General features: G+C 37.7%; 1 protein-coding gene across 1 annotated transcript; it reads right to left on the bottom strand.

The window, feature by feature from the left end:
* Window positions 1–36842: 36842 nt before the first annotated feature.
* pth1r (parathyroid hormone 1 receptor) lies at window positions 36843–127641 on the bottom strand. The gene is made up of 13 exons (XM_066717261.1): window positions 126242–127641; window positions 78624–78726; window positions 66826–66936; window positions 64963–65087; window positions 62363–62460; window positions 57114–57300; window positions 56634–56787; window positions 49762–49822; window positions 49244–49310; window positions 46274–46368; window positions 45375–45516; window positions 45211–45252; window positions 36843–44997 (listed from the first exon to the last, which is right to left on the bottom strand). Exons 1-13 carry the CDS (start codon window positions 126314–126316, stop codon window positions 44632–44634), a joined length of 1626 nt encoding a protein of 541 aa, XP_066573358.1. The 5' UTR covers window positions 126317–127641; the 3' UTR covers window positions 36843–44631.
* Between the last annotated feature and the right edge of the window lie 16538 nt (window positions 127642–144179).

The following is a 144179-nucleotide window of genomic DNA, read 5'->3' as shown; positions in this document are numbered from 1 at the left end:
GAAGCCACCTGCGAAGAAGTAAACGGGTCGGCCACATCGGTGCTGGAGAGAGAAGGGATGTTTTAGTTCACTTTAACATCCTGTTTGGAATTAACTGGTGTTTTGTTTCCAGGTAGAAAAAGTGGAGCACGTTTTGCACACGGGCAAAAAGCTTTAAAGTCATCCTGTTAACCAATATCTAATAGATATTCCAGTTACAGGATAATGTCTTTGTAACTACATTGTAGTTAATGTACCAGTTTAAGGAAAAACTGTCAGCTTTCCAATCTCCATTAGTTAATACATTTTTAAATTGTTTTATTTAAGGAAAACAAGAGGGAAGGGGGTGGATTTGGATGCTTTTTAAATGCTTTTTGGGGTAATTTTATTATTCTCATTGGTTCTTTATTTATTTTGTTGATACTTAAGAGTTATTTAAAATATGTTCAGAAATGTGTATATATTAATATTTATTTTAAAAATCGAAATATATTTTTCATTAAAATGCATACAGGGAAGTTTTTGTGTAAACAATGGACTCTGTCTTAAGAAATTACATGTTTTTATAACTGGTTTAATCAACATATTTTTTAAGTAAATCGATTGGGTTGGTTTTTTTGTTCCTGTCACAGTTTCTGCAAAGTGTCATCGTCCTCAATCACAGCATAATCTTCTCTGTCTATTCAAAGGTTTGTATTAAGTCATTTTAAATCATCATTGTGCAACTGATAAATCAATTTCAAAATCAGTTCATATTGCTCAAAGCATTTAATATAATTAATTATTCAAACTTTACATTTCCATCCATCTCTATTTGTTGTTTTGCACATGGTAGACTTCCCATGGTAAGAATTAGCAGGATAGCTTATATATTTTGGAATTCATGGACTAATAGTAAGTAAACAAATGGGCCAGTTGACTTCCTCTTTTGTAATCTCTTTTTTAATGTTTCTTAGAAAATTATCAGCATGAACATTTCTTGGCATAGAGATACCATAATGACCAATTACTTATGTCAATTTCATACTCAGACTGTTGCCTCCACTCCTTACCCTTCCTACAGACTAATCATGTGATTTCAGAGGAAGCCTTGAGAATATCTCACCTCGATTTTCAACTTTACCTCCTTGAAATTGTAGACCCGTGAAAGTCTTGCTGTCTGACAGGAGGTGTGAAAAAGGCAAACCATGGAATACATGGTATGAACTACATAAATGTTGATACAATCTTGTCCAACTATGTTTTGAGGTTAGACATTCCCATCGGGTGGGCTGTGTTTATGTCTTTAATGACATCACAAGAACAAGTCCAGTTGCTAGGTTAAGAAGAGAAATATAAACTGAAAACCGTAAGAACCTGCTCCCCACTCTTGTTTTTCAAAAACATCTAGGTGAGTAGTAACCATATATCTTGTTGGACTTCATTAAGAAACTGGGATTTCCTGAGTGGATCAACCAGTAACAGTCTCTACTAAGAGGCCACAGGTCAGACATCACTGGTTTATTACTGGAATTTTCCAAAAGGCTGAGCAGGATTTCCATAGCTTGCCGAGAAGTGGCATTCATCACCCAGCCATCACTCCGTTTGCTCTGTTGCTTTGCTCTTTGAGCAGCAGTGTAATAAAAAATATTATTTCGGGGACCACAAATTCTTCACTTTAAAGGAACGGTTTAAAAAGAAATGTATGTGCTGCAGAAATGTTTCAAGTATCTCATTGTTCTCATTAAAACACACTCTGACCTTCAGATAATGCAATTCTCCTGGCATGTGGTTACAGAGCTCTCTGCTCAAATGCGTGACCTACTTCAAACAGAGACATTATACAGATCTGCTCTTATTGAAATGGTTTATTTTAATGGAGTACATTTAAAAAATAATTCACATTCTCTGTACTGAGGTGCAACCGAGAGGTTAATGGTGAATCACAGAGGCTATTCCCATGCTGATTATTGGACTAAAACTGAGAGCTGTGGTGACTGAACACGATTTTAGAATTTTCTAGATTTGCGATGAAAATTAAAGCACTCAGAGTTCACTCACAGAGAATAGTTTTATTGCTCAATCTGTGTCTTCTCCCCTTAGTGGTATGTTATCCATTTAGGTATCACCTACATGGCATTTCAGAGAGTACCAGAAGCATTATGGTGCTGCTATGCCCAAGAAGCCAATTAAAAAGAATAAAGTTTTATTTTTTTAGCAGACCAAAATGGTACCATTTAGCTCTGAAAAACAGGAATTACTGATAAATATAATGTTTCATAGTATTTATATAAGTCATGGCTTTCAGCGTGTGGACACAGGCACTTAGAGATGCACAGAAATGTACAGCTTATCTGAAGGACCTGAAAAGGCTCAAAGGATCAAGAGAGAAACATGAATATTGTACGCATTTGTTCTTGCTAGCAGTGACCTTGCAATGCACTCCGCTATTAAAAGTGAAGTTGGAGAAAGGAATCGATATAGGTTTATTAAAAAAATACAGATCTAAAGTATAGTGATGTTGTGACTCGTCCGATTGGTGCTTCATTAACTTCAAACCAAGAAACCAATCACTAACACCTCTACAATTTAGTTAAATTGGTCCAAATTAATCACAAACTTTGTTACCTTAAGATAATTCAAAGACAGATATGTTTCTTTCTTTACTTGATATTAAAGGATATAATATTATCTATCTATTACTATTATATTAATAGTATAATAATAACATTATCTATGACATTCTAAGTGAAAAGACAATGCAAGTAGGAAAATCAAAGCACTTAAAAAACAAAATGCCGAAATGAGTTGTCTACAGGTTCATAACATCAAATTCTAATATCTCGTTGGATAAGGGCATCTGCCAAGAAATAAATAATAAAATAATTATCAAATCTTCAGCACGACCATGACCAATTCTTAGTAGTTAATGCTGTTAATGCTGAATTTGCATTAGATACAAGGTCAAACAAAAAGCTGCTGTCAAGTATTGTAATATTCAATTATTTTCAGCTATTAGGGGAGGGTCAGGTTTAGATTTAGTCAATGATTATGCTTCTGTGCCAAGAAAGTCACAAGAAAGTTTAACATAAAGGTACATAAAGAAGAAAAGTAATTGGTTGTAGTGTCGGTAACTGACCTTTCTGAGTCGAAAAGGTCTCAAAAACAGGGCTCAAGAAGGTCATTTTAACCGAGCACAGGACAGAAATGTTCATCATCGTGATATATAATGGAAGATCACAAGATTTTATTATCACACTGAAGTACCATTGTGTTAAGGTACAACTTGACTGCCAATCAAACCCCTTCAGGTACATGAGGATCGCTTCTCAAGTGTATCACAGCAACATTTAAAATGTAATTATTTGACGGCAGTTCCTCTGCGTTCTTCAACATCTTGTGTTTCTAAATGTTGACCCTGTCCTTCCACGAAAAAAATTATTTACTCTGATGAATTAGGAGGTTGAATCTGGATTCCTGAACATCATCGTTGGCATTCATGACAAAATGCTTCATCTCAAACGAAGCGGTTGGGTGCCGAAATCATTAATGGAAAAACGATGGATAACTGACTGTCAACTAATGTATTTATTTATTTTAAACAATAACTAACTCTTCCACTGCATTGAACCTCCAGATGCTTATCATCCAATAGTCATTTTCAGGTTTCTTAATTTCCCTGGGCTTTTGAAGGCAAAGTTGAAAGTGAAACAAAAATACCAGAATGTTTCCAGTGCTCTTTTACAAAGGTAGTGGGATTAAACTGTCAAGCTGTGTTGGGAGATAAGTCTGGATGAATCCCGGAACTGTTAAAGAGAAAGATCATGTCAATTGAATAAAGCAATAGATTCTAAAACCCTCAAAACAAACATTCTGCTGTTGAATATAATAAAAATACTTTTGCAAAGGGAAAACCTTACTTCATAACTGTTTCGTTTTGATACTTAAAGCTTACATAAAATATGAGTCATTAAAATAATCTATAGTTTTCAGGTTCTCTCTTGAAGTTTGTTGTAAATTCTGAAATATTGAACTTAACTTGAGACAATTCTCAAAAGAAAAAGTGGTGGGGTGGGGTTGGGGTTATTTGAAGAGAACTGATGCAGTTTTCTTTTTCTTATCTCCTGTTTATGTTTCCATTTCCCAAATAAATTTATGTAATGCAACTTTAAATTCCCATAAGAGAAATATATCAACTGTATACCAGCATGGCTAGTTAAAAAAAGTTTTTCTCCCCATAGGCATGTATATTTTATTATTGCTCCTGATTTATAGTGCCCTGATTGGTGTATTTAGTATTTCCACAAAACAGAGGCACCCGATTTAAACATTATAACTAAAATGTAAATTATGTGTTTCCAGTAAAGATTGTAGCTGATTACCTCCATTTCCAAACATACATCATTAAAACAATTACAGGCTAATGGAAAGTAAATTGTCCTTATAGTATAGCAACAAATAAAATAAATCACACTATAATGGCTGCCACTTAACATACATATAATTGTTAATAAACACATAACTTTATTTTTGTTTATTGATCAACTGCATCATCTGTGTTCATGAATTTAGCACATCGTCAATATTTACACTGCTACAAGGAACTGCCATGTTTTTTAATCCAGACGTGACTTGATTACCTGTAACACATTTGACTATGTATTTATGCATTCAGGCTGTAGTAATAGCTTGCAGTTTGTGACTGAGCTGTGCACCGCCTTCTGTAACCAGAAACAGTCTCATTACTTACTACGATGCTGCTTTGAGCTCCTGTACAGGGCAATCGTGGGTTTGGTACCTTTCTCTGCAACCAGAAAATGCTGTTAATTGTGTTAGCATTCCTGGCATAACAGGGCACTTAATTTTAGTTTGCAATTGGCCAGAAGAAGAAGCAGCACAGAAGAATCAGGATATTCACATGCTGGCCTCAACAGGTGCTGAAACATAGCAGAGCTCATGAGAATCCCTTTGCTTGGCCTTAAATCAAGAGGCCTCCCGCCCAATATCTGATTGGCAGTCAAACTGGTGTTAATCAATCAATCAATCAATCAATCAATCAATCAATCAATCAATCAATCAGACCCTCTGCAACTGTTTTATCTGGACAGATTATCCGTAGTTAAGATAACCTTACATCAATATTTAAGGAATCTATATATATAATGGGAATGGAACTGATTTTTTTATTCTGAGTCTACCTGCTTTAGTCAGTCAATACATCAGTCAATATGCAAGTGAAAAATGAAACCTGAGGTTTGATTTGATATTGTAATTTTGCAGTAGTCAATATTGCATTGCACGTCTCTCCTTCATACTTTGTAAATGAGCTGTCATTCCCTGTGCAATAATTGTGTTGAGTGGCCTGTGGACAGCAGACACTGAACACAACAGATAGTCTTATGTCTAGTATAAAATAACAGCTTTCAATCTGAAATGGCCAGTGGTGTTGATTTGTTATTCACAATGAGACGTTATTGCACAGGATGTTGCCTTGAATACCTGAAATGCATTATCTGATATTTGCAAAAACAAAGGACAACAAGTCTTTACTAGAAAAACAGTGGCACTAAACAGAGGCCTGACAGAAAATGTATTAAAACACATTTTAAAATATATATACAGAGAGAGATTTTATGGAATTTATGGACTTCATCATTCTGCTTCAGCAAACATGCATGCGTTTACAATGTATATGTGTTTAAAATATGCATTATCTTTTAATTTATTCAACACAAATAAGAATGAAATCCTTGCAGTCCCAATTTGTCTCCCTCAAATGTAAATTGAACTGCAGCAATATGTACATATACACTCACCTATAGGATTATTAGGAACACCTGTTCAATTTCTCATTAATGCAATTATCTAACCAACCAATCACATGGCAGTTGCTTCAATGTATTTAGGGGTGTGGTCCTGGTCAAGACAATCTCCTGAACTCCAAACTGAATGTCTGAATGGGAAAGAAAGGTGATTTAAGCAATTTTGAGCGTGGCATGGTTGTTGGTGCCAGACGGGCCGGTCTGAGTATTTTACAATCTGATCAGTTACTGGGATTTTCACGCACAACCATTTCTAGGGTTTACAAAGAATGGTGTGAAAAGGGAAAAACATCCAGTATGCGGCAGTCCTGTGGGCGAAAATGCCTTGTTGATGCTAGAGGTCAGAGGAGAATGGGCCGACTGATTCAAGCTGATAGAAGAGCAACTTTGACTGAAATAACCACTCGTTACAACTGAGGTATGCAGCAAAGCATTTGTGAAGCCACAACACGTACAACCTTGAGGCGGATGGGCTACAACAGCAGAAGACCCCACCGGGTACCACTCATCTCCACTACAAATAGGAAAAAGAGGCTACAATTTGCACAAGCTCACCAAAATTGGACAGTTGAAGACTGGAAAAATGTTGCCTGGTCTGATGAGTCTCGATTTCTGTTGAGACATTCAGATGGTAGAGTCAGAATTTGGCGTAAACAGAATGAGAACATGGATCCATCATGCCTTGTTACCACTGTGCAGGCTGGTGGTGGTGGTGTAATGGTGTGGGGGATGTTTTCTTGGCACACTTTAGGCCCCTTAGTGCCAACTGGGCATCGTTTAAATGCCACGGCCTACCTGAGCATTGTTTCTGACCATGTCCATCCCTTTATGACCACCATGTACCCATCCTCTGATGGCTACTTCCAGCAGGATAATGCACCATGTCACAAAGGTCGAATCATTTCAAATTGGTTTCTTGAACATGACAATGAGTTCACTGTACTAAACTGGCCCCCACAGTCACCAGATCTCAACCCAATAGAGCATCTTTGGGATGTGGTGGAACGGGAGCTTCGTGCCCTGGATGTGCATCCCACAAATCTCCATCAACTGCAAGATGCTATCCTATCAATATGGGCCAACATTTCTAAAGAATGCTTTCAGCACCTTGTTGAATCAATGCCACGTAGAATTAAGGCAGTTCTGAAGGCGAAAGGGGGTCAAACACAGTATTAGTATGGTGTTCCTAATAATCCTTTAGGTGAGTGTGTATATATGTATATATATATATATATATATATATATATATATATATATATATATACACACACATACACAAGCATACCTAAGTAGATACTGTAGTTTATTTTTTCTCTTCTCAATACATATTGCAAGCATTTGTGTTGCCCAAATCATTGTGTCTGTTCTTCTGTAAACTGTATAGCTGAGGGCATACAATGCGCAAATTCATTTTAATTGCAGGTGCACTAAACTTGCTATTTGCTCTTAATGCCGTTGCTACACTGCTTAGCCCATGTACATTTCCTCACTTGATCTATTCCTGGGTCTGCAACCAAGAGCACATCTGTGAAGCAAGCATGGCTCAAGCGTCAATTTCAGTCAACTGCCAGCAGAATTATTCCGGGATTCCCCTTGTGATTTCAAAGCAACTGGGGTTTGAAACTGTCCACAGATCTTACATTAATTCCCGGAACATTATTAAAAACTTTAACTTGGTATTTAATTAAAAAAGTAAAAAATATTATGATATTGAAAGCAAGTTTATAATTTTTTCATTTGTCTTAAAAAGTAATTTGAGACTTTGCTATATTGTAAAAATAATATATTCATTTATTCATCACCACCAGTTCATTGCATCACCGAGATGTTTCCGCTTGTTTTGATCTAAAGCCTGTCTTTTCATCTCACGCCTACGAAGTTTATTATTTTACCTTCTCATCTTGTATGTGCTCTTTTTATTGTTTCTTGTTCTCGGATCCATTAATTGACTATCCCTTCTAGTTATTCCAAGCAGACATTTTTCCATGCTCCTTTGTGTCCTACGCAGTTTCTGTATAATTTGTGTTTGTAGTTACCAGGCATTGATCAAATACTTTTCTTTTCAGGTGAATAAGTACATTTCCTTTCAACATCATACTGTATCTTCCATATGTATGTATGTAATGTATGTATATGAAAATCATGAACACAATTATGTGAAACCCAGACATTCAATCACATAATATTACGAGAGACTTTGCAGTTGAACTGAATGATTTTAAAGAGAAGAATAATCCTCTCACATTGCGCTGACATGCCTGAGAGACAATATCTTTCATATAATGCAATTCTCTTACAACTCATTTGACGTCTCAGATTGGCAAACATTTACTGAATTAAGCATTTGATATTTTAAACATCATGAAAGTTAAATATCCAGACTATAGCAACTTTACACACTCCTTTATACACATTATTAACTCTGCATTTAAACCATTGCAGTTGTAGCTTATATTCTACCCCTCTCCCCAGTGCCCATTCATTGTATTTTGTATTTGTGTTGCACATGAACATGTATAATCATCAAAGGGAGATTTTTCTTCACCCCAAAATTGTCAACTGTATCCCTACAGAGAAAAATTTTCAGGACAGCTATTTGCCCAAACTTCGCGTTTCATTAGAAAGCTCAGGACAGATCTGTCATTGCCGTCTCCTGAGCCCAAAGGCTAGAGCCGAATAGCAACTCTATGTTGTATTTCTTTCCCCACATCTTTAGCCACAATTTAAGAAGGAACTCGAATGGACAGGTGAAGATTATGGTTGTATAATTCAACCATTTGTCTCCTTCAGCAGAGACTATAGCTCCACAGAACACATTTATATTATCACCCAAATACATGACACAACCGATTTGATTATCCATGGCAAATAAATAAATAAATAAATAAATAACTTTGACATTGTTAATTAATACATTATTAATACTTCCTACCCCCTTGTTCTGTGAGAACCCATGCATTTCTAATTGGAAAGCATTTTGCACTTATTGCTGCTTAGTGTTTGTGCTTTATTGTTTCACTTCATTATGCTGCGCTATTATAATACCATGTTATAATGAGGCTGAGAGGAGGTTTAGTGTTACATCACACACGTACTCTCCCGCAGGGGACACTGCCCATAAAATATCAAAATTCTCTTTCTCAATTTCCCCCTTTTGTTGTCAGGCTGTGATGGGATCTATCTGTGGTTTCACTGTGGATCCTGGGCCATGTTTCTGACAACCTTCAACTTGCTGGTTTGTTGGAATGGCCTTTCGTATCAGTGTGTTAACACTATAAATGCTTGCTTTGAATAAATAAGAAGTCATAGAAGACAGGAATGAATGACATTGATTTTACACAAGATTTCAGCTGTTGTAGGAGAATAGAAATGTGATCACTGGCCTATCCTATAGTTTTATATTCAAAGTGCATTCAACAATGTTGCTCTCAGCTGTTGATTTGAGAGAGGCACTGGACTGCATTTGCTGAAGCTCTTCACACCTCCTCATCCCCCTTTCTTCTGACAGCTGTCTACCACTTGCCTTCAGGATGTGATCTCTCTGATCAATACATCTGTGACCAGCTGCACTCAACTCTACCATCAGTATTTTCCATAGTTCCACAAACTACAGGGGGAAATATCACATTGAAATATTTGTCATTACATCCTCCCTTCCCTTTGATCATTTTTTGTGTTTGACTATGATCTTTCCTCTAATTTTTAACCTGTATTTTCTATAGCTATTGCAGTTCCATTATTTTTCATAATTTCAGCAAACTTGAATGAAATCATTACCTGAAGTTTGTGCCAACTGACAAACTCAGCGCTGAACCAAACAGAACCAAACACAACACAGAAATCAAATAACACAACGTTTTGTGTCGTGTAACAGTGGATTCCTTACATAACGACAATGAGTGTCTGTGTTCCTCATCGTTAAAACAGAGCCCTATGTCTCCTTTAAACATATCGTTAAAGGCAGTCATTGGACACCTCCATAATAAACATTACAGTCCATTATGGATTAGCCTCAATTACCCACACATGTGAATCCCAAAGGCAATATCCAAACTGTGCTAAATGCATCATTTAGGGGCTTTCTGTTTCTTTGTACTTCATATAAGTGGTACATTCTCATATTTATTTTAATGTAAGACATAATTCACTTCTTTAATCCTTAAGAAAAAACAGTAGTATTTCTCTGACAGTACTAAGATTGCTTCCTGATGATTCATTGCATTAATATTAAAAAAATAAAGTGGCTGATATTATTATAGCAACCCTATTCCAGTGCACATTTTCTGTATTGTAACCAGTAGTTTCCACTGACATTGGCCCATAACAATAAGGAATGATTATGACACCATTTTGAATGGCAATACTGACAGTGTTATTTTATGGATATAGGTGCTTGCACAAAAGTTTTTTGCTGTGTGGTTTCTGAGTAAGTAAGTAAGAAACACTAGAGAGATCGCGGTCGAAGTTTGGGAACAGGGAGCCCAGACATTCAAGCAAAAAATCTAGCAAATTTGTGTCTGACTTGATCACTCCCCCCTCCTCGCAAGCATGCACACACAAGCACAACTACACAATAGTACAAACAACAAGCAAATACATTAAAAAACTAAAATAAAAATGCACATTTACAGTGAGAGTTTAAGTCCCGGCATGCACTGCGGCGCATCAGTGGAGCAGATAGCAGAACACTTGCCTACTTCCCGTATTATAAATAAAATATTGTCAAAATTAACACTAAATGCCATGTTATATTTTGTTAGCAAATATATATATATATATATGTATTTTTATTTAAAATTTGTAGGTCCGTTGGTTTTATTATTATTTTTTTAATCGCCTTCTAATTGTTCGTTCTACTCTGATACCGTTTAACTCCAGGAAATTATATATTACAAAATAAATAATAATCTACACATAACAAAATAACAAGTACTAATCAGGATTCGAAAGCGGATTGTCAGGTTTGCAGCACTGTTCCTTAACCACTACAACTGATGTACAATTTTAATCTGAAACCTTTTAAGTAGCCTGCAGCCGCTGCTGCCAGCTGTTGTGGTTAATTGTATACAACTTAGTTATTGGAGTTATAGCCCCAAATTAATGTATCAATTAAAAACATACATTATAATAAATAATACAAAATAATTTGTGTATGTGCGTGTATTTATTTATATATATATATATATATATATATATATATATATATATATATATAACCTTCCTATATATTTATATATCTGTATACACATATGTGTGTGTTCTATAGCTCTGTAATAAGTGAATGCTCTCATGGTTATAAATGCTCAAGTGGAGAATGTATAATGATGGGGGCGAATTGAAGCAGGGGAGGAATTGTTGTAGGCACCAAGTATCGCAGGGACGAATTGACCGGGACTAATTATCGTGGGATGAATTGAAGTGGACGAATGAATGTGCACCCGTACATTTGATCCAGATCAGAAATGGCATGTAAAAGCACCTAGTGACACAGAGATTGCTTTCTACATGTGGTGATCTGTTTTTATGTAAACTAAACCAAAACGCAGTTAAGCATTGATATAAAGATGTGGAAGTAATTAGCATATCTATCACAAACTTTGGACGAGTCTCGGTTCTCCTGCAACTGACAGTCAGAGTTCAAAAAGTAGCATTGAAGCAAATAATAACAGAGCTAATCTTGAGAATTGTTCTGAAATGAATGTAACCAGAAAATATTTTTGCCAAGTTCTAGCAACATTAAAATGTAATTAGTCTATGATTTACAATTATCATTGTTGAAGATTCAATGTACTTTTAAAGCTTAGCCTGAGTAAAACACAACACAGCATGTGGCATTTCAATATTTCTGGTATAAGCTCGGGATGGGAGCTGTGGGAACAGGTTTCTGATATCATCTGAATAATAAACCGTAAAATGCCTGGGGGGTCGACCATCTGGTACTTTATTTTAAAATGATTAGTGGTAAATAAGCGGTCGATCATTAAATCTAAAGGATGAGAAAATAAAAATTGGGCCTGGAACAAATATTAAAAACACATTAAAAACAATAATCTCTATTCTGGGTTTTCCCCAGGTAGAAGGAAAAATCGCTGGTCACACAAAAAGCTGCCATTAGGTAACAAAATTGTGATCTGTTTTTGGCTGGTTTCACAGACCCTGATTAGCACTAATCTAGAGGACTCTACCTAAAATAACATCGGGCAGTCATGTCTACTGATTAATTTGAGTCTGTGGAACCAGCCCTTTATATTATTGATTTGCCTGTTGGATCACCTCTTAAAGTATTATAAAGACAATGAACTGGCCATAATTACAACATAGTAGCCACTCGTTGGTTAGGTTTGAAAGTCTATCAGCTCTACAGGTTTTAGTTCGTTGACAGCATATGTGTATTATCATCATTATATTATTCTCAGTTAAAGCACAGTTACTGTTAGACATTATATTCAATATTTGTATTTACAAAACAGCTGTGGAATAATAGTCCATTCAATGTATAGTGTGGCTATTAATGTACTAATATGTATATTATTTTAATGTACTGTATCATTCTTCTGTTTTTGTGGAAGTTTTCATTTTTAGTTAGAACTTGAATTCAAATCGATTTACAAAAACGTTTTATTCACATATTTGAACTCAAGTAGAAATTGTCTTCTTTTATCATTATTTTACCACAATGTAAAGGGAACATTGTAGCACTGGTGAGAGAAGGGCACTCAAAATAATAACCGCCAATAAAGACATTTGTCAAATGGATGGATAAAATGACTTGTATCCCTTCAGCTGGAACCAAAGAAAACCTTACTGAGATTTGATCAAGATTTTCAAAATTCTTGAAGGCGTTAATAACGACAACATAGAGATATTGGTCCGGAGTCAAGTGCACCTAAATTGCAGTATTGCAAACTGGAAATATTTATTTCCAAAAAGCCTTGCAGGTGTTTTATGTGGAAGAAAGTATGATGTGGATACTAAGTCACTGAGTGCTTTTAGGAAGTCACTTGGAACATGAACCCACTCTCAACCATGAACACAAAAATGAATGACTCATGTCCCTCATCTGTAAACCTTCCTATTCTCCTGAAGGAACAACGATGTGCATCACACAGCCATTTACTTCGACTGTCCCTGGAATTAAATATGTGAATAGTCTTTTGTGTACTAAACCTAAAACCTGGAACTCATCAAAGTGATGGAGGAAGGGAAAACATAGAACTGCCACCACCATGCAATTAGTGGGTTTTAGTAGTAATTCAAGTACATAGAATTCATAAGTTACTAAATTGCATTTTTACTTTCACTGCACTGAATCTTCCCCAGAAAAAAAATCCATTGACTTCTATCCAAATTACTACATGGCATCCAAAGATACCTTATATTCTGGGCTCTGGCTGCATATCAAACTCTTTGTCACATTTCAGATTATGTATCTTTAGTTTTTAGCAGTGGACGACAAATATAAGTTGTTAGAAATAATTTTAATACATTGATATCCTACAGACAACTAACTAACAGTAAAACATTGCAAGATAAAAAATGTTTGTTATAATGTGCATTGCTACATTAAGAAATACATGTAGATTAATGACTGCAGGTCATTAGGTAAACAATAGGAAGAAATAAACACCTTTATGAAGGCCAATAATTTGATATACTTAAATTTTTCAAGCAACTGCCATTTAAGGAATAAAGTGAACTATACAAAGTTGACATATTAAGGATACTCCAAATCTGATTGGTTGTTGTATACCAGCCCGGCTGTCTGGATGCCTGGGTGTGACGTTTTCCCCTTGCAGTTCCACACTTCAACACCAGAGGTCATCATCCTCAGAATACTGAACTCGGATCCTCAGCTTCAACAATCATGCAATTAACATTCCAGGTCACCATGTGCACTTCTTCCATCACTCTTTTCTCCCATCGGTTCTCACTCCCTACCTCTGTTACCTGCCTCCCTCAGCCCTGTATATTTATATCCTTCTGTTTCCCTCATTCAATACTAAGCCTTGTCTTCTTACCTAGTAACAATCTAAGCATTTATAGCTTTAGTATTGCCTCCTGTGTTTAGACCTGTGCCTGTTCCCGCCTACTCCAATTATTGGATTTCCTGTATTCCCCCATTTGCCTGGTTCTGACCTCTTGCTTTATTTCCTTGACCTTGCGTTCTGGTCTCTGTTTGCCAGCTTCTGATCCCATGCCCATTTATTGACTTTTCTCTATTGGATTTGTGATCACCACACTTGGGTCCACCTCTCCTAGTTACTAAGCACATTATGCCAGGACTACCAAATATTTTGAAGGCTGGTACCAGTGATTCTGATGTGTTTTTTATTTTATTTTTTGACAGTTTATAGTGAAGACCATACAGTGCATCCAGAAAGTATTCACAGTGCTTCACTTTTTTCACATGTTGTTATGTTACAGCCTTATTCCAAAATAGATTAAATTAATTATTTTCCTCAAAATTCTACAAACAATACCCGATAATGACAACGTGAAAGAAGTTTGTTTGAAATCTTTGCAAATTTATTAAAATGAAAAAAAATGTACATAAGTATTCACAGCCTTTGCTCAATACTTTGTTGAAGCACCTTTGGCACCAATTACAGCCTCAAGTCTTTTGAGTATGATGCTACAAGCTTGGCACACCTATTTTTGGGCAGTTTCTCCCATTCTTCTATGCAGGACCTCTCAAGCTCCATCAGGTTGGATGGAGAGCATCGGTGCAGAGCCATTTTCAGATCTCTCCAGAGATGTTCAATTGGGTTCAAGTCTGGGCTCTGGCTGGGCCACTCAGGGTCATTCACAGAGTTGTCCTGTAGCCACTCCTTTGTTATCTTGGCTGTGTGCTTAGGGTCGTCGTCCTGTTGAAAGATGAACCTTCGCCCCAGTCTGAGGTCCAGAGCGCTCTGGAACAGGTTTTCATCAAGGATGTCTCTGTACATTGCTGCATTCATCTTTCCCTCGAGTCTGACTAGACTAGTCCACTGAAAAACATCCCCACAGCATGATGCTGCCACCACCATGCTTCACTGTAGGGATGGTATTGGCCAGGTGATGAGCGGTGCCTGGTTTCCTCCAGACATGACGCTTGCCATTCAGGCCAAAGAGTTCAATCTTTGTTTCATCAGACAAGAAAATTTTGTTTCTCATGGTCTGAGAGTCCTTCAGGTGCCTTTTGGCAAACTCCAGGCGGGCTGTCATGTGCCTTCTGTCTGGCCACTCTACCATACAGGGCTGATTGGTGGAGTGCTGCAGATATGGTTGTTCTTCTGGAAGGTTCTCCTCTCTCCACAGAGACACACTGGAGCTCTGTCAGAGTGACCATCGGGTTCTTGGTCACCTCCCTGACTAAGGCCCTTCTCCCCCAATCACTCAGTTTGGCCGGCGGCCAGCTCTAGGAAGAGTCCTGGTGCTTCCAAACTTCTTCCATTTACGGATGAGGGAGGCTACTGTGCTCATTGGGACCTTCAATGCTGCAGAAATGTTTCTGTACCCTTCCCCAGATCTGTGCCTCGATACAATCCTGTCTCGGAGGTCTACAGACAATTCCTCGGACTTCATGGCTTGGTTTGTGCTCTGACATGCACTGTTAACTGTGGGACCTTATATAGACAGGTGTGTGCCTTTCCAAATCATATTCAATCAACTGAATTTACCACAGGTGGACTCCAATCAAGTTGTAGAAACATCTCAAGGATGATCAGTGGAAACAGGATGCACCTGAGCTCAATTTTGAGTGTCATGGCAAAGGCTGGGAATACTTATGTACATGTGCTTTTTTTGTTTTTTATTTTTAATAAATTTGCAAAGGTTTCAAACAAACATTATCATTATGGGGTATTGTTTGTAGAATTTTGAGGAAAATAATTAATTTAATCCATTTTGGAATAAGGCTGTAACATAACAAAATGTGGAAAAAGTGAAGCGTTGTGAATACTTTCGGGATGCACTGTAGATGTTTATATAAATATGTAAGTGTTTTTTTGTCTATGGTGCAGCCAGATTGTATCAGATATACTATAACATCTCTGATTGAATATATTTTTGTAATGTGGGGATGACATTTACAGTGAATACCAAGTTCTGATTGGCAGTCTTCTAGCTGTGTGTTCTAAGCGGAAGAGCGAGCTGTGATTTGTTGTGCTGTTGGGTTTCAGTTGGAGGTGGTGTCTGATTTTACTAATTTCTTAGCCAGGTGAAAAAGGGACAATTACATTGTAAAAATAAATATGAGTAACTAATGAGAGGGTGAGGGTGATGGTCTCAGATTTTTTCAATTGTTTTCTTGTGATTGGTCAAATGACATTGTCAAGTGCAAGTTCCATTATTTAATAATTTGATTACTAATCTTAATTTGCATTTCCCTTTAAAATATATATGAAAACTGAAAGAATGCTAAAGCATCACAAAAACACCAAGTACAGCAGTTGCACTTTATGTTGGTTTGTTTTTCACTTGAAAATGTAAAAAAAAAAAAAGTTTGTTCTACATTGCGGCTTCAAGCAACAGAATTGCTGTACACTTCTAGAATAATAAAATAATAATAATAGAAGACAAAAGAGGCAGATTGACAACCCTTATTCTCCAATTAAAAGATGTTCCCAGATGTCATTAATTATTTATGGCCGATCACTGGAGATGTCTCAGCACAATCTGACAGTTGGGGTGGAGGACGTCTGTTCAATGCCAGGTAGAGGACACACGCGATCAACAGGGTTCCACATGTCACATTACGGGCTCAGATCTTTTACTATAAGGTGCATTTGTACAAGACCAGCTTTGTAGAATGTGATGCTTAATTAGGATGATTAGCCTAAGGGTGCCCATGCTTCTTTGTATGTATATATATATATATATATATATTAGTCCTTTTATCCCTGCTAGATAGCACTTCAGTCTTGATTTGTTTTCCTCCTTGCTCCCTTTCCCATAACCCCTGACTGTGACCTTACATCTTGACAGCACTTTGCTTTCACCGTCCAGGATGTAGGACCTCACTTACTGTACTTGTGTAAATTGTAATTTGGAATTTGTAAAATGTATTATTTTGAATTGCTATGTTTTAGTTAAATTAAATTTGTAATAATTGATGCTTTGTACTTACTGTATATATATATATATATATATATTTTTTTTTTTTCTCTTGTATCAATTGGGAAATCATGAAGTATATAGCTCTCTGTTAACATCGCCCTGCCACCTTCACTGACAATTGTGTATCTTTCATTATATATCTGTCTGTTCCTCTGTATTTTAACCTTTCATATCCTATCCAATCAAGCATGTTATGCTCCTTTATTACATTCAACCTTACAAGTAAATAATTGTGATGTTGTTGTATTAACATATTTCACATATTATTTTAAACTGATATATTTTTAACTTTAGAATATGATACTTTCAGTGACTGCAGCCAAAATGAAAGATCCTTTAAAATGTTGACTGAGAAGTACTAGGAGTTACTGTTTGTAAACAAACACCAAATACAATGTGTATGTTTGGCGGTTTGAGAACAGGGTATTCTAAGATTTTGGATTCATCATCTTTATTTGAGGCATTAAGAGGCATTCTGATCTCTGCCTATCAAGACCATTTTGACAGTGATAGGACCTTAACCTTCATTTAAAATCTGCCACAGTCTGAGAACATTATAAAGAGAAATAATCAATGTTGCTGCTAAAGACTAAAACATCCACTAGAGGTGAGGCTCGTGCATGAGGGAAGCTATAGCAGCAAATTGGTACAAAGCAATCCTGACAAAGATAGAGTCCATTGAGATGCCAGGATTCGACACAGCACCTTTCAGAGTACTCTGTGTTTTCGAATACATGCCATTCTAATTGCATGACATGATAAACAAGGTATTTCAAACACTATTGAACTTGTCTTTTTAATTCCCATTACAGCTTTTCACAGTAACAGAATTACACTGACATATTTCAGATGTCTTGAGAGATTGATTGAAAGGCTTGATTAGAGAGACAGTCCCGTAGCTTGAAGACCATGAGCTGCATGCAAAGGCTTTTAATGTCTGTTCTGAGGTACATTAGTACTTAAACCAATGAAGTCTGAAGAAATAAATCACCTTAGATGTCAGTAAAAATCTGCCACTGATTTTATATAAACAGCGCATACAAGGTTTGAATGTTGGTCCCTCAACCAACAAAGAGAGCAGTTTCTGCCTAATGAATCTATGATTAAATAATTTGCACATTCTCTGGTCAAGAGTGCATTTGTAGATGGGATTTGAAGATCTGAATCTAATCAAATCCAAATTAAGCACTTATGTGATCCAGTACACGAGGCATGCATTCATAATTGTACAAAAGGACATTTTTCGGAATCCCTAGGCTACCTCTTTTCATGTTGCCCAAGTGACTGCTATTTTGCCAAAACCACAAAAGCTTGTTATCCATATTAATATTGCATACATTTTACAACTGTGCCTTTTCAGTACAGAAATAAAGAATACTGTACATGTTGATACACACTCATAACCACAGACCACTAGGGTGTACATTAGTGACGTTACCAGTGTGGTTGGAGCTGGGAACATGATATAGCAATCTGGCCTACTCTGGAGAATTGCAGTAGCTCACAGCCCTTCACTTTGGCTTTGCTTTCACTTTAAACCCACGGACTAGAGAGTTCAACATCTCTTCTTTTACAGGGGCTGATGCACTTGTGACATGCATTGCACAAGTTACCACTGCAAAAAAAAAATCACTCTGAGAACAGTATAGGTGTTGCCCTGACCAGTTGCTGTTGTAACATTAACATTGCCTCCCAAATCCTATATTCGGAATACAAATACCAACACATATCTGTTTTCATCCTACTAAAGATATTAAAACACTGTAACCAATGTGCCCATGCTGCTCCTTTAACTAAACACAATCTGTAAAACATTTAAAGCTGTTGGAAACCTTCAATATGGTGGTCAAGTTAATAACACAGTCTTGCTTCATAAAACAATTAGTACTTGTCTTCTCTGTTTCCCCAGACACTGTAAACCTCCACTGTCAGACACATTCACACATGCTGTGAATTACCCAAACGATTTTGAAAGCAGACATGTGGTGCTTCTATGAAAACATACAACATATGTAACTATTATGTTGCTCTTCAAATAGAGGCATCCCAGAATGCACTGATGTTAAACACAATGCAGCACAGTTCTCTGAGTGTCACACACATGGTGTTTTAATTGGTATACACCATCACTCTTCCTGAGTTAAAGGTATTTGAAGCAACAAGTGATCAGGATTTTCCTAACTCAGGCACTAACTTGGAACATGTGCACTCAGCAAGGGTCCAAGCCCATGTAAGGCTAGGAGTGGTAAACAACTTGTATGCCAGTTTTTAATTTCACAGGAAGCTCTTAAGAATGGAGTGAGGTATTGCAATTATGAGTAAGTATTTAAATGTGAGAAATGGAAACAAGCTGAGTTATGGGCATAGTAATTTAACATCTGGTGGTCAGTGAACGACTGATGACAGTTGGGGGACTCAATGAAATTGTGATTCAATTGGATTAAGCCGGTAAGGTGATCAAATCATGCAGCGACAACAATTCTGAATTCTGTTTTAGAAATAATCCTATTGAAAATGGACTGCACAGTTTTTTTAACAGTTTTTTTTCTGAAAACAGAAACACTTGAGGTTGAAATAATATGAAACATTCACACAATATAGACACAGCCATATATGTAAGTGTTGGTAGCATAAGTACAATTTTCAGTCAATCTAAAAATACGGAAAATATAGTATTATATTATTTGGAAATACTACATTTTGTGAACGATCTGTAACATGAAAACCTCAAAATTAGTTTACTTTCTTACAATAATATCGTTCATTCAAGATTTACTCATGTATTTCCCCAAACAAGGTAATGAAGGTTATCTCAGACAATGATTTTTAGTGCTGCTCTATCAGATCACTTCTAATTGTTTGTTAGTGTACCAGCCAGCCAGAAAACACATGCTGGACTTGCCTATGACACAGTTCCCAAAACAGATCAGAAATTGATTTATAATCCTTGTCGCTTTAATCCACTTGGTGACCCAAAGACAATTCAATGTTATCTTAAATTGTGGCTGTGGCCATTGAACTTAATCAGTGCTTGTATTTCTAAACAGTTCTATTATGGATAATATATTTCAAAGCATAGCTGCCTTTGAAGGTAGATCTGATGAGGAGATTATATTTCCTCACTAAAGGCAGCATGCATAAAAACTCAAAAAAGTCTGTAATAAAAAGCATAACATGGTTATCAGCTTCACGAAGTTGTGCACAAGCTGGCACAATATATGTTGGATAAACTAATGCATACAGGATGCCTCCCTGTGCAAGTTGTAAAATATAGCTTGCCTTGTCAACAAAACAATTAAACGTATTAATCAACTTTGTAAGAGTTCCAAGACAACTGCCATGGGACTCTGCTGTACTCAAACTTGATTTGAAAACATAATCAATAAACATAGTCACAGTGTCTGCATTTGCACTTTCCTTTGGGTAAATGAGTTACTTTTGGCTTGACCCCGGGTCTGTTTCTCCAGGACATTTACCTCATAGATTCCATTAGATACATTTGTGATAAATGTTGAGCTGTACAATACAGCCTGTCGAAACCAATAAAAATAAGATCAATACAGATATTACCTAGGCTTGATTTGATGAAGGGGTATTCAAATATTATTATGCTGAATATGTGTGAGGGGTACAGAAATATAATTTTTAAACAAAAGAGGAACAAAGTATACAAGCCTACTATGCTTCTTTATGTGATGGTAGCTACCTTTAAAAAAACTCTGAATGGGAATTATGTTTTGAGCATGCACAGAAAACACATACACTTCTTGGAATAATTTAGAAATTAAATAAACAAAGCGTATTGTGATGCTGTGCGGGACGTGGTGCAGAACAGGAGGTATGTAAGGACCTGATGGATACCCTTTTTCAGCTACTGCATAGAAATTCGCACACTGACAGCCTGCAGGGTATGCATCCAGACACTGAACGCAGTGGCCATGACATGACAAGCTGCAGGGCGGAAGTCGGGAACAGCTGCCGGATACACACACTGGCAGACTATAAAAGGACCCCGCTTCCGTTTAGATGATGCAAAGTACCTTTACCTTTGGGGAAACGCGAGGATGGTGTTTGGTGTACGATCGAAGAGACGAGATGAGACGAGACGAGAATTGATTACCCGGATTCTGACTGCCTGTGTAAGACCCTGAATAACAAACCCGACCCAGACCGGCTGACGACTACGATTCCCATATTTGAATTGCTTTGCTATATCGACGAGTCTGTCTCTTCCTTTGTTTATGTTTTGTTTTGTATCTGGGAAACTGAATAGTGGCCTGAGAGTAGTTAGGGACGCCATCACAATGGTAGTAAGCACCCTAACCCGGGCTATGATTTTCTTTAATTTTAAAGCCTTTTTTCAAGCTTCCCTGCATCTTCCCACTCTCTTGCTGCAACCTACAATCTACAACCCAAACCCCCACACGTCATCGCCTGACACCCCGCACTGTGTCACAGTGTGTGTGTGTATATCTACCCAAAAGGGGAAGGGGCCTAAGTCGTTACCCTGGGACCTCGGTGAATGCATTTTGTATAACAAAGCTGCCTATTGGCCACAGTCACTCAAGGAGCCCTCACCTGCTTGTATCAGGACCGTGATGAACTGTGGAACAGTATCTTATTGCTGTTCATCCCTAAGGATCCTCTTCACACCCACGAGCACAAAAAGCATTCCTCTGTCTTAATATTTATATTAATTCAGTAAAATGTCTATAGTGGAATCACTAGTGCACTAGACCGCAGACATGTTGCAGAAGGGTTGGTGGTCAGATCTAAATTGAAATGAAATGAAACTGTCAGCATCATGTTATGGGGATGCTTCTCATCAGCAGGGACTGCGAAGGTTTTTAGGATTGAGGGGGAAATGGATGGTGCAGAGAACAGACAAATCCTAGAGGAAACCTGTTCGAGTCAGCTGTGAATCAAATTTCAGCAGGACAATATTCCCAAGCACAATGCCAACGCCACACTGGAATGGTTTAAAATGAATGTCCTTGAGTGACGCAGTCAAAGTCCAAACTTGAATGCACTACAACATTTATCATGAAACTTGAACACTGCAGATCAATGATCCCCAATTAACTTTTCAGAACTGGAGTGATTTTGCTAAGGAAAAATGAACAGGAATTACACCCCTTTCTGCAATTCTGGAAGAAATCTATCCAACAAGACTTGCTTCCAAAGTTGCTTCCACCCAGTACTGACTTAGGGGGCTAAATACTTGTGCAATCAGTACATTTCTATTTATATATTTTCTTTGCAGATTTTGGTAGGAGTGAATACAGTACTGTGCAAACGTTTTAGGCAGGTGTGAAAAAATAGTAAGATTGCTTTCACAAATAGACATGTTATTAAATTATATATATCAATTAACTAAATGCAAAGTGAGTGAACAGAATTAAAATCTACGTGACCACCCTTTGTCTTCAAAACAGCATCAATTCTTCTAGGTACACTTGCAAAAAGTCAGGGACTGTGTAGACATATAGTCAGGTGTCTGATTAAACAATTATACCAAACAGGTGCTAATGATCATCAATTCAATATGTAGGTTGAAACACAATCATTAACTGAAACAGAAACAGCTGTTGGCATGGCAAGACTGAGCAACACTGAGCACAGCAAGGTAGCTAAGGTAGTTAGCTACCAGGCAGATATTTCAAGGCAGACAGGGGTTTCCAGATGTGCTGTCCAAGCTCTTTTGAAGAAGCACAAAGAAACTGGCAACGTTGAGGACCGTAGACATAGTAATTGGAAAGGAAACTGACTGCAGCAGATGAAAGACCCATCATGCTTACTTCCCTTCGCAATCGGAAGATGTCCAGCATTTCCATCAGTTCAGAATTGGCAGAAAACATCCATCTACTGTCCAGAGAAGTCTGGTCAGAAGTGTCCTTCATGGAAGACTTGCGGCCAAAAAGCCATACCTCCGACATGGCAACAAGGCCAAGCGACTCAACTATGCACAAAAACACAGGAGCTGGGGTGCAGAAAAATGGCAGCAGGTGCTCTGGACTGATGAGTCAAAATTTGAAATATTTGGCTGTAGTAGAAGGCAGTTTGTTCACTGAAGGGCTGGAGAGCTGTACACGAATGAGTGTCTGCAGGTGAAGCATGGTGCAGGTTCCTTGTAAGTCTGGGGCTGCATTTCTGCAAATGGAGTTGGGGATTTGGTCAGAATTAATGGTCTCCTCAATGCTGAGAAATACAGGCAGATACTTATCCATCATGCAATACCATCAGGGAGGCATATGATTGGCCCCAAATTTATTCTGCAGCATGACAACGACCCCAAACATACAGCGACAGTCATTAAGAACTATCTTCAGCATAAAGAAGAACAAGGAGTCCTGGAAGTGATGGTATGGCCCCCACAGAGCCCTGATCTCAACATCATCGAGTCTGTCTGGGATTACATGAAGAGAGAGAAGCAACTGAGGCTGCCTAAATCCACAGAAGAACTGTGGTTAGTTCTCCAAGATGTTTGTGCCAACCTACCTGCCGAGTTCCTTCAAAAACTGTGTGCAAGTGTACCTAGAAGAATTGATGCTGCTTTCAAGGAAAGGGTGGTCACACCAAATATGAATTTGATTTAGATTATTATTCTGTTCACTCACTTTGCATTTAGTTAATTGATTAATATAATCTATTAACATGTCTATTTTTGAAAGCATTCTTAATTTTTCCACACCTGCCTAAAACTTTTGCACAGTACTGTGTGTGTGTGTATATATATATATATATATATAATATAAATGAGTGACTCAACCGTAACTGAACTGACATAATCTCATAATACAAAATTGCAATCATGCTGAATGTTTTTTTAATTCTTATTTGATAGTCCATATGTTGTTTGTTCTTGTTCTTTTCACATGATTTAAAAAACATGGCAGGCTAGAGGAATATTTTGATGCCTGACACAAAATCTAGTTATTTTAAATTGAGCATTTCTTCCATTAGGCAACAAAGGAAATAAACACTCTTCTCCCTTGCCTGCTGTTCATCTGGGATCAGCTGTTGCACTTCCAGGGTTTTCTTTAGTACATGTCGAAAACATACCATGTGTCTGTGCAGTGAGTTACTCAGAGCAGAAAATGATAGAAAAGACACCTGAGGCACATGAAAGTAGTTGCCACAGTGAAGAAAAACAAACAAAAACAAAATATTAGAAAAAATCCCCCTCCACATACTGCCTTTTCTTTTCGATGCTATGTGATGTTCTGTAATTATCAAATCCCAGCAGTTACAAAACAAAACACCAGTACTGGTATGAATCTGATCAATGATTAATTATTCTTTACTCTGGATACAACTGTTAATGCTTTAAAGTTTTCAGCATGGCAGGTATGAAATATATAAAAGTCTGAGCATTGCATAAATATTCAGATGCACATCTCCAAACACAGACCCAAGAAACACAGTAAGTATTCTCTAGGGAAACATTTTTTTTTTTACTGAACCTTTTGATTGCAAATAGGACACACAAAGAAACATGTATGCCTTTTCCTGGCTCTTTAGGTTTTGTGCTGTGAAAAGTGATCCATCCATTTTCACTAGACAAATCAAATTTCAACTGTAAAAAACACCCTCTGAATCATAAGAAAAATAAGAAAGTTTACAAACGAGAGGAGGCCATTTGACCCATCATGCTCGTTTGGGGTCCATTAATAACTAAGTCGTCCATTAATAACTAAGTAAATGACTCTCTATACCCACTAAGAAGGAAAGCTCTGACTCTCCATGCCCACTTTGAAGGGAAAGCCCTTCTTGTGTGATGAGCTCATTGGAGTGATGTAATCCCTCTGAATTTAGTAGAGTGTATAAACTCCCATGGCGGCAGACGTACCTTTTGGCATAGCTGGTTTGTTGATTTGCTCGGTCGAGTCGGAGGTTTGCCTAAGACAGCATGGTTCGAATCTGAGTGGGAGCTCCAACGCAGACACACTACAAAAGCTTGGGTGCAAAAAAGTGAAGATGAGATGTGTGACTGTGAAAAGAGATGTAAGAAAATAAACGTGAAAACAATATTACAAAACTAAAATAATATAAAACCTGTGAGTTTTGACACATATAGATACTTTCTTTTCTGTTGCCTTTGCTTTATGATGGAGGACAATATGATAGAGAAGATAGCATTGAAAGGAGAAAGCTTATAGCAGTGATTGTAAGTTTGTAAGTGTAACACTTACAGATTACTGCTGGATTGACAGTTAAAACTGTTAGTGTCCAAGAGGACAGAGCTCACATCAATATTAGTATTGTGCCTCTGGAACTGCCTTTACAATGTTAAAAGGTTTCGAAACTTGAGAGAGACCTAATGATCCATCAGCTTGTTCTTCAGGTACAAGGGAAATTGATTAATTCCAGCTGGATTGCTGGTACCCAATCCATCTCACCACTGAAAATGTGGATGTTGATTCATTGTCTGTGATGAGTTTAATAATACCACACACATACCATCAACACATATCTTAATGAAACCTGAAATGAGCTGTGCAGCTGTACCTCCAACCAGCGTCCCCAAAATACGATCATCTCACCTACACAGGACCCAACTCAATTACAAAGAATCCTGCCCCCAATCTCTATGACCATGATCATGTTTAGTATAAATATCTATATTTTCCTTTATGTTAACAAAGGTATTTTATGTTATTTTATAAGATAATTACATTCGTCGTGGAAAATCTGGTGACTATTTTGACAACTCTTAGGATTAGCACTAAATATGTTGTCCTTGAAATGAGTAATGTTTATTCATGTTAACTAAGTTATTTGTTCACGTTAGTTACTGCCTCTGATCATTCTTACATGAAGAAAAACAAACCAAGACATGAATTCATGCAGTCATTAATTCATTAGTTACCATTACCGAATTACTTTTCATTACTTGTTGATGCATTAGTTACTGTTTTGTTAATGTTAACTAACATTACTTGTCTGATAAGGGGTACTTATTGTAAAGTGTTACCAATTAAAGATATCCTTATTCGTTACTATTATTATCATTAGTAGTAGTAGTAGTAGTAGTAGTAGTAGTAGTATTTATTTATTAGCAGGTGCCCTTGTGCCCTTATAGGGTCAAGTGCAACAAACTGAAAGCTGTGTACTAAACTAGTCCGCAGGTTTACTACCCATTGCAACGAACTTGGTGTCTGAAGTTCGTCCCCAGCTGCGGACTAAACAAGACCTCCACTGCAACGAACCCCAAAACCACTGCTGCTGCCCTAGAGGAGACTAAGTACGAGACTAACTCAGTCCTGCTCCAGCAACAGACTAACTATGGATAGTACCGTACTAAGGGGAACAAATTGTGCCAAATCACAATGTATTGACAACTTGTGTTACTGAACTACTCATACATAACTCGATTCTTTACCACTAATCGTTTTGTTTTACTTATCAAATAGTTATGTTTTTGTTTTTGACTGACAAAATGTAATTTACTAATAATGCTCACTGCTGAAATTGACACCACAGCTATCAAAAAACATAATTAAAATGAGAACCACTGTACAAATTGTCAGTTGAAAGGTTTAATTAAATACTATGAAATAACTGAGAATATATTCTCTGCAGGAATTATTACCCAGAAATAATTGTAATACAATATAATATGAATAAAATGGAGTTATAGTACAATTGCGCTGTATGTAGCTTATAGACGACTTTGTGAATTATATTTCAATATAGTATAGTATACCGTGGCAGGGCAGGGCAGGGAGCTCCACTCGGGCCGCAGATCTGTTCAGTGGGCTGCTGTTGGATGTGTCGGCTCTGAAACTCGTTATTTTCTTTAAAATAATTCAGACCAAAGTATTAAATGTTTAGTGTAGATAATGTTTTTGGTTCTCGTTTGCATGAATAAAGTGCAATGGAAAATGCAATTTAGTTCTAGCTATACATTTTTGTACCATGAATACGTCTTGAGTTATTAAAATTATTAAATGATTTTCACAAAAAAAAAATGAGAAAAGAAATTGTATTATCGATTATGCTACTAAAATAAATGTATCATTATATTGTGTTATATGGCATTCGCATTTTAACTCGATTAGCATTGCCAAAGGGCAGCAGCAGCAGCATGTCAGCGCCGGCGCTCTGCTCAGGTGTGCTGGTGGAGTCGAGGCCCGGCCTCTTCAATGACTTCACTCCCGTTAGTTAGCATAACAGCACACTGAACCCTCAGTACGGGACTAAAGCTGAGGATCAGCTAGTCTCCAGCTTTGCTCCGCCTCTTTTTTTGTTGCAATGGGAACTAACTTTAGTCCGCAGCTGGGGATGATCCCGAGATAGTACGTAGTAGCTAGTACGCAACTTAGTACAGAGCGCCGCACAAACTCTGCGAGTTCGTTGCAATTGACCCATAATGACTTTTGGGTCGTTAGTGGACATCACCAGAGAAAGCAACGTTACCGTTACTAAACAGTCCCTGTTATATTCCGTCAGAACTTGTAACTGCAGCGAGCAGATTGGCTGGAGCTGAAACTGTGCTACAGTTTGATTGGCTGGTTTTGAGGAAGAGTGACTTTTGGATCCTGCTGAAGTTAAAACAGTGGACCAATTGCGGAAAAGCTGGTATATGCGCGTATTGATTTATTTCAATTTGTTCTTTTGGATTTACAGTTGGGCATTTCTTCACTCGATTTGGAAGCTGATTTGCTGTTGGCACACAATCGCTTTTTAATAGTGAATGAGTTCCATTGACATCAAAAGCCCTGGAAATAGCTTTGTAACATTCTTATTGGATGAATGGTGCAGGAGTGGTTGTTTTGGGGTCATTTTAAAAGTTAACTGAATGCTGGTTCTGGGCTGAGAGCACAACTGTAACCTAGTAACAACTCATAGTTATTTACTTGAATCTAAAGAATTTACATTCAATAAAATGACTGCATTCTGCATCCCCACTGGTGTTGCCTCCTCGTATTGTGAGTGGTGCTTGTGTTGGTCTCCCACAGATCATACTGTGATGATTAATGAAGGTGCCACCTAGTTGACAGGTGACATTTGGTAACCTCATAACTACACAACATTGTTGTTCAATATCATGCCCAACTGTTTGCTTCCCCTACATCCATATTTATGTTGGTTTAGCTTCGTGTTGCTGCTATTGTCAGAATGATGCATAAACATGTAAAACAATAAAATAAAGTGCACTGCACTGATTGCTTTTTTATTTTAAGTTCTCTGAAAGCTGTGACTTCATCAAGCATATGCTCTGAACACCTGGCATTCAGTGAGCATAATTTATTATATATATTAAATCTTAATGCCATACAAACAAGAAAAACAGGCATCACAGGACCAGATGGTATTATCACTTTGGGTTTGGGTTTTATATTTTTAGTGCTCATATGCCTATCTTGACTAACACCATCTGTCCTGGTGGATTTGCAGGCTATGGACATCACTAAACTTGTGGGAACTGTCTGTGACAGAGCTGTCCTTCGTTCCACAGTTGATGCCGGCTCTTCCTGCTGCAGGATCTAGAACAGAATTGTTAGTGACAATGGATTGTAATGATGTGTCCATCAGTGGCTATTCCAGGGCTTCTTAATGATCAAGAAAGGTTATGGTGCATGGTATATATATATATATATATATATATATATATATATATATATATATATATATACAGGAGCTTCATTTCAAATACAAAGAAGTGAGAATCAACAGGGTCAAAACAGCTGCAGACGGCTGAATACATGGCGAGAGAGATGTACCTTCAGATCGAATCTCTTTCACCCTTAAGTGAGAAACAATCTAAAATCTTTTCAGTTAGGCAGAGAGAAGAATATAAATATAACTCTTCAGCTCCAACACCCACATCTTCTTCACCTATGTTGTTGAAGTATCTCTATATCTATAAACAGGAGGTTCTGGTGAAGGTATGCCTAACATTGTATCTTCTTAAACATACCTTCTTAGTTCTCTCCCATGGACTCTGAATACCCAGAATCATTTCCCCACAGTCACTTATATTCCATATGTCTTTAGTATCACTTGAGCCAATATGCATACCTGTGGTATGAGTGAGATTCTTGTGCCTCAGATCTCACTTTTTGTCATATGGTATTATTCCCAGAAGGAGAAGTGTGGGTTCATCTTTCAATCAGTCGTGTGTAAGGCCAAATACAAGTTCATGTGAAGACAGAAGTATGGTTTCCATACATAGAAAACATATGAGAATCTCTGCACTAAATCAGTATTTGATTGTATGCAACGGAATAAGGACAGGACGGTAAATCATGGTAAAAACCATGCAACTTAATTATTTGAAGGTCTACTATATTTAAGCAGCTGAGTTGAGTAGTTGGTGAGGATTCAGCGTATGTTGCTCAGGCATGTGTGTGTCACCGTGGTGATGTGCTGGGTGTAGGAGAGTGCAGGGTCGAGGGTGACTCCTAGTTTCTTAGCAGATGAAGGAGAGAGTGTCGTAGATTCCTAGAGGATTGAGATGGAGAGATCAGCAGAAGGTGAGGAAGAGGGGAGAAAAAAAGAGGAGATCCAATTTGAGTGCATCCAGGTGGAGATAGCAAACAAACAGGAAGAGATGCAAGATGAGAGGGTCAGAAGAGGGAAAAGACAAGAAGATCTGGGCATCATCTGCGTATAAGTGGTAGGAGAAACCATGGGATGCGATGAGGGGGCCCAGGGAGCGAGTATAGAGAGAGAACAGGAGCGGGCCCAGGACGGAGCCTTGGGGAACGCCTGTGAGGAGAGGTTGGGGGCTGGATGAGGAACCTCGCCATGTCACTTGGTAGGTCCGGTTGTTGAAGTAGGAGGAGAACCAGGTGAGAGTAGTCGCAGAGATTTGAAGGTCAATGAGGCAGGAGAGGAGGATGGAGTGATCAACAGTGTCAAATGCTGCGGAGATATCAAGGAGGATGAGGACTGAGGAGAGGGAGGCGCCCGAGCACAGCTGAGGGAGACAGTGACTGCCAGGAGAGCCGTCTCAGTGGAGTGAGCTGTAAGGAAGCCGGATTGCAGAGGATCCAGGAATGAGTGATGGGAAAGAAATGCAGAGAGCTGATGGTGGACAGCACACTCGAGGGTCTTTGAGAGAAAGGGGAGTAGGGAGACAGGGCGGTAGTTCTGAGGAGAGGTGGGGTCGAGGGTAGGTTTCTTGAGGAGCTGAGAAGCAGCTTGTTTAAATGCAGAGGGGAAACAGCCAGAGAGGAGTGAGGAGTTGAGGAGGGAGGAGATGAAGTGGAGAAGATCAGGAGCGGTCGCTTGCAGGAGGCGAGTGGGGAGAGGGTCCAGGGCACACATTGTAGGTTTGTGACCTAGGGGGAGAGAGGAAAGTTCAGAGTCCAAAAGAGGTGAGAATGAAGTAAAGGAAGCTTGGTCGGTGGGAGACTTGGGTGTGATGGGAGAGGAGGGTGGACTGTTGAAGAGCTTGCGGATGTCTGTGATCTTGGAGGAGAAGAAGGAGGCAAAATCATCTGACGTGAGACATGAGTAAAGAAGAGGGGGAGGGGAGGCAAAGAGGGAGGAGAAGGTGGAGTAGAGTTTGCGGGGGTTGTTGACAGTGGATTCAAAGAGTGATTTGAATGCAGACAGTAGAGAGCGGTAGAGTTCGAGGGCAGCTGGGAGTTTGGACCTTTTCCACTTCTGTTCAGCGACACGCAGACTGGATCGGGTTGAGTGGAGAATGGAAGAGATCCAAGGCTGAGGAGGGGAGGGACAGACAGGACAAGATGTGAGAGGACAGAGAGAATCAAGGGAGGACGTGAGGGAGGAGAACAAAGAGGAGATAGCACAGTTGACAGACAGATGGGAAAAACAGTCAATGGAAGGTGAGAGTGAGAACAGTGGAGGCAATTGTGGAGGGGGAGATGGAGCGGAGATTGCAGCGGAAGGTGACAGAGGGAGTGGGTGGGGTGGGGTGGGGAGGGAGGGGAGAGAAAGGTAGAAGGAGATGAAGTGATGGTCTGAGATGTCCATGGGTGTCACGGAGAGTGTCGAAGGGGAGCAGCCTAGAGAAGATGAGATCTAGTTGGTGGTCTGTCCTGTGAGAGGAGGGAGACAGGGAGAGAGAGAAGTTAAAGGAGTGAAGGGGAGGAAGAAATCCGGCAGAGTGGGAGGGGTTGGAGAGGTGGATGTTGAAGTCTCCCAGGAGGATGGTAGGTGAGGACAGTGAGGGGAGGGAGGAGAGAAGAAAGTCGAGCTCATCCAAGAAGGAGGCGAGTGGACTGGGAGGATGTTAGAGAACTAGAAGGAAGAGCTGAGAGGGAGAGGTGAGTTCCACTGCGTGGAATTCAAAGCTGTTAGTCGTGATAGAGGAAAGGGGGGGACAGAGAAGAGGAGAGAAGGGGAAAACAGGAGCCCTGTTCCTCCTCCCCACCCAGTAAGACGGGGGGAGTGGGACAGGACAAACAGGGAGGATAGGGCAGCAGGGGTGGATGAGTTCTCCGGGGAGATCCATGTCTCAATGAGAGCGAGGAAATACAGAGATTGGTGGGAGTTTATTATGATTTTATTATTACTTTGAATTATTCAATAATTTATTCTGTGATCGTGGCTTTTACTTGGTCTACTCTGATTTTATATACATTATTATTATTATTATTATTATTATTATTATTATTATTATTATTATTATTATTATTATTATTATTATTATTATCCATCTCTCTACCTGAAAATGTTAAGCCTACTGCATTTTTGCCAGAGAAATGTTAAATGCTTTTTTCTGTAGACCTAGCAACAACAGAGATACCTGAAAATACTTTATATAAGACATGTAAGACACGATACCGAGGCTAGCTTCAGTACCTGAAACTTTTACAGAGACTGAACTGATTCAATTCAAGTTATATTATTATTCGCATACATCTGTGTTTTCCTTTAAAGTGTATCTTCTGATTGTAAAATAAGTGCCTGTGTTTGTTTTAGTGCTAGTTATTGAAGGTCAGCTTTGCTGGAAGCTCTACTTAAAATTAATAAATAATGATATGGGGCAGCTTCAAATTATAAACAGTGTCAACAGAGAATTCTCAGTGTAATTGCTCCTCCTGTGTTAAGGCTTACTGGGCATATCAGTTCACTAAGTAGGTTAGTGGGCTGTTATGGCATTACTGTCTCACTGAAAGAAACCAAGGGTAAACATGTGACTCATTGTTTCTGCTCTGATCCAAACTCCACACCAACAAAATAGCTGTGTGTTGTACTTTCACCTTGACTGTTATATTAAGAAAGTTAATAATCAAAGTGATAGGATTAAGTTACCAACTAAGAAACAGAATAACACACCTAGTGTCATATTATTGGTTTACTTGTAAATACAGAATATTGGCAAAGAAAGGGTGGTATTACAATGTGTTAGTCCGTATGTATGGGTTGATGATAGCTATTGACAGTTCATAATTAACAAAAACAAAATGGAAATGTAATAATTAGGATTCTTAATGCCAGTATGTATTCTATGCAAAATGTAAATATACAAACCAGTATATTTTACTTATTTTTTTTTACGATTTCACAATGAAGCCAATGGCTGCTTCCACAGCTTTTCCAAACTCCAGCATTACTTTTTTCTCTTTAAAATAATTCTAACTTGTCAAAGGCTCTCTGAACTGTCAATCTGCTTAGTCCCACCTTCAAGCAGAAGTAAATGACCCAATCAGTGAAGCAAGGTTTTGGAAACCAACTCTGTTAGGACAGAATTGCTCTCGAGGGGATACCTATAAATATTAAAACCAGGGAAACTGATAATTTTGCAGTGGTCTCTGTAGTGGTATCTAGTGGTAATTATATACCACTCCCTTAGCCACTCCCACCTGGGAGGAGTTTGATATTGTGTACTCAGCAGAGCTGTCAATAAAGTTCAGTTAAAGTATCCTGCAAGCTCGTGCCACATGTGGTCTGTGCTACTCCTCAATAATACACACAACATGGCATCAGAAGTGGCTTGATTGTCGATGAATCTGTGTCTGAAAATTGCTATGCATCAAGTGAGATCCCAGATGAGGAGGAATTTATGGTAAGACTGTTCTTTTATGAAAATTTCTGCGAGAAAATACAAGAGACCTACCAAGCTAAACTGCCTAAACCACATTGCTAACTGTGCACCATCAGGTGTGAGGTGTGAAAAGGGCAATGTGTTAATGCTGCACCCAAAAGTTGATACATTTTAATGTTTTGAGCCTGGAAAGTGCACAGAGGCACAGACACAGAACAGACTGTCAGTTAAACTCCCAGGCAGTGAAAAGCCTCTCTCTTGCAGCCTAAAAGTGAAATATTTATATATATATATATATATATATATATATATATATATAATTGAGCAAATATCTGCATCTACTTTCAAAATAAGGCCCCCAGAGACATTTGATTTCTCAAAAAGAGCTGAATTTCAGAGATGGCTCAGATGCTTTGAGAGATTTAGAGTTGCAAGCAATCTCATTCAGGCTTCAGAAGAGCATCAAATTAGCACACTAATATATTGCATGGGTGACAAAGCAGATTATATTATGTGTGGTTTAGGACTAACAGAGGCTCAGACAAAAGAGTACAACACAGTGCAGGGCAAATTCAAAGAATATTTCACAGGAAAGCGGAATGTGATATATGAAAGAGCAAAATTCATCTCCAGAAAATAGGAGCCAGATGAAAGTGTAAATGACTTCATCACAGAATTGTATGCTCTTTCAGAACACTGTGAATATGGAAATCTAAGAGACGAGCTCATCAGAGACAGGATTGTTGTTGGGCTACTGGACACTAAAATACCAGAGCGACTTCAGTTGCATGGCAATCTTACACTAGAGAGAGACATCACTATGGTCAGACAGGTTGAGAATGTCCCCCAACAGCAGGCAGAGCTACAGAATAAGGATGATGCTGAAGTTAAGCTAGAAGCTGTACAAAAGGAAAAGTACAGACAGGTTGCATTCAGAAAGGAAAATTGTCCAACTGCATGAGATGTGGAAAGTCACATTTCCATGCCAGACAGCTCTGTCCAGCAAAAGAAGCAAAATGCCACCAACGCCATTACAAAAGTCAGTGCCACTCAAAAACAGTTCTCCAGGATGTCAATGAAGACCATGATTCAGATTAAGGGAGAGCCTTCCTAGGATCTTTGAATTCTAACAGACGAGGCTAGTCTACTACTGTTCAGCTGCAAAATGCAGATGTTACAGCCATCCCAGAATCTCTGTTCACAAAACTGGCAAAGATAACAGGCATAACTCTAAAAGAAACAAAGAAAGTGCTCATGGGGCCGGGGAAACACACACTCAATGTAAGAGGTATGTTTACCACTTCCATCCTGAAAAATTAGAAAAAGATCAAAGAGGACATCTATGTCATTCAGAATCTCTTCTCACCATTGCTGGGACTACACGCCATTGAGAAGCTGAATCTCATTGCAAGGCTGGATTCACTAGGTGATGTTCAGTGGCAGGAGAGGTATCCTGAGCTTTTCACAGATCTAGGGGGAGCTGAACGAAGAGCACCACATCGAACTTAGGACAGGGGTGACACCCTACTCTCTGACCACAGCGAGGTGAATATCACTTCCACTGATGGCCAGAGTTAAAGCTGAACTGAAGAGCTCGACATCATCACAAGAGTGAATGGGCCTACTGACTGGTGTGCCGGCATCGACGACACAGTGAGAATCTGTGTTGATCTAACAAAATTGAACAATGCAGTGAGGTGTGAAAAGTTCTTTCTGCATCTCTGTAGATCAAATGCTGGGTATGCTGGGAGGAGCCAAACTTTTCACCAAGCTGGATGCCAATGCAGGATTCTGGCAGATCTGTTTAGCATCAGAGTCACAAAAACTCATGACTTTCATCACGCCATTTGGGCGCTATTCCTTCAAGAGACTTCCCTTTGGGATTTCCTCTGCCCCTGAACTCTTCCAGATGAGGATGAACCAACTTTTGGAGGGATTGGAAGGAGTGGTCTGCCACATGGATGATATACTCATCTTTGGAAGCTCAAGTTTGGAACATGACAAAAGCTGCCTTGGAGAAACTGAAAATGGCTGGACTCACTGAGGTCTGAGGTGAAATTCTTAGGCCACAAACTATCTTCAGAGGGAGTCCAACTGGATTCAGGCAAATTGACAGGAGTTCTGAACATGCAACAACCCAGCAATGTATCTGAGGTCCGCAGTTTCCTCGGCATGGTGAACCAGCTGGGAAAGTTTATTCCTGATTTGGCAGAAAAAACAAAGCCATTAATTGACCTCCTCTGACAGAGAAATGAATGGACCTGGGATGATCTGGGATGACCTGGGACCTGGGAGATCATCTCTCCACCAACTTTAGCATTCTTTGATCTAAACAAACCCACCAAGGTCTCAGCAGACGTTTCCTCCTTTGGCCTAGGAGGAGTGCTCATGCAACACTGCAATGGAGCATGGCAGACAGTGGCATACACATCAAGAGCACTGACTCCAACAGAGCAGCGCTATGCCCAATTCGAGAAGGAGACACTCTCGTGCGGGCTTGTGATCACTTCAGCTGCTACCTGATAGGCACTGAATTCCTTCATGAAACAGACCACAAGCCACTTGTCAGCCTCCTCAGCTCAAAACACTTAGATGACTTACCTCCACGACTGCAGAGATTCCGAATGAGACTCATGAGATACTCTTATGACATCAAACATGTCCCTGGCAAATCCTTCACAATACCAGACACACTGTCGAGATTACCATGCAAAAGTGAGCTGACAGATGCTGATTCTGCTCTCATGGAAGAAACCAACATCTACCTAACTCAGGTGAGAGAAAGCTTCCCTGCATCACAGAACAGACTGGATGAAATCCGTGCTGAACTGAAAAAGGAGCCCATCTGCGGCAAAGTCATGCAATACAGTGAAAATAGATGGCCAGCAGTACCAAAGGGAGTACGTGAACTCAGACCTTACTTGCTTGAAAGAGACACATTCACCGTCCTGGATGGTTTGCTTCTAAAAGGCATCAAACTAGTCACTCCTGCCTCAATGCACAGCAAAATCATCAGTCAAATCCACCAAGGACACCAAGGCATCGAAAAATGTTGGCTAAGAGCAAGGCAATCTGTGTGGTGGCCTGGTCTGAGCACCCAGCTTGGGAGACTATGTAAAGCAGTGTGAAACATGCAGGAAACTTTAAAAAAATCATGCTGAACCTCTCTGTCCTACTGACTTCCCAGAATTTCCATGGAAAATTGCAGGCACAGATATCATTGAGCTGAAAAAGGAGAAGTATTTCTCACTGTAGATTACTACTCGGAACGTGGAGGTGTCCAAACTGTCCTCCACATCCTCAGTAGCCGTTATACAGCACCTGAAAGCTGTATTTGCTCGCCATGGAATACCAGTGACACTTGTTTCTGACAATGGTCCGCAATTCAGCTGCTCAGAATTCAAAGCCTTTGCCAAGGATTATGATTTTGAACACCAGACAAGCAGTCCACGATACCCCCAAGCAAAAAGAGAAGCAGAAAGAGCAGTGCAATCTGTTAAGAATCTCCTAATGAAAGCAAAAGATCCCCACAAAGCACTGCTAGCTTACCGCTCCACACCCCTTGCAAACGGCTACAGTCCATTGGAACTATCGATGAGCCGGAGAAAGAGAACGGGCCTACCAGTACTCCCTTCCTTCTCACAACTCATTTGCCTGACACATGTTAAGCCTCTGTTTCAGGAAATTTAATTTCATAACTTCCTGTGTCAACTTCTGGTGGTATCCAGTGACAATACAGCAACTTTATTATACTGATAAACTATAAGATGACATGTCAAGAGGTACTAATTATTAATTACATTATCCCAGCCTCTCACCAGATTAGTAAATAAATAATAATAATAATAATAATAATAATAATAATAATAATAATAATAATAATAATAAATGATGATGGGAGGAATAAGTATATTTAACTGCTACAACATTAAAACACATAATCAATGTCACACAAAAGAAGCTTTATTTCAAATGACATTAAACTCTGAAATACCACTTGGTTCTTACAAACAGCAAATAAGTATAATGTATGTAATGAAATATTTACACAGAAAATAGATTCATGAAAACCGCAGCAACATTGAGATTGAGAACATTGAGAGCTTTTTTGTTAGTTTTTTTTTTTTATCTTATGAAATCATTTCAGGACATTGATATTATTCCAGTGAAGCAAAAATTGTGACTTGTAAAAAATAAAAATAAAAACCAAACCTTAATAAATATTGCATCAAAAACCTTTTACCAAAAACTGATACACATATTAGAGTAGAAACACCATTCTATATTCTATATTTAAATTCCACATTCTAGGTGATAGGAATCATTCTTACATCAGGCATGTTTACAGTATTAAAGTTATTGATTGAATCCTAACATCATATTTTGAATAGAATGGTAAGTAAACCAGTTTAGGGTCTACAAACATGAACATTAACAGTTTTAAAGGATGACCTTGAATGGACTGCTGTCATCCTTCACCTACAATGTGAACTATTCTCCTTGAAGACAAGCTTCTTCATGGCAGAAAATAAAGAAATACGGATGTAGTTCAGTATGGCAACATGTATAGATGACAGTTCTGAAAGGAAATTTCCCCTCAGATCTAATACCATACTTTAACTAAATGTGTAGAAAAACAAGATTTAAAGGGGAAACTAATATTCCACATCCTTTGTACACAACATTTAACCAATCAGAACAAACCACAAGTCTCCTATTATTGTACTTCCATATGACACTTCAACCTGACTGGCATTTCAAACACATCTAAAGAGCACCATACGCTTTATAATTTAAATTGCCATGCTTAGATTAAAAAAATACATTTTATCTTGTGCTTTTAGGCGAATAATGTGGAATTATATACTGTGTATTTCACTCTGTACTCCAGCACAGTATGAAATGGTGACAATGGTTATAAATATTATATTCAGAATAGTGGATAACACATTTTTAATAAGGTTACAACTATATAATATTAATACATGAGAAATAATGTATTTACAAACTTGTATTTTCCAGGAAAGCATAAGGTACAGTATTCAAATGGAAACCTGCAGTTAGATGTCATGTAGTCTTTTGACAACAAAGTGGAGGTTTGGTGTTCAATCACATCTACTTCAGACTAAATATTGCCTTATTACAGCAGGCATTATACCGGTTTACTGTGAAAGATGTGACATTATTATAGTTTTACTCAATAATCTCTATTTTATAAACAAAATCCCTGAAGCATCGCAGAAATGATAGTATTGTGATTTAAAAATAATCAAATATTAATCTTTTCTGTATAAATGTGATTTAAATCCTTTCTTTGTTTCATGCATTTCTTACCTATCCCTGTAGTATTTACTTGCGAGATAATAATACTTGTAATGTTCTAGAGCCTAATTTAATCAATTCAAGTCAGGAGCATTAGAACATATGTGAAAGTGCATTTATACATTTTAAGCTTTAAGTTTCTGCATACACATTTCTTACTTTGCTCTGGTTGAATTTTATGGGCATCATTAACATTACTGGCCCTTAAATTCGGTTTCTATGTCCTTCAATCCTAAAATATGTCAACAAATATTTCAAGCCTTGAGTTTATCTCATGAAACTCTGCACTGTAGATGCTGATAATTGTACAATCAAAATGCAATCTTAACTATGCTGATTAATCGCATCAGATTTCATTTCCAATCTCAACATAATATCAGGTTTTTATGAAGGGAGCAGATAGGTCAATATATATTAGCATTGAGATTAAAACCTCTTTGCAACTGACATTTAACTGGAGCTGACAGCTGTTCAAACGCCACATATACATATATATCAAATAGACATATATCATCATCATCACACATGACCTGGAAAAGACGCTGTAAATCGAAACAAGTGGAAACACATTAGGGAGGCCTTCATCCCGCAGCAAATCGACAAACGCTGATGATGATGATGATATTATGAACTCCAGTCAGTATTCAGTTCCAGGCCCTAATCTGTAGGCCCCCTTATCTGCAAGATTTAGGGAAATACAAAACTCACTCCCTTGGTTGAGGAACTTCAGCCTGCAGGTGCCAGTGTCCACATAGACACACAAGATGATGTTTTTCAGTAAGAGCTTTTACACTGACACAGACAGCTTACAAATAAGTTGTATGGATTGCCACCAATACAGTTTTTACTAATGGGCTGCAGCTCCAACCAAATGTTTTTTTTTGTTTCTTGTGTGTTTGTACTCCCTGCAGTGGAACTTTGGAGCTTGACAAGAGAATCATTATAAACCAGAAACTATATAACAATTCTACATGTACATTTATGTGTTAGACTTGTTCGGTATATGTGGAAGAAAACTGGGTTTACATCCTAAAGATACATGTCTGGAGGGGAAAAACAGAAAAAATAATGTTGTACACTAGAGCCCCCTTAGAATCAGCTTAAGTGATACTGACACTGGCAGGAAGGAATACTGGCAGGAAGGAATACTAACCGGCTTCATGTTATAATCTAATATATTTATATTTTTAGAAAATCTCGGACAAATCAATGCAGGTATTGTATTTGAAATTCAGATACAAGGGGATTTGAGGTAGGAAACATGTATGACCTATACCTAACTTATAAATGCAGCACGGTATTCGATATGGACTGACTCTGGTTTGTATAACACTCTGCTTGACACATACATAATAACTGTGACTACATCAATTATTCATCAACATAAACACTTTTTCTTCAGCCCATGGTATGGTTATCACAGTTGTCAAATAGTCTATGTAAATTTCTCTAATGTTACCATCAAAAGGGATGTGAACCAGCAATAGTGCATAAATGGAATTTTGATATGACATTTTGACTGCAGTATATAACAGTGTATAGTTTTTTTTTTAATGTACACATTTATATTGCAAAAAATATGTATGTGGAAGTCTCCAAAATGTCAAAAAATTATAAAAATTAAAACCTTTAATCTCTATGGCAATGCCAACATATATCTACAAAACCCACATTGTTCTGTAGGTTTCCAATATGAAATTACATGTATATCTATGGGTAAGTAACACAAACAAAACAGAACAAAAACAAGGCTTGGTTTCAAATCAGGCACAACTCATATGAAATAACAATTAAACTGTATTTAATCATCTGTATCTTTTTGGTCCAGAAACAGATGATCTAACCCAGACTTAAATAGTCAATTTACAATGTCCTAATCAGAGTTAAAAGCTTTTGCCATAATGAAGAGAGGGCCAAGAGTCAAGACAGCAGGGCAAATTTTGAAAAAAAAAACGACTAAAAAATCTGGAGGGTATGATGAATAGAGTAAAGGATTTATACTTTCTGATAATAAATACTAATTAGAATAGATTATTGCATAGTCTTTTATTATTCACATTCATATTATTATTATTATTTTTATAATAATAACATTTGGAAACTATGGGATGTCTTATTTAATTTGTTTCATTTTTTCAGATTGCCTATTTCTAAAACATGTGTTGCAGTGAAAGCCCTACTGACCCCCACACCTCTAAGAGATGACTGCTACCCGTTTCTGTATTGAACCCACCAGCTTATGGAGTAAGTCAGTGGTTCCCAACCCTAGCCCTGGAGGAGCCCCTGCCCTGCTGGTTTATGTTCCAACTGAGCTCCCAATTACTTAATTGAACCCTTTAAATAATAATTTGCTTACATTTAAATTGTGTAACTGATAAAAAGTTGGTTTCTTAATAAGATAAATTCCTTACAGAATTTTGTCCTGCTGTTTAAAATAATTAAAAGAAAACTTTTACTACTACCACTGAACAACATAATAATAATAATAATAATAATAATAATAATAATAATAATAATAATAATAATAATTATACATCCATATTACAATGCCATTTAAAATCTGCATGCTTAAGGAACTGTGAGGGTGATTATTGCTAGGATGTGATAACATTAATCATCACAGTCCAATGCCCAACAAAACAGATGGATTTGCATCAATAGGAGATAATTTAATTTGTCACTTCCAATGAATAACTATTTCTGGAATGGGTCCTATTGTGTTGTCTTTGTGGTTCAACTGATCAAATAGGAGACATTTAGGTCACTTCCAAATGTCTTTCATCGCTGGAGAAAAATGAGCCTCATTCATTTACACACGACACACACAACAGACCCTCCTTCATCAACACAAACAGCCATCGAGATCTCAAACGCTTCCATATGCAGTCGAGTTTGACAGTAGTGATAGTTGTAAATTTCCCACATTATACAATTATTGTTCCGCTTCATTTTCTTTAGAATCAACTGTTAATAAATACATCAATTACAAAGGGCTTGTAATTGTTTCCATAATATATCAAATTCAAAAGTATAATCAAATGCCAACAAGAGCTGATTGTGTCGAAATGAGTGTGTCATTGCATGCGAGGAGAGATCAACAATAAGCTTTGATTGCCTTCTCCTTGTGGAACAAAAATGGTAAACAATGCAAAGAGATTTCTTCTGGAGCAATCCAAAGAAGAATCTAAAAAGGTTATCTTTAAAATCTAAGATTCAATTGTTTGTTATGAATGTAAAGTAAGAGAACTGGAATAACACAGATTTTATTTGAAATTTGCAGGGCTGAGTCTCAGCATTTCTTTAAAAGGTGAATAGTTAGATAATTTCTTGAAATTGTTTTTTTTTATGGAATGAAACAGAAATCAGTTTTTATAACTATTCGATTGCAAATAACTAGTATTCGTTTTCAGTATAAAATTGTATAGCAAAGTATTTGGGATGACTTCAAATCTGCCCTGACTCACTCTCAATGTACAAACAAGGCATAACTCTTCACTACTCTAAATAACAATTGTGAATATATTACACACCACATATAGGTGTGTAAAGCAAGTATGATACATCTTGGATTTTGTGCTTCTTTTATCTTATATAGTGGCTATATGAGTTGCTCACCCCCTTGGACATTTTCACGTTGTATAGTGATACAAACTGAACTTTTGATGCATGGAAATGGGATTTTTCCCTCATTTGATTTACACAACCTACTCCAAAAACAAAGCAATTGAACTTCATTAGATAAGAATTCACCCCCTTTTCTATCTCACTCAATAAGCTCATATGAAACCAGTCGCCTTCAGAAGACACTGGATGGAGTTCATCTGTATGTTATAAATGTGATCCACATGATTTCAAATTAAATACACCTGTGTCTGTAAGATCCCACAGGTGGGCAGACTGGGATGGAGATTCATATTTCAGCAGGCCAATGACCCCAAGCACACAGGTAAACCTACACTGGAGGGGCTTAACAACAAGACAGTGAATGTCCTAGAGTCGCCCAGTCAAAGCCTGGATTCAAATCTGATTGAGAATCTGTGGCAAGACTTGAAGATTACTGTCCACCAACGATCCCCATCCAACTTGTCAGAGCTTGAACAATTTTGCCAAGAAGAAAAATGAGCGAATATCACATACTCCAGATGTGCAAACTTGGTAGAGATCCCAAAAGATTCGCATTGCTGCTGAAGATGGTTCTATAAAGTATTGACCCAGGGGGTGAATATTTCTCTAACCAGGATTTATTTTTATTTTTTATCTGTCATTAACTGTTGTTTCACAAAAAATCTCTTGCCTCTTCAAAGTGTTGAGTAGGTTGTGTAACTCTGTATGTATCAAAATGTCAGGTTGTAACAACAGAATGTGAAAAATTCCTTCCTATAGCCACTGTACCTCATACATAGGAAATAAATAGTCATATGTGTGTGTCATTTTTATATATATATATATGATAGATGTAGAAGAAACATCTTGGGGAGGCCTTCATCCAGCAGTGGATCAATATATGCTGCTGCTGCTGCTGATGATGATGATAGATATATTTATACAAACATACAACATACATTGTAGGTAGTGAGCAATGATGTACATCCTTTTGAGGGTACTTACGCTTTCCTTGTGATCCATTAATATCCAATTTCCACGAGGACTTGAGGCCAGTCTTTTATAAAAATATATTTTGTAATTGTGTCAAAGTCAATGAAAAAATAAGTGAAAAAGGAAAATGAACCTGTTGTTTGTTTAATTGGGCAACTCCCTCTGACAAGCTTTGGATGCTCTTGTAGCCCAAAACACGACGGCATTTATGTAAACATTGTGACTTCCATTCAATGGTAGAGTATTTTACATATATACAAGAAAAGCAGCATATAATGGACCATGACATTAATTGTGTGGCATTCCCCAATGTCATTATTTTCTATTGCCACGCAAAATAATGGGAGATTTTGTTATACACTGTAAAGGTACTTTTAATAATCATATTTGTCTGATTGATAGCTTTCCTTTTAATCTATAGAGTTTGAATGCAACCTGGCCACAGTGTATGATCCAGTTCCTTACACCCTGAGATTTACTGGATGCTCGTTTGGCTGCAGCAATCTGTATATCTATATGCAAATAAGTATATAGTGCTACCGAGTAGGTTGTACTGTGATAACGGTGCACCATGGAACTGTTGAATTTGGTAAACACACATGGACAACAGTATACACCAGTGATGTCGTTGAATGGCAGATATTCCATAATCCATTTTGTACACAGGTTTTCACAATATATCAACTAATTACACCTTGTTTTTACGTATATGTAAATAACATTATTGTTTGGTTTCAGTCCTTAATAATTCCTGCTGAAGCAAATAGAATATTTGAAACCAATCAAGAGTAAGGTGAACACATTTGGATTTAGCCAATACTGTAAGTGAAACATAATTGAAACAGAAATAAAGGAAGGAAAGCCTTGATAAGAAACAATATGATTTCCACTGTAGGGCCAGGCAGATACTGTGTTGTAAAACCAAAAGTGGGTAGGTTCCGTTACGTTTCAATTAATTTCCTTTTGGTTGTGATGTTTAATTGATAGCTGTATATTCAAAGATCACATACCTTCTATAATATATAATATAAATAAATGCAGGGTCAGTGAATCTGTAATAATAATAATAATAATAATAAATATTGTCTTGACATTTAATCATTATGTCAATATTATAATCAAATCCATTTGGCTGTATATGTGTTGATACGAAGTAAAGATCTAGTATTAAAAACATCAGTTCCAACTAGATAGCTCTTCTCAGCACAGAATCTCTCTGGTCTTTATCTGGTTTATTTATTCTTCATGGCACAGACAACTCTTTAAACTCATATCTAAACTATAAAAGAAACCCACAAATTGCATGGTATTAAGGACAACAACCCCCTTAACTATCCTTAGCTGCTCCTGTCTCTGATTTGTTTTCACAATCAGAGTCATCGATTAAATGACAAATGTTGAATGCTTCACGGGGCTGAAACGCAAAACTGGGGAACAGCCACTATTTGCAAAACAATCTATCAAGCGAAAAATAATAAAGGCAAGTGGCTATTTAATAGTGGCTGCTATACAATTACACTGGGAGAAGTCTCGTTGAACATAGCTAGCTTAAAATCTCTCTGTGTGTTCAGTTTGCAGACTCTTTCCATCGCTGGTTGAAACAGCCCTGGAGATAAACACACAAGAGTGGAATATAAAGCCCCACTCGAGATGCCTGGAGAGTTTTTCTTAAAGGAAAGTTAAGTCTGACCTTGTTCAAAAAGTATTAACCTCTTTGTTTTCATTTTTTTACCGTCCTGGTTAGGTCACAGATAAAATGCCAAGTCAACTACAGGCAAACAACCTCATACAGCATCCCAAGAGGCCTGTGTCTCTCGCTCGATCGCCACCGTGGCAAACCAGCACTGTTGTTTGACGTCTCGGTGGAAGTCACATGACGGTCTCTCGTTCCTCCTCGAGGACTACGGTGGGTTTGTCTCCCTCAGAAGGTCCTGAACCGTTTGGTTGTTCCTCTTCCTTGATGTGTGCTTCCTGTCCCGAGGATGACGGAATTGAATTCTCAGAAACTGAACCATTTTTCACATAGCCTGGCAAGTTGCGGTGCCCATTTACCGACACAGATCTCAGGCGAGTTGTGAGGTGTAGCGCTAGAGAACCCTTCGCCGTCACGTTGGTGACACTGGTGTGTGAAACCATGGGCCCGTAGCTATACGTGTTGCTACCACTCCGTGCTTTTCTTTTAAAATCAAGTGCCAGAGTCCTTCTGCTCCACGCTTTCTTTATCTCTGCCTGCACCTGGTAAAGAAAACAGATTGGGGCAAAACTTAGAAAAGGCTTTAGTTGATAGAAATCATGAAAACAAAACAGCCATGGAGCCAATAAAGCAGATGAGTGAAATGTTCTCGGCTAAGAAGCAAAATTGTTTAATTGCTAATTTTAAACAGTATAGTAAGCAGGTTGTGCGGATGAAGCAAGCAGTAAGCAAGGGAGAGGGGGATAAATACTTACTTCACCATTGCAGAAACAGTATATTATCGCCACAAAGAATCCCTATAAAAAAAGAAAAGGAAAATAATGTATGCAAATTACAGCTTTAGGAAGTTATTCATAGATCCCTTGAAAAGAAAATATTTGTTTTTATCATGTGGGCTGAGAAATATAAAGAATTATACCTGGATTGAATTAAAAAGCATCTCATAGTGCATCTGTATCTGCCAGGGGATCCCTGAAACTTCGGTGTACGGCATCGCCATGAACACGATGTAGTGAACGCCGAAGAGAGGCATGAGCACCAGGGTGGACTTCAGCAGTTTTCTGTGGAAAGAGAAAGAATTATATATATTCTTATTTACTGGTGGAGATTCCACTTTATAAGAGTTGTATTTAAAAATTGGAGGTTAGCAAATTGGCAGGATGAATTGGTTTCCACAGACCTCCATCCTATTGAACATGTCTGGGATGCTCTTTAAAGGCCACCTTTCTTATCCCAGCAACATCCCAACAAAGAGAATATCCCCTACATACTCCCCATATGTTTTCCCATATGTTTGGTGGGACAGAACATTAATTTTCCGTTTTAATACCTATTACTTTATACAAATTTTCTAGCAGTTGATTTCCTTGTTTTTCCAAATGCAAACAAAATCTCAAAGATTGTTTGTCGACTAATTTAATCATGTTATGATGTGTTACTGAGAATTCAAAGACTGTAATGAAGGCTGGGAACACTCACTGAACAGAACGTTAACTGATATTTAATCTCGTTCATATGGCAGCATTTTCCTTCATTATTATACTTGTTTAATTACATCTTAAAGTATTTTGAAAAGTTTTAAATGCAAGTTTACACTTATGCATTTTTTGACTGTATATATACACACATTTGAACATTTATTTAGATGTCTTTACATCTGAAATAAGATGAGCTGAAATAGACACAAGTGTAGAACAAGGAAATAGAAAAGCAGAAATTCAGAATGTATATTCCACGATAGATCAATGATCAACATTCTTCACAGCTGAGAACTTACATGACAATTGCATTAAAGAAAGAAGACTGAAAATTCTTTACCTGTACTGTTGTCTAGTGTCACATCTCCCGGCATTTGTCTCTCTTAATTTTGTTGCTAGAACTCTGATTATATTTAAAAACAAGACAAAATTTACCTGTAAATGTAAAGGGAAAATAATTAACATGCCATCATGTCAATTATAAACTTGACCTGAGGGATGGGCTCTGAGCCATGACTGTAGAGATGATTTTCAAGTGCATGTCAGTCGAGGCAGTCTTTTACATACTAACTAATAGCAGGGTGCTTTTCCAGCATATATAAAATATTAGACAAACTATGTACCATTTGAGCACATGCATGTTTGACACTGTTGTCTGATTTAATATACATACAGTGCCTAGAGGAAGTATGGACCCTCCTTGGACTTGTTCACATTGAGTTGTGTTACAACCTGTCATTTTGATACTTTTACATTTGTTTTTTTTTCATTTGATCGATATAACCTGCTCCACACTTTCAACGTGGGGAAAAAATGTCTCTGTCAGGTCTCACAGTTGGGTTGTGCATTCAAAGCAAAGATACGACCATGAAGACCAAGGAGCTTTCTAAACACCTCTCTGATAAAGTTGTGGAAAGGCACAGATCAGGGGACGGGTATACAAATATTTCAAATGTACTGAATATCCATTATATACACTCACCTAAAGGATTATTAGGAACACCATACTAATACTGTGTTTGACCCCCTTTCGCCTTCAGAACTGCCTTAATTCTACGTGGCATTGATTCAACAAGGTGCTGAAAGCATTCTTTAGAAATGTTGGCCCATATTGATAGGATAGCATCTTGCAGTTGATGGAGATTTGTGGGATGCACATCCAGGGCACGAAGCTCCCGTTCCACCACATCCCAAAGATGCTCTATTGGGTTGAGATCTGGTGACTGTGGGGGCCAGTTTAGTACAGTGAACTCATTGTCATGTTCAAGAAACCAATTTGAAATGATTCGACCTTTGTGACATGGTGCATTATCCTGCTGGAAGTAGCCATCAGAGGATAGGTACATGGTGGTCATAAAGGGATGGACATGGTCAGAAACAATGCTCAGGTAGGCCGTGGCATTTAAACAATGCCCAATTGGCACTAAGGGGCCTAAATTGTGCCAAGAAAACATCCCCCACACCATTACACCACCACCACCAGCCTGCACAGTGGTAACAAGGCATGATGGATCCATGTTCTCATTCTGTTTACGCCAAATTCTGACTCTACCATCTGAATGTCTCTACAGAAATCGAGACTCATCAGACCAGGCAACATTTTTCCAGTCTTCAACTGTCCAATTTTGGTGAGCTTGTGCAAATTGTAGCCTCTTTTTCCTATTTGTAGTGGAGATGAGTGGTACCCGGTGGGGTCTTCTGCTGTTGTAGCCCATCTGCCTCAAGGTTGTACGTGTTGTGGCTTCACAAATGCTTTGCTGCATACCTCAGTTGTAACGAGTGGTTATTTCAGTCAAAGTTGCTCTTCTATCAGCTTGAATCAGTCGGCCCATTCTCCTCTGACCTCTAGCATCAACAAGGCATTTTCGCCCACAGGACTGCCGCATACTGGATGTTTTTCCCTTTTCACACCATTCTTTGTAAACCCTAGAAATGGTTGTGCGTGAAAATCCCAGTAACTGAGCAGATTGTGAAATACTCAGACCGGCCCGTCTGGCACCAACAACCATGCCACGCTCAAAATTGCTTAAATCACCTTTCTTTCCCATTCTGACATTCAGTTTGGAGTTCAGGAGATTGTCTTGACCAGGACCACACCCCTAAATGCATTGAAGCAACTGCCATGTGATTGGTTGATTAGATAATTGCATTAATGAGAAATTGAACAGGTGTTCCTAATAATCCTTTAGGTGAGTGTATATAGCACAGTCAAGTCGATCATTAAGAAGTTGAACCTCCCAGAATCAGCTTGGAGCATTTCAATGATCCTCCCAAACTCGGGTAATAACAGGCATGTGGGAGACTCTGAAACATGTGGCAAAGATTCAATGAACCATCTGGCCTAAATGGAAACCTTTATGTCTAATGCAAACCCAACACAGTACATCACCCAGGTAACACCATCCCCACTGTGGCGCATGGTTGTGGTGTAATGGGGCTCATTGTGTGCATGAGCTCGTTACAGTGAAGTAACCCCTCTGTGAAATCGGTGTATAAATCTCCCACGTTGGGAGACCTGCTCTTTTGGCATTGCGGGTTTAGCGCTATACTGGGTGGATCTGCTGTGCAGTGGCTTGAATCCAAAGCGGGGAGCTCCAACCTGCACACGCCACAGTGTCATTATAGTGGGATGCTCTGCAGTGGCAGGGACTGGGAAGCTTGTCAAGGAAGAGGGCAAAATGAATGTAGCTAAATAACAAGCAAATCCTTGAGGAAAAATTGCTTCAGTCTGTCTAAGACTGGGATGGAGTTTCACCTTTCTGCAGGACAATGATGCCAAGCACACAGCCAAAGCAACACTGGAGTGGCTTAAATACAAGACAGTGTCCTAGAGTGGCCCAGTCTAAGTTTGAATCTGATTGAGAATCTGTGGCAAGACTTGAAGATTGCTGTCCACCAATGATCAACTTGACAGAGCATGAATAATTTTGTCAAGACAAATGGGCGAATATCACATAATCTAGATGTGCAATCCTGCTAGAGGCCAAAAAACACTGATGAGGGTGGATACGTATCTACCCAAGACATTTATTTCTTTTTTTTTCATTAACTGTGGTTTCTCAATAAACATTTTCTTGGCTCTTCAGAGTGTTGAGGAGGTTGTGTAACTCAAAGGGAAAAAATCCCATTTAAATGCATCAAATTTTCAGTGCGTAACACAATAAAATGTGAAAACGTCCAAGGGGAGTGAATACTTCCTATAGGCACGACATGATCTACTGCTGCTTCATTTCCAGTCCTGCACCTCCAAGGTGTTTGCCACACAATGTATCCAGTAAACAGTAAAGTAATGCTCTCATCATTTACTTACCACTATTGCTGCCAGCACTGGCACCTGCACTATCCACTTGAAATTGCCTGCGCTTAAATCCCAGCACCTACAGGGAAAAGCAATACACATTGTTCATTCTCAGCCAGAACGAGGTATTATTTTAATCATCCATTAACCAAAACAATTACAACAATTAGTTTGCCAAACTTAATGAATTAAAAAGAAGATTGGATTGATTTAGTCTACTTCAATACCAAACAACAGTAATATATTTGAAGGACAGCACTTAACAGAAACTCTGGCTTTTGGAATTTAATCAAGTTTAATCATCTGTCAGTAGTCTTGGGCATTTCAATCTTCATCACAAATCGTTGCTTAAATGAGCTGATTATTTGAGACATTTTTATAATTTCCTTTTTCTTTGTTGCTCCTGCTGTAGATGATTTTCACATTCACATAAAAATATAACAGCTTAGCATGAAGAGACGTACTTTCCAGCAAGCAAGAGTTTTATCAGTTCCATTGAGTTGCATTTCTAATTTCAGGCTGTCACTTACTCTGTGTCTGCTAGAGTCGCTCTCACACTCGCCCATACAGTAACGAACACAGCTGGGACTCCTGCGACAGGAAACAAGCACAGCTATGAGAAACCACTATTTACATCAAATCAGAGAATTATGGTAGAAACCATTCAAACTGGCACAAGAACATTTCATTCAAAACAGAGCAACAGACATATATTTGACCCAAGGGTGAAATTCACACGTAAATATTTCTATTTTCACTGCAAGAAGATTGTTTTGTTTGTTTGTCTTATTTATTTTAGAAATGTAGGAATAATATATATATATATATATATATATATATATATATATATATATATATATATATATATATATACAGTGAGGGAAAAAAGTATTTGATCCTCTGCTGATTTTGTATGTTTGCCCACTGACAAAGAAATGATCAGTCTATAATTTTAATGGTAGGTGTATTTTAACAGTGAGAGACAGAATAACAACAAAAAAATCCAGAAAAACGCATTTCAAAAAAGTTATAAATTGATTTACATGTTAATGAGGGAAATAAGTATTTGATCCCCTATCAATCAGCAAGATTTCTGGCTCCCAGGTGTCTTTTATACAGGTAACAAGCTGAGGTTAGGAGCACTCTCTTAAAGGGAGTGGTCCTAATCTCAGCTCGTTACCTGTATAAAAGACACCTGTCCACAGAAGCAATCAATCAATCAGATTCCAAACTCTCCACCATGGCCAAGACCAAAGAGCTGTCCAAGTATGTCAGGGACAAGATTGTAGACCTACACAAGGCTGGAATGGGCTACAAGACCATCGCCAAGCAGCTTGGTGAGAAGGTGACAACAGTTGGGGTGATAATTTGCAAATGGAAGAAACACAAAATAACTGTCAGTCTCCCTCGGTCTGGGGCTCCATGCAAGATCTCACCTCGTGGAGTTTCAGTGATCATGAGAACGGTGAAGAATCAGCTCAGAACTACATGGGAGGATCTTATTAATGATCTCAAGGCAGCTGGGACCATAGTCACCAAGAAAACAATTGGTAACACACTACGCCGTGAAGGACTGAAATCCTGCAGTACCCGCAAGGTCCCCCTGCTCAAGAAAGCTCATGTACAAGCCAGTCTGAAGTTTGCCAATGAACATCTGAATGATTCAGAGGAGAACTGGGTGAAAGTGTTGTGGTCAGATGAGACCAAAATCGAGCTCTTTGGCATCAACTCAACTCGCTGCGTTTGGAGGAGGAGGAATGACCCCAAGAACACCATCCCCACCGTCAAACATGGAGGTGGAAACATTATGCTTTGGGTGTGTTTTTCTGCTAAGGGGACAGGACAACTGCACCGCATCAAAGGGACGATGGACAGGGCCATGTACCGTCAAATCTTGGGTGAGAACCTCCTTCCCTCAGCCAGGGCATTGAAAATGGGTTGTGGATGGGTATTCCAGCATGACAATGACCCAAAACACAGTGGCTCAAGAAGAAGCACATTAAGGTCCTGGAGTGGCCTAGCCAGTCTCCAGACCTTAATCCCATAGAAAATCTGTGGAGGGAGCTGAAGGTTCGAGTTGTCAAACGTCAGCCTCGAAACCTTAATGACTTGGAGAGGATCTGCAAAGAGGAGTGGGACAAAATCCCTCCTGAGATGTGTGCAAACCTGGTGGCCAACTACAAGAAACGTGTGACCTCTGTGATTGCCAACAAGGGTTTTGCCACCAAGGACTAAGTCGAAGGGGTCAAATACTTATTTCCCTCATTAACATGCAAATCAATTTATAACTTTCTTGAAATGCGTTTTTTCTGGATTTTTTTGTTGTTATTCTGTCTCTCACTGTTAAAATACACCTACCATTAAAATTATAGACTGATCATTTCTTTGTCAGTGGGCAAACGTACAAAATCAGCAGGGGATCAAATACTTTTTTCCCTCACTGTATATATAAACATATTTCACATTTGATTGGACAGAAATAAAATAGTCCAGGTGTTATTTTATTAGTTTTGCTCCTTGGCTTAATATAAATAATAATAATAATTATATATATATATATATATATATATATATATATATATATATATATATATATATCAGTACACACACACAAATACTTATTTTTTACTGGAATATAGATGGTCGTCATTAACACATCTTCATGTTCAAGTGAATTATAATCAAGTTAATTGGACTAATAGATTCAAATACGCACATTACAATATTGCTCAAAATAATTGTTGCACAAACACTATACAATGCTCGCCACCTTTGATCTAATATATTTAATTATCACCCTTGGTTTCACTTAAACAAAATGTTTAATAGTTTTCTCTCTCAGCAGGGCGCAACATTTCTTATGCTTGTATGAACACATTGTTATATGCTCTATCAAAGCTTTTAGTCTCAGAGACAGACAGATGAACTAATGATGCCTTGCTGGGACCCCACACTTTTCTTTTATATTCCGTGAGGTTGAACATACCAGAAATAGCCTTGTTGGTTTTGTTTCAATGCCAAATACTTAATCAAGGGAATGAATTATAGCCATAATGTTAATCCTCAACCTTTTACTCTGCATCCAGGGCTGCTCAATGTATTACGTAACTCCGTACCCTATTGCGATCAATGAAAAGAATGTGTTCTGCGATTTCACGACGATACTGGTGCAGATCTGCACGTATTAAGAGGTTTACATTCAAAACATTTACAATCATGCCATGGCTAAGAATGTAATCAAGAAAATATTTTTTTAGTGTTATAATCTGTACACACGCGATCTGTAGCACAGTTCAGTGCTGGCTATTGCCCCTGCTGAAATAAAGATTAATTAAATCAACTCATGAGAATCATAATTCCTTCTTGTTCAGTGCATATCTATCTATCTATGACTGAGGGAACTAAACCTTTTCACCCTGGAACAGAGTCTTCAAAATCATGAAGGGCATCGACCACATCAAACCAGAGGAGCTTTTCCAGATCAGCAGGGACACACACACCCGGGGACATAAATGGAAATTGGGCTTCAAGGCATTCAAGACGGAAAACAGGAGACACTTCTTCACACAGAGAGGCGTCACAATCTGGAACAAACTCCCCAGCGATGTGGTTGAGGCGACAATTTGGGAACATTCAGAAATAGACTGGAGAGGATCCTTGGATCACTTAGTTATTTCTTATGTTTCTTATGTTCTTATCTACTATCTAGGAATGCCGGATGTGGACAGGTTTGAGCTCATGTGGTGTGTTAATAATGTGTGAATTAGTGATGTGTATATGATGTTTCTATTATGTATTTTGCTTTGCTTGTAAATAGTTAGCAGAATGGGGGGTATGGGAGGATTTTGAAATGTTTCATCATTAGCACCTGTCTGAGTTGCTGGTTTATATCCCTATCTGGTTGTGAATGTATTCATATTTACTATGAGAAAACCCCTTTAATAACCGTAATGCCTCACTCTTATGATGACACGTCATTTGCAACAGAAAGACAATAAACTGAAATTTGGTCCTGTTTGGGAATGTTTAGTCTAGTGAAACAAGGGAGGTAGTGACATGTAGTTTCCCTTCTAAATCAATCAGTAGAAAAATACATTACAGATTCTCGGGGGAGGAGGAAACGGGAGAGCTGGGGACGCCTTTTTAAAATTACCATTGGGTTTCCCATCTCCTCTGCCAGTCCTTACCATTGCATGTCATATTTTATTCTGTTTATATACAATTGCTTGTAATCCATCTAGTGCTGGTTCAATACTACCCTACTTTGATATGACATATTTCAAAAGCTGAGACAAGTTCACTATGTAAATGTCTTCCAAAACATAAGAAAATGCATCGACTGATACAATGGATGACATCCAAAGCAGAAAACACAAAACTGCAACTCTTGGGATAATCCTGTATCCTATAACTGACCCTAAATGGTGGCATACACAGAGAGAAGTAGCTTCAGGTCAAGTGGCACAGCTCTTACTGAAGAATAAAAATGGTTCTTTCACAGATTACATATTTAAGAAAAACAACATGTATATTTTACATACTTTAAACTGAAGAAATTAATAAAAAGTTAAATCTATAAGGATCAGCAAAACAGTTTTGCAGTAGGCCGAATCTCACGTAAAATACAGTGAAGGGCATTCTTCTTATTATAACCTTGTTCTCCATATCCGCCCATATACAGTAAATGTAAACTTGAAATACTGCACACTTGTATGGACTTAGAGCAGATACAAAACATGCATGTTGGTTAGAAAAAAGTGAATCCCTTGATTCCTTCTGGATAGACATCCAATCTGCAGATGTCACTGCCGGTTCCTGACACACTCCACACTGTGCTGCAGTTCGTGGGCAAAGCAACATCCACATTGTATGCGCTGTGCATATAGGATCGATACACACAGTGTGTACAATGCAGGAGTTGTAAAGCCTCTCATCACATCACTCGGTTGCCATTTTACCTTTTCAGCTCTTCATTAATGTTCAGTTTGTCTGGAAATGTTTTTGCTGTATTATTATTTTCAGATTCTAAGTAGAAACACCTACTTATGTTGAAGGTAAGTCATAAGTTATAATCAACCTGTTTCAAACTTCTTTGCACTTTAATGAATGGTATTTTGTTACTATTTGACCATGAATAAAAATACCCATACATTGTTCCCCAGTATAAATATTTTAAAATTGAAAAATTAATTGATTTTTAATATATAAATATTAATATATATATAATAGTGCTATACTATAATACAGAAACATATTATGGGAAACATATTATGGGATAATCTGCAAATCCAATTTAAAGGATACACCAAGCAATACACAATACACATGATGTCATTAAAAAAATCTGATAACAAGCATTCAAAGAAAACTCGTGAGCAATGCACCCGTGTATGTAGGTAGTCTTATCAATATTCATATTACATTTACAATAATCCAAAATGCTTTTTTCACTATGACAACATTAAAGGAATGAATAGGATATCAAGGCATCATATTGTAGTAGCCTTAGAGATTAAACAAAAAACAAACATCAACTGTGTCATTACTGGCAAATTAAATTCAGAATAACAGCAAGTAAATGTTAGTGAATGAGACTCTAAAAACAATATGATTACAAGGGAAGTGATCGCAAGTCAGGAAAGCATTACTATCCAATCTATTATGCAGAATACTCTCTTATTAAAGCAATCAGTTAGAAAATATTGGGAAGTATGGCAGATATTATGATGTGTGGTACAAAAGACAAATCAAAAAGCTTATTATCCTGACAGATGATTTAAGTGCTCTCTCACAAGCAGAAGGAAATTATATGGCATGCTTAGGCTGTTTTGTTTCTGTTTCATTTAGCTCCACTTGGCACCACAAAACTACTTTTCCGCCTTCAGCGCTGTCTTTGCTGGCTGTGTCATATTAAACCAATGTATTTCACCAGCCTGTGGGTCATAAAAATGTTACAAGCTGGTAATGTTTTCTCATTTATATTTAAGGCATGACAAAAGTGTTTCAGCTTGTAGTTACTTAACACAACCAAGGTAAAATGATCTGGCAGGGGAACACAGTTTGTTCTCGCAGTTAAGGTCACCGCAAGTAAAGTACTCAGTTCCTGCTAAATATTCATATTTGTTCATCTGAGTATATTGTCTGCAGTAGCTAATGTCTGATGATTTTCTCCTGATACACTGTTTAGAACTGAATTTGTTGCCAAATTACCTCTCAGGATTTGTCTGAATACCTCATTATTTTATCAGTAAAAACAGTTATTGGCACGGTCAAAATAATAAATAAATAAATACACATTAGGTTAATTATGTTATATACCTAGGATACTGTAGTTTGGCCCATCAGATTAGCTTATTTTTTTAGAAGCTCAGTATTGTCTTTTCAAGTATGTACTTGGAGGAACAGTAAAGTGGTTCATATTATCGTACGTTTTCCTTGAAGAATGTAACCTTATTTCTGAAGGTCGAAATTTGAATTGCAATATTGAATTGCATTTATCAATCATGAGCTGATGTATGAGATCCAGGAACAAAGCCATATGGACTGGCTTTTTCACACAATTACACAGATTAGCTTCTATTTCATTCAATGTGTGCATCTGCTGTCATTCCTGAAGGAACGTGTTTGGAGAATTAACATCGTCACCTCTGAGGCGGAAATTATGAAATTATAATGACACCATCTTTAATCATATGTTATTACTTGAGTGTGATCGTAAAAAAGACAAATATGTCAAATACCAAGTTGCTGGAGAAAAAACTTTACACTGTTAAACAACTACAAATGCCAGGGGATATGTTGTAATATTTGCCAGTTTGGTTTAATGTAACTATCAGAGGCTAGGTGAACAGTTTCTTGCTGAAACCCTTTTATACCGCCAGTGTTCGATTAGCTGATCATGCGATAAGAACGCCGAATGTCAGGACATTGACACTCTGATCAATACATCAGACAACTCCAAGACAGACACGTTGAATAAGGGCCAAGCAGTTGCCTTCTTATGACTTTGTATTTTGACACTTCTCTACTTTTTCTGCTTTTCAACAATAAAAAACTGTCTCTTTCTCCACAGCTCCACTGGTCCACTAATGATCCTGTATAGACAAATTATAATCCATACAAACGAGCTGTATTTTAAACATTGTGCACCATAATTACTGCCAGCTTTAATGTGGCAATATTGAATTCACATTTTTGCTGGACAATCAGTTCCCTAAATACATGTTACACTGAATTGCATGTACACTGTAGCTCTATTTAGTTATAAAAAATAGTAATAGTGTATAGTTGAACACCCATCCAAAACAGCAATGTATTTGTAATAGTCAGAACCTAGAATTATTCAAGAACAGAATGCAGAAAGTTGAAACTAGTTTTGGTTGCATATCTAAGCTAGACTTACCCCAACCAATGAGAGTAAATCCCCAGAGATACTTTCTGTCAGAGAAGAAAGTCATGAAGATCAGGCTGTGAAGATAAAGACCTTCCACCAGGATCCAGTAGTAATTGGTTGCCAGGAAATAGAGAAAGAGTGTCACAGCCAATTTACAGCCAATCTGAAGAAAAAGTACACAAGATCAGATTTTGACTCAGATGTAAAGGACCACATAATGTACAATGACAGAGCAACACCTCAAGTGACATTTATTAAAGTGACACATTTATAATAGCAGTCACCAGCGTCTACGTACAAGAAAACCTAAAAACACTTTTTCAGTGAAATACCCCAAAGACTTTCCAGTGGTTACTGAAGAAGGTGTTTGATTAGATTGGGTTCCCTGCTTCTGAAAAGATGGCTTCCGAATCCATCTGTTTCTATTGTGCTTTCAGACAAATGGATGTATTAAGATTGGCACAGCAGGAAGCTTTGTGTGTTACTTACAAACTGAGTCTTATCTGCAGGGGGTGCCTCCGTGATTGATTTCAGGTCTTCCACGGTCACTCGTTCCATCTCTTCCAAGGCAGACCCTGAGTACAGCACTACATCCTTCACAAAGATGCTGATGGCTCTCAGCATGAATGAAACGAACAGGTGCATGTGGATGTAGTTCCTGGTGCAATGCAGACGTCTGTAGGGGGGAAAGGCCAAATGTTTAGTGACATTTAAGTGCCAATTGGACGCCAACGGACACAACGCTGTTTTCATTAAAGCTTAGAATAATGAGAAGAAAAACCTATGACAATTTACAAATTTTACTAGCACATTAGGTACATTGCAGAGAACTAGGTCTAGTATTTTTCTTGATGGGTGAAGGATTTACAAACCTTATGAGATCACAGACCTGGTGAAACAAAAGATCAGTGAAGCAGATATTGCAAATACTTTGGCAACCAATGTGATTTGAGATATCTCTTTTAAACCCATATACTGCTGTTACTAGATACTCAAAATTCATCATACTAAGACCTTCTTCATTTTTGTAGTACCAACGTAACCATAATAATTCTAGCTCATTGAAGATATATAATAAATCATGGGAGACCTTGGTTAAAGCTAAGAGGATAGAAGGTGTTTAAATTGGCCTTTTATTAATACACAACTGACACAAAAGTCTGAAGGTAAGAAGATTTGCAGGAACAATGACCTAAGTTCACAATATTTTACAACATCAGCGATCCATTACTGCTGAATATGGTAATGATATTTTGAGAAGGCTGTCACACTTTTTTGCTTGATCAAACTAACCTCAGACATGATATATATATATATATATATATATATATATATATATATATATATATATATATAGTTACCATCCAGACCAGCACAGACTTTGCATTCTCCAATGAGGTTGCTTCAAACTTTCAACTGTCAACAAATGTTCAGTTGTCAGTCAGTTGGGGTTTGGCATGATATTTTTGGATATAAGATAAATATTTGAAACTTGGGTGCTACGCTTTTGATGAGGATAAGCTGCTACATTTTTCTGAATTAGTTTTGTGTGCAAGCAAACAGAAACACCGCTGACACAAAAATACGGTGACCTCCAATATACACAGATATTGAGAATACAGAACTTCAATGTCAAAGTGGTATTAAATGGTATTCATTGAACACTATGTTTAGATCTATTCATTTAATTTTGTAATTAGATCTAAAATGCCAGAGATATCACTGTTCTTGCAAGGGGAAATCTTTAAAGACATCCACTTACCGTTCCTATCACAAGCAATATCATGGAATAGGCTAAATGGTGATTTGAAATCCATCACACATACAAACAAACAAAGGTTTCTTAAATAATAATAATATACATTAATGGATGCCCCCTTTTGTCTTGAAATGGGGATACCCCCACTCCTCAATATTTACTTTGAGAAAAACTTCTGAATCACCAGTAAGTCATATTGAACTATTTATACTGTTAATTGCTTTGGTTTATGTATCATTAAAATGTGTAATTTGCTTGACCTTTTTTTTTACCTACTGTTAAAAATACTATCACAATTGAACTACAATTAAAGTCCCTATAATGTCAGTCCTTCTGGCTTCCTACTTCTGGCTTAAGGGCAATTCTTCACCCAGTATGCATTTACTAGAGTTGATGAGACATGGCAGCATTCTTTGCCTTTCCTGTGAAACCTTTAACATTCCCACTTCTTAATTCAAATAAAGCACTAAAATCATAAAGAAATCCATTGTGACAATTACCCAGAAACCCATAAATACTTCAAAACATTTCAGCCATAGATTTCCAGCTACTTCCAGCACTCTAGCACCCTGGTTAATGGAATAAAAGGAAGAGCCCACCTGAACGTTTTATTCATTTGTGAGTGTCATGCAGTATATTATACCCTACAATGCATTTATGTATTTTATCAATGTGCTGTCATCTATCTAACCTGATAACTTTGGTTGTCTTCTGTTGAAATATGACTGGGAACCTTTGCAAATGCGGCTAACCTCATGCAACAATACTTTAAAAAAGCCAAAGTAAAATAAAACAACCATGAGAAAAATCTCTACTATTTATATGTTTTTCATAAATGAAAACAAACCAATAGTGGACTTACTGAATTGTGCGCCCATCTGAACTATATACCCACCACTTCAGTCTTGGCTCAATTTTAAGTACACCATGTTCATGGTATAGAATAAAGGATCGGGTCTGTTTCACATTAAAACCATGAACTACGTTTAAATCCTAAAATACATTTCAAAATGACCCTAACTATTTTAACAGAGCAATGTATACTGTCAATCCCACACGGAAAACATTTTCTGCATGGAATAATTTAAGCATTCTCAGTGTCATAACTTAGACTGTGGTTGAAACCCACTGAATGAAATGTTAAAGATGTGGTATTGCGATATGTAATGTCTTTAAGTCAGGGGTGAACGGTTAAGTTTCAGAAACTGAGTGTTTGAAACTACAACCATATGCATGCAAAAAGAATGGACTGGGTTTTAATTTTGGGTGTGGCTTTTATACTTGGATTACGACTTTAAATACATCTACCAGATGCTTGGGCTTTGCTCAGAAAGAGTCAGTTACTACATTAAATAAGCCCACAAAGCAAATCTAATGATTGAAGATTATTAAACAATATTCTTTCAATTGTTACAATACATGACATTATTTTTAACATACTGTACAATTACTAATTTATACAGCTGAGTTTTTACTGGAGCAATCGAGGTAAAGTACTATAGTGATCTGGGACTGTGTGTGTGGAGGGATGGCAGTGTGTGTCTGTCTGTCAGTGCTGTGGGTTGGGGTGGGGCAGTTTGTGTTGCATGATTGTCATTGTTGTACAGTTAGCAGGGAATTATTATGTGGGAACAGGGGGAGCTGGTCACTAGGTGCAAGGACATATATATGGGTGCCCCGGTTCCCGCCGGGCAGAAGTAGTTGAGAAGCAGAGGAGAAACTGTGTTCAGTGTGCTCCTTTAAAAAGCTGTTGCTTTCCAATAAACCTGTTGCAGACCCTGACTTTCTCTTATTATTTGTTTTGTGCTGGTGAAACCTATAGATTAAAGGGCAAAAATGCCACATTGGTGTTGGTAGTGGGATAGGTTTCATGCTGCTGTGCTACTTAAATAAAAAAGGATTTGCCACGCCCAACAAGAAGAAAGAGGCAGTGGAGTGTTGCCTCGTTGAGGTCCCCTAAGTATGACACAGCGTGACAAAGGCTCGAATTCTGCATGCTGCAACAATAGCCTGGGCAGACCAATTCAGAGTTTTTCTGGGAGCTCTGAGAAGCGGTTTGCTCACGGCGATCAGAAAACAGGCACTAAGACCCGTCCGCAGACAGCTTGAGGACGGTGCCAGGGACGAACCCCTAGCAGAAGAAGATACCGAGCCAGTGAGTGAGTCCCAGCAGCTACAGGATGGCTGTGAAAAGTCTATCAGTTTAGAACAAGACCACAGGCAGTTCATATCGCTAGTGCAGCCTGGCCATGCTATAACACAATTCTGTACAACAGGTAAAGTTTGGAAACAAAACAGCATGACAAATACCAGCAGGGTTCAAACCAGTTCATCTACTTCACTAAATCCAGGAACTAAGTAGGATACTCCGGGTCATCTTTAGAGTTCCAGTCACTTGTAAACAAGTCAATATACATCCACACGCTCTCATTCTGTAGCCAGTTTGACATATAGTCCTGCATCCGCCATTATTTATTCAGCTGTGTCGACAGAGGTGTATTAATACAGACCAAAACAAAAGCAACAAAAAACAACACACAAACTGAACTTCCACCAGCTCATTCAACCTCACTCTCCTTCCCCCTGTAATTACCTCCCTTATATCACTGCCGAGTGTATAAACAGAGGACAGAGCATTGGATAGACACTGACATTAGCCCACCCACCCCCAGCAGAGTACACTGAGTGGTGAGCCGGTCCTCAGAGAATCCTGGAACACAGCACTATTTGTTGCATTATGAATGTTCAAGGTGTGTAGTACACATTGGCGTGTTGTGCATGCTGATAAGGTAGAATCCTTCAAGAAACAATTTAGAAGATTTGTGTGTGTCAACCAGCTGCATGTCTCTTGGGTATTACGTCTCCAATGCTGTGCTGGTCATCACCTTTCTCTCAAACCTATGTTTTCTCCTTGTTAATTACTTGGTTTCAGTAAACAATTGAACTGGGAAATTAGGAGAACGATGAATGGTGATATTATAGATACCATCTTGAATGCTATGGCTGGCAGAGGTTAATCAACCTCATATTAATTTCCTTTCCTAGTCCCCTGCAAGATGCAAATGTAGTCATTTCTATGGTTAACCCGAATATACTGAACTGATGCTGAATGCATGGATTTAAAAGTGATGTTTTAGCAAGTAAACCACCAGGGAGCCCGTATTAAGCTCATTTTACTTAGATATTTCCTAGAGGAAAGTTGAGTGGTCTCCTGAAAAATTAGGCATTGGAATTCAAAGACCTTTAGTCACGGTGATATACCAATTTGTAAATAAACTACAGAAGAGGTTTGTTTACCAGGAGCAATCTGTAGTTTTACTTTTCTTAATATTAAAAATACCATACCATGTTCCCTCTTGAAAATGTATTTGCCTTTTCTGAATATGTATTTATGTATTTATTTATCGTGTTTGTCCAGCCTTAAACATTACAGTCCAATATCCTCTTGTGCATTAATCTTTCTCCATGCATGCAGCAGGAAAACATCATGTCAATGAAATGAAGGAGTCTTGATGCTGCAGTGGGACATTACATTTATTCCTGCACCCTAGAACCCATTTAAAATATGTATCCCCGATTTTGTTTTCAATTACTAAAAATCAGTACTTTGATGGATTTTGCAATAAGGTAAAGATTTTATGGCAACCCACTAACCAGGCGCTTTAGGATCAAGGATTCACAAGTGACACCCAAAATGTCAAACAATATCAATTAACAGTATGTCATTCTTTTCAATGACTTAGTAACTTTATTTAACTGAATCATTAAATTACTAATTATTATAATTTGTGTTTAATGTCCCCAACATAAATGGACACATTCCTGAGCCTTGATCCCCATGGAGCATCAAGATAAAACAATTTGGTTTATTTGAATGTAAATGGTCACAGAGATTCAACGGGGAGATAATAAGACTCCTACTGAGAATAAACAGAAGTCTGACACATAATGAGTCTCTACCAGGGCAACCGTTACTCACCGAAAATATCCCAAGATAACAACTGCGACCATTAGGAACCCCAGGGAGACCGAGTAGCCTACAGTGTAAATCAGGTAGAGACGATGGAAGACGACGTCCTGTGAGAAAAGACGGTGATAAAAATAGTCATTATAATCATAGGGAAATCTGATGTATAATGTGACACAACCATTTTGAAACCTATTAACTGCAAAACAATGGATTTTCTCAAGTTTTTCCCACAGTTGCCTATAGTTCTTCCATATCTTTTTTCTGTGGGACGATCTGAACCAGACCACGCTTGCTGCACAAGGTTGACCTACTAGATTCAGGTTGTTTGTTTTCTCAGTTGTGTGTTTATGACAGATTCAGACGCTTGGTGTCTTTCACATTTCTGTGTTTTTAACACTAATTTCCTGAAAGCTGTTAGACGGTGTTACTCGACATTACAGCTCCCCCTACTTGCAAATGCAAATAATACATACGAATTTGAAAAAACATTTTAACGGTTAGTCCACACTACATACAAAATGTTATTTTACATTGATGACCCATAAAAAATCTTTTTAAAAACACAATGCCTTTTAAAATAAATTGCATATAGCAAGGTGGACATGTTGTCGCTGGGTAATATGGAACTTCAAAGATCACTCAAAGAAGAACCATTTCTAAAATGAAGTCTGGTGTTTCAAAAACTCCTGGAATCCAGTGATTCCCAAAATATAACAACATATACCTGATTGTTTTGATCAGAAAACTTTAAGACTTTAATCAATGATTTCTGCCAGACCTTTACATGAAACTTGAGTGTGTTTGTTTATTTTCTTTTGTACAAAACTTTTTTATTAAGTCTAAATTTTAATTGAGTGAGGTAACTTCATTCCCCAAAGGTTTGTAATAAAACATTTGGCTGAAATGGATAAGCAGACAAAAACAGGGTGGAACCCGAGGCTTCCTGTTGGGATTAGTTACTCTAATAGCAAACCAGAGGAGTCGGCCATGGTAGCTGGGTCAACGGAGATTATTGGCCGCTTCTGTAGTGCTGATGTAACCAGAAAACTGTACTGCTGTTATCATTTAGCGTGCAGACTAAGGGCCAAACCCAGGTCTAGATTTGTAGAGTACTAATGTGGGAAAGTATTTTATTTGTACATATGCATTTGTCATTTATTCAGCGGTGAGTGGTGCTTCAAGGGTCACAAATTTGGATATCCTTACCGACCCACTTTCAATTAAAGACAATCTCTTTTCGTCCCTGTCTAACTTCATAATAATTATACAGTACTTCAGAACTGAAAAAGGGATGGGGGGGTGTAACCAGAAAGAAAATATTATTTTACTGTGGTTGTGTTACATGCCTTCCTATATAAAGGGGAAGTTATACTTTAAATACAATTGAACCTCCACAAATTTACAGAATTGATGATTTTAACAAAAACTGTGGGGTTTATTGCATTTGAAGATCTTGAAGGACCTCATTGAGGTTGAGTAAAATTCAGAACTGGTTTTCTTTATAGTAGCCCAACGTTATGGGAATGGGTAAGAAAAATAAAATTAAAAGTAGTTTTTGCTGCAGTTTGAAAAACATGTATTCCTTTGTCCGTTTAGGGTTTTTTACCCATTAAATTAGACTGGCTTGCTTTTCAAGTACAAATGTTCTGAAATACTGCAGTATTGAATAGACAGTTTAACTAAAGAAATAAAATGGGCGCAAGGTTTTTGGATATGTTCATGCTTAAAGTACCAGAGCAGCAACCAAAAGTGGCTACATTTACATTCAAAGTTTCAGCATGTTTGAGACAGTACATTTAAGATAAATGCAATAAGGTGACAAAATAAATATTCAGATTAAGAGTCCATACAGTGCCTTTGTTAGCAAGTTCTTTTCCTTCTTAATTAATGTCTTTATCCACTTGATTCTATTGTACATTGATAATGACTGTGCTCTGATAGAAATTGCTTATTATGGATTGTTAATGCTCAAGTCCTTTTGTTTTACGTAACAGACTTAAGGATGCCGTGATTACTACGGATTTGTACAAAGAAACAGCTGCGGAGATATTACTTCTAAATCTGTGATTAATGTGTTTGTGTCGTTATTACTCCGACTCTCTGGATCTGGCCCACATCACAAAACTTGCATTCAGCAATCTGGTGGTGAGGTGGTTATTATGGTTTCCAATTGAAATGAAAGCTTCAGAGAAGGGACTTATTTCAAATGGCGACTTTCCCATTTTAAGAGATTTGTCTTTTTTTAGACTGAACTAAGAGAGCCACGAAAAACCGAGTCTAAACATAGAATCACTTGCTCCTTTCTGAACGGTGAAATTAAAACTGCAGACTAAACTGACTGTGACTTAAGTTTAAACATACTAATGCGGTTTAGCTCATTTGCTGACATCATACACCTTTAGCCTAAATATAAAATACAGCTACTCAATTAAAACAAAACTGTGAACTACATTAGTGAGTAGAACAAAACTCAAAGATCAAGAAATCCAAGACATGATCATTTAAAGACATGCAAAACTACTTCTAGAAGGAGAAACAACATGATTAAAATTAAAACCTCAAATTGGTTCTAATTCTGCCGTAGTTGATGCCTTATATGTTGATTTTACCTTTTCGTAGTCCTGGTTGTAGTTTGCGAGGAATTTGGCACATTCACTGTAATTCGCCCATGTTTTGTTGTTGCTGGGCGAGATCTCCCAACTGCCATTCGTATCACAGCGGCGATGCACATGACCTGGCAAAGAGAAATTGGGTGATATATTATAACATGAGCAAATGTCTATTTGCAGCTGTGCCATCTGTGAATCACCATATAATGTGCTTTATCAGGAGTCATCGAAAGTATTACATATTATTTGCAGATTATTACTTGGACATTGACTAGAGTTTCATTTATATAACATTCAAGCTTGTACACACTTCAAACTCAACAACACTGGATTCCTATAGGGATGTGTGAGCCAATTTAGTTTGTTGTTGATGTATTCTGAATCCAAATGGGGAGAATATGTTTTTTGATTTGCATTCTCATTACACTGTGTAATGTCCTGTACACCACAATGACTAAGCTAATGCTTGTGACATATTCTGTTTTGTGTCTGCATAAAATGCGAATGTAATTTATGTCTGCTTCCAAAAAACTGAGCATCAGAGTTAAAGGCAGTGTTTATGACACAGTCAAGAACTGGTGGTGAAGCTCACACACAGAAACAATGTATAATTAGAGAAAATGTAATTAAAATCTATAATGAAATAATACAGGGATTACTTTTTTGTGGATATATAATTCATTTTATTTTCTATATTTCAAATAGAAGTAAACATTTTAATTGATATGTATATAAGGTTTTACATATAATTAAAACAAGATTTAAGCTAGGCAAACTGTCTGCTTGTGTTAACCTGTAGAGAATTTTAGCTACTTGTTTGCATATCTGTTTTTGAGCTTCACAGCCTGGATTTCTCAAGGTCTTAAACTCCATTTCACATAAAATCAATCACACAGCAAATTTAATTACTCACAAGCAAACAAAAAAAAAATATATATATATACTCAGTATCCTACAAAAGTATTCACACCCTTATATATATTTACAAAATGAAAATTCAGAATGTGATGCCACCTTAAATATTACTTTAAGTGTAAGTGTGTTCAAGCTATGCTTTGGTGAGATGCATTCCTGTCCTCAGTTATACTTGAGAATAGGATTTGCAGATAACTAATTACCCTGACATTTAATTATCTGTAACTGTACAAAGCATGGACAAGATGAGGGTGCTCATAATAAATAATTAATTAAACATGCACTCGTTTAGTTGAGTTCTGTTCACTGGGGAGTGCTTTTCACAGACGAGAATGCAAAAACCTTTTAAGAAAAAATCATATAATAGTAACAATTACGAAAAAAGTGCCACCCTTAATATTAGTTGAAGATGACGTTCATACAGTTTATATTCATAAACTCTGCAGGGAACAACAGAGTTTTGTATTATACTGAAATAATGAGGGATTAAAATTATTTTAAAAGTCATTAAATCTATCATTTCTCAAATCACAAAAGAATCGCGTTCCATGTCTTTGAAGTCTGATTTGTCAATGTACAGCATTTCCATGAAAATGGATTTTCTACTTTAATTACTGAAATGAAAGAACAGATGCTAACTTGAAAACTCCTCTCAGAAAAGAGTGTTTCTTTATATATATGTTCAAATGATTAGCTTAAGGACAGTGGAATATTTCTCATACTTTTCTTTAGTCACATACATAAGTATATTCATAAGGATCAGCCTGGTGAAGGTGACACACAAATAGCATCCATATATCAGTAATAAAAAGGCAGCATTTTGACATCACGGAGCATTAAACATTAAATTCAGTGACAACCTAGGAGCCCCGCATACATGTGCTTACGCATGTCTGCACAGTGAAAGTATTTGCCTTCCCATGTACAGTGTGTCATGGCTGGTCTTACCTTTATGGTTGAAGTCATGAATATATTCTGGACAAGCAGCAGACACCAGCTGTCCAGGAGATCCCTCGGGCCAACAGACCACACCATCCCACTCCGGTAGACATAGGCCATCTAGCAAATAAATAAACACATTGTGTCGGAACACATAATACTGGAATACTGCACTCCCTCATGTTAGAAGTTGTATAATACATAATGTGTGTGTGTGTGTGTGTGTGTGTATCTACAGTGCCTACACAAATTCAATACTCATTTGACATTTTTTCACAATTTGTTGTTTTGACAGTGGCTTCAGAGGTTCCTGAATTTAAATGAGGATTTTTTCCATGTATTGTAACTTCACACCAAACTTCACACTGCAAAGGGAACTTAAATTTGTATTGTGAAAAAATATATATAAATACAAAACTGAAATATAACAATAACTGATATAAACTAAAACTGGATGAATCTCCACCCCTGAGTTAATACATGGTGGAAGCTCCTTTGGCAACAATTGCAGCTGTGAGTCTGTTGGGATGGGTCTCTACCAACTTTACACATCTAGATTTTGCAATATTCATTACAAAACTGGGTTTTCTTGAGTACCATACAGGTCTGAGAAGTGCTTGGGACATTGTTGTCATATGCACACTTTGATCAGTCTTGGCCATAAAAGCCTATAGCTCTTGCAAAGTTGTCATTGGCTTCTTGGTAGCCTATCTGATCAGATCTTCTTGCTCAGTCATCCAGTTTGGTGGGACGTCCTGATCTAGGCAGGGTCTTGGTGGTGCCATACACCTTATAACTCCTAATAATAATCTTGACCGTGCTCCAAGGGATATGCAAAGACTTTGATATTTTTTATACCCATCCCCTGATCTGTGCCTTTCAACAACTTTGTAAGGGGGGTGGGTACTTATCTAAGCAAGATATTCCAGTTTTTAATTAATTTTCTACAAATTTCGAAGCCAACACTGACAGTCAAAATGATAGAGGCTCCTAGACTACATTTGTCCTCAAATATAACCAAGAAAGGCTGGATGACGGCATCTGCTAAGAAATAAATAATAATAATAAATAATAATAAAAGAAAGGAAGAAACAATTAGGATAAATTATTGATTTATCTGAATTTATGTTCCATCTTCCATGGAAGTTCAGTGGAGGACATGTTTTGCTGGCACCTCATTTGCAAACATTTCCCAGCCCTCAAAACTATCCTCACACATGGCATTCAGTGACATCTGAAGCTGTGTGTCGCTGTTCATTAATGCCCACTCGGCTCAAGTAATCTTCCTAAGCACACGCTTTTTTCTCATTCTACTGCCAAGGGATTCAGGAGGGCAGCACAGGCATTTCAGTCTGGCTTACTGAGAGCATTGCGTCCTCAGAGTATTGCTTCAGATGTACCTCTCAAGTCTCACTGTATTTCATGTTTATACACTGGGAAAGCAGTCCCAGACTTTTGCATTACCACCTCCATTATTAACTTAAGGCGCTACATAAAATGTTTTTCTTCTCTCACACTGTTTGCTCTTGGAGCTGCAAAGTTCAAACATTATTTTGTCTGTCCAGAAGGGTCTTCTCCATTGTTGTTTTGACAAATCTCTGGAGTGTCTTTTGATGTTTTTCCTCATCTGGACTATATATATACAACTTTGTAACAAATTAAGAGACCACTCCAAGTTCAGAAATCAATGTTAAGTGGTCTCTTATTTTTTCCAGAGCTGTAAATATATATACACCAATCAGCCATAACACTATGACCACCTGCCTAATATTGTGTAGGTCCCAAAACAGCCCTGACACATCGAGGCATGGACTCCACTAGACCTCTGAAGGTGTGCTGTGGTATCTGGCACCAAGACGTTAGCAGCAGATCCTTTAAGTCCTGTAAGTTGCGAGGTGGGGCCTCCATGGATCGGACTTGTTTGTCCAGCACATCCCACAGATGCTCGATTGGATTGACATTTGGGGAATTTGGAGGCCAAGTCAACACCTTGAACTCATGATTCATCAGACCAGGCCACTTTCTTCCATTGCTCCGTGGTCCAGTTCTGATGCTCACATGCTCATTGTAGACGCTTTCGGCAGTGGACAGGGGTCAGCATGGGCACCCTGACTGGTCTGCGGCTACGCTGCGATGCACTGTGTGTTCTGGCACCTTTCTATCAGAACCAGCATTCACTTTTTCAGCAATTTGAGCAACAGTAGCTCGTCTGTTGGATCGGACCACATGAGCCAGCCTTCGCTCTCCACGGGCATCAATGAGCCTTGGCCGTCCATGACCCTGTCGCCGGTTCACCGCTTTTCCTTCCTTGGACCACTTTTGATAGGTACTGACCACTGCAGACCGGGAACACCCCATAAGAGCTGCAGTTTTGGAGATGCTCTGACCCAGTCGTCTAGTCATCACAATTTGGCCCTTGTCAAAGTCGCTCAGATCCTTACGCTTGTCCATTTTTCCTGCTTCTAACACAACAACTTTGAGGACAAAATGTTCACTTGCTGCCTAATATACCACTATATATCTGCCACTGACAGATGCCATGATAACGAGATTATCAGTGTTATTCACTTCACCTGTCAATGGTCATAATGTTATGGCTGTATATGGGTGTATATACAGTACTGTGCATAAGTTTTAGGCAGGTGTGTAAACATGTTGAAAGAATGCTTTCAAAAATAGACATGTTAATAGATTATATTTATCAATTAACTAAATGCAAAGTAAGTGAACAGAAGAAAAATCTACATCAAATCAATATTTGGTGTGACCACCCTTTGCCTTCAAAACAGCATCAATTCTTCTAGGTACACTTGCACACAGTTTTTGAAGGAACTTGGCAGGTAGGTTGGCCCAAACATCTTGGAGAACTAACCACAGTTCTTCTGTGGATTTAGGCAGCCTCAGTTGCTTCTCTCTCTTCATGTAATCCCAGACAGACTCGATGATGTTGAGATCAGGGCTCTGTGGGGCCATACCATCACTTCCAGGACTCCTTGTTCTTCTTTATGCTGAAGATAGTTCTTTATGACTGCCGCTGTATGTGTGGGGTCGTTGTCATGCTGCAGAATAAATTTGGGGCCAATCAGATGCCTCTCTGATGGTATTGCATGATGGATAAGTATCTGCCTGTACTTCTCAGCATTGAGGAGACCATTAATTCTGACCAAATCCCCAACTCCATTTGCAGAAATGCAGCCCAAAACTTGCAAGGAACCTCCACCATGCTTCACTGTTGCCTGCAGACTCTCATTTGTGTACTGCTCTCCAGCCCTTTGGCGAACAAACTGCCTTCTACTACAGCCAAATATTTCAAATTTTGACTCGTCAGTCCAGAGCACCTGCTTCCATTTTTCTGCACCCCAGCTCCTGTGTTTTCACTTGGCCTTGTTGCCACATCGGAGTTATGGCTTTTTGGCCACAAGTCTTCCATGAAGGTCACTTCTGACAAGACTTCTCCAGACAGTAGATGGGTGTACCAGGGTCCCACTGTTTTCTGCCAATTCTGAGCTGATGGCACTGCTGGACATCTTCCGATTGCGAAGGGAAGTAAGCATGATGTGTCTTTCATCTGCTGCAGTAAGTTTCCTTTTCAACCACTGCGTTTATGGTCCTCAACGTTACCAATTTCTTTGTGCTTCTTCAAAAGAGCTTGGACAGCACATCTGGAAACCCATGTCTGCCTTGAAATGTCTGCCTGGGAGAGACCTTGCTGATGCAGTAGAACTACCTTGTGTCTTGTTGCTGTGCTCAGTCTTGCCATGGTGTAGGACTTTTGACAGTAAACTGTCTTCAGCAACCTCACCTTGTTAGCTGAGTTTGGCTGTTCCTCACCCAGTTTTATTCATCCTACACAGCTGTTTCTGTTTCAGTTAATGATTGTGTTTCAACCTACATATTGAATTGATGATCATTAGCACCTGTTTGGTATAATTGTTTAATCAGACACCTGACTATATGTCTACACAATCCCTGACTTTGTGCAAGTGAACCTAGAAGAATTGATGCTGTTTTGAAGGCAATGGGTGGTCACACCAAATATGGGTTTGATTGAGATTTTTCTTTTGTTCACTCACTTTGCATTTAGTTAATTGATAAATATAATCTATTAACATGTTTATTTTTGAAAGCATTGTTACTTTACAGCATTTTTTCAGACCTGCCTAAAACTTTTGCACAGTACTGTATATATATATATATATATATATATATATATATATATATATATATATATATATATGTGTGTGTGTAAAGGTAGCTGTCAGCCACTCTTCCTCTGTACAATAAGTCTGCTCTTTGCCTTTTATCAGTATTTAGATTTCAGGAGGAAACAAGCAGATTAAGTCTTTTGAAGGCTGAAAAACAATCTCAATACTGCCTTTTTTCGGGGACATTAAGATTTCTATATTTTAGTTACAAAGAAGTATATTTAATTTGTCGGGTAGCCGCCTCCACGTTTCCAGAATTCAGAGTTAATGTTAACTACTAGTGGTCTAGACAATGACAACTTAATTTATGTTTCCGATTTCACCGAATATCTCTATACGCTGAGACCACCTACACGTTGGCCTCTGAACAGATCATATGCTGTACATACTATTATAACAACAGAGTCTAAAAACAGCTCTGCTTGGAGTATGATTTGCTTTTGATAGATGTCATCAACATGTTCTTTGCAATTCTTGTACTGCATTTTAGGTTGAGTTTTTAAACTCTTTTCAGACGTGGTACCACTACTTCATTTACAGAGACTGCTAATGTGATTTTATGCTCAATTACAGTTTTGAAGGCTCAGTTATTTTCACCTAGTGCAAAAATCTCAAGCTACCCAACCTGCTTCCCTCCTCTATCGCCCCCTCCTTAACCTCAGCGCCTGTTCAATGTAATCATCTTATCAAGGGAGTTATTGAAGCTGCTGTTTATCCAGAGCCCAAAACGAGAAACAATAACAAACAAGCGGGCTCCCAGAAACACACGGCAGTCCATGCAGGAGTTTGGCCTGGCATTGAGTATAAACCCTTCCTTCCAAAATAACCAAAACCTTCTAAGATGTTTGTTCTATTTATACCACACCGTGCATACAATTTTAATTATTCAACATCGCTCACCGATTCTAATAATATCTTGGTTAACCACTGACACACGGTAACACCTAAGCTTTTTGGGTGGGCTAACAAACCACTGGCACATGCCAAGACTGACAAGCCAAAGTCATCCTAAATCTGCACTTGATGTAGTTCTTTCAGCTTTCCTCAGCATTAAGGGTATAGTTTTCTCCTCAGGGACCTAATATTAAACCTCACACACCAGTTGTTTTTGTCAATAAGATATTCTTATCTTTTCATAATTAATTTAGCACACATATGGGAGATTTTATGTTCTATGACTCAAAAGCATTCATATTGTTTGGTGATCACAAATACTAAAACAGACGTTAGGATGTTTTTAAGCCTCAGTGTATAATGGATTTTTTTTTTCCACTAAGACAATTTCAATTTTGGCAAACAAAAGGTCAGCTGTCAGCCGCTGTGAATGGTTTTACATTTTACTCAACGAAACAAGAAAACAGTGAGAGTACGATTAGCATGTAGTGCACTGTTTCAGCCCACCTAATTATTAGCAGATGTGAAAATCTCTATTAACCTTGACTATTACTTAGGGGGCCTGCCGAATATCTGGAAACCACAGGAAATCAGATTTTGTTAAACCGTTTTTTCCAGACCGCAGCCATTTCTTGTTGTAAAAGACTGCAATGTTTCCAGGACATGGGATACTCAGACGTCGTGTGCCAGTTACAATCACTTGTAACAGTTCATATCTGAAATGACACTGCTGAAATTAGGCTGAAAAGGAAAGATACATCCTTACAGGTTTGAAATACTTCCTTAGCCAGTGGAATTTCTTTTTCTTACCTTCTTATCCTTTTTGTAAATTAAGCTTCAGTATTCGTGAATGGCACGTGTGGCACGTGGTTTAAATTCTCACTAGGTGGCACAAATTATCTCCCTTTTGATCAGGTATGACTCAGAGACCAATAGCTGTCTCCACTTCATCCTCCAATCGGTGCTTAAAATAACGTGAACTTCCCATTCACAGTTTTGCCATTTCATTCACAAAGCAGCCAACTTTGTAATTTGTGTTTCATTCTGTAAGAGGAAATTCTGCATATATGACTTTTCAGCCATATTAAGTATATAGCAAACTAACTTTAATTCATAATGCCTATAAATATGTTCATTGCTGAAATGTTCCGCTATGTCTAAATTTGCTGCAGAGAGACTTCTGACCTGCTACTCCTCTCTAGATTATTTCAAAGACATCTGAGATCATAACATAACATTTGGAAAAATAACACTGGTTGTCTGAGCAACTGGTTTTAAGATTCAAAGGTAGAATTAAACGTGAACAGGGATCGGTTCTGATCTACATGTATTCATCTTTTCTGGAGACAATTTCCTGCGTGTTTGTGTGTTAACAAGTCAAAACTGTTCAGCACCGTTTTCTTGTTATATTCAGAAGTCTGGATCCATAGGAGACATGATACCTGAGAAGATTCTTCTTATTTTACAGGAAACATTTTTAAGCACTGCGTATTTACCCCGGCCGCACCTTAAAGACCTCAAATCAACATGATCAAGTAGCATATAATTATTTTTAATTTGCATTGGAGATTTATTTGATTGAATTGAGAAGCAGTTAAGACACTGCAGCTTTGCAATTGCTCTCGTTACTAAATATCGCCCAAGGAGGATTATAAATGATATTGCAGTAAGACGCTGTACATGTTTGCATTTAAGCCATTTTCAGATTCATTAAAGATGGCTCAGTACCGTATTTCTGTGTCAACCATGCTTCAGTGGAGAAGTATACAACAAATAAAAGTTCCCAACTGTCTTGCAGCTGCCGAGGATGAAAGTAAGGTCATTTGACATCAGTCTGTGTGAAAAGCTTTATAGGCTGCAATGTGTTGCTGTGTGAAGAAACCATCAGCCATCAAAGGGAGTACTTTTTCTTTCAGTAAGTAATAAGTGAACTGCATTGTATGTTACAATTTTAATCAGTACTTACTGCACTAAAGTTGATTTGCTGCCGTAAACTTCAAAATCCCATGGACAAATTTTCCTGGGATAGCGAGCTATAGTTTTAATAATAAATCCCAGTACTTATAGTGGAATACAACTGCGAACCACTGTCATTTGAAATAAGGGCAAGTATCCATGGTTCACCTTGTCCTGTATTAAATCCACAAGTCTGACTTTTAACCTCGTATAAACAGTGCCAAATAATAGCGTCTTAGGAAAGTTTCCCTGAGGTCAAGAAATCATTTCGGCTCTCCATTTCAAGGGGAAAGAACATGCTTGAGAAGGCAATTATGGAGAAATCCCATTTAATTTTTTTTTTCCCGTTCTTTTTAATACACCAAAACATATGGAAACTATTCAGAGAAATTGACCAATTTCTAAAAAAACAAAGCTGAGATCATTGTTAGCTAAGCCGTCCCCACATAAACTTTTGTTACAGTGGTTGTGCAGATTGCATTGCATCTACCATAGCATTGCTCTGGGATTCACAATTCAACATGTTGTGTTCTTTTAACAATGGGAAAACAGGCTTTCTGACATTTGCTTTACCAAAATATTTGATACAGCTAGACCCTAATACACCATAACAATAACCACGACTTAGTAAGAGTAACTTTCACTACATTCTATACAACTGTGTTTATATTTAAACTGGTCAATTTAGTCCCTCAAATTACCCTGGGAACTTCCTCTTAAAAGAGCTTCTCTCTTTCTCTTTCTCTCTCTCTCTCTCTCGCTCTCTCTCTTTTTCATACACACACACACACACACACACTTATCTATCTATCTATCTATCTATCTATCTATCTATCTATCTACCATCTTCATCATCATCATCATCAGCCCATATCGACCCACTGCTGGATGAAGGCCTCCCCAAGATGTTTCCACTTGCTTTGATCAAAAGCTTCCCTTTTTCATGTCACGCCTGCAAAGTGTATTATTTCATATTTCATATTCCCATCTTTTACGTAGTCGTCTTCTAGGTATAAAATATTTTTGGGGTATTCATTCAATAGCTTCCAGGACAATATATCCAGTTGGGAAACTCGTTATAAGGTATTTATAGTACGCTGACACTATTAGCTTAGTTTAAACACACACTTGGTTTGTGTGAGCTGTTCTTTTTATTGGACTTAGTGTGCAGTGGAAGCAAACTGTGATTGCTCCAAAAAAGCTCAGTTCCTTTCAGAGTTAAAATCACACAGACTGGAGAGAGACCTTCTCACAGATTGCCTTGGCTTATTGAAGATAGTAGTCTGAGTTTGGTCAATTATGTGAATGGAGTGGCATCTTTCTGAGTGAACCGTGACAGGCCGTGGCACTGGATACATGTCCCTTCACCTGAGAGCCGGTGGAATTGGTGCATGTCAAATGTGGAGTGGGAGCATTGTAGTCTACTGTGCTCCAAAAACACTTAAGTCTACAAGGGGTGCTGTCTAGACACCTCACACACAGGAATATAATGCTCTCTTCGTTTTTCACATTTAGCAAAACAAAACAAATAATTTGCATTTGCAACAGCAAGTTTGGACCTTGTTTTAAATAGGATTAGTCATTCTGGCATTACTAACGTAGCTTAGACCCTGATGATGGATAAACAGCTTAGTATGTAAGTACAAAACTCCTTGCCTTTCATCCAAGCCTCGACTACTATGGTACATCTTGTACAGCCAAAGTCCTTCTCTCTTGTATGTGGTGTATAAGGGGCTTGTATTGTAATGTATTTAAGTCATCAGATGTTAAAGTACTCTTCAACCACAGATGTCAAGAGTACAAGAGTAAAAGAGTACAAGTGGGTCACTATTAAATAAATCACCTTGATATGGTCTGTAAATGCATGTTCAAGTACAAAATGGAAATACCTTACATTCATTCTCATTCTTGCTGCAGACTACAGCCCACAATCATCCAACTTCAACATTTTAAATATATTACTCCTTTTTAAAAAGATGACAAACACACTCAGTGATACAATGGTATAAAGTTTTAGTTCTTTAGTTCTTCATTTTTTTAATAATCACATTAGTTTACAACACACTCTCACAAAAGTCACAGTTACCGGCAGCTTAAGTTAATTACATTTTAATAACCAAGATCTCACGTTGGCATTATCTCCTACCAACTTTTGTGAGTCTGTGAGGCAATGCTCATAATTAACTATTCACGCAAAGCTAAACCACACGTGTTGTTAGTCACCCCTCAGTAGTGCAGAAGTGCAGAACACACAATCCCCACACAACATGAATCCTGGTAGCTATGCCAAAAAAGCTTCTGGGGTCGAAGGGGAGATCAATTGACAGAGGAGACAGACTGATTAATGTGAAGTACCAGGGTAATCACTTCCCAACTCACACTCAACACTGATTTAAATTCATGCATCTAAATTCAGAGGCATCCTGGAGATGCTGGAATGTGATGGGAATTAAGAATAAAAGCAGACTTTGAAATGTAGTACCTTCAGAACACACAGTGAGATTAAATTAGCATCAAAATTATGACCCAGATCATAGATTTTGAAATGAATGCAGTGCAACCACACCCCCACCCCCAAGTGAGTGCAATGTGTCTCACAATAATTTAAAAAGAAAAGGCTTAATTTCCCAATCAGTGTGTGTGTGATGGTACTGTTGTCTTTTACAATGTGCACAATTGAGATTGGAGAACTATATGAACACTATGCATTCCCTTAATTAAGGTTTAAATGCCAAACATATAAATTATATGTATCATAGTTTTTTCTAAATAAATGAAAGTATACATACATACATATATACTGTACATCCATATATAAATACATGTATCAGTAATGTAGTGGTCAGTTGATACTAAAAATTAGAGAATGCAACAACTGTTTTGCCTGCACTATCCATTCCACCCGTTGTAACGACATGGTCGCTAATTGAGCCATTTTGTTTATTTTCTATGACATAGAAATCACCTCTCAGTCATTATTGACAGTTCAATTTCAAAAGCAGATTGTTAATATCATTTTTACCTGCCTAAATGTCACATTGCTGTACTATATGTATAGTTCTCCAGATTGCTCTCGTTTAATGTATATATATGATGTATAATTAAGTCATTTTCAATTCTCACAGAATAGTTAATGGAAGAAAAATAAATGTGTGCCGAGAGATGCTGTGATCGGTGAATCCCACAATCATTACTTGTCTCTTCCATCTCATATAAGCAGTCAGTACGCTGTCAAGGCCCTGCACAGTGTACACAATTTGATGGACCATACATCTAGAAATGAAAATAATGAATAGTGAAGGTGCTTTATTGTCCTTTGAGGTTAAGTGCTGTGTGGAATATTACATTTTACTTTTAACATCAAAGAGTCTCTCAAATAAAGTAATCTGAATTGGTGCTTTACCTTTCTATGGAAGATCAAACAAAGAAAACCCAGTTGATTCCCTTGAAATACCAGACAAAGCGTGTTGTTGCATTAAATATTTGAATGGACACAGATCCTTCAGGTTTAGGTCATAGTAATGTATCATTTTTAAGAAAAATATACACTTTGCTCAGATAAGATCTAAAAATAAATGTTTGCTGGACAGCATGCTGTGTGATTGTGTTCATTAATGAAATACAGTTAATAATGGGACGAAAATTTTAAAAAATCCAGTAATTTGGTTGAAATCATAACCTGCATGTATAATGATAGAAAAAAAAGGTCTAGATCATTTATAAGTGTAATAAATTACAGTCAAAGTGTGGGACAGGGACAAAGTTTTTGTGCATGAAAATATTTTAAAATGGAAAATGATAAATAAGTCAATCGGAAGAAGTAATAGATCAGGGATATATGTGATAATTGTACAGTGCAGTATAAGTTTAATTGTCCATACAGATGATATCAGCTTGAATGGTCCCTTTGGGGAAAGTTTTTAACAGACTGTGGTTTACTGATATTTGAAGTTTAATCACATTTTGAAAGTGTAACTTGATTGATGCATGAGTTTGTTGTGGTTGTTTAGAACATTTCCTGCACAATTGTGTTGAGTTGAGTCCTTACATTTCCATAGCACTTTGAATGCATTGTACATTACTACACAAAGCTGCAGTAAAACCAGAACAAATTGAAACAAGCTCTCCAGAGGTAGCGTTGAAAGAAAACTGTTCAAAAAGCATAACACGTATCATTTCTTGATCTTTGTGCTAATTTAAATTTCAAATCACAGCTCTCCAAATCAAAGGGACAATACATCAGTTACACTAGTTTGATGGAGCTTGAAATGACACTTAGTCATAAATAGTATTTAAAAGAGAATTGCTGAAACAATGATTGAACTTTTCAGAACCAAGCAAAATAACATTTGACAAGAAAACCAGGCAAGAAATTGTTTTGCGTTGCCTATAATGAAACATGGATATGGTGCAGGCAATCTTGTTAGGAGTTTACTTTACTCAAACACAAAGCAAAGGGCCTGGGAGCTTGGCTAACCTCTACAGTTATAGCTTGAAAGGTTACAATAAATTAATGAACACTGTTTAGAAAAACAAGACACAATCAGAGCTCTGTATAATATTAGCTACACTTCATCTCCTGATACTTTATACATATTGATATATAATTATATTATAGATGCTATACTGTAATACATAATGTCAATGGGTGTTTGTTAGTTTTGTTTCCAGTTGAATATGACATAGTTCTACAATATTGAATTAGTAATAGGCAAGAATGTTATATATTACATAACATGAGGTCATACTCACCAGCCACTTTATGTTTTGATTTGATGCTTCTCTCACAGCTGCGTTTGGCTTTCAATAAAAGGAAGAGTTGTTCTTCCTTGGTGAGAACGTCATCAACATCTACCTGCAAAAAAGGACTTGTTTGAGAAGAGATACTCTGAAGTGCTTGAATGACAGACTTCTCAAATACAGTAAACATATTCAGTTTCATCATCCAAACCAATATTCTTTTAGATTTTAAATAGAACATATATGCTTATTTGTGACATATCATTCTTTTTGTAATAGATTTTAAGTGAAAACAGTATCATTAAGAAAATGCATTTGCATGTAATCTGCTCTTAGCTAAAGAGCAAAAACTTCAAGATAAATGCACCCTTACTCTACAACCTGTTCAATTTGAGCTTTCAACATTCCTGCACAACAATTTTTGGCACCCCATGGATATCCTGTAGGAAATTTAAACAGTACACCAGCGCTAAGTAATATTCAGAAGATATAAATCTCAATTTCATTGCTGTGCACCAATAGGGGTTTCCAGAAGCTGTTTTCAACACAGAGAGTGGATTCATTCTGCTACTATTATTAATTATCGATTTGACTAAATATATGATGTATCAGTACCGTCAGCTAATTGACAACATATCTACTGTCCAATTAAGTCATATTTAGTTTGTGTCCCAATCCAAGGAAAATGAACACCACTCTGTGTTTGCTCGATCAGTTTAGCTGGCAATTTACACCGAGAAAAAGTACCACATCCCAACAGTAACTTTAGCCAGAAATACCTCTTTAGATTTTGTATGTTTATACATCCACACAGTTTAAAGACTTGATGACAGATACATTTAGTTAATTAACATCCTGCTCTCTCTATATTCTTTATGAATAGGTTTTAAGGGACCTTAGAGGGATCTGAGAGCTCTCGTGTACGGTCTTATGCTTTTACGTTAGCAATCCATATTTTTCATCATATTGAGAACATGTTTTTTTCTGTGTGTATTTAGCACACTGAATAGCTTTCCTTTCAATCCCCCATAAGTAAACAGGTCACAATTCTCAGATTATGTTATCGTATACTTTTCTTCTGAGGATTTCAATATTTGAGCATAACAAATCCCTTTTAAATGTAAATGTAGGACGTATAAACCGAATAAACTGGTGCACTCCTCCTCTCAACCCCATTCTGAAGTGCACTTAAAAGATGGAAATTTGACAATCTGACACTGAGAGTATTTTGTTGCTGTGGAATTATTCTTTCAGTCCGAGGGCTTTCAACGTGTTTGGCACATAGATCAAATGGTCTGGAGGGAATAGGACTTATTTGTTTTAATAAGGAAACACCAAGACTGATTACATGCCACAGACTGTTTTCATCCATATCTTTGAGCACAAGATTTATCTTCATAATGAGCTATGAGAAAGAAATTAAGCCATACGAATTTTTAAATGTGTTATTAGTGAAACAAATGGGACGTCAATTTGGGGTTTTTGTTTTTCTTCTTTCTTCTCCAGCATTCCTTAATGCTGTATTTATTTTTATTTCTTCCCTTGTGCTCCTGGAGCAGTGCTGTTGACAACATCCACAACTCTACCAATACGTTTTAACACATATTTTAATGTGCAACTATTTTTTATGGTGTTTTTGTGACTTTCCTGATATTACAATATATTATCTACATTAGTCATATTGTAGCACTATAGAGGACTGTCAACTGGCATTGGGACTTAAACCCAGCACTTCCATGCCCCTACCAGGCACAGCAAACATTTCTATATCAGTTTAATTTTACCAAATTACAAGAAACATTTGTTACCATAAGAAACACTAAAGCATTCTATTGGTTTCGGCACACAAAGCACCTTTAGCTTGAGTGGCTTATACAAAGTTACAGAACCCAAGCATGCAATTTATTTAACATAATTCGGCAAAGGTAATTTAATTTGTTTTATTTGTGATGATGCATAGTTTTTACTGTGGAAAAATGTAAAAGTCATTTTGGTTATTTTGTAATGGTGATGGAAATACAAGCCAGAGGCCAGTTAACAACTGCAGTTTTGTAAGAAATTAAGGTTTATTTCTTCATCTTTGTTCAGTGCAGTGCAGTCCAATGGGACACAAAGTGTGGTGCCGGTCACGGATTATGGGAGAAGGTGTTTGCATTGAGGTCAAGTACAAAGTAATAATTTAGTAACACGTTGTTTTTGATAGGTAAAAAATACAAATCTAAGAAGAACAAAGACTTGTTTTTTTTAATGGGAACGCAGTTTGAAATCTACGTTTTATGCATCGTTAATAACAGGAAAATCAAGCTATTTTCGTGGGTATTTTCACAGTTTGACAGTTGTACATTCTTTTTGTTTAATTAGCCAGCAACTGCTGCATACAATTCACACACTTATCAGCAATCTGTTTTTCCCACATGGTAGCCATGCCAAAACGCCAAGGCAGTCCACGAGTCAAGAGGCACTGTTTTGTTTTCAGGCTAGGCTCTTATTTGTAATTACAATTGCAGTAGCAGAAGTAATGCACAGTAGCCAGTAGCCAGTTGTACTATAATTAAGAACATAATTTTAAAGAGATGCCTGCAGTAACATGCACATCAGTATATGATTACTTGATAAATATTGATAAAATATGCTTGTTTTCAGTAATGGAATAAAAGGAGACTTTTCTGCAGGCGCTTCAATAACTAAATGGTTCTGTTTTCATAACCTACAGTGATGTGATAATAATGAACTTTACTTTTTAATTGTAATGTTTATTGACTGCAGCTAAATCTTTTATGTATAATATCAATACTTAGCTTGAAAGACTCAACATATTGCTGCCCAACAAGCACTATACAATTCTACATTCCACATTCAACAGACCAGCTCTTTCTAAAGAAATGCACTTTTGTATGGTTCGACTAAACATTATAATAGATGACACAAAATAGTATCCAAGGGAATACATGTGATCAAGTTATAACAATAATTATATATATATATATATATATATAAAGATCTTTCATGTGTCTTTACCCATCCATACAAATGAGGAACACTGTACAATAAATACTTCTGTTATGTCTTCTCCATCAAGGTTTGAAGCTATACAAATTCATTTTATTTGTAACCTTGGTATTTTTAAGATGGGGGAGAAACTGTTACATCAAACATTAATTCCATAACCAAATATATCTTAATATAACTTGATATTTCCATATTATAAAAATGCCTGTGCCTGCTGAGAGGTACAATGCCTTAATTTAAAGCCTGTGTATGATATGTGTATCATTCCACCCACACTTTTTTGTTTTCTGCTGGAATAATACATTATATTGTCCAATAAACATTACGTTTATGATGCACATCACAATCCCCAGCCCCTGCTAGAGAACAGCACAGGATGAATTCAAACCTGCAAACCCTGGCTTTACAAATCATGTTTCACTGCAAGACTTTTGTATGAGGGTGTTGGGAAGCTGGTCCAAGTACTTGCATCGCTTCCGGCCTATTGAAAATAATCTACTTGGTGTGGAAGCAAATATTTTTTGGTGAAAAGCTTCTTGGCAATTTAAATACAAATTTGCTGATGCTTTTGGCAAAACCAAGGATAAACACATTATGATGAACTTGTATCAAATAAAGTCTAATGATCAACTGCCTAGCAGAGATATTATGAACACTGACCAGATTTGTACGTATTTGTTAAAACCACAATTCTAGAAGTCGACTGAAAATAAAATATTTAAAAAATGATGTCTTCTAATTATGTATGCACTCATGTCAAGATTTTATCACCTTATGCACATGAACTCACAGTGGCTAGATCTACTGCAAATCACTTCCACCGTCGTGACTTTGTGAAGCAGCACAAACATTGTTCATAACAAAGCACAAGCATGTAGAGCAGCAGGGTCAATGACTTTCTCATTTATAAATAGCTTGGAAATTACACATTATCTGAAGCAGGAACTGGACTTGGGTCTCCAGAGATTCCCAGAGGCCAGATCCCATCCACCTGCCGTGATCTCAGTTTACTTCCCCAGACAAAACCCCTAGGAGAATGCTGTAAATCCATATATACATAAAGCAAATGCTTAAATATTCATCGAAGTCATGAATCTGATGAATATTAAGAGTCTGCTTTCCCAAATTAAAAGGCATATATTATTTAAATACAGCAGGGAAATAATATCCTGAAAAGGCTGACATTATAAGGCCAGAACAGTTTACGCCACTTGGTAAAAAAAATGATCTACAATCCCAAACGCAGCTGTCTTTACATAAAGCTGAGTGGCATTCCTCTATTTGTAGCTTGAATTTAGGAAAGCCAGGTGTATCAGTTACTGTCAGTAAATCTCATTGGTTCACTGACTTTACAAAGTGTTGTGAAAGAATTCAACTTCGAGCCCAGGCTGATGGCTGTGCCAAGGGACTCTTGCGAGACGTCAACCCATATCCTAATCAGAGCGCAGCCTCTGTATGGTTCTACACCTGCAGCGCTTCCACACCGAGCTGAGGGCAACCCCATTAATTCTGGTCTCTAGAAATCCACGAGCTTTCCTGTCATAGGAAAAGTTTTTTATAATAGCTCAAGGGATGTTTTTGATTGTCGAAACAAAAGACAAAGAAAAATAAATATAAGAAAAATAGCTTATGACACCTGTGAACTTTTTTGACTCCTTCAGAAGATAGATTTACCCAGCATAAGATATTAATTTGAATTTCAACAATGAAAAATGAATAATAATAATAATAATTACATACAGAAGCTGTGGTCTTAAATTTAATATGATCACAAGCTGTTTTGAAGACATTTCCAGACATTTCTGAACACACACACACAACGAGTTTGTAAAGAAAGAGAGCAATCAAGCTCTTACACTCAAAAAATACTCCTTGCCCGACCATCAATGCATATAGGATCACATGCTCAAACAAAGTTATGGATCTTTGGAGACCCAATTAGTCTGGGTGCTTCCCATCTTCATCAGAAAACTACGCTAACAAATGGCAACAGATTGGCATAGAAAATACACCCACACATATTCCAATCTGATAATAATATTTTTTGACATAGGCAAGAGACATTTATATAAAATATAAAATGACTTAGATACCTGGTTGGATATTTCCAATATATTTACATATTATACTTATTTATTTGTATGTCTCATTCTTCCAAGTGACTGGAGTCAAGATATCTCAGTTTTAATCCCTTGTTCTCACATGTATATGCATCTGTAGTGCCCTTACGCAGCAGTATAAGGTCAATAAGGCATATCCTGTATGTTGCAGTTTTAAGATGGATATGAGGTGTCTTCAAGAAAAAAAATAAGATCCAAATAAGGGCATTACCATTTTGTTGCACTGAAAACAATACATATTACCACAATACACTGCGTCATGTCGCCAGCTTTCCAACTGCCAACTGCAAACTGCAAAACACAGGCTTTAATGGCAGGTTTGCATTGAACATATAAACCGATACAATATAATTAATTAGCCAAACAAATCTGATTGCGTCACTTTCAGGACCATCATCCTGAGGCAAGAGAAGGTTGTTCACATGGCTCAGTGTGCGTGAGTCTACAAACACTGTTACACAGTCTTCAGTGTTCATACATCAAGCAGAAATAGTTAGAACATACAGAGACAGGGTTTGAAATGGTGACGTGTTCACACTCATGATACAAACATGCCTTGGTCTTTCTATATCTTTCTATATCTTTCTATGTCTTCCAGGCATCTGTTGTATTTTCAAATATGACATATGTCTCTCACAAACAGAATATCTCAATATGGCAGACAGCGTTTGTCTCCGATTTTTCTCCAACACTTTCTGAATATAATATAACCTTTTTCTAGGAAGGGTTGTGCACGGTGACCATTTTAAAAACCATAATCAGGAACATAATGGGGAAAACTCCGGTGTATCTATAACCTATGTGGAACGAGAGGAGAAGTGTAGGTTCGTGTGAACTAGAAAGTGTGTACTAACTGGCTAAATTATGAATACACACACAGGTTTATGGAGGAGCTTGGCATTTGTACAGTGCAGTTAAGAAAGCAGTCACTGTTGGCTCTCAGAGAAGCACAGTATTCAGATGCTTGGCCGAGCTGGGCATTAAAAGATAACTGAACAAACTTTCAATCAGTTCTCTAATATTCAGGCAACAAGTGGACCGGGCGAGGTGCATAAAGTGAGGCCGGGTTATATGATTTAGAGGCCACACCATTTTCAATTTGATTTTAATTTGTGTTCACAGCATTCCTTGGAGATCTGCTTGTGTAGCATTAAAAACTCATTTGCTCTACTCAGTAACATATATTTCCTTCGCGGCTACAAAGGTGTGTTCTGTTTCTGTTTCTGTCACAACTCAGAAGATCCGAGGTAATGGAACATGGATTTGTCTAATACATTATAATTCTGTTTGCTTATTAAAATTATGTGTTTCATATAACTGATGAAAGATTTATGTCAGAGTCCTTCATACCGGCTTCGGTGTTCCCTGCTGATCTTCAGACAAAGTGGTGCTTATACATAGGTGGCTTGTTTGGAGATATGAAATATTAGATCAAATTCAAAATGCTGAGGGTGTTACAACAAGGAACATGTAAATACAGAAAATCCATCAATGTAGTAACAAAGAAAATATACTATAATTGAACAAAAGGTAACTGAAAGAATGAAAGGGGAAATAACTGATTTGATTCAATGAATTTGTATGTTTGAAACAGTACATGAGTCCGGTTTCCAATTAAGCATGTTTTGCTTAATTATTTGTCATACATTAATTCTGTTCTCGTATCTGTGCTGTAATTGTTTTTTCTGTTTCAAGATTAGTTATTTATTTACATTTGATATAATAATGTGTGTGTTACTATACAATAAATAACATGTATTAAGGTGCCAGCCAATTTAAATGAATATAAAATAAAGTATATTGACTTTCTAGACTAATCTAGACTATATGCAATAATTCTGTGTGACAGTCTCCAATACATATCCCATACCGGCTGTGATAAACCTTGGGCAGCGCAGAACGATTCCAAGCATTGATGTCAGTGTCACAAAAATTTTCCCTTTTCTTAATGGAATTTGACATTTTTGTCAGACTCTTCAATAGTGGGGAAAGCAAGCTGTGTATGACTGGGAATAGAAGTGCTGGCGCTAAAGGACAACTCATACAGGCTGTTTTCTGAAGGGCTTTTAAATTGCAAGAGAGAATAACTACTATCTGCTCCATAAGTAAATAAGTGGTGGAAACAGTCTTTTCCTTTTGAACGTCATGACTGTACACCCATTTCAGAGCAATTTTAAAATTTGTACATTCTGTTCGCAGTGTGTTGTAGATAACGTGTGGGATCTCAAATGCTGGAGAAAATTTGAACATGCTTCATTGAATTTGAGTTATATAAATACAAATAAATTAATCATTTGAATGCATTTAATTTACTCAGCAAGAGGGAAACTGTGAATATATAGATTTGTAAGAAATTATTTTTCACATTTGTCATTAAAACTTTATACTAACAGTATGTTTTGACTGTTATAATAAGAAAGGCTGATATATAAGTAAAAAATGAATAAAGTGTCCCAGGCACCACCATGGTATGAAATTGGTGCCTGTGATTTTGCACGTGGAAAAAATATGTTTGCACTCATAACAGAGATGATTTTTAAATAAACTGCAACCGGACTATGGCTCAGTGAAAGAAAACGGGGGTGCAGTCTTCTCTGGGCGACCGCTCACCGTCATTTCACTCCAGCGCTCCTACCAAGCGAGAGAAAGCACCCGTGATCAACCCAGGCCAACTGAGTGTAGCAACCCAAACACAGGATCATCAGAGAGACCACCTGAGGGATCTCTGCCACACAGGGATAACTCTTGTCCTGTTAATCCACTCAGTGTATCAGGTTAATGTCAGTTGGCCAGGAGTTCAACTGAGGAAATTAAAGGAAAAAAATATATATAGCATCTAGTTTCTGTTCAGTTTTGCTCTCTATTAAGCAAATGTGGTCAGATTTGTATTAAACAAAGGTTAATTAAATGAATGTAGCTTGTATAGTATTAGAAATTGTATCTAGTACATATACACTATTGATAACCCAAATGGTTACGTAAAGCTCTAAGCGCAAATTAAGAGCAAACTAAATTAAATTAGGAACCAAATGTTTCAATAAATATTGTGGGTATCTGAAACAATCTACCCAGTCTTATTTTTCTGGTACATTCTCCAGAGTTCCTTAGGAATGGATTCTGGGATTGATTATCTGATAGTGGATAACTAAGTGAGAAAAACTTGACAAATAGTCTCTTAATTTTTCAGTTTCTGATATACTTCCCAGTGTAGTACCTCAGTGAGCTAATTCAAGTGTAAATGAAGGTATGTGATGAACTTTAAAAGCCCTAGATACACTGGATAAATATAGAACATTGCAGAAGAAGAGATAAAGATTGCTTTCCTTAACAATACGCTGCGAAAAACTATATTTGTATCAGTTTGAAAGCCCTGCTTGTTTAGATTTGAAACCAGAGTGTGAAGATACATATTTGTTCTCCTCCCTGTATGATTCCTAATTGTAGGTTTGCTTTAAGCTTTCTGTAAGGAAGACTGGGTTTGCCTGTGGCACAATTCATATTCTCTTTCTTTGACTTGATCTGTCATGTCTCATCTCCTCAGACTCAGCTGCCAAAGGTTATAAGACCCACATATTATGGTTTATATCATTTTATAGTTACATACAACATAAATATAAATGTTGGACTGTCCTGCTGATTCGACTATTTGTGAGAGTAGTTAGTGGTGAGTTCTAAAGATATGTTCTTGATTTGAAAATGGGTGTGACAGAATTACAGCAAGGTCAAAGCAATGATAGAGCAGCTGTATCAGAAGTGTATTTACAGAACTAAACAGTATGGACTGGACTTTACTTGAACTACAACTAGATCTATCATTTTTTCATCCATCATCAATTACTACCCAATCTCTGAATGTCACATCAGATACTGCTGTATCCTGTGTCTGGTTTGTGCTTTCTGTTGCATCACCTACCTTATATCTCTCTTTTTCAAAGTTGCTTATTCTCAAACAGCAGGGTGCTCTCCATATACTATCTATCTATATGTGTCACTATATATATATATATATATATATATATATATACACTCACCTAAAGGAATATTAGGAACACCATACTAATACTGTGTTTGACCCCCTTTCGCCTTCAGAACTGCCTTAATTCTACGTGGCATTGATTCAACAAGGTGCTGAAAGCATTCTTTAGAAATGTTGGCCCATATTGATAGGATAGCATCTTGCAGTTGATGGACATTTGTGGGATGCACATCCAGGGCATGAAGCTCCCGTTCCACCACATCCCAAAGATGCTCTATTGGGTTGAGATCTGGTGACTGTGGGGGCCAGTTTAGTACAGTGAACTCATTGTCATGTTCAAGAAACCAATTTGAAATGATTCGACCTTTGTGACATGGTGCATTATCCTGCTGGAAGTAGCCATCAGAGGATGGGTACATGGTGGTCATAAAGGGATGGACATGGTCAGAAACAATGCTCAGGTAGGCCGTGGCATTTAAACGATGCCCAATTGGCACTAAGGGGCCTAAAGTGTGCCAAGAAAACATCCCCCACACCATTACACCACCACCAGCAGCCTGCACAGTGGTAACATGGCATGATGGATCCATGTTCTCATTCTGTTTACGCCAAATTCTGACTCTACCATCTGAATGTCTCAACAGAAATCGAGACTCATCAGACCAGGCAACATTTTTCCAGTCTTCAACTGTCCAATTTTGGTGAGCTTGTGCAAATTGTAGCCTCTTTTTCCTATTTGTAGTGGAGATGAGTGGTACCCGGTGGGGTCTTCTGCTGTTGTAGCCCATCCGCCTCAAGGTTGTACGTGTTGTGGCTTCACAAATGCTTTGCTGCATACCTCGGTTGTAACGAGTGGTTATTTCAGTCAAAGTTGCTCTTCTATCTGCTTGAATCAGTTGGCCCATTCTCCTCTGACCTCTAGCATCAACAAGGCATTTTCGCCCACAGGACTGCCGCATACTGGATGTTTTTCCCTTTTCACACCATTCTTTGTAAACCCTAGAAATGGTTGTGCGTGAAAATCCCAGTAACTGAGCAGATTGTGAAATACTCAGACCGGCCCATCTGGCACCAACAACCATGCCACGCTCAAAATTGCTTAAATCACCTTTCTTTCCCATTCAGACATTCAGTTTGGAGTTCAGGAGATTGTCTTGACCAGGACCACACCCCTAAATGCATTGAAGCAACTGCCATGTGATTGGTTGGTTAGATAATTGCATTAATGAGAAATTGAACAGGTGTTCCTAATAATCCTTTAGGTGAGTGTATATTGTGGCACAGTTCTAGGAGAGGCTAGGAGAGGCACTCCCAGGTGGCTCAGTGTGTGGGAGCACATGACCCACAGGTCCTCTGTTATTGGCCAGTGCTGGTATAAAGGAAGGAAGCAGACATGCCTTAATGTTGGGGGGTAGGAAGTGGTTGTGGAGTCAGAGAGAGTGCAAGAATTAAGGGCAAAGAAACTGAGAATAAGCATTTGCTGACAGACTGGGAATTTGCTTTTGGATTTGCACTTTGGACTGTTTGCTTGGCTTGGTGTGTCTTTGTCTGTCTTGTTAGTTTGCATGTTTAGAGAGGGATGCATGAGTTTAGTTAGGCTCATCAAGGAGCCGAGGTTGTGTTTTGTTTATCTTTTGTTTTCCTTCGCTCCTGCACTGTAAATAAATCCACACCTTTTGCACCACACCCCCCGTTTCTGCATTTGTCTCCCAGACCGCGCCTATTTCAAGAGCCCAGCACTGTGCCAAAATGGGATGTTGTAGGGTATGCTTCCACAGACCATTTTTATAACACTTAACAATCAAACAAATCAAATAAACAAACATGATCTATGTATTTACTATCTGAAGACTAAGCACATTATTCCTATTTACAATTTTGAATGTAACATGACCATAATTAGTTACAATTACAGGCTAAATCAAGGCTATGTCAAATTATTATTATTAAACTTTAAAATTAACCAAATTCAATGTTTGCATTTGTTGCAATGTATGTTGAATTCACTGATATATATATATATATATATATATATATATATATACATAAGTTCTCTAACAAGAAATCTCACTTTGGTTACGCTTTGGTTCTGCTGTGTCAGTAAGATTTTTATTTTATGCTTCACAAAATAAAACAAAAGCCATTTCAAATATGCTCAACTAAGATGTATGTTTTGAACAGTCCAGGTTTTACTTTGCTGTTAGATGTGTGAGTGCTTCTCTGCGGACCGTGCAGCGCACAAATGTTTACATATGTTAATGAAAGAAACATTTTTACAAGGGAATTTATAATCTGTAATTTCTAGCATAACCAATTTATACCATTACCATTACTTGTACCCTATATTGTGTATTGAGATTGTTCATTGCAACAGTTCTCAAAGAATAGTCTGTTGTATGGGCTAAGAAAAAATATTGTAACATCCTGAGGGTTACGGCCACAGAGCAGCGAAATTTCTGCATGACTGAAAGACCTGGGCCTCCTAGTGAGGCTTCAGGATAGATACTCTAAAACATAACATTAGACTTGGTCATTAATGGACATCAAATGCGCACGATGGGTCTAATGGCTTCCTCTCATTTGTAAACTTTCTTATGTTCTAATGTTCTAATATTTTAATGAAGCAAGAGGCAATATATGAATTTTAGAATATCGTGCTATGTCATAAAAGCAAGATCACTATCCTCTTTAGCATTGCAAGATTCATGAGATCTGTATGCATAATAAACAATATCTCAAAGTAAAAGACATATTTAGATATTTAGAAAACCTGCTCTTTTAATGCTCCTCAGGTTTGGAATGATTTCAAAAAATCCACAGCTCTACAGGATCTGGTTCCCTGGAGTGATTTTAAGTCTATTTTAGATATCCAGCTCACCGAAAGTTGCTCTTGTTATGCTTAACTGTGTGTTTCCTTTTATTAACCTACGATTTATTTATTTCCTGACTTTGTAGCAGGGCCCCACAGCAAATGAGATTTCAGTCTCAGTTGGGCTTCCCTGCATAAATAAACATTTTGATTGATTGATTGATTGACTTTCCCCCAGGATGCAGTATCCCACACAACCTTCCTTAGAATTACTTTTTTCTTTTTGCAAACTCTGACATTGTTATGTATGATACACAAGCATCTCATTCAATTATCCCAAAATCAAACACAATAGAGTTCTAGTTGTTGTAAAGTGAAATTGTTTTTCAAAAGTGTCCAAACTTCGCTGACTCCAGGGATGTACGCGCCGACATTTATACATGATGCCTAAAGTAAATAAATCAAAAAGTAAAATTACATTTGTTTTTCCTTGCTTTTTTTAGTCATATATCAAATTAGAAGGAGAGTCATCTGTCATGGGTGAAGTCCTATAATTTCTTTATTGAAACAGTCTAAACAACTTACTGCAACTCTCGTTCAAGGCAAACATGGGTCAGACACATGCAGGGAGCATTGTGCTACAAAAAACAGCATTATAGTGCTAAACCTTTTTTCTTTTGCTATCAACAAACAAAATGATGCTCTGATGTTAATTTATCCTGTTCATAATGTCTTCTTAGATTTGATAAGTTAACACTTCATCAAGTTAGTTTTAATAGGTTTTCAGAAAACGAACTCAGCGTTTTTCTAATTCCCTTCTCATTCATTTTTAATTCTGAGGTTTGTGGATTGATGACTGAGCAATAAAGGTGTCTGGATTAAGAGCCAAAATTTTACTTCTGAGCCATATTTGTCTCCTTTAAAAGCAATATATGGTACATGATATATAAAAAGGTCCCTCATACTCAATTAGCTTGAAACCATATGGTTTTATTCATCAATATTTTTTCTACTCTAGCTTAAAATAAGAAAGTCAATTCTGAGCTCTGAATGGAGTTACAGAAGGAAGACATTTATGGTTTTGTACAGTAAACAACCACAAATGGAACAAAAATTCCCCACAAGTGAACCAGGATAGATATGACCTGTTTACTATACTGGTTGTGCCAATGTAGAATATTCCGCAGTCTATTCCAAAAGGGGAAGGATAAATAACAACAAGAAAATCTTTGACAAATGCAACTTTATCCAAATGAAAACAATGTAACTCCAGTGGTTAGTACCAGTGGTAGTGTTTGAGTAAGTTGGATTTGGGAACACTTCCAGATTTAATGTACATTTTTGTCTTCACTTAAGGTTGGTGCTGGAATATAAAAAAACAAACAAACAAAAAATGGGTGCAAATGAACATATATTTCTCTGCATGTTTGTGGTTTTAATTCACTGACAGTTTTCTGTGTGAGTAAGACATGCCCATTTTGACAGGCTTCAATAACATGTGAATCTCTAAATAGAATACAATGTTCTTCAATGTAACCATTAGTTACATGTGGTATAATTTAATGTAAACATTAATAACAACCTGTCTATGGGAGGCTGACAGCACAGTGGGCAGAATTCAGCAGGAAACAGCCTTGGATTCTATGACAAGAATGCCACTGTGAAAGCAGTTGTTTTGCCAATTTTATGTTCACAATAAATGGAAATGTGACATGTATTTCAGCCTCAATAATATACCCTGTGTCTGTGAGTCTTCATACAGATAGTGTCACAACTTCCAATTTTCCTTCTGACATTCTCAAGGTCAGAAGCCTACAAGAATATCCTGGTAACTTCATATACATTTTCAAGTCAATCTCCAGTCTAAGAGACTAGTAGAATTTTCTTTTTCATTTTTCCTCTTTCCTTATGTGTCCACTGATATGGCTATGACTGCCTGTGTGAGTGGATACACGTGCGAGGCAAAGTGATTGCTCTTAAATGATTTCTCTCTTGGCTTGTTAACACAGAATAGCACTAGTCACTATGTCAAATGGACACTGAGAGACAGGACATTGTTCAGACTAACCTTGTTTCACAAGAAAAACAATCCAAAAAACAAAATATCTTAGAATCATACTGAGTGACTGATTATTAAATATTTGCCCTGCCTGCAATATGATTCTAATTTTAAGAAAATAAGCAATTTCTCCATCTGAACGTAATTAAATCCTTTTAAAAACTGTTCAAATGGGAACAGTAAACTCTTCAGCAAACCCAGAACTACTGAGGTGTGAACACCTGTTCATTGAGCTGAATTTGTATGTTGTATCTGCAACTGGTAATACCTACAGGAGACAGATGACTGTCAGATATCTTGTAGGTTATCTAAGGGACAGAGATACTAACATGACAGGTGTCACTTTATGAATGATGGCAGCTGTAGGACATCTCCTTCTCTCGCAATTTGATACCCTTCTGATCTGAGGGTGCCGGGCCACTGATTGGATCAGCATCGATCTTGAAATTGTGCTTCTTTTAATGAAAATGTTAGTGAAAGGAGTAGATGCCCCTGTAGTTATAGTCTTTTCCACTATAGTGCAAAGTAAACTCAGTGCAGTCTGAAGTTAATGTCTTACATTGTCATATAAAGTCACAGCCTTGCTTTGAACCCATTTTCTAATTATTCTATTCTAGATTTATTTTCAAAAGGTTCTGGGACACCCATCATCCTCGCTAGTAGTGGTATGATTGAACTGAGTTCAGGCAGGGGGTGTAAATATTCACCTGAATCTCTGCAATGAGGAATATCAATTATATGAATGTATGAGAATATGAAAGCAGATATTCTGATTTCTAAAAGAATGGAAAAGTAAGTGAGAACCAAGATGTTTTGTTTCTGAAATCTCCTCTTTCGCAGTATTTCGAGTGAACCCACAGTTTTCATTGAGAATTCAGGCAGCTTCACTCCAAGAACATTCCTCAGTGAAAGGAACGTGTGAAGGCTGCAAAACCACACATTTACATGACTTTAAACCCTCTCGACATAATTCCAGAGAATCCTAAGATACTGGCAGTAAAACTCCGTTGTGAGAACTGTTTGTTGTTCTAGATGTGGAATAAGGCTCGCAAAAATGATAGTACCCCTTTTCATCTGAATTTGAGGTGTAATTTTGGATTATGCCTTCCCCAGAGTAGGATCATGGGTAATTAGTTGGTGCCTCATGATTATTTTTGAAAACTATTCCTTCTCCACTGGCTGAACTCCCAGCCACCAGAGTAAACACATCTCACTGGGTGAAGCATGTACATTCTTATTTACAACATTTCATTCAAACTACAGTATTCTTTTTGTTAAAGGTCCTTGGAAGAGGTCCAGAAAGTAAATTAAAAAATATATACTATGTAAATGTTTTTAACTATTACTACTTCACGTTTTTTTTTCCCCCCAAGCCAAAAAAACTTTTCATTAACTTCCCATTAATTTAGATCCTGTTTGCTTTCAGAAACACTAGCTTAAAGATTGAAACATAATCCTCCTTTTCAAGGAAGTAATTTTGTCTAATATTGAATTAGCTGTCATTAGACTTAAGTGACAGACAGCACAGTATCCATGGGCCAGATTATAACAGCGTATACCTGGGTTAAATACGGTCATGTGATTGTGTATGCACAGTATTCCTCCTGAATGATATTTTGTGACACAAACCGACTGGTCTCTAAAAAGGTCATAGTACTAATGGCATTCAGAAGGGATTCAGAAGTAGATACTCAGTTTTTAACATTCAAATATGTATGGGTTTAAAACAAAACATCAAAAAATAGTAGAGGAATACATGTAGTATATAAAAATAGGATTACAATGATTTGGTATTACCATTCTATGCTTGTAAATATGTAAAACAATTCAAGTTGACATAATATAACTAGCATGGGAATGATGTTTCAATATTTCTCTACAAAGCACCAATATGTGTTAGAAAGAAATGTATGTGCTTCTTTGTAAGTTGTAAATTGCTTGAAACACAGAGAAAGTGCAGGAGGGAAGTGGAATATGTAAACAAGACATTGAGAAGAATATCTTGCATTTTTATGGTGCCTTTCATCCCAGGAGATTTGAAGGTGCTTTAGAGTTGGGAAGGGACTCATTTCACCCACCACTGAAATGTAGTATCCAGCTGGTGTCACTGGTGTCAGTGTGAAGTTGTATATTATAAAACAGTACATAACAAGGTTGGATATGAATGCGGTTTCGGACGTTATGCCTCATTTATTGTGGTTCTCCTATCTTGCGTAAAGGAAATGCCTGTATCTGGCCCGGTATAATTTTGTAATATTTAAGCTCCAAACTCACATTAAATGCCCGACCCATAGAGAGTCTGAATGACAAGCTAATGAATATTTAAAGAAAACTGTCTCCTCAGAGAGTAAAGCAAATAATGTGGGGATTTTCTCAGATTTCAGAAACTGACTGTGACTCAAGTGGATCCAAGTCAAAAATACTGTAAAGACTAATGATATACTTTTAATAGAGAGGCCACATATTAATGTCACCATTTCATTGGCACAGCTTTTCAAGTTTCATCTATTTTCATGAAACTGAGAAATGAACACACCTGCCCTTCTAAAACGAGAAGTTACCGATTAATGTAAAAAAGTTCAAATGTATTAAAGATTCTGTTAGACTGGCATAGTGACATTTTAATTAATGAGTGGTTTGACTGCTGGAGACAATTTTAGGATAGTTCCATTCCCAATTAAAAGCCATCCGAGCCAAAACAACTAATTATTTTTATTAGTACAAACACACAAAATAGTTGAAATCAGCCAGCCAGCATTATAGTAAGGAAAGATGTCAGTTACAAGACAGATGTACACATTACATCTGGGCTGTCTATCAAATAAAGATATTTAAAACTCTGTATTAAAAATGTTAGACATGTTTATCAGCTATATCAGCATTTTCCTTCACTTGAAAAAGTACAATAAAGAAGATTTGTTTTTCCCTTGAGTATATTTGTCCTGCAGTATTATACTTATTTTGTACACTGCAGAATCTGTCATAAGTGCACATTAACTGTAATTAATGGCTTTGTTCTACTTTCCTTTCTTCCTGCAGATTTCTGTGTAATTCACCCCCCTTGACAATTTCTGCCCTTCTGCCGATGGATAAAGACCATCAATAATATGCTGTTTTCAGGGAGAGCAGGCAACTGCAGCTGTTTCTACCTACAGTCGTTTCAGAGAAAATGGTATATTATCTACACTCAGTTGAAAATTATGCACTCCCTCGAGGAACTGAAGCTTCATACTGTACCATGACGGGGGGGGGGCACACCTACCAAGCAATGCTACCTGCGGTGAAACGGGACGAGATGTACGTGATCAGTCTTGTTGGAGACTAATTGCTCTTGCATATTGGCGTGGGAATACACTGTGTGCAACAGGAGCGCTAGGGCACATTGTGTTTTAATTGTGGGGGTCTACCTGCTAAATGAAGTCCCTATGACATGTTTTATCTGTTTATTTTATTGGTTTGTGTTACATAGGGTGAATGGGTGGGGATAGGTGACTACCAGCAGGGGGGTTGGACCTGCTTGGTAGTCACGCATAGTTGGGACTAAATATGAAGGCGCAGGTGGCCGGTGGAGCTGATGTACCACAAGAGAGTGCCGTGCTATAAATAAAAGCCATTGTGTTTTAAGAGTACTGGTGTGACTCGATGTGTTATTCAGGCTTCATTACAATATGCTGGCTAAAGACTCCTGGCAGTTTAATCTGTGAAGAAAAACTCTTGGGTTTAGAGCGGAAATTAAAAATTCCAACCAGTTCCACAATTACAGTGAAAGGATAATATTAAAATATAAGGATTTTCTTATGGTGATGATGATGATGCTCATGGTGATGATGTGTTTAAAATGTTTCTGTTCAGAGAATATACTTATTGAAAATGTACTCTTTGTTTGCCTCATCAATAGTGCATTGTTATATTGTCAGGGCATGTTTCCACAGCACTTTTATGAAGACCAGCAGGGTGTCTGTTCCAAGAAGGGAGGACATTTAACACAAATGTTCTCATCCCTACACTTAAATGGTTGTTTAATATTTTTAATTAACACAATATATGTTGTTATGTAATATATAATATATGGGCTGGACACACTGCAAGAAGAACAGATCTGAGATGGAAGCGATTTGAATGAATCCCAAGAGAAGGCCTAGAAGACGACCGCATAGAAAATGGGAAAAAACTTTGCAGGCATGACATAAGAGAATCTGTAGATCAAAGCAAGTGGAAACATCTTGGGGAGGCCTTCATCCAGCAGTGGATCAATAGGCTGACGATGATGGTGATGATATATATATATTCATCCAGTTATTTCTCAGCCTTTCACCGAGTAAAGAATCAGCTATTTGCCAACACAGTCCACCACAACAACTTAACTTTGCGCTTCTTCAGGACAGATGACACATCTACTGTTTCTCACGCTGCGAGCCCAGAACAGCCACCACCCTGGTCTTGCACTGATCCAATGACCTGATGCAGTTGCACCTCCTAACAGACTGGACCTGCGGGGGCCATCACGTGTGTGCAGTGAACTGAGCATCACACGGCTGACTTCCAAGTCCAGGCCAGCAGTGGTCCAGTTGCACAGCACCTCCTGGGAACTCCTGGTTAAAGCCAGTATCTGCACAGCCAGCATTTGAGACACACCCTCCACTTTAGGTGGAGCTTTGTAGCAGATGCTCCACTCCAGAATCCATTACATCTATATTTTGACTTGGAAAATAATATAATCTTAAATTTGCAAGGTGAGGACATTTTTAAACAGCAGTAAAACAAATTGAACGACTATATCCTCCCTGTTATTATTTATGAGGATATGATATGCAACATGACGTGGGATACGGGTGTGAATCAAGTAAATACCTAAATACCTAAAGCCATTCAAAATATACAGCTGGAAAGTATTTTATATGGAGATGTTTGGCAGAGACTACTAAAGGACAAGCTATTTTATGAATGCAACCTGCATTTTCAGACATTAGATTGTCAATTTAGAAGAATGGGGAGATGAAAGATGCAAAATAAGGTTAAAATCTGACAGCATTGTCTTCAGTATATTATACTTAATGAATAAAGAAGAAAGAATGACTGGGAAGGACATAATGGTTATTTGAAATTAGAAAGGATAGAATAACTGATACGGAGTGCATTCTCTGAGAATAATCAGTACAAATTAATTGATTCATCATTGTATTACCATCTGTTTACTCCCGTGTAATTGAACAATGGCCGTCAGAGACAGTGCGTCTGACTCTCCTTGTAGAGATGATCAGGAGCAGTAATCAAGTCTTATTCAAGCCTAATGTTATTGCAGTGTGTATCCAAATTAAAAATACACTGGGGAAAGGATATGGCAAATTACCTTAATAAAAAGTCCATTAACAAACTGCGAACGTGAAACCGCATGCCAGCTAAAGTCCCAGTGTCAAGACTGGTGCTGCAACTGGGTTGGCGTCCCATCCAGGGTGTACCCTGCCTTGTGCCCAGTGCCTGCCGGGTAAGCTTTGACTCACCTCACCGTGTAAGTTAATACGTTGTGTGAAGGGTGTTTCTTAAGGTACACTACTTATTGCACGAACTGTGCAAAATGACATATCTTATACAATAAGTTACATTAAAATAAAAATGCTTTAGTCCCAGATAAGCTGTAACTGACCTACAGTAACTGATCTGTTTTCATGCTAGTTAAATGTCACAAAACTATTAAAAACAAATATACATCCTGTGAAACTGTCACCACTAGCAATTAAGTGTCCTGAAACGTCATTGGCAACTGAATCATTTTAAAACCCTGATAGTTCTTTGCACAGGATTACATTTATATACAAGATAAGAGGTATAGGATTTTTGGGGAAATCCTGCTCTGTGATTGGCTGGTTTCAGATATGTGCTTTAAAATGGATTTGGAATTGGATGGATGGATTATACAGGTTTGGGATTTGTAATCCAATTTTCTGAAATCCAGAAATCCAGAATTCTGAAATTCATTTAACTATTGCATTTAACATAATGTCAGCCATATTCGGGAGTTATTGTCCAAACTGTTGTCCAAACTCCTTGACAAACACTTCAGGCGCTGAGCCCAGCTGAACCAATACAAAATGATGAAATGACCATGTATGGCATTTAAGAAAAAGGAAGAAAATATTAAAGACCTCACAACTCACTGCACTGAGCGTTTGACATTCCCTCCTGGTGTGAAAGTGTGCGCTCTGTGAGGAGCACTAAGAGATTTTATCTGTTTTAATAATTCAATATCTCCTGTCTCCTCTCCACCTTTTAACATTTGAGATATCAGACAACCTTTCAATAATTTCACACTAGATAGTGGTTTCTTCCTTGAAGCCAGTGGCATTGACTCCACACTTCTATCTCACATTTCTAGCTTCAGTTTACTTAAGATCTTTCCGTTTCATCTCGGCTGACACAAAATAGGTTTCAAAGACCGCATTCTTCAAAATACGAAGAAAGATACTCTATATCGAACTTAACCTGCCAGCTCAAGGCATATGCACATTCTCCATAGTGTTTGTGGTGCTGCCTACACTGTAATACCACAAAAGGTTATTCGGTCTTCTGCCAAGTGCCAAATGTAATCCCCTTATACTTCCTGGCAATCCCCCCATGACTGATTCCTAGATTTCTGAATGGCACGACTGACTGGTATTTTCTGACCTTTCTATTGTTCTGGATGAGTTGTGCATTTCTGTGGGCTGTTTATTCATTAGTTATACTACCTGATTCCATTCAGAGATAAGAGTTAAATTTAAAAGCAAATCAAAGAAGGAAATCTGTACAACAGTTCACCGAGTTACGAGTGCAGTTTTCTTCCAGCTGTATTCCTTCTTAAGAAAAAATATTTGTGTGCTTTGAGACTTTGATCTCTACGTTATTTTTTTCAGATTTGTTTTTATTATATTGTTCGTTATTGTTGATATTATTACTGTACATATTACATCCATACATATGTAAATATGATTGTATTACTAAACAAAAATGTATTTGTGTATCAGAAGTGACTACATAACTGTAACCATACCGATATAACCTTTTTTTTGTACTTTCTTTGGTGATTTGCCCTTCTCAACACTGTTGTCAGATTTCCTTCCCCATTGTTGGCTAATTTCCAGTGAGAGATCCCACGGGTTTTAAAAAGAGGGGATCTGGTAAATTATAACTCTACAGAGTTTTGTTTTTTATGGCGAATCCACAATCCGGAAAAAAAACAGAAATATGTTACTTCTGACATATTGCACCATATAAATGCTTTTAACGGACGGAGTTCCTGGATATTATAAACTATGACTCCGTGCCACTCGTCTTCAACTGAGCAATTTGCATTTGATGACAAAAACCACAAACCACAAGAGTAGTTGTCCTTTGGAAATGCCTGAAAACCACATTTTGAGTAAAGTCAGCGTTCAGTCCCTAATTATACCTTCGCCCGGCCAAATATGTCTAAGGAACAGCACTTCGTCTTGGATGGAAATTGTATGTGTCTGTGTATGCATCCATATGATGAAAGATATAGGGGTGGGTTCTGTGTGGGAAGCTGCATTCCAGCAGTTACTGTAAATCACATTTCTACTCCCGTTCATTCTGAAAAAGAAAATAAAAAAATCTGGGACATAATCTTTTTGAGTTGTATTTTTGTACTCGAGCGAATCTAAGGAGCATGCTTTCATTTTCATCAAAAGCTCACACATTAAACCACTACACAACCATGTCAAAAATCTATGCACAATATACACTATATGGCAAAAAATATATATTGGAAAATCTGAAAACTAACAAAACACTGCTGTTCAGAGTGCTTTTAATGGGATGTTGGTCCCAAACTTTGGCATTAGTGACTGCTGGAGTCATAGAAAGCACATTAATATATACAGAAATATACCTTAGGTACTCTTAAGATCTCTCCGTTCCTCTGGTTTTGCTCTTAATGACTACAGTACAAGCCTACCAGCTGTGCACCGGAGCCCGCTCTCTCGCACTTCATCCACACTGGTATTCCTGCTGAATTTATTTAATATGGTCTCTTCAATAGGTCTCTACTCTACTGAGTATGTCCCTTCTGAATTCAGAAAGGGTAGCATTTCACCTGCTCTCAAATATCGCCCCATTTCTATCATGCCTGTCCATTCTGGCACATTTTAAATGTATCTTCTCTCTGTACCATACTCTACAGGATGTCCCTGATCTCCTCTATGCAGTTTCTTCTTGAACCATTTAATCTGCCTTTTTCTCTCTTCTGTATTCCCTCTCTGTGACCTTCCATAATTGACTTTGGGAGGTGAAAGGAAATCGGAGCATCCAGCAAAACCCACGCAGCCCCCAGGGAGAGCAAGCAAACTTCACAACGGCAGACATCGAACCCGGGTCCCAGCTAACCACTTAAGGACTGTGCCGCCCACTGGCTTCATTATATATTTATAGATGTGTCATTTTGTTCACTGAAAACTCTACCCGTCCATACCAACTGTACATTTTGAGGATGTTGAATTCACCTGCGCTGAAATACAAAGCCCCAAAAAATAAACTTCCTGAAATAAAAATAATCAAACACAAAGAAAAACCTTCCTCCACAAATGTATTAACTTGGGTTGGATCCCAGATACCTGCCGGAGAGAGAGAAACATGCCGCACTCAGCAGTAAAAAGGCACATTAAAATTAAATCAGCGGACAGGCTTTCCCTGTACACACAGGAAGATTTATTAAAGCAACAGAATATTGATCAGAATTTCACAGGAGGATTCATATTATCTCTTACACGCGGGGAATCTGCTTGCTAAATTCACTCTCGACAGCACTACGGCCCTCTCAGAAACAGAGGAAAATAAATATTTTCTTTCAAAGCATAACAATCGCTGTGTACTGAATGTACATACTTGAACATAAGTCACAAATAATAACCTTAGAATGCGGAAAATCTCATTTTCACATTGAAGGAACAATTTTTTCCCCTAGGTATTGTATAAATACTGATCAGAGTTGTATCAGACCTTCAGGAAAGGATGATGGTTTCTATCCTTGGAAATATACAGATACAGATTGGAAAAGTTTCACTCTTTGCCTATTTTCAAACAACAACAACAAAATGGAAGAGTATAGCATGATGACTAGATAAGACAAATACATGCCTTTACACAGACACTACACAACTGAGGGGGTAAACAGGCTTGCATCATGCATTAGAAGGAATTTAACTTTGTCATAAATTACATGAAAGTCATTTGGTGCTTGGGGACAGACCCATTATTTTAGTCAGTAGGTATTGTGCTGTTGCAGATACTGCTATCACATTAAACCAATAATGTCTCGGAACTACATTTTTAACCATCTGTGTCACTTAGTTTTGAAGAGCTAGTGAGCTATAGGGATTACACACAGTGTTTCTCCAGAAGGTATGTCACATGCCTGTCCAAACGTGATTAACAAATTCAAACTAAAACACAAATGCAGTAGTTTACGGCTCGAATGACAGAAACCTCAGTGATTAGACTGTCTCACAGAAGCAGCAGTCTCACACCAGTCCTCCATATCTACCAGTTGTTTGATTCTTCCTGAAGTAGCCACAGATTCCCCCCTCATTAGCCTATCCTGAGACGGCACAAACCAATGAAGCACCTCGAGCAGACACACACCTGAAGGCTAACAATACTCCCCACGGCCACCACAAGAGGACAAGTAATGTGTATTGGAATACTCACAGGTGTTTGAATACAAGACGTTATATTCACATTAGGTATTTCATTAGGTTTCATTGCTGTTTTTCCTAATTATATCTTATTTCTTGTAGTTTAGTTGTTGATTTTTTATGACACACTGTCAGAAATGCCTCCTTCATTTACTGTCCTCATCCTGTATGTGTGCTGTTAAAGACCAAATTAATTAAATTAGGAAAAAGTTTGAACAACGCGATTTGGGTCAAAGTTTCTTTCTTCCCCCCAAAAAGCAAACAGTTTTGAATGAGAGAGACTGAATGGATGCAAGGATGAATGAATGCATGATTTCACAAGTGTGAATGAATAGCTACAGATGAAGAAACAGGGGAAATCAAGTGTAAATAACAAGCCCTTGTGAGTGTGCTTGGTATTTCTGAGTGATTGGAAATATATTAATATATTACTGTCATTTATGTTGAAAGCCTGATTGATAGATTTTTTTACTGGTAACCTGGCCACCTGTCTTTGCAGTTATTTTTATAACAAGACAGAAACAAACTCAGTTTTAATGCTGTCTATATAAAGTGACTGTAATTCATAAGGTGGAATTAAATGGATCTAAAGTGTCAAATGATGAAAATAATCATGGGATTGTACAGGATAAAATCAGGTCAAAACAATACATGAAGAACTAAGGATTTGATTACTTATATGAAATCGTATATGTATATGTATAAGAATAAACAGAATAACTTTAAAATGACTAGATTCTGTAGCTGGCACCAAGCCCACCGTTAGAGGTGGACTGGGCTGGGAGTACAGGCACTATTTTATGCAATAAATTAATAGATTGATTATTTTTACAGTTGTCATTTTGCAAGTAAAAAGAGCAGGAAATCAAGACAGTAGCGGAAACTTTTGCACAACAAGGAGTAGAAACTCAGTACTCAGTTCTGTGTGGCCTGTGGAGAAAGTGACTTGCAATCAGGGATGTGAGGAAAGCATTTCACTCGAACAATGTGCTGGGAGCGTCCCAATATACAGCCTGGTAGTTGTGCCCCTCTGTTGAAATCACCTGCCTATGAAAAGGTCACCAGTGAGATTTAAGACTAAAGTTGCTGTGGGGGGAAACAACATCCCAGGAATACCTGAGCACTGCATCGCGCCCTGTTCACCAATAAATGCTTCTTTTCCACCTCGAAAGACATGGTGATTACGGTGCTACACTCTATTATATTGGAGAGGTAAACAATCGGTTAGAGGAATGCAATATAGACCTTCAGCAAATTCCTGGGCCAGCAAAGTCATCACATGCTGATGTCACTGGGCATGTGTGGGCTGTGTTGGAATGTGCTAACAAGAAGTGTAGCGTATGATCATCAACCCTTAAGACTGAGGAGCACATTGGTGCCCAGGGGCCACTGTTTGCAATCCTCCCCCATGAGTTACACCAATACTATTGACAATATCAAGCATGCAGTAATAACAGAACACTTAACTACTTTACAACAGTTTTGCATTTCCAGCTCTTAATTTTTAGCTGTGAACGGGGGACTAAGGGGGCCAACATGATCCTACGAAGAGGGTCGTAATTGTTTGGCCGGAGGCTGTACACGGTATCATGTTTTTCTAGCTGGCTACTAATTCTCCATTTCTATTCCTCCGGGAGCACCATGTAGCATATTCCTTCTTTAAATAATCCCCTTAATGAAAATTAGCTGCAGAGTTTGTATTCAGTTAGCACCACCGTCAATTTGAAAATGTACTTGCTTCCGAGTTGCTGATTGAAAGCTCATTAGCCGAGAAGAATATAATCAGAACCTGCTTGGTTTTCAGGGAAGTGGGGCATCTCTTTAATCAAAAGAGCCATTGATTTTGATTAGCTTGTTTAACAGTATGTTTGTAGACTAGGAAACGTTGATGTGAAGGTCATACTGTATTACAGATTCAATATTTTTTCCCCAAACGACCATTGCTAAGATTCACTTTGAAAAATTATAAAGAGTGTACCATAATGAGAGCTTTTGGAGCTGTTATTGCAGGTGGCAGATGTTTCACGTGCCAAGTGGGAGAATACGAATACAATAGGAAAGAAAGAAAAAGCCAGGGAAAAAGCTACCCCAGTGGCTTTTCTCCACATTATTTGAATCTCCTAGAAATTCGAGGCGTTCAAAAAAATACTTAATATGTTTTGAATAATTGATTTGAAAGTATTATATGACCATGACAATTACCCCATTCAAACCAAACTTTGGTCAAACCCACTAATTGCAAATGAGCATCCCCACAATTGATGGTGATGGTTCTTTCTTGTCACCACCATCAATCATGCAGAACTGACAGACATTCACACTGCAGTCGCTCCATCTCACATAAATGTCCTGCATTGCTAACACTATGTTTCACTCTTATTATATCTCAGGTAATCATAGGACACTACTACACCTGCACAGAAGTGTTATGTTTCTTATGTTTCTAAGTGTACATCCCCCTCTCGTTCCTGACAGCTTTCAGAACTAAAACATACAAAGAGACAGATATGTCAAAAGCTAGGAGAGAGTGAAAGAGAGTCGGAATAGGTAGGTATTCAATAAGTTATCATGTGTCCAAGTAGGCAGATCAAAATGTCATGATGCAGCAGCTATAATTATCTTTGACAAGACGGGGTATTCTGGGAGAGACTGAGCAATTTTCTGTTTGCCTTTGTAGCTTGTCCAGTCTGTATTTCTATTTAAGTACATATTCTAATTAAACCTGGGGCATTCAGATGGTACAAATAATGCATTAAAAGCATCCAATCACTGGGCTACAAAGAGGGTGGCTTTTGAAAACATGAGAATCTTTTTTGAATGATTAACAAGTGCAACCAAAAATACATTTAATTTCTCATTGACAGATTGAAGCAGTAATTGGATCATTTACTGTGATACATACTCACTTTTACAAAGTATTGTTCTTACCAAAGTAATAAAATAGTTTTGAGTGGGACCAATCTGATACGCTTAAGCCTTTAGTTTATGCATTGGTGTGTTTTAAATTTTTTAATTTATTCATATCATTGTGGGTTACTTTTAGACATACTGTATAAGTAAAGTTTTCAGATCGTCTGCGTATTTCGCATGTCCGGGTGAATGAATTCCTTGCTGTGCCTTGGAAAACATTTAACTAGAGTGAATGGGGGCAGTTAGGGCAAAGGTCAGAAGCTCACTTTTGCAAGACAGGAGCAGAAATGTAAAGAATGACTCGTGGGAGAGTAATTCGAAGTGAAAGCAAAGTAAATAGCACTGAATCGAAACTGTTCTGAGTGAAACAGATAATGTTGTAAACATGGTTGATTCACATTAATCCATTAACCTGACGATCCCTTACTGAGCTGGCACTTTTGCATCAATATCCGTGTAGAAGACCTTGAATTTAAGAGCAAACACGGAATAAACACACACACACACACACTCAGCTGTTCAACTGTGTGTATCTATTCCTTCCTTCCAGACCTCTGCTCTCTGTTCTGCCTCTTCCTTCTTTCCATTTCATTAATTCCCCAGCATTTTATAACTTTCCCTTCCTTTCCCTGTGACTGATTTTCGTAATGCTTATATGACCCAACTCTTGTACCTACAACTGCCTCTCTTCTGTGGCTTGAAATTTAAATCTTGAAATTCCCTGAACCATGTTTTAAAGCCTTACGCTAATACACAATACCTTGCCATTGTCTTTTCTTTTTTAACCCTCCTTTGCTGACTTTCCTGGAAACCTGAGGTAGATACAACTGCGCTATAAAACAGCATTTCAGTCAGGCAAGTAAATAACCGTGTTTTAAACTTGCAGCAAAAATAACAACAACAAAAATCAATAAATGTGCAAAGACAGACCTGAAAAAGAAACACTCAAAAAAGGTGCACTTTCTTCAGCTGCATTGACGTAGTTTACTGAGGACACAAGGAGGAGCCACTGCTCCGACTGCAGAATCAAGCTGAGTCTTAAAAAAAACTGCGATCCCCACAAGAGACATAAAACTATTAACATTTGAGAAGGCCAACTCCATATTTTGATACATTACAGAAATATGTCATCACAGACAGACCTTTGTGCTGCACGGCTGTTATGTGAGCTGAGTTTCAATGCCGTATTGTGAGGTTCCTGCTCTACCTGTGTCAGCTTTTTTACTTTTTTACTCATTTTTTTAATTCCAAGAGAGTGGGAAGCATTGTATAAACAATCCATCCCGGCTCTGTAAATATTTACAGTCCAATCTAGGGTTTAGACTCGGCAGGCCCTCTGGAAACCTTCAAGTCCTGGTACCCTCGTGCAGCACACAGACTCAGTGCAGCGGCTGTGAGAGGAGGGCTTTCCGTGGATTTGGGGTTGTCCTACGACAGGTCAAATTCAAGGCGTGCGCTTCTGGTGTATTGTGCTCTAATGATGCAAAGATAAATTATAAATCCGAGCAAACGCCTGTTGAAAAAGTTTACAAAATCATAATAATAATAAAGCTAAAGGATATATGGCAACAGTGCTGGATTTAGAGCTGAATATATTATTAAAGGACACAAAAATATAGTCAGTAATAACATAAGAACCCGAAACACGATTGTATTTACCCTTATATTCTAGAAATAGACACGTCTGACCAAAAATATAAAGCGTAAAATCAATTATTATTATTTTTTTATCTGTGGTACTTTAATCTGTGCTATTTTTTTCAGGTACCAACAGACTCAGTCTCATAGCATCAGTATCAGAACATAATAACTCTAAGTGTCAGACTAATAGCATTCGTTTACAGAACCAATTTAGATAGGCGGATAACAATAATCTCCCAGGTCTTTCTAATCCCTTCATTAGGAAAACAAGTTCGGTAGTTATGTTTTTTTGAAGTTTTGTAGAACGAATGAGAAATTAACAAATATTCTCAAATTCCTTCACTGTGTCATGAGGAAAATTAATAATCTCATGGAAATCAATAATAAATTATTGCAGATTAGAGCTGAAATCTACTTAGATTACTGCAGAGACACTACTGCAGCTGGGTCTAGGAAAACACATGGGAGATACAAAAGATTGTGTTTGTTTTTTTCTCTCCTCTGGGATTAAATGTGAATCCGTAAAGCCCTGTACTTGCAAAATTAATGTCTGACATTTCCCCCTGCATTTCTACTACAAACTAATATTTCAAACAAGGGAGTGTGAACTATTTTTTTAAAAGCAAGTGCATCACCACCTTGGTGAGAGGTGGAACTCTGGCAAGCTAGTTAATTGCGTCTTTGATCTGAATAGTGTTGCCCTCACAACATCCCCGTATTTATTTTCTACACTGTAAACTAGCATTTCATATTGAATTCTGATAGAGTAGAAAATTGAAAAAGATATCAGCAACCAGAAGAATTGCAATCTTGCAATTAGAAAACATGGTTTGAAAGGAAACTATATAGCTCAATCAAAAACTCATCATATCAGTAATATATTTGCTACTAATGTCTTTATCCTCACAAGTAATTTCTACAGTTCATATGCTATTTTAAGATATATTTGCATATATATGTGATATGCTCTCTCTTCCTAAAAATAAATATACATCCAATTCGAGAATCAAACATGATTTCCATGCTATAATATGATGAACATCATCTTCTCAGCATAATACATTAAAATTAAAATTCAATCGTGTATTAAAAGTGTCAGTTGCTTTATTTCACAGGGCAGTAACTATTAGCTTGAAATTATATGAAGGCATCAGACTGTTGTATTCAGAGTACAAAACACAGTGTGTAATAGATACACACAGATGTATTCAGAATCAATTACAAGTTTAATTCAATATTTTCTATCTTCCAGTATCTACAAATATAAACACCTCAGTAGCCACTACAATTATGAACTATATCATCATGAAATAGCATTTTAATGTTTGTCCCATATGCAATTTCCTATGTTGTGACAACACACATTATTAACTTCCCAACACAGGAGAATGTCACATTTTCAGAATGAAATATACCAATGTTTAAATGGTTATCCTATTTCTCAAGAAGAGTCTTGACAAACCATTTATCTAAATAGGACTTAGATATTCCTATATTCATTTCTTGAGGATATTATTATTTAGGTCATACTTTTTTAGTTTCTTTTTCTTGCAAGTTTTGGCTTTTGATTCAGGCTCATCAATGCTATGTTTTGATTTTTACTGGGGACTATTCCACTTTAGTATGATCAGTGTACTGATTTACAGAGGGGTGAAATCACCTGTAACGGGTTATTGTACACGATGGGCCCCATTACAAAAGCAACTGACTCCTGCCTTGTGCCTAATGCATTAAGTTGGGTGTTAAACAATTGTCAAAATGAAAATGAGGGATGTTTCTGTGATTCTGTTTATTGCAAAGAGAAGAAAATCCCCTCTGAGGGTCCCACATAGGACATAGACAACCACTGCTGTTCGGTCTGTAAGGTGTTTCATTGATCCAGATCGAACCACGACATCTCAGGCACACCTCCGAGCAACCTATCGAATTTGTGTGCACAATGAGACCCATTACACTCTTTCCCATCTACATGAAACACTCTACACATGTGACAAATAATGCACGCACAAACACTTGCACACAGATATCTCCTCTGATTGGAAAGAACAAATGAATATATTCACGCGGCTCGCCAATCGACTTTTACAAAACATTTCTAACAACCAACAGCTGCTGATTCTCACGTAATCAGAGTGCGAATGTTACACTATGAAGCCTGTCCCTGCAGCTTCTCTGCTATCGGACTCAAAGCCGACGCACAGCCTGTACATTGCAGGCGATGCTGTGAGAGATTATTTCGCTGGAAAATCTGGAGCTGTGAACTGCATGCTTACAAACCAGAAAGCCCCAGAGGATTGCAATGAAACTAATAAAGGTCCTTTTAAGAAATCCTGTCCTCTGTGCATTTAGCTCATACATAAGGCCAAGTCCCAAGCCATACCCGAGATCACGTAAACAGCTCCACAACACAACTTCAGAGCAGTTCAAGGCTGAGCCAAACGAGGCACCGAGCAGAAAAAAAGTAATAATAAAAAAATTCAAGCTTTCAAGGGTCTTTTGTTGTAGTTTATATTTAAAAAAAAAAAATCCCCCACCACCTCCACAACAGCCCAGCTGCTGAAACACATCTCAATTACAGAAGGGGCCTGTTTGCATCCAGGGTTATTTCTGGGTGAGACAGAGGGGAAAGACTTAACAAGCCCCGTGTCATACTGTGAGGCGGAGGATTTCGAATATAATTTAGTTTTATTTATTTGGGCAGGAAACGAATGCACTGAGGTTTCCATCCCATGCATGCGTGAATCCTGGGGCTGACTGTATGTGAAGCACTATCACTGTGATATGGTTATAAAACCCAATGAGTAAACAGATAATGTTATGTAATCAGAAATCATAAGGGAACAATAAAAGGATGTGGTGTTCAAAACATCATTTTCTTAGCAAATAAATCATGCAGTAACCAAAACAGAGTTGTTTCAAATTTTCTAAGTTTGTTTCAGGACTACCTACAAACTTAGTTTTAAAAATATATCCATATGGGTGTGCGGATATGAGCTCAATCTGCAGTTAAATTAAAGCACTTTTGTTGTTACTTTGGGGAACAAACAAAAACAACAATATGCTCACCAACATGAGAAAGAACGCATGTCTGAAAACAGGATTATAAACAGAGCCTAAAAGTGCTATAAAACCCATTACTGATAAAGAGAGGGCTTTTTAATTATAGATCATGTGTACGCGGCAGTAATGAGTTCAATTTGGTGGCCTGTGATAATTATAAAAGATTGTTATTTTATATTCTGCAGATGTTAACTCTTACTTTCAAACTTTGATTTTTTGAAGTTTTCGTTTATTTGTTACAGCTGTGGGGAAATGCACTTTGTAAGCAGCACTTTGCTTCTCCTTCAATTCTAGCTAAAATGTAAATCAGGAGGCTAAACATGACTTCTCAAATCTCAGTTTAATGCCTCAATTGAGCCCACATTATTATTTGTGTAGCTGGCTTCCCTACTGTCCTCTCACCAGGATCACACAGACTTCTCTTGAGCAAAACCCTGGCTTTGATGTTTACCTACCCTGAAATTGTCTGAATATGGGACCCACCAACAGCATCCCATAGGTCTGCCCAGGTCACACACCTACGTGCACCAGTTTGAATTGTAGGTATTTACTTTGAATTACTAATGTGGCTTTGATGACCAATTCTCATCGCATCACTAGAATGAGATTGACGGAAAAGTCTTCTCCACACTGAAGGTTTAGACGGATATTAATTTGACCCAGTGAATCTACACGGCACGGTGCAAAAGAATGAATTTTGAATGATAGAACCAACTCTTTCCAGAAGATAGAGATTGGTTGAATACATAGTTGGTTGTTTTTTTGTTTTTTACACTTGGATACATTTTGATTTATGATCTGAACGAATTTACAGTAAATTATGGGAGAGAATGAGTCAGATTTCCAGCTGCCACTGTTATTGTATTTGTAATGTGTTGCAAAGCTGCACTGCTTTACAAATAGCTTTGGGGGTTGTAATTTCACAATTCCCCTCCATCAAATCCTTCCTGTAATTCATTACGGTATATCGACATCGACAAACACATTTTGAAGCTTTGTGACGACAGCCAACTTTTACATTTGGTATTATTTACTAACATACAGGGTGTGTTTAGGTTGTCTGAAATGTATTGGAAGGGGCTCTTAACGGGACATAGACAGGCAGACAGATAGACATCGGTATTACTGTACATGTAATTTGATGATGATGAGAGAACAACATACAATTAAACAATTATAATAGAGTGAGAAGTTGAAATATATTTGTTCAGTTTAAATTATAGTAAATTATGTTTGTGTCAGTCAGCACCTTCTCCCGGCACCCAGCTGAGACAGTGGAGAATGAAACAGTGAAAATTATTATTATTATTATTATTATTATTATTATTATTATTATTATTATTATTATTATTACAAAAACAGTGCATTATTTTGGGGGAGAGGGGGAGCCATTATGTCAAGTCTTAATTCTTGGTTTTATGGCAAAATCACCTCTAAACGTAGATGGGCCTATATGTTTATACTACTATAGAATAAAATCTAAGTTTTCTCTTGGAAATCCCAGGCATGATCTGCTTTCATTGTCTCAGAGTTGTTTAATCAAACCTACCACTTGAGCTAAAGCCTGGTTATAATATACCGTGGTAGCTGAGAGTATTAATTCACTTAATCTGAAGCAATGTTTCGGGACAATTCATTTCGTTTAATAGAAATTGTTCATTAAATAATACCTACTTACTTGAGAACTAATTCGGGATACATTTTTGACTGCCACTCCACACAAAACCATCAGGGTGATATTGGCAGCATGTAGAAGGAATTATTATTGCATGCAATTCCATTAATCATTTCATGCTTAACGATCAACCAGATGATCCTGTCTTATGCTTATCGGGTCATTTGGTTGCTGTGATATAGAAAAGACTTTAGTCCTACTGCATTTTCACGAATATAGCATCACTACACCATACGATTGGATATGTCCTCTCAGATATCAAATGTATTGATGTTATATTCATGAAAATGCAGTAGGACTGAAGCCTTTTCTATATCATAGTGGGTTAGTCCTCATGTGTATCATGTGTATTGATGTGCCCACACATTTACTTCATTTAATGTCAAAATTGTGGAATAATTCCATTAATATACATATTTGATTCATTTTTGACTGTGCATAAACACCTACTTGCTCCGTCTGCATATTGCTCAGAAACCCTTTTAAAGTAGAACATCGTCTTAAAGATATAATTCAAGTTTTCAGATTTTCCCTTCTATTTCTGAAAAATGCAGAAATAAAAAAATAAAAAATCTATAACAGTAAACAGCTCAAAACCTCAGAATTCAAGAGAAAAGTAACATTTCGGGAGGCAGGGCACATTTCAGTTCCATTCCATTTTGTCTGTGGGTCAGACCAGTACAAAACCTTGACCCACCCGCAAATCAAAAATTACAAACCTGTACCCCATCGCATGTTGATTCATAAGTAGGAGAAAGTGGCTTCTGACAATAAAAGAAAACGTGATAGGATGCAGGTCTGCACTTTGCGTTTCACAGGTAGGTCAGGTAGGTCAGCTGCAATGCTGGAGATACATTTTCACTGCTGTAAAAAAAGTGGTTTGCTTTATTGTCCGTTTATCTTTGCTAGACTACTTCAGGCGAGAATATTTCTCACTCAGCTTAAGTTAATACTACAACTACAGTTTTGCCACATTTTATTTTTATTTATTTTTAACTCCCTTGCCAGACTTTTGGTTATATAATGATGGACCTCAAGTTACAACACATGCTTTCTGTTATTTTGTTGAGTCTTATTTTCCTTCTGCCAACTCACTGTTTAACTATTTATATCAATTAAGAGTGTCAGATTTACTTTACATTGTGTGACATGGTTTAGGTTAAATAAAGACGGCTCTCATTTTACTTTAAGCACGTTTGAGGATTTTCAGTTGATTGTAAAGTATCTCGGGTTATTGACATCCCACTGCTACCTTGTACGTCCTTCACACAATTGGTAAATAGAGAAACAAAAAACCTGTTTTAATGACTCATCATCTTCAGAAATGGAGTTGTGTGGGCGTCTGTTTTACTGGCAAACACAGCTACTGTTTCTCTTTTGCTTTTATTTTGTTGTAAGTGGAGATCTGAATTATCTTTGGACGTATTTTTTTAAAGGTATGCATAATTTTTTTAAGTTCCTCAAACCATACTGGCTACATAACAATGCAAAATAATTTAGACACATTTAGTTTGGTCAGTGTCTCTCAGAATGTATGCAAATGCTGACATACCAGTACAAAACACTGAGCGATTTCGATAAGACTGTGGCCCATTAATGCAATCAAATATCTGTGTGAATATGTAGGCAAGAATGAATGCAGCAGATTAAAGCAGAAACACATTTGTTTGGCCGGCTCAGAGTCCTGACTTCAGTCCCACAGAACATCCCGAGGGTGAACTCAACAGGGAATCTGGCAAAGACTAACTTCTTGTAGTAGGAACTAGACTGCGGGAGGAATGGCGCGGTATTCCTCTGGCCATCTATCAAAAGGGTTTCAGCAGCCACCGGGACCGGGGGGGCCTCATGTAATACATGACACACAGCTGTCTCTGTATTGCGCCTGTTGTCTCAAAGTGAAGGTACTCTATTTTAGTTTGTGTAGGACCATAAGGGTGTGCCTGACTTGTTTAGGTGGCCGTGAATGACCGTTTTCTCAGACGAAGTATGACATCAAGTGAAAATTACATGCTTAGTTTAGCATTACAAGCATGGTTGGCCAGAACACTTTGGTAAATTGCTTTTTCTTTTCTTTTCTTTTCTTTTTTTTTTACTGCAGAAGCCCAATTAGTAAGAGCAGAAACAGGAACTACACTTCCTTAGTTTCCTAGTATTGGGTTAAATCATATAATCATGGAATCCATAGGAAACTATAGTTAGTGTAATAGAAGTGTAGTGTTCCTGGAGTTTCAAGCGACAAATATCCCCAATTGATGGATTCATTTACTCTCATTTGTATTGAATTTAAACTTGTATTTGGAGCTATGAAAAAAAATGCTAATGTTCAAATAGATATCTGGATACAGTAAACCTACATGTATTTACTTTATTTTTCTTTATGTTAAATTGTTGTTGTAAACTGAATGTTCAATCTATATCCCCAGAGCTGTTTAGACAGCCTTGTACAGTTTATTGTTATTTTTTTCAATACTTTTTTTTATGCCTATTATGCTTTTAACATTAACCACTTAAAAGCAAATATAGAAAAGCACTAAACAAGGATGCATACCTGTATTATCAGTTTAATGGTCTGTGTTATAACTGTGAACATGTAAAATGCATTTCTATCAGGTCCATGCACATGATACTTGAACAGGAGCCAAACCAAACTTGAAGCGGCTGCAGATTTGAAGCCAGATTCCCCAAAATGAGCTTGGTTTGGACCAAACTGTCTTTAAAACCACTGTTCACCATAAAATGAATCACAGAGGATAGGTTCTGCGATACAGACTTTGACACATTGGAGAACTTTTTATATTTTATTTTTCTTGGGTGATGCCAAATGCCACAGGTTCTTCTCACTGTCTAATCTCAAAGACATGAAAAGGAGCAGAGAAAAAAAATTAAACACTAACCTACTTGTCTTGGTCTAAAGGAAGAAAACATGTTTCTCTGGAAATTGTCATCAGCACAAGAGATCTTGGCTTTGACATCGACCACATCGTTCTGCCTTTATAATTGCAAATCAAGAAGGCCAGTAACGTGGTAAGAGATGTTTATTAAAATTGTGTGTACTAAAGCAATAGAAGGTCATTTTGTAGTAATGATTTGCAATACACTCACTTAACCCCTTGTGTTCATTCTGGGAAACACAAACTGCATTTTCTTTCTTTCTGTTTATCTTGTATCAGCATGGCAAAGAAAACTTTCAGTGGCGTACATTAGCTCATGCTTATGGGTCTTTTCACCTTGTTGATAGAAGACAGAGGCATTACATTATATATAGATATTGTTTCTCACATGCACCAAATTACTGTATATTGTAATATTATACAGTATGTATTATATTATTGTATGTATAGAAACCCCACAATGTAATCTTTACAAATATATATATATATATATATATATATATATATATATATATATATATATTCACTATTTTTGTTTATACTACAAAAAATGTTCAATCACATCTACGTTTTGTGATTATAATTAATTAACACAGTTGCATATTGTAGTGGCTGTGTTTGTATAAAGACAAGACAGGCTTTACCAGTATTGTGACATAAGCCACTACCACTTCCTTATTGCTAATACAACATCACCTCCAGCAATATATGTAATTCTCAATAAAGGTATTAACCTAACATTACACAGATTGATGTCTAAGTTAAAAAGAAAATCAATCCATGGTTGAAAGCTCCCGGATACTCACTGAGGAATGAAAACCAGTCATTCCCACAGGACAGGGAAGGAAAACTGCCAACGGCCCAGAAACTGTTAGAAGCCAGAAAGCAAACGTAAAAACGTATCATCAATCTGGCTGTGTTAAAACTGTTACCAATTCACCTCGGTGTAAAAGTGGAATTGGCTTTCTCATGCTTCCACATACAGGCTTGGAAAAAAGAAAAGAAAAACAGAAAAGGTCAAGGGAAGTCAAGAAAACAGTTAAACCTGGTTAAACTTCACCGCATCTGTGAAAGTGGAGTCTCTACTGTGAACACTATAAGTTCTAATTCTTACATCTCTGAATGTTCTCAATAGCTGGCTATGACTCACGAAACATAGAAGAAACGCTTATTTAATACAGGTAGTTCTGAAGGAATTTCCAATCATAGCTGACAGAAATCACGACAAGCTGCAAAATGCTGTCAAACATATTTCACAAAATAGCAACAACATGTCATGCGTGTATCTGTTTCTCGGTCTGTCCAGATTCCACAGCCTTGCAGATCGAATTAAATGTAATATAGAGCCGTACAAATTGACTTGCTCTTGTTCTTGGCACTGTATTAACAATTATCCAGCATTAAACAGTCTGACAGAGGCAGTTCTTTGACACTGGAGTCATTATAGCAAGACAACAAGACAGCAAATTAAATCCTTGACCCAAAATGAAACTCAGACTGTGTTGAAGTTTGAAATGGTCCCTTTTTTGGCCTAGATGTTTGTTTTTCTTGATTCATGCAACACATATTTTAATCATGAGTTCCAATATGACTAATTTAATTGTAGTACAGACTTCAAAATGGCCTCGCCCCTTCAATGTAGAACTTCATCATGTTACAGACTAACTGTAGCCATGTTTTTTACCCCATGCTTTTCAGCAGTCTTCTCACAAGGTCCTCAATGAAAGGTTTTAACCATATCCCTCAACTTTCAATTCATAACAGCTGTTTGGTTCTAGTTTAATAGGCGCACATTTGAAGATTTGAAGCTTAATTATAGTTCGATGGCTTTTATATCTTCCTGAGCGTAAATGAAGGAAATACATCACTTTTGTCAAAATGCAATCTTGAATCTATCCTTGATTAAATGAGATATGTTGGATTTGTGACAAAAATAAATGACTATGATTCTGTTCCCAATCAGTGCAACACTCGGTTGCGTGCCAAATCAAAACTCTGACCATTTCTCAATTCACAAATTGCAGTACTTGATTGTGGGTTTGCATGAGCTATATAGAAGAGTCAAGTGTCAGACTTAAAGCCAACTTTAAGCATTACAATTATACATTTCAATTGGCTGATAGGCGGCATTTTTCTATTTGGTTCATACTTAAAACATTGTACTTATTTAATCAGTCTCTGCTAATAAAATAACTACGGGGACAGAAAACAACTGCATCCTGGCCGTGCACGCTTCTACTTTTAAAAAGCCGACCCACTCTCAAAGTGGTAATCATGGGCTATACGCTCCTTGAACCCGCCTCAAGGTCTGCACATTACAGTAAGCTCAGCTAGGCACCCAGTGAGTTAATTAATGAAAGGGCATTGAATGCACTAAGTGTAAACCACAAGAAATCTATTAGCACCTCACAAAATGAGCATTAACATAACATTACATTACATGAGGAAAATGGGTCATATTAATAAATATTCAGGCTAAGCTCACTGTGCTTCCTCTTAGGAGGAAAAGAAACACAATTATTTGTCTGCTTTCTATGAAAATTGTCTTTCAGATCAATTGCTGACATACTATTGAATATTATTAAATGGATAATCCACCCTTCCTCCTGAGCACACACACAGTCCAGGGCAATTTTTGGGTGTGGCAAAATAAACTATGACAATAAAAGGTACCGGTCAGCCAAATATTCCTTCTAAAACTGGAAAAACAAATCCAAACCATGTGTCCACAGTTCCTACGGTTCCTGTAAATTGTCACTGTTTAGATTATTTCTGCAGGCAATATTAGGTATCAAACACATGTTCTCACTTACTGTGGAGGTAATATTTTCAATTTTAGGTTTAATATAATTGTGTTCTTTTATTGTGTCAGTCTCATCGAAAGCACCATTCCCTCCTTTTCTGTTGCTGTTTTTATGAATGCAAAACAAGTCGCAATCAAAATAAATGTTCTGCTATGTTATTTTTCTTTCAACAAAATCAGAGACATGTGTGGTCAAAAGCCATTCCCGACTTCTCTACGATTCTGCCAAATCTCGTTACTTTAAAGAGAGTCTATATTTTGAGGGACTGATGTCACTGTCTTGTTATTGAGTCATTAAACTGCACTAGACAAACTGTTTTTTATTCACAAGTAGGCAGGATTAATGCCGGAAAAATGCATTAAGTTACCAAGAGATAAGGATTCCTTTAGACTGTTTTTTCTAGTTTATAGTACCTTAGCATTTTAACACACACAATTTTGTACTGGTTATAAAATAAAACAAGTTTTAGTATTTAGGAGACCACAATTACTTAACCTTGAAGACATATACAGCTGCTGGTGTCCTTCAAGGCTATGTGTGGTATTTTCCTTCCAGTGAGCAACTAAACATCCCTGTTGTGTCATTTTTTGTAATTTACTATGACATTGTATTTTAAAAAACTTTTGCTTGTGCTTCTACTTCTTTAGTTATTACTTGTGCAAATGGTATAATGCCTTTTGACTATATATATAATTGAAGGTCTAATATGGCATCTCACGGCAGCTCAGTTCTTTGTCCTTGTTTCTATTCAAATATCACATTTAGAGTTTGGCCTTCAGTCGGAGTCTGAATATAAGTTTACGGCATTCATACACTGAAACAGTTATTCAGTTAGTATTACTGAAAACAGTAATAAAACGAAATATAGATAACTCCCAAGTTACAAATCAGCCAATCCAGTTACATGATCGGTATCTATAACAACAGGCAGGGGGTCGATGAAGACTCAGTCAGTAAAGAATCATGTGATGAACAGCAAGTTCATGGGAACTGAAAGATTTTCAAAAGAGGCATAACTGTGAAATGACCACTGTCCTGGACATAAATGCCATTGAGCACATACGTGTTCATGTCATGCTTGTCTGTTAAATGATTTTCTGTGACTTCCTTATACAGATTGAGTCCAGGAATGAGCTGCGATCCCAGTGTGTAAGCTTGGAGCAGCCACGAATAGGGGAAAGCACTAATTAAACTAATTATAATCACATTGAATATTCTTAATTAATAAGAAATTTTTCCTTCATTTTACAATAGAAACCAACCAACGCTGAAGTTGTCATACTCAATTTGATTCTTCTTCAAAGACAATTTTACTTCACTCCCCTTGCACCTCTCCCAGGGAAGCAAGTGTGGTGCCGTGTCAATTATGATTCAACACTTCTCCTTGGTTGTGCAGTACTATAAACAGTGAAACAGTGTGAAAGTCATTAGGCTGAGGTAAATAGAAAGTCATGAGATAGTCATTAGTAGTACAGCCAGGGTTCAGATACTGCGAGGAGGGTTTATTTATAATGGAAACATCGGGGTGCCGTTAGATTCTCCGACACTAGAGAGCAGACACTGCAATTCATTGTGTTGAATGACACTTGCACAAACCAGCATCCGTCAGGATGCTGAAACAGACGAGAAAGGAAAAGTTTACCAAGCCCAGAGAAAACATCGGCCATCGCGATGATTTCAAATTAGGCTTCTAAAACAGATCTATGGAAACAAGTTTGGGAATAAATGCATTACGTGAAAAAAATGTTCTTGGAAAAAAATTATAATTCTAAATTTGTAAAACTGATTTCTGAGAAATGGCACCTTAAAAGTCAAAGCAAAGAAGCTCCCTGTAGTTTGAAAACATGTTGGAAATGTCCTACTATTTCCCTTGTGGCAAAAAAACAAGTTATTTTGTATAAACCATTTTTAATGATAATACAAAAATAAATAAAGTAGCAAACCAAAACATGATAGCTTGTTTCATGTGGGCTACACAAATAATTAGATGGGTTTACTTTGAATCTTAGAAGTGAAAGGGTAAATTAAGAAAATTATTCAAAACATTTTTATTTTCATTCTTAAATTCTAAAGAAAAAATTGTATTAATTTGCCACCAGAATCTCATCTTCTCAAAGGCTCCCATTAAAGTAGACATTGCTGTGAGTGTGGTGTAGCTGTCATAGGATTTGTTTAATTAATCCTGTCATCAGTTTTAATTCTGTCTTTCTGATGTTTTCTGCAGTTGCCCTCCTTTCAGGGCTCAGCATTACACATGCTGCTCAGAGACAGGGGCTTCCCATCTGACGCCTTTAAATGATTCATTAAGAAATATTCAGAACATCCTTCCAGTGTCCTTCTACTACACACTGTCTTCCCAGATGTTCATGCTAGGTATTGCATTTTTCCATCCAACAGTTTGAAGAACGTCCTTTGTCACTTTGTTTTCTGTAATTTCAAAACTTTCACCAGTTACTAATCACAATTTACACACACAACGCTTGACGGGAGGTTTGCAATCAGTTAAACATGGAGCTGCCATCAAGTATTATAATTATAATTTGCGCCTGGGGAGCAGGTCAACATTTTGATTTGGGTTCAAGCCTTCATCATCTTCTAATAAGCACTTCAGTTTGCTATCAAGATGTTTGTCAATAACCACAGGGCTTTCATTTTCAGCTTTTGTATCCAGACGGTTATTAAAAACATTTTGAAAAACTACATAGAGGTATACATATAATATCCTTCAATCCATACTTTACCGTAAAAGCCACTAAATATCAAGAACAGGAGTAATTAAACAGGTCTTAGAACAGATAACAATTACACGCTTGGCCTGACTGCTTAATGGAGCAGATCTCATTAATCATTGATTTGCTGCTTGGACAATACATCTTTATGGGATAACCAACCATTTCCAACATGCACAGAAGTGCATATAATGCTGCATGGATTCATGTTATAATGATTTTGAAAATTGTTAAACCAAACATTTTCTTGGTCATGAAAATCAAGTAGAAGATAAACAAAATATCACACCTGGTAAAAAAATGTAATTGCAACAGACAATGGGAGAAATGTATCAGTAAACCAATGTCAAAGAGATAATGCCCTAGAGCATACTACACTGTCAGCAGCCAAAAAGAAAGCTAAGAACTATAGTTACTATTTCAGTGATCGTTGTTGGATTTCATTAGACAAAAACAGTTTGAAAGCTATGCAGAACCACTCCTGTCCTGTCTGTTGTTTTTAAGATTGGATGTATTAAAACAGCTTTCATGACATGACAGTGAAGGCAACTCATCTCTGAGAGGTTTGGTAGGTAGATACACTGGGATGAGGTGGGCGAGGGAAGGAAGATGGCGGTGTTTGGACATCAACTGTCATACCTACCCATGTTGCTGTGGGATTATAAATAAAATCCCAGAGACTGCCAGTCACATTGTGATTGATCATTGGAGCCAAAATGGCTTCCGGTTTGTATGCTGATGTGCTAGGGAGGCTGCAGTTTGTTTGAGCCCAGTGTGGTCAAAACCCAGTCACAAAAAAAAAAGAATAGGATTCAATCCTCTATCTTAGAAAGGGTCTGATTCACACAGCGCCAGCAGAGCATCAAACTCACCAAAGACTGTTTCTCTGACGCAGGGTATGAACACCCTATCAAGTCCAGAGGGGGTGACCGTCACTGTAACTGTCTAATTTCTCACACTATGAGTCCTGTTTCACAAGCATGGCACTTCAGTCACCAATAAATGACTGATTGAACCCTACACAGTCAAAGATATAAACAGCCCACAGCACAATCTGTGTAATTAATTAATAGTTAATTAACACAGAACTGTTTCATAGATGCTACAGTCATGTCAGGCATCAGAATAAAGTGAAGAGGACACACATAGGCTTCAATCTGAAAGTCAACAGGGATATGTACACTTTTCAATGGGGACCATTCTTGAAAGAAATGTTGCATTAATTTTAAATTTCATTCACATTAGGGTTAAGACGTATGGTTTCTTGGTTCTTGAGAAGATGAATGCAGTTGTAAGGTATTAGGTTGCAGTACTTTTCTGAATAAATATGGATATTGAACTAGATTAACATCAAACAGCTAAGAACAGGAGGAAATGCAAGACCCACCTTTAAATGCCTGAGCAAAAAAGACACACAAGGCCCCCAGGAACAGAGGGGGCCCATACTGCTCGGTTAGGCTGACATAGTTTGCATTCTTTTAAACCACAGAACAGACTGCTTTCATTTATGAATCAACGAGTCTCTGCTGTATAAAATTCAATTAGTAAAACTTCTTTAAAGTCCTCAAAAACATCATTCCTAGTGTGCAGTAGAGTAGATTGCATAATGTTATGAGCCAGTATCTTGTGTGCCTATTTGATTTCTAACCAACAAGTCAAGCAGAAAGGAAATAGAGTCCTGAATATCTTATCTACATATTTATTTTAATAAATGACTCTTACAAATGAACCCATTATTACAGTTGTGGTTTGGAAAGCAACTGCAATTCATTCTGGTATTGCTGGTGCCTTGTGTTCCCACAACAGCCAGGCAGAGTTGGATTATATTAAATCAGTAGTATTTTAAACCAGTAGTAGTAAAGATAAGCAATATAAGCCAATAGCAGCAATAATTGACCATCTCCTATTTTCCAAGAATCCACTAAAGACTATGATTAGAGGAACTGAGTTTTAGCCTTAAAATTAGAAATACTCTGCTGCCAAAATAAACCCAAACAGACAGCCTTGTACAGAAAGTGTGGTTGTGGGGAAAATGTATGTTCCAGTATCTCCCTCCCTCTTCAGGATCAGACCTGTGGGACAGGGCTATTTAGCTCAGTGTGTCAATACTAACAGTATAACGCACGTTCAATTGAACTTTGGAAGGTCTGAGGCATGTAATTATGTCATTTTAATTTGGTCAATTAATAGTTAATTAGCTGCATGGCAGAATAATCAGAGAGAGAGTCAATTACCTACTATTTATAGTACTGAACTAATCATTATTCAAATAATAGGCAAGGAATGAATCCATATTTACAGAATAACAAGGTAAATAGCTGGTTTGCCCGTTTTGAAATATATTAACTGCAGAGCATTGCATTGCATTGCTTAATGCTCTGGACATTGTTAGTGAATAATATCATGTACTACACTGGAAGGCAGTTGTAGTTGAAAGTATTCACACTGTTCATCCGAAGCGATGTTTATCTGCAATGCTGTGAGTATGTGATTAATACTCAGCCTGGAGAACTCTGTACAGATTCCCGCTGATTGAAAAACTGGATTGCCTCTCTATAGAAACCAATTGGGGATGCAAACAGTATTGTCAAGAGAAGCCTTAAAAAGGTTCAGATAACACTGGTGTCATCTGTAAAGCCTATGGGCACAAACCACACTCTGCATAAATTCACCGTGTATATGAAAAGATCAATAAGGAAGGAATAAGAAACAGAGTACAAAGAATACTGCATAGCCAAAGTAAAAGTGTGAAATATTTATCAGAAACTGAGTTCAACAGAGAAAAACATGAGTGGTATGACTTTCTAAAATATGAATACAGCAGTATAATTGTGTTGTATTTACAAACATATATTACATCTCCAAAACGCTGGTAACAGAAATAATGGATGTGAAAAAAGTTTTATATACCAGAACTCGGCACCATTTTTCACCAAGATTCAATTAAAAAGAACTAATGAAACACAGCTACAGCCTTTAGCACATATTGCAAGGGCACTTCCTAAATGTCCTAAATGATCAGTACACAAACTGCAGAGGTCAAACAATGCAATAAACAAAGGAATAAGAAACAGAAACCACCCTGTTATGCCAAAGGGACGAAAGTGTTAACTCAATTACCAACAAATGTGTATTATTAAAATCAACCCATGCACAGCCATCCCACTGTCGACAGCCAATCCAGCTTTCTTCAGTCATTTTCAGAGATCTGTGCTCAAGTGCAGCGTTCATGGCAGTTCATTTGCTGCAGGTTACCTTTAATTATGATTGGCGGAGCTGTAAAGCAGATTTCACTGCATATAGGACACGTCTGAAAGGAATGAGGCTTTTAGTTTTTAGTGAATCAGTTTTCTTTTCAGAGAATGGTGACATGATGGAAAAATAAAAACACTACAACACTTTGGAAACAATCGCATGCTCTGTTGAGAGAGAAAGTAATGTAAAGAATATTGACGCATTGGGAAGCTAGCTCCTCTAAGGAACCACACTTGTGAAGATGTGAATAACAGGACCTCTGGACTCTCATACACCAAGCCTGCTTCTCAGAAATGTGTTTTTTAATAGACCCCTAGGAACGCAGCACTACACTTTTATGTGGAATAGGCAATTATACTCCAGATCAATATCCCAGTCATGTAAACCAAGCCATTTGAACGTCCATGTAGACCTAATATTAAGAATGATTTGATACGTGTAGCAATGCTATTTTAGCCACTTGCGTGTAGCGCCTTCATGTCTTAGATCCCCTGAGACAGCACTTTTAATAAGTACTAATAATACTAATACTCATTACTAGTTAAATCAATAAATACAAATAAAGGAACCCTTTGCATGTCTTTGTGTTAATTCCATGGGTGTATTATTATAGGTATTAATTCAGGAGGAAACATCAGAGACCACTTGCGTTTGCAGTCACTTACAGTTCATATTGAATTTCCTCTCATCAGGAGCTAATCACCTGTATGCAGTCCTCGTAGCACAGAAACAGGAAGCTAATATTACTTCTCTCAAGAAACCCATCAACCTACAGTTTCCATTACGCTAATTAGCCCTGAATCACCACATGTAATTGCAAAGTATAGAACAAAATACACTTCCATTGGAATAAAAACTGAACTCTGGGCAGTCACTGTTGTGGAGACTAGCACATAAACTACTTGTGCTTCTTTAGAACTTTGTATATTATTCTGATACAAATGCCAGTGATGCTATCAATGCAAACAAGATGCACTTTCATCACCTGAACAAGCAATACATTGTACAAGCTGGTGTGCATGTATATATATATATATATATATATTCCAAAAAGAAAATAGTTAGAATTGAAGTGTCCATATGCTTGTCTTAAGCCTTAAAGTAACATAGACAACTGCTCCAGGGTGCAAGAATGGGCGTCCAATTTCTGTAAGTTATTCCATCCTCATGGGACCTAATGTTTCTGTGTGGCTCAAGTTGAGCAATGGAACATTCGAAAGCAAGGGGATGAAGCTTCAGACAACGGCTTTTTAAAACTGTTTCCACAGACTAGTTCATGGGTTATTATTTTAGACACCTGAGGTTTACCTTTTTCATGCCAGTGCAACTGCTTAAAGCTAAATAGTAGGGATAGAAGGTAGCAATTTCCACAAAATTTCTGTAAAAAGAACGAATATGTTCTATTACATGTCCACTATATTTAGTATGATTTCAAATAAACATTAAACCCATATTTGTCTTTTCCCATGGGCAGTTGCAATTGTGGATTTATAATGTCCACACTTATAATTTAATGGCATAAATCAACACAACATGGCACAAGATGATGCATCTTTGAACATTGAATGTGTCATAAACCTCAGTTAAATTTTTATTTTTATATCACAATCTTATTTGAGTCACGGTGTTTCTATTTTTCTTAGATACATCTTACAACCAACTCACACCGCTGTGGAAACAATAAACAATTGTATAGAATAAAGGGAACATCTTCTATAATGTGTCCCTTTTAGACTGTGTTGTTCCTAAATATGAAAATGATTTTGTACTGTGTTCTTGTTCAGCACTTTGTTTTGTCATTGCTTGAAGAAGTCTATTTAATAGAATAAGTATAAAGAAACATTTGTTATTCAGACGAAGTGTTGTAGTTTCTATAAGACACAGGCACATGAGTTTTTAACACCATTATCAATCATTATGAATATAATACTTTACATGTTTTCTATTGATTTCAAAAGGTGCTTTGTGTTGAGTAATTCTGTCTATACTATGCGTCAGAATAGAATTTTCATTCAAAATAAAAGCATTTAGACTTGATTTCTTGATCAAGTACTGTTTACATATTTTGCATATCATGCCAAGTTCTCAAATAAAATAAATTTCTTATTAAACAAGGAATGAATATTTGTAAATATACACATATTTTTATGTGTAAGCTGTGATTTACAGCAGTTGGTTGTCAGGGTGGTTCTGGGCTACACCTGGGCTACTACTCTACACCATTCACAATACCAGTTATTAACACACTTAAAAGAACAAGTGTGTACCTGCGGCACTTAACACCACATTTTTCATTAATTAAAATGCCATAACACAAGTTTTTAACTGCTTGATTGAGTCAAGGAACACATTACCATTTTTTAAGCACTCATCAATTTTCTCTGATATTCTACTACTACTACTACTACTACTACTACTACTACTACTAATAATAATAATAATAATAATAATAATAATAATAATAATAATAATAATAATGGGAATGTAAGCACTAGAGTAAAATATCAAAACAATATGAAGTATTTTGAAAACAAATGCTGTATTCCTATGAAAGTGTAACATCTTAGTAGTGTGATATACATGGTTCTCTCGTATCACCTATAGCCCACTACATGTTTTTAGACTAAGCCTCAGGAAGTGTGTAACTACTCATATAGACGCATAATTACAATTATGTTGTGTGTGAATTCAAAGCTGTGGGAGCATTGTGAACTCGGGGCACTGCAGGACAATTTACACATGCACATCCTCCTCCTCAGAGACGTAGGGAAAAGTGTGGGAAATATCAATGCCATCAGTGTAAGAATGGCAGTGGCACAGAAACGAAAGGGATACTGAAAAGAGACTGGCTGTAATAATGAAACAACTAACGATAACAATCCTGAACACATACACAGACATATGAACAGATGGTTTGAAGCCCGTTACAGGTAGGGATACCCTGGCATACCCCTTCACCCTCCCTGAAGTGCCACATGCCCAAAGCGCGTTAGTGAAGCCACTCACCAGCCCGCAGACGCAGCCCAGGACGGAGCAGCACAGGAGGAAGCCCAGGCTGGGCAACAGCGGAGAAGATCCCATAACTGAGCTCCCTGCAACAAAGTAACTTCATAGGATGTGCTGGTCACGAAAAAATATGTTTTCACTGACGTTTTCATCCAGTTACATCGGTGCCAAATGGCCGGTCATCTTTTTAAATCCATTCTGCTTTCCCGTAACGCAGGCGACCATGGCTGGTCCATTTATTAAAATAATCTCTCCACCGCTTTTTGCTTTTTAAAAAAAAAAGAAAAAAATCTGTAACACATTTAGTCTGCGCTGAGCCTTTTTTTATTTCTCTGCATCTGCCTGTGCTGCAAAAATCACATCCATATGTCAAAACTGGTATTTATTTCCTTCTCGTCCTGCGGTGGGAAGTTCAAATGCTTCTTTGTGGAGAAGAAACCAGGGCTTTATTTTTAGAGCTTTTTAATTTTCCCTCTGTCGCGTTTCCATTTCAAAGAATGATACTTTTCAACTGGTTTTCTCTTAAAACAAGGAAGATCAAACTAGTCGGATCTGCCATTTAGTAAATTGAACAGTTACAGAAATGACAGGGTTCGGACTTGCACGATAATTACATACTAGAGTTCAGTGTCAAATCTGGAGTATTAGAAATAAACCCATCTTTTGCACATATAAGTTTCAGGGTAAAAACCAAACACATCGTATAACTGAAACTGGAACTAAAATTGGTCCTTATTTCTTCAGCAAAACGAGCATCAATACCTCCGTATAAAGTGTCAGAAAGTCTGCAAAAGTAGCGTTTATCCACATGAGCGGGACAGTTGCCTCTTTTGCATTACGCGCATTTACGGATCATTCTTGCAACTACAGTTAAATCTCACATGCTAGGGATCTCCAGTTGCACGGTATATAAAGAGAGAGAGAGAAAAACATAGATTCACCCGTCTTTTTGCCTCAGTTACACATCTTCCAACACAAGTCACAATTGCCCAAGATGAAGGTGGCCACATCGCAACCAAAGTTTAAAAGTTATATCCTGGCGATCAGTGGGAGGCGCTTCCCCTGCATGCATGGTACGTGTGCTGTAGTAGAGTTTTTTTTTTCTCAGTTTAATCTGCTGTGCATATACCATGAACCACAAACATATCTCCTGTTCTGAGGCGAGGGATGTGTCGTGTTTACAGAAAGTAACACATGTTTGTGTGCGCGTAATGGTATTGGTGAGGTGACACGTTTATCACATGCATGTGCGCATAGGCTGAAGTTACGCCTTTTCCATCTGTGCCAGAAAAATGTAAAAAGACGCAGCTCTTTTCTGAGTCCTCTGCTTTGGAGAGCGCAGATCCTGGCGCTGCTGCTTGGCCGGCTGCGTGTGTTGTGTGTGGCTTTTTGGAGTCGGGGAAGAAAGAGGCAGGTATTAAAAGAGGAGCAATGATGAGACCCGATTGGTTGTCTGCGTCTTAACGACATCTTTTCCCACCCTTTGGGTTCAGACAGCCTACATGCAGGGTTATTAAATAACTGAGCATGCTGGCATTGGAGGGGATTTCACATTTCTAATCTTTCTGTGGCACATTTTAAACGTTTTTGGCATTGGAACCAAGAGGGCGTCATTCGGAGTGTGGTTGGTATTGTTGGTTTACTAAATTCGTGCATATGAGATTATATATTAATAACTCAAAGTGTGCCACACTGTGAATTTGGGTAATACTCAAAGCACACATTGTCATGCCATGCTTTTTAGTACAAGACATCGAATTGAATCTCCTCCAAATGAAAAAGAAGCGTCATAAATAAGTGGATACTTGTTTGAATAGAGGTTGTTACAGTTATAGTGGCGCCTTCCTTGTTCACCTCTCCTGTTTAATATATAAGACCTGACATATAAGAGACCATATTTATAACTTCGAGACCTGAACATAATATATACACGCTCTAATATGTATGTGTCACAGCAGTTAATGTTGACTTTTCTCTGTTTGTTCCTGAGAGGCTTTATGGTAATTTCCCGGAAAGATGGAAATTGGTTAGATTGGTCCCTGATAATACACACAATTTTGTATGGTTTCACAGAGATGTAGATTTGTGAGGTAGCGTTTTGTATCTAAATGTGCAAACAGTGTCAGTCCTTTAATCCTTAGGATAAACAACAAAACAAACAAACAAAAAGTATTTATTTTTCATAGCATTTGTTTCCAGCAGAACACTGAACTGTGCATTACAAGAGTTAGGACGTGAATGAGTTAACAAGTATATGCTTTAGTTACTAATACATGCAAAACCTAGGGAAGACAGAATTATTCAGTCATATATCAACGTCTTAAATAAATTGGAATGAAAGGTGTTTTATATTATAGACAATTAATAGTTTGTGTCAAGTACCTCTCAACAGAAATCAACACAACAAAACACTTTAACATGGATGAATGGCTATAACGAACTTGTAGTGTAATTAAAACAATTATTTTAACACAATTGTTCTAGTACCAGCAATACATCAATCAGTCAAAATCCTGGAATCAGGTTTAAAGAAATTACAGTGCAGGGAAAAATAATTATAGTCCAACAACTGAGATGCAAGACATGTATTAAAAAAGCTGTATTTTTCACATTGTGTTAGATTTTCTTTAAATGTAGTGACAGGTGAGTTTTGATGTAAGAGCCACCCTAGGCTCATTTTAAAGCCAGCTTTAAGGATTTTAGTAACATCACCATTATATAATGATATATCACTGTGTGCTTCCAGTTTTCAGTCGCCAACTGATTGCATAAGAAATGTACCGATTCAATCAAATGCTTATGTCATAGGGTTACAAAGTCCAAAAGGCCACAGACTCCACACTTCAAATGTCTGGCCACAAAATCTGAGCTATGGCCATGATTGTGTCTGGCCAACGACTTCAGACTGCTGCTGGACAGGATGGAGTGGTATACTGAATCACCTTGCAGAAGCTTCGGGTCACAACAAAGTGATGATGGACAAGCACCTGGTATAGAAACTCTGCACACAAAACTCATGGTGGGACACCTGACAGAAGTGAATTATTATCCTACTGAAAAACAAACAAACATGGAATTGCACTTTTGTACCTTGACTGTCTCTGAGGCTCTTGCTCTGTTGATTACAAATAACCTTGTAAAGCAGTTTTTGCAGGTCAGCTTTGTATTGTTTTATGATATATTGTATGAAATAGCTGTGTTGGCCTACCAATCAGAGTTCCCCACCCCCAAAGAAATACATGCTGGTCTGTGAATTACAAACTTTACTTTTTCTTTCTTCTGACCCCATTCAAGTCTCTTGTTCCCTAGCACACAGAACAATGTTGTTTATTCGGTACCAACACATGAAGCTTATGTGGACAAGAATGTCATACCTATGTCTTAGCTGTGACACATGAGACAAATCAGATACGGCCTGTGCTTTTGCATCCTCTGGTCCTGGTACGTTTGTTGGGATGTACTGACTAATGGCTTTCAAAATATTCCATGCTGTTAGCTAATACACCTGGTGCCCACTGTCAAAAACCTCAAGCTCAGTTGCAAATGGACTTTCTATTTAGATAACCATCTAAAGCATAGGAGGACAAAATCAGTGTACTTGTTCAGCCATAACAATCTCTAGACTGCAATTTTATCTTAAATCAGCATCTCTACATATATGGCAGCCATTCCATTCCAGTGTCTGTTGAATTCCAACACAGAACGCCTCTTTCTACTGAATGAGCTACTGATTAGGTGATCACCTGAACCAAATGTTATTTAACGAGGACAAGTATAAAAAACACTGCTGTGGTCATCACTATCCTCTTGCAATAGGACCAGCTGGATGGCAAAAACAGTGCTAGTGGTACCTCAAAAGTAATCAAACAATAACTATTGACCATGCCAAAAGAGTTGAAAAGGAAAGTTTTGAGTGAGGAAAAGAAGGGTTCAATTCTGGCTTTACTGGCAGAGGGATACAGTGAGCGTTGGGTTGCTTCCATCCTTAAAATTTCAAAGACGGCGGAACAAGGTCAAGCAGCAGACATTGGGGGCAACAAAGCTACAGACCGGCAGAGGGTGAAAACGACTCTCCACTGACCAGGATGACCTCCAACTAATTCGATTGTCACTCAACAACCATAGGATGACATCAAGTGACCTACAAAAAGAATGGCAAACAGTAGCTGGAGTGAAGTGCATAGCGAGGACGGCTCAAAACAGGCTCCTAGGGGCAGGACTGAAGTCGTGCAAAGCTAGAAAAAAGCCCTTCATCAATGAGAAGCAAAGAAGAGCCAGGCTGAGGTTTGCAAAAGACCATAATGTTTGGACCGTAGAGGACTAGAGTAAGGTCATCTTCTCTGATGAGTCCAATTTTCAGCTTTGCCCAACACCTGGTTGTCTAATGGTTAGACAGAGACCTGGAGAGGTCTACAAGCCACAGTGTCTTGTACCCACTGTGAAATGACAACTGGTCAAAATAACAAAAAAGATGCAGTGTTTTGAGACCTCGAATAATGCTAAGAAAATAATTTCATATTCATTTTTAGGATGACACCATACGTGTAGAAGTGGATCATACAGAGTAAAATAACACTGGATTCAAGATAGAAAGGGGATTGGGAATACCATGAATTATTGGATGCTTAAGTCTAAATCAAACTCTGCTCTGGTAGCAATAAAAACAAGCAGGTATAAGAAGATTGCACAGTGACTATATACTGTATGAGTGAGGTGTACACTTTGGTATCTTCAACAAACACTTAAAACTAAACAAGTCATAAATCATATGTTATGCAATAATTGTTACTAAGTAATATAAGGCATAGTTTAAAAGTGGTTTGCTTATAAAAGTATTACGTACAAAATATTTACCATACATACAGCTCTGGTCAATTTCTCATTAATTCAATTATCTAACCAACCAATCAGATGGCAGTTGCTTCAATGCATTTAGGGGTGTGGTCCTGGTCAAGACAATCTCCTGAACTCCAAACTGAATGTCTGAATGGGAAAGAAAGGTGATTTAAGCAATTTTGAGCGTGGCATGGTTGTTGGTGCCAGACGGGCCGGTCTGAGTATTTCACAATCTGCTCAGTTACTGGGATTTTCACGCACAACCATTTCTAGGGTTTACAAAGAATGGTGTGAAAAGGGAAAAACATCCAGTATGCGGCAGTCCTGTGGGCGAAAATGCCTTGTTGATGCTAGAGGTCAGAGGAGAATGTGCCGACTGATTCAAGCTGATAGAAGAGCAACTTTGACTGAAATAACCACTCGTTACAACCGAGGTATGCAGCAAAGCATTTGTGAAGCCACAACACGTACAACCTTGAGGCGGATGGGCTACAACAGCAGAAGACCCCACCGGGTACCACTCATCTCCACTACAAATAGGAAAAAGAGGCTACAATTTGCTCAAGCTCACCAAAATTGGACAGTTGAAGACTGGAAAAATGTTGCCTGGTCTGATGAGTCTCGATTTCTGTTGAGACATTCAGATGGTAGAGTCAGAATTTGGCGTAAACAGAATGAGAACATGGATCCATCATGCCTTGTTACCACAGTGCGTATGCTGGTGGTGGTGGTGTAATGGTGTGGGGGATGTTTTCTTGGCACACTTTAGGCCCCTTAGTGCCAATTGGGCATCGTTTAAATGCCACAGCCTACCTGAGCATTGTTTCTGACCATGTCCATCCCTTTATGACCACCATGTACCCATCCTCTGATGGCTACTTCCAGCAGGATAATGCACCATGTCACAAAGGTCGAATCATTTCAAATTGGTTTCTTGAACATGACAATGAGTTCACTGTACTAAACTGGCCCCCACAGTCACCAGATCTCAACCCAATAGAGCATCTTTGGGATGTGGTGGAACGGGAGCTTCGTGCCCTGGATGTGCATCCCACAAATCTCCATCAACTGCAAGATGCTATCCTATCAATATGGGCCAACATTTCTAAAGAATGCTTTCAGCACCTTGTTGAATCAATGCCACGTAGAATTAAGGCAGTTCTGAAGGCGAAAGGGGGTCAAACACAGTATTAGTATGGTGTTCCTAATAATCCTTTAGGTGAGTGTATATATATATATATATATATATATATATATATATATATATATATATATATATATATATATATATATATATCTTTTGTCTGTGTCTACTTATTTCTGTTATTACTTTTTTTGGGGGGAAGGACAAGATAGAAAATAAATAAATCCTTCCTAGCAAAATAGCAAAACAGTAAAAAGTGAATATCAAGGACGTTCAAACAAAGAAAATATTAGAAAATAGTGGCTATTTCAAAGACAACATTTATAGTAAGCATTCATTTTCAGCAGCATAAAGTGTTTTTTTTAATTAATTTTCTCTTCTCTATAGGAATATTTTACCAGAAATCGCTTATAGAAAATGTTAAGGGACTTCAATAGACTCCGAGTTTGATTTTCTCTCTTGTGAGATCCTGCGGTGGTTTAGTCAAATATAACCTGTAGGGGGAAGCATATCTGCAAAACTGTTCTGCTTGGATTAACTATATTGAACTAAATAATGCTATGCAGAAACCTTTTTATGTAACTCACAATAATTTAAAATCTCTTCACTGAAAAATTGGTTACTAGTCTGACAAGAAAACAAACAATTCAAACTTCAGTCACTCAAAGCCATATCTCAATAATAGATATGTGTGTGGGGTGGGGCAGCAAGGAAACTGTTTAAGAAAAGGATGGACTTTAGCTACTGGAGATGAGATCCACTATTAGGATATAACTTTACATGTGGAAGAATAAGGACAAACTTTAACACACGGTTACAATCCCAACCACTTTTGTAGCAGATTAAATTAAATATTGCACTAATCTTTCTGGCAGGTTGGGTGACCTACAGATGCTTCTCCCTCTGAGAAAGACTTTATTTGACAGGCTGTTTGAGAGCATTTCTTCTGCCTGACCTCTTTAAGAGAGGATAAGCACAGATCAAATTCAAATGTTGGAAAACACACATACTGTGATGTGAAACTTATGTGGATAAGAATGTTACATAAATATCATACCTGTGACGCAGAGAGACAAAGATTATCCCTTGAACTCAGCTCGTAAATGAGAAATAAATAAATACGTAGTTTTACATATTTGTGTCAGAATGAATCTACAAAAAGATCAAAAGCACTTTGCAATGTATTTTCTTTAAGGTTTAGATTGAATACACCCTCAAAACATGAATACAATTTTAAGTATCAACACCACAGAGCAGAGGGTCTCAAGCTGTTGTCATGAACCGCTTCTCCTACTAAATGCATTTTATTCTCTAGGGCTGGTGAACTTCATGATGTGCTTCATTAAAAGGTCATTGGCTGTGACCTGACCGTTGACTCGTCCCTAACCAGTCTGCTTACACTGCACAATGAAACAAGTCAGATGTCTTAGTGTTTGTTAGTGACAATACATGTGTCTTGGCTTTGTAGTGGTTTTAGTAAATCCCAGGAAACACCAATGAAGAAGTAACAAGTTTATTACAGAAAACATAAACACAGGTTAACCCGGAGCTCTCCTCTCACGTGAAGTGAAGAAAAGAACTGAGGACGTCAGTTGGAGAGGCCTTTTTGTATCTTCAGAGACAATGGGTTACAGTCTTCTCTGTCTGAAGTGATTGCATCTTATTAAAATACAGTTGTACAACATAGTTTACCACATACATAATAATCAACACAGACACAGTGATGGTCGGCTTTCTTAGGCAGCAGATGTTTATCAAATACACTGTTGTAAGTCCTTAATCAAATACCTGTGCCCCAAAACACACAACCTGTATACTGTTTCAGCTGATTGAATATCCTAGAAGACAGTGTCTGAATGAAATCATGAGCAGACAGTGCTTGATTGAAGTAACCCCTCGGACAGAAATGCATTAAGAATGAATAATTAATGTAGCCCCCAGAACAGAGTAAATACAAACTAATGATTAATATAATATAATATAGACCAGCCTGAATTAGCAACATGAACCCATTAATAATATATAGAGAATATAAAGGAAATAAAAAAAAATGTCCACTACATCTTCATCAGAAGTTGATTGAACAGAGTAGCAGAGAGATCTAAATGAATGGAAAAACAACACATAATGACCATTTCTTGCTCTTTATTTCAGTTCGATCAACCTGGAGGGTACTTTAAACCGAATTTATTTTTCAGATATAGTTATGTTACCGCTTCTCTCATCTGTGCACTGAAACAACAGCAAAGAGTTTATTTATTTATTTATGTAGGAAAAAAGAGTCAAAGATGCTGTGTAGCGGGCCCAGTTACTATGGTGATTTGAGTGTCATTAACTGGAGAATGTGACTCTGCGATGGACAGAATGTGATCTGGACAAGGTGAACACAGCTACAGGTGGCTGTAGGTTACAAAAATCAGTATGTATTTTTCATGGTGTCTGCTGGGATTTATAATAACAGCAAGGCTCGTCGAATATGAAAGGGAATGGAGTGATTGTATGGCAGCCACTAAGAAAATAAATCCCTGGGATGCCATTAATTCTACTTACTTCAGTGTTTTTTTACAAGTGTGAACACCGTTTATGACTCTTTATTTCATTCTGTATATGAATACCTCCCATTCTCCCATCCTCTCATTCTATCCCTCTGCAGGACACAAATCCACTTCACATTACCCCTTGTTCAGCCCGGCCAACACGGCTGCGCCTTGTGTGAGTTTTCGTATTTTGCCAATACATGTAATTTTAAAAGTGTAAAGAAGAGCTCACAATGTCATAATGCAGTGCCAGGCATTGTATTCCATTATTTGCACTCAGTGGTGATTGTAGAGTATGTGGGGTCCCCAGGCAAAATAATTCCTGGCGGTGTTGGTATTTTCTCCTGTGAGAGCAGGGTGTGGGGGTGGACGGAGTTTTCTCTCGTGAGGGGGGCTTTCGCCGGTGAGAGCGGGGGAGTTTTCCCATTTGGGCCCCCCCCCCAGCCCGGGGCCTCAGGCAATTTCCTGGGATGCCTACCCCCTTGCACCCTCTGTTTGCACCTCATGGTAACACAAATACAATAGGTAAATAGGTAAAATATGATAAATGCATAATTGTCAAGAGGGAAGAGAGAAGCAAACTAAGGAATTGGTTGCAATTATTCTATATCTCAATACAGTATATGTAACTAGGGCAGTCCCGAAGGGTCAATTTTTACCTTCGAAAGATTGGAACACATTACCGTAGTTCGAACCTTTGTTGGTAGTAATTTGCATAATTTATTGATGATGTCCCATTAACTACTATCAGAATGAAAATCCTTTTTTTGTATCCATATAAACAAAATAAAACATCCCATTGTAGTATAAAATAAGTTATCTTGAACAGTAATCATGTTTTTATTTATTTGTACAAGGTTTATAGGAATTGATATAGAAACATGTTAACCTTCCAGTAGCACCGTACTCATAATAATCTGTATGCGCGGTGACGTGTGCATGTTAACTTTAATTTGTATTTTATTCAATACAGAAAAAGTGTTGGAAGTAACGCATCGGTGTAAGACCCTTCATAATATATTCCATGTTCAGTAACATTAAAAAGACAAAACTATACCGAAAGTAGTAACACAGTAACCTTTGGGTTAACTATAATCAAAAGACTCCCTTAAACAGTGTCAACATTATATATTTTTTCGGTAGGCTATATAATAACAATAATAATAATAATAATAATAATAATAATAATAATAATAATAATAATAATAATAATTTAGCATGTCAGGAGGGTACGACCTCGCCTGGTACTATGTGACTAGTCTTGTTAGGGACTAGTTCCTCTTGCATAGCGGCGTAGGAATACACTGTATGCAACAGGAGTGCCAAGACACTATGCATGTGATTGTGGGAGGGTCCCTGCTAAATTGAGTCCCTATCATGCTTCCATTATGTTCTGTGATTGGTTAATTGGGCTTGGTCACGTAGGGTGAACGGGCAGGGATAGGTGTACTACCGGCAGGGGGTTGGATTATATTCAAGAGAAAACAATGTGATTGCCACGAGGCGAACCTCCAAATGTCTGGAGACCGAATGAACCTCGGAGCATTCGAGCGTTCGAAGCCAGCTCTATATAAGCAGCAATGATACTGTTTATTAAGGTTGAGTATTTTACAATTTCAAATAAAAACATACAAAATTTTAATGCTTACAAAATTTTTATCATTTAAAACTTTTAAAATCCTAAAGTGATTTTAACCGAAATACCAAAGTGAATTCAAAACAAAATGCATTAAAGCAATCGATGTGTGCTAGAATGGCAAACTGCAAAAAGAAGAAACAATTGATCAAAACAGTCTAATACATTGAAATTAAAGGGAAATGCATCAGATAAAAAAAGAAACAAAAACAAAACAATTTGATACATTTAAGGAAAATAAGAACGGTCAAAAACAATCATTTATCAAAAGAGAATAAACGCACTTGGACTTGGTCTCCAGCAGGGGGAGTATCCGTCCCCGGAGGTGGGGTCCCATCACGGGATCCTGAACTCCACCAGATCTTGAAGATGCCAGTTCTTGAATGCTTCCTCCTTGCCCCTCTGGTGGATCTCCAGATTGACATGGTCTCTCACTACGACCATGCCCCTCCGTACGATGACTTTCGGATCCAGCTCCTGCTTGTTGAACAGACAGATGTTCCGTCCCTCCCACAGGGCCTGTTTCACCACACAGACGACACGCCACCAGCACCTCAGGGTGGATGATGTTAGGCCCCTGGCTGGTCCATACAGGATCTGCTGGGCGGTCGTCCGCACAAGAACGGCGAACCTGTGGAGGAATGGAGAAAACAGGAGCCAGACCCTGCAAGCGGAGGGGTAGTCCCTAAAGATGTGAGCCTCTGTCTCCCTTCCCAGGCAGCCCTTGTAGGGGCAGGTGTCAAACAGGGCCAGGCCCCTTCTGTACATGAACACTCGAGTGGGGAGACACCGACTCACAGCCATCCAGGAGACATCTTTCTGCGTATTTGTGAGGCAAATGTGCGTAGCGTTATCCCAGATATTCCGGTAGGTTTCGGGAGGAAGATCTTCTATTCTGCTGGTCTCCTGGGCAGATCTCATCTGATTACAGATGGTCTTGTAGTCCCAGGAGACCAGCGCAGCTTTGTGAAGGTCTACTTCAAGTGCAAAGGCTCAGAGCGCCCTGTAGAACAGTGGGGGATCTCACGAGTGCGGCCTGGTGTTGTCCATGGCGCAGAGGCCAAATGGTCTCAGGCTGCTGGTAAAGTAAAAGTGGTTCATAAAACTCACCTACTTGCCAGCAGCCTGGATGTTCTTAACCACATACGCCAGCCCCTGCGCCTTAATGAGCCGCACAACGTCAGGGACCCCCCTATCTCCATCCAGGGCACCCTTCACCATCTGCACTCGTTTCAGCCTCTCCATTTTACTCCCCCAGACAAACCGAAATATTATTCTGGTGATCAATTTAGCGGTGTGCCTGTCTGGGGGAAATATAATGCCCACATAGAGAAGTATCGGGAAGAGGATGGCCTTTACAACCAGCACCTTACCAGTCATCATGAAGGTCCTTATGCTCCAGCCATGGATCTTCCTTTGAACTTTTGATAAAGCTTCCTCCCAGCTCCGGGTGCCCGTGTTGGTCCCGTCAAATGTGATCCCCAGGACTTTAATGGCTGGCTTCTCAGGGAACACGTGTTGAATTAGAAATATTTAAACTGAACTACGGCTTATTACCACTTTAGAGTAGCAAAGTGGATCACAGACTTAACCTTTGTGAATAAATTCAACTCAGGCAGGTTTTGCTTGACTTTTTCTTTATCTGCATTATAAATGTGCCTTAAATCACTCAATTTCACTCACAAATATCCCTTCATGCTATTATAAAGATAAGACAAAAAATGACTGTTTGATCCTTTATCTGCTCAAAAAACGAAATACTTCTGACATCTGTTATCTACACAACATAAAGTGTTCGTTTATACCAGTAACATTTACAATGCTGTGACTTTATTCATCACATGACCCCTCCTGATAGTGGAAAGGTAATTGAAATATCTAAGATTTTGGTATTTCTGCATTTTACGTTCCAATTAACTGACATTTAATACATTTATTTGAAGATTTAATTATCTATCAGTTTATTTATCCATGCAAGATATTCTGTTTAATAAGCTGTGCAGTTTATTTTTTGTTCTGTTGAATATTTCTGGACACCCTTAATTTTGTAGTTTTGGATAGTGACCAAGTTTGTCTTTTTTATTTTTTAAACTAAACTTAAAGTTACTTTGAGACGTTTAATGATTCAGATATGCCATTTGACGAGGTGAAGGTGATTTTCTGTTTGCCATATTCAATAATCAGAGTAAAATGGGTATTTCTAATGAATATTTATTTTCATTATATTTACATTGTATTATACATTAAATAGTACAATTATTCACGCCTACAAACAAACAACCAACTTTCCTGAACAGCTCAGTAGGTGGCAGCACCATAGTACAGAAGCCGAGGGGTGCAAAACAAAGAGCTGGGAACCAGGCGAGTAAAGGGGGTGGTTACAAAATAAGAGCAGCGCTACATCCAGAAAAAGACTGGCACATCCCTGAGAAAATGTCTGCCAGAAGTAGAATTGTTTACTAGAACTGACGTACATAATACAAAGTTTTATAGGATCAGGAAGTGTTGAAGTGGATAAAATTAGGGCTGTGCCTGTAAACGGTATACCGCCTCACTGCACTTAATAACCTGCAATTATGACAGAAACTAAAACAAATCTGGTGTGAGACATCAGAATAGGTGTCTGTCAAGTTATTCACAGCTGTAGCATCAACACATATCCATGACAAGTGTCTTTGAATGGACTTCTTTGAAGATGCTGGTGTATCTAAAACAGTTAAAAAACTACATGGGACTACTTATTATTCAACATATTGAGAAATACACTCACCTAAAGGATTATTAGGAACACCATACTAATACTGTGTTTGACCCCCTTTCGCCTTCAGAACTGCCTTAATTCTACGTGGCATTGATTCAACAAGGTGCTGAAAGCATTCTTTAGAAATGTTGGCCCATATTGATAGGATAGCATCTTGCAGTTGATGGAGATTTGTGGGATGCACATCCAGGGCACGAAGCTCCCGTTCCACCACATCCCAAAGATGCTCTATTGGGTTGAGATCTGGTGACTGTGGGGGCCAGTTTAGTACAGTGAACTCATTGTCATGTTCAAGAAACCAATTTGAAATGATTCGACCTTTGTGACATGGTGCATTATCCTGCTGGAAGTAGCCATCAGAGGATGGGTACATGGTGGTCATAAAGGGATGGACATGGTCAGAAACAATGCTCAGGTAGGCCGTGGCATTTAAACGATGCCCAATTGGCACTAAGGGGCCTAAAGTGTGCCAAGAAAACATCCCCCACACCATTACACCACCACCACCAGCATACGCACTGTGGTAACAAGGCATGATGGATCCATGTTCTCATTCTGTTTACGCCAAATTCTGACTCTACCATCTGAATGTCTCAACAGAAATCGAGACTCATCAGACCAGGCAACATTTTTCCAGTCTTCAACTGTCCAATTTTGGTGAGCTTGTGCAAATTGTAGCCTCTTTTTCCTATTTGTAGTGGAGATGAGTGGTACCCGGTGGGGTCTTCTGCTGTTGTAGCCCATCCACCTCAAGGTTGTACGTGTTGTGGCTTCACAAATGCTTTGCTGCATACCTCAGTTGTAACGAGTGGTTATTTCAGTCAAAGTTGCTCTTCTATCAGCTTGAATCAGTCGGCCCATTCTCCTCTGACCTCTAGCATCAACAAGGCATTTTCGCCCACAGGACTGCCGCATACTGGATGTTTTTCCCTTTTCACACCATTCTTTGTAAACCCTAGAAATGGTTGTGCATGAAAATCCCAGTAACTGAGCAGATTGTGAAATACTCAGACCGGTCCGTCTGGCACCAACAACCATGCCACGCTCAAAATTGCTTAAATCACCTTTCTTTCCCATTCAGACATTCAGTTTGGAGTTCAGGAGATTGTCTTGACCAGGACCACACCCCTAAATGCATTGAAGCAACTGCCATGTGATTGGTTGGTTAGATAATTGCATTAATGAGAAATTGAACAGGTGTTCCTAATAATCCTTTAGGTGAGTGTATATAAACCTTATATGGGTAAAACTGAGATGTGTAATGACACTTATTTATGAGTGAATTCACCTGCATGGATTTGATTGACACCGAATGAAGACAGTATTGTCTACGTCATATCTGGCACAACATTTGACTTCCGGCAGATGTTTTCTCAGAGATGCCACTGCTGTTTTCTCAGGGATTTTTTTGTGATGTTACCACCCCTTTTCTCCCGTGGTCGTAACTCCTCGCTTTGCACCCCTCAGCTTCCGTACCATAGACACTCGAACAAAATGTCTACGGGCAACATTGGAAACAAGCCCTAAAAAACAAGATTCGTATCTAGTACAAGGCATAGTGTAGACTCTGTGGGAGCTTTATTTACAGAGGCTACTAAACACTTAACAACAAAGTAACCTCCCCCCTCTTGATGGTACACTGACAGTGTATTTAATTTGTACCCATAAGTTTGCAGTAGATTTCAAGAATATAACCACAATGTAATATTAGATACTTTTTTATGACATTATTTGTGAATGGTTAATCAGCCTGGGCATCAAGTTCAGTGAAACATGTTGCTCAGAATTGCCTACAGTGTTGAGTGTGCAGCAGTTTGGAAACCGTTGGAAAGACCCAGGTTCATGCCTCTAGCTTTATAACTGTGATGCCAACATAACTCATCATTTAAGCTGTGAAATAAACAGAGCCTTCAAATTGTAATTAAAAAATAAACAATGCATTGCCACATTCACCAATAAAATAAGAACAATTAGGCTAATTTGAAATTATTTCTTCTTTTAGATGTATGATCGATGGCTTGGTCTTATTTGATATATAGTTTGGAAAACAAAATCATGAACGGAATTGGACATATGACTTAAATAAAACATGCAATAATGAGAAAAACAAATTAACTGTCGTTTCAGTATGTTTCTTTCACAGAAGACAATTTCACAGTTGAGGACAGAAATACCAATTTCAGCAACCTTCACCTCAAACAGTTGATTCGTTTTGCATAGTCAATACGTGATATAAGATGTTGAGAGATGAATGTTCCTGCCCGTTAGGTGCTGACAGTGTATATCTAATTTTGATAAGTGACTGAGTGGGGAAGAGAAAAGCAGCAGGTTTGTTGTAGCTACGGATTTTGAATATGTTGAATTGATAAGTGGTAAATGTATGCAGGCAATTATTTTAAGGAAGGTAAAGTCAGATATTATGTATAAATGTAAGGTGTATAAAATAATTGGACACTTCTAAAAATGCATTGTAACTGAAGAGGAATTTCCCCCCAGCTTTCCAAAACAGAAATCTATATACACCAGGTCTAAAATGACTGCAAAATAAATTGTATCAACCTTTTAAACTGTTAAGATGGTGGGTTGATCAATGTGACCTGACCTGTGGATTATAATTCTGTGGAAACTGTTTTAAAGACTATTTTTAAGATAAGTAAGAAAAGTACATGTGAACAAAGTATAATAAAGAATATCACCTTTTTCAGTGATGTATGAGTAATAGATTCAAAGCTGTGAGTGAGGGCTTAAAATCTTATTTAAATGGGATTTGAAAACTGTGCCAAACAAATTAAAAAGAATACACAATTTGTCTTTTTAGAAGAATATTTTTCCTTGTCATGCTGATCAGTAAAGACAAGGATTTTGTATGCGTTTTAAGAAAATTATAACTCTCACAATTGTTCCAAGTTACTTATGTGCATAAGACTTGAGCATGTGTCTCACTATTACAGAAAAATTACAGGATGGAAAAACTATGGATCACATCTGATACGTATGACATCACAGAACAGTTTTGCGTCAACCTACAATCCTCTGAAGCTGTTAAAAGACAATATAAACTGAGCAAAAACCACAAAGAGGACCAACAGGAAATCCAATATCATGTTTGACCTGAAATTTCACAATACATTAGGTTTTCTGAAATTAATGAGCGGCTGAATCTCTGAGCTCATCTGTTGAACATTCGATGACATTGTTAATTATGACAGGGAAAAGGTCTGATGTGAATGGAAAATTGTGTAATCACAACTGGATAGCAATCACCACTAGCTTTTATCCACAATTTATTATAATGCACTGTTTAAAATCCAAGTATGCATATCTATATACCTTCTCTTGTCAGCATTGTCCATTACAGTTATTAAAGTACCCTGTAACAAATCTGATATAGCACGTACTATGTAAGAACTCCGATACAACTTTGAGATCTCAAATTGTGGATTATATACACTTTTCTCCAGTTGAATGCTGATAAAACCAAAGCTAATGCTGTCTGCCATGTAGAACCAGATAAGTAATTCAGGTACCCAGTGTGGCCTTGACATAATTCCCCAAAGATGCCAATAAAAAATGAATTTGCAGGTGACAATGCTATAGGATTATTGTCAGTCCCAGATAATACATCTGATGCTGCATAATACTGAGGATCTGAGTGTTTATTTCATACAGATGGGGTGGGAATTACTTTTCTCCTGGCTTGCCTTACAACAAAGCGAAAAAACAAAAATGTGATATGCACCGTGAGTGTGTGGGACCGTGTGTGTGTGTGTGTGTGTGTGTGTGCGTGTGCGTGTGTGTGTTTAGTGAAATAAAGGATGAGCTCTCATGCCACAGAGACAGACTTTTTGGTTTAGCTGCTCTGGGAGGCTTAATTGACTGTCAATTAGTCAATTATCCTCCTGGCCTGGCACCACAACCTTTTTAACGAGCCTCTACCCCTATCATGTTGTAGAGAGTATGCAGCGCTCATTTGGGAGATGTGTTGTGGTACAAAGAACTGACATGTTATCTTGATTTTTTTATTTTTGCTGTTTTGGACCTAAGTGCCAGTGGTTTTGGTTGTGTGTTGTTTTAAATAAACATAAATAAATACATGTTTTTATTTTCATTCATTCTGGTTTAATCACACTCTATATACACAGACCGGCATGCACACACACAGACACACACAATATATATAATAGTGGAGAAATACAGACATCAGACATCCGAACTCAAATCAGGCATCAGTCTGCCGAGTGAATTCCCCTGCCTCACTGATTCAGGCCTAAACTCGATTATCTTTCAGAGGTCTTTTTTATATGGCTGGGGGTGTCTACCGTGATTGTCTGATTAGCCGAAATACGAGAAATCCCATGAATTTTCATGCCAGTCAATCAGTTAGTTAGATAGTTCCAGGGAAACAGCATTTTGGGCTGAAAACTAATTAGGCGCCTGTCAGCCGTGATGATCTGGGTTTATCAATAAATGTAGTCATATAAAAGAGTAGGATAAAGGGAACACAAAGTCAAAAACGGCAAAACAGAAAGGACTTTCTCAAAGTCAGAGGATTGGTGTGACAGGACATGCGAATAGCTGTGGGCAACTGTCTTGGGGTGGCGGCGGGGACAGAACCGTTTTTTTTGTTACATAGCATATAATTTTTCCATTTGAAGAATTCAACCTGCTATGCTTAACATTCAGGCTTTCGTTTATTAATGTTAAGTGCCAACTGTATGAAATGCTGGAGCTGGAAAAATAAAAAGTGATTCACTGGGATCACATGAACTCGCTTTTCTTCAGTAGAATGCAGCGGAGGAACAGTGAACAAATAGAGTGACATTAGAAATAAACTGGACAGAAAGGTCAACTAATCTACCACTATTTTCATTCTCTAAAAAATAAGTGAATACATAAATAAATAAATATGATTTCCCACAAATACAGATATAGATGATTTAATTGTTTGGAAAACCCAATGTTGAGCTTTGAAATGTTCTCTTAGTTTTCTGGGTATTAGCATTCTCTTCCTCAAGGACCATCAT

The sequence above is a fragment of the Amia ocellicauda genome, chromosome 2 (genome assembly GCF_036373705.1).
Source record: "Amia ocellicauda isolate fAmiCal2 chromosome 2, fAmiCal2.hap1, whole genome shotgun sequence".
NCBI lineage: Eukaryota > Metazoa > Chordata > Actinopteri > Amiiformes > Amiidae > Amia > Amia ocellicauda.
Note: the sequence above shows the minus strand (reverse complement) of the source record. Positions and strands in the feature narration are given on the sequence as shown.

Excerpts from the sequence above, each read along its gene's own strand:
- pth1r (XM_066717261.1), bottom strand. The coding sequence starts at position 126,316 with ATGGGATCTTCTCCGCTGTTGCCCAGCCTGGGCTTCCTCCTGTGCTGC. Across the intron at positions 65,088-66,825 it reads TCATGACTTCAACCATAAAG|GTCATGTGCATCGCCGCTGT; the intron begins GTAAGACCAGCC and ends TCTCTTTGCCAG. Across the intron at positions 45,253-45,374 it reads TGCTTTTTAATTCAATCCAG|GGATTCTTTGTGGCGATAAT; the intron begins GTATAATTCTTT and ends CTTTTTTTATAG.